At 41.6% G+C, this 130,140-nt stretch overlaps 1 protein-coding gene and 1 non-coding gene across 9 annotated transcripts; one reads left to right on the top strand and one right to left on the bottom strand.

Annotated features, from left to right (window-relative positions):
• Positions 1-7,287: 7,287 nt before the first annotated feature.
• On the bottom strand, positions 7,288-88,753 carry CPM (carboxypeptidase M). 8 transcript variants are annotated; one of them, XM_055239789.1, is made up of 9 exons: positions 88,666-88,753; positions 88,188-88,350; positions 43,275-43,372; positions 27,001-27,173; positions 25,428-25,612; positions 24,543-24,713; positions 20,035-20,187; positions 11,757-11,905; positions 7,288-9,531 (listed from the first exon to the last, which is right to left on the bottom strand). In XM_055239789.1, exons 2-9 carry the CDS (start codon positions 88,345-88,347, stop codon positions 9,289-9,291), a joined length of 1,332 nt encoding a protein of 443 aa, XP_055095764.1. In that variant the 5' UTR covers positions 88,348-88,350; positions 88,666-88,753; the 3' UTR covers positions 7,288-9,288. The 8 variants fall into 8 exon arrangements, with proteins under 8 accessions (XP_055095764.1, XP_055095763.1, XP_063470297.1 ...); XM_055239788.2 differs by having other exon boundaries at positions 88,648-88,714; XM_063614227.1 differs by having other exon boundaries at positions 88,676-88,705.
• On the top strand, positions 69,406-69,467 carry LOC129461314 (U7 small nuclear RNA). Its single transcript, XR_008650467.1, has one exon. It is a non-coding gene; the product is annotated as a U7 small nuclear RNA (small nuclear RNA).
• Positions 88,754-130,140: the final 41,387 nt, after the last annotated feature.

The following is a 130,140-nucleotide window of genomic DNA, read 5'->3' on the forward strand; positions in this document are numbered from 1 at the left end:
AAGCCCAAAATTTCACCTTTTAAATTTATTCCATTTATGTTCTAGGTGAATTTCATTTATTTCTCAGGGTTAAATTTTAGCGCTTTTGCATGTGTCTATTTTTGGTTCACACCTCCCCAGCCCACTGTCCTGTATTAAGTAGGCCTTCAAGATCAAAGTAATATCTCCCTAAATGGATTTCACTATGTTTGGTCCTATTTTTGGTTCAGTTATAGTTCACAGATATCATCATGTTGCTTCCCTGATTTAAATATTGGGGAAAAAACTTGCTTTTTGGATTTTATCTCTGATGTTCTACTGGATTATTTTAGACTTTTAGAACACTGTGAAATGGGTGCTTGCTTTTCACTTTTCAAACCATTTTTGCTTCAACAAAGTTCATAAACTTATTGTAGTGGGAAGTTCAAAGTCACAGATCTGATACTTACTTGCCTAGTGACCTTAGAGACAATAAATATATAGAGCCTAGTATGGGGTCTGGCAGATAGTAAGCACTTTTAATGAATGGAAGTTTAATATTGTTTGCATCCACTCGACGATAATCACCCCAAATCCAGCTTAGGTAGCCTTGAATTAACCCCTACTCCTACCTTGAAGTTTTTTGTTTGTTTTTTGTTAAGACAGGGTCTCATTCTGTCATCCAGGCTGGAGTACAGTGGCACAAACATGACTCACTGCAGCCTCCTGAGTAGCTGGGAACACAGGCCTGTTGCCACCATGCCTGGCTAATATATCTATATATATAATATACATATATTACACATATTAATATATGTGTGTGTGTGTGTGTGTATAGATATATATATACTTTTTTTAGAGGCAGAGTCTCGCTATGTTGCCCAGGCTGGCCTTGAACTCCTGGGCTCAAGCAATCTTTGTGTCTTGACCTTGACCTCACAAAATGCTGGGATTATAGGTGCGAGCCACTGCATCTGGTGAATTAAGCCTTTTTTATATACTCAACTCTGAGGTATTCTGTTCATACCAATATGTTCCTTTGTATCTTCTTGCCATAGCACGTTGTAACATCCTTTTGTATCTCCTTTCAAATGTCAAATAAATACATTGTGTATACAGTAGTAAAGGATGTTGATTGGCATTGAAAGCAACTATGAAGTTCTTGTTGATATAGAAGACAAAAAGACAATTTTAAAATAACATCCTGGGCCAGGCTCTGTGACTCATGCCTGTAATCTCAACACTTTGGGAGGCCAAGGAGGGAGGATCACTTGAGGCCAGGAGTTTGAGATCAGCCTGGGCAACATAATGACACCCTGTATCCAAAAAATTGTGGTGGCATGCACCCATAGTCCTAGCTACTTGGGAGACTGAGGTGGGAGGATCACTTGAGCCCAGGAGTCTGATGTTACAATGAGCTATGATTGCGCCACTACACTCTGCTTAGGAGACAGAGGGAGACTTGTCTCTTTAAAAAATAAAGAACACTATGTTCATTAAACATTAATCTTACTGATTGTGATTTTTTGTTTGTTTTTTTGAGACGGAGTCTCGCTCTGTTGCCCAGGGTGGAGTGCAATGGCGTGATCTTGGCTCACTGCAACCTCCACCTCCCGGGTTCAAGTGATTCTCCTGCTTTAGCCTCCCAAGTAGCTGTGATATTTCAGCTAATTTTTCATTTTTACTGGAGATGGCGTTTTGCCATGTTGGCCAGGCTGGTCTCGAATTCCTGACCTCATGTGGTCCACCTGCCTCGGCCTCCCAAAGTGCTGAGATTACAGGCATTGAGCCACTGTGCCTGGCCTGATTATGATTTTTTAAAGTCCCCCCCCAAATTATTGTTTGTGCAATAAATGGCAAAAAAACATTCTAAGTAAACAGTAGTCTTAAAAGTTGATATAGTGTCAGAATTGTAACAGTCCTTATTTTAAGAGAGAGGGTCTTGGCTGAAAAACCTTTTTAGAAAAAATTGCTCCCTACAAAAAAGGAGGCCTTTTCTACCTTTTCTCACATTTGTTTCTTTTTATAGGAGGCATTTGAGAAGACCAAACCTCTTCCAAGTTAAGCTTTTTTTTTTTTTGGGACGAAGTGTACTGGCGTGATCTCGGCTCACTGCAACCTCCGCCCCCCGGGTTCAAGTGATTCTCCTGCCTCAGCCTCTAGAGTAGCTAGGATTACAGGGGTCCACCACCACACCTGGCTAATTTTTGTATTTTTAGTAGAGACGGGGTTTCACCATGTTGGCCAGGCTGGTCTCGAACTCCTGACCTCAGGTGACCCACCAGCTTCGGCCTCCCAAAGTGCTGGGATTACAGGTGTGAGCCACTGCACCCGGCCGTTTTTTTTTGTTGTTGTTGTTGTTTGTTTGTTTTGAGACAGTCTCTCACTCCAGGTTGGAGTGCAGTGACACTATCTCGGCTCACTGCAAACTCTGCCTCCCAAGGTCAAATGATCCTCCTGCCTCAGCCTCCCAGTAGCTGGAATTACAGGCGCATGCCACCATGCATGGCTAATTTTTTGTATTTTTAGTAGAGACGGGGTTTCACCATGCTAGCCTTGAACTCCTGACCTCGTGATCCGCCTGCCTCGGCCTCCCAAAGTGCTGGGATTACAGACATGAGCCACCATGCCTGGCAAATATTTGTATTTTCAGTAGAGATGGGGTTTTGGCATGTTAGCCAGGCTGGTCTCAAACTCCTGACCTCAGGTGATCCACTCGCCTCGGCCTCCCAAAGTGCTGGGATTACAGGTGTGAGTCACTACACTCGGTAGATTTTTAACAGCGCTGAGAGACCACTCCAAGAGAGCAGAGAAATAATAGTTCTATTCTCAGTTGTCAAACAGCAAACAAAAAACCCTTGGCTGGAGGGTGATGGCTCACCCCTGTAATCCCAGCACTTTGGGAGGCTGAGGTGGGTGGATCACTTGAGGCCAGGAGTTCAAGACCAACCTGGGCAACATGGTGCAACCCTGTCTTAACTAAAAATACAAACATTAGCCAGGCATCATGGCGCGTGCCTGTTAATTCCAGCTGCTCGAGAGGCTGAGGCATGAGAATTACTTGAACCTGGGAGGTGGAGGTTGCAGTGAGCCGAGATCCCACCACTGCACTCCAGCCTGGGTGACAGAGTGAGACTTCGTCCCGCCCCCCCCCCCCCCAAAAAAAAAAGCTGCAAATTTAAATGTTGAAGTCTAGGTAAAATATACCAGGTAACTTCTGCTTAAGGGGTTTCTATGTAATGAATTCTCTTGAAAACAGAAACTATTTCCTGTTTATTTTGTAAATTGAGACATCACTTTTTAAAAATTGGTACCTGTAATTTAGCCATTTCCTACTCAGCAATGTCTCATTTAAACTATTATTTGTTTAGCATGTTTCAAAGAGCAGATGTAAACTTGAGCCCATCCTCTGTCCTATGACTAAGTCGGTATTAGCAGGGGTTAGGACTCTTAGTTTTCCAGTTCCTACTGGAGGCAAATTCTTTGTTTACCACTGTTCTCTGTATTTCAGAAGCACCTGGAAATCAATAAAATTTGTTATTCAGAACAAAAGACTTCTCTATATATCAGTATTTCCCAAAATGTGTTTGGAAATATAGGTATGTTAGTCCAAAGGGATGGTACGAGGCTGTATTATTTAAGGAAATGGTCCCATAGCTTAGCATGTTTGGGAAATCCATTTCTTTTCTGCATTTCTCAGATTCTTTATTACATTAATATAAATTGTGAATTTTCAAATATTTTTTCTGACCAGAAGGCATACTTTCCATCCATCTTGTCCATGGAACACACTGCCCCACAACACAAATTAATTTGGAATGTATTATATATAATATATATAACATATAGCATATATAACTTGTTCTGGAAGAACTATCTGGACTTTGAAGAGCTGTTGCAATGTTATTGCCTCATAAAAGGTCGTTAAATTTGGTCTTTTCTAAGCTTTATTTGGTGGTAATCAGTTATTTTTAGTGGACTTTGTTATACTTGCATAAGTACTTATTTTCAGGTAACGTAATGGGAAAAAAGAATTTATTATTTATATGAATATTAGTTCTTTATTGAGAATCAGAAATATTTTAAATTTACTAAATTCAGAGGTAGTCATGGCCTCTCCCCAATAAACTTTACAGTCTTAGACAATTTGTGCATTTTAATAAATTCTTAGTTATAGTATTAACGAAAGTGGCTGGGCGCGGGGGCTCACGCCTGTAATCCCAGCACTTTGGGAGACCCAGGCAGAGGCAGGCAGATCATGAGGTCAAGAGATCGAGACCATCCTGGCTAACACGGTGAAACCCCGTCTCTACTAAAAATACAAAAAATTCGCCGGGTGTGGTGGCGGGCGCCTGTAGTCCCAGGTACTCAGGAGGCTGAGGCAGGAGAATGGCGTGAACCTGGGAGGCAGAGGTTGCAGTGAGCCGAGATTACGGCACTGCACTCCAGCCTGGGCGTTAGGGCGAGACTCCGTCTCAAAAAAAAAAAAAAAAAAAAAAAAAAAGTTACCAGGAAAACTGGTAAGGTCAGCTATAAAACATCTATAAAAGGCTATGGAGTAGTTCATATGCAAACGTATGATAAAATGGTGAGCAATACTGTACAGTATCTGCTTATTAGTTGATATAATGTAAAGTCTATAACAAACCCAAACTTCTACTTTAGCTACAGTACTGTGGGCTTTCAATGCTCTTTAACTAGTCTGGTCATCATGATTTTCTCCCCCTTCCCCCTTCTAAAGTCATGAGGAAAATATAAAGGATCTATCATAAAATATACATCAACTGTATTGTTACCATATAGAATAACAACCAGACTTCTCAATAAGCAACTTATCTGTTGCAATAAAACAATATGCTATGCTTATCTTTCTGGATTCCCCAGGAAGAGATACTTCCAATCTAACATCAGATATTTTTACTTTTTAAACAGAGCTAACTTACACCATTTTTAGAAACATCACAAATGCAAATTTTCTTCTGGAACGAAACATAACATTGATTTCTTGGAAAGACTTTTGGAAATGTTGAGAAAAAGCTTTTAACATTTCTGATACATCCAACAGTTCAAGTCTGAATGTAATTAAATTAAGCATCCAAATCAACACTCATTTATCTGCAGGGACTTAATGTTTTTCTAAAATACTCTTTGCCATTTAGATTCAGTCATGTCAATATTTACCAACATTTGAGTAGGTATACTCTTTAGGAAGGTATATTATACTGCCTTCAAAATAGTTATTACCTGAGTGTTAACTATCTTTCCTCCACCTGAACAAGCACCAAAAATGTAGCATCTCTTACCACTGTTTCTAACAGTCACAGAATCACCGTTCAGCGGCGGCGGGGGGCCGGAGGGGATGTCTCCATTTTACAGATAAACTGAATGTGTGGTGGATTTGAATCCAGGGCTTCTGAATGTGTGGTGGATATGAATCCAGGGCTTCTGCCTTTTTTTCTTTTTTGAGACGGAGGTTTGCTCTGTCACCCAGGCTGGAGTGCAGTGCAGTGATGTGATCTTGGCTCACTGCAACCTCCGCCTTCTGGGTTCAGGCGATTTCTCCTGCCTCAGCCTCCCAAGTAGCTGAGATCACAGGTGCCTGCCACCACACCCGGCTAATTTTTGTATTTTTTTTTAGTAGAGATGGGGTTTCACCATGTTGGCCAGGCTGGTCTCGAGCTCCTGACCTCAAGTGATCCACCTGCCTCAGCCTCCCAAAGTGCTAGGATTACAAGCATGAGCCACCGTGCCTGACTGCTGCTTTCTAAATATGATTTCACTCCCACATTTTTCTCCCATCATGAAAGTGTGTATCAGGTTGGTTTCTCTATAAAAGGAATTATAGCTGAACTAGACCTGGAGGAGCATAACCACCAGCCCAAGAGGGAGGGGAAAAGCAGGAAAGGTGTTGGGCAGGGAGGTGGTTTGGGTACCTGGTTTGACCACAGTTAGAATACCATGATTGTGTTTTGTTAGTCTTTAAATGATTTTGAGTCTGATACTAAATTCTGATTTTAAAAACATTATTTCAGCAAGAGATTTACATTAAGGCTCATGAACTAATTCAGATTTTAGTTTGTGTCCCTTCAAAAATTGCTATCTTAGAAAAGTTAGAATTCAATGCCCAGTTGAAAAATTGCTTGGGGCTTGATAGCAAATCAAGTTTCATCTTACATTCTTTTATTTGTAATATACCAAAGTCATTTTTGCAATATTATATTATGTACTTTCAAGTATATAATTACTGCTTTAAATAAAAATGATCAAGATATTCAGATTATTATGAGATTTTTTTTTGGTTATCTATTGCTGCTGCACAAATTACCAGATTTTATAAGTGGTTTAAAGAAGCCTCCAAATTTTGTTTATATTAACATGTATGATTTTGTGCATGTAGAATAAGCTTGGCATAGAAATGGCCTAAATGCTCCTGTAGCTCTTCATTCCTTTGTGGTTCTCACTCTCCATGCCAGTATGTTTCATTTCTAGATCCCATAGAACTTTCAATTGAAAGTAAGAACCAAGGCAACTCACTTTCCATGAGTAATACACCACACTTCTAGAAATCGGCCTATATTACTATCACACTGGGGATTAAGTAAAAAAAAGAGAAAGAAGGATGGGAAGGGGAGGGAAGTGGAGGGGAGGGGAGGAAAGAAGAAAAGGAAGGGAAGGGGAGGGAAAGGGAGAGAAGGGGAGGAGAGGGAAAGAAAGGAGGGAGGAAAGTAGGAAGAGGAGAAGGAAGGAAGAAAGGAAGGAAGGAAATCGCTCACCAGAGTTGCTATTTTTTTTTCTTTTCTGTTTAGTGCTTTACCCCTTAATTCTTATAGGTAACGGTTTAATACAGGGTAACTCTCATAGTAGAGAACTTGAGAAGCATTAGTACTTCAAATTGAGTCCTAATGGTAAAATTTTTTTCTGATAAAAAAAGGTAGTTTGTAGTGCTGTTAAGAGGTAATATAATACCTTTACTACCAACCTTAGGATCAATTCAAGGTCCAGTAAAAGGAATGTATCTGGAATTCTTGATTATAGACATGAAAACACTCTTCTGTCAGTGTTCATAGTGAGCTGGAGGTTGCCTACACATAAGACCTAGCTTCATAAAATGACTCAAAGCCCTAGGCAGTTTCTGGGAAGACTGGGAGTAGCGGTCTCCTGGCACCCCTTGTTCATTCATTCATTCATTCAGTACCTACTATGTGCTAGGCTTTGAGGATATAACAATGAATTTTTCAAACAAATTAAATAGACCTTGGCCTCAAAGAGCTCACATTCTACTAGAGAAGGCACACATGGAAGCAGAAGATTATAATACAATGTTGTAAATCCAATAGTAGAGATAACCAGTTTATTTTGGGGAGCAAACAGAAAGGGTCCCTAACCCCAGACTGCCTGCGAAGAGGTGGAATGGAATTGAATGGGATTATGGTCAGCCAAGGCTTCCTAGTGGAGCTGCTACCTGAACTGAGTTTTAAGAGGGGTAGGAAAGAAAAAATGTAGTGGGTCATAATAGCATTCCAGATACAGGGGACACAAACAGCTCTGTGTTTAGGAACTACAGCCAGTTGTTGACTTTTGTTTCAAGTGGCTCCTCTTCCCCAGTGCTGTGTGGAGGATGGACTGGAGAGGAGAAGGCTGGGAGCAAGGGACCAGTAAAGCTGTTGCAGCAGTGCAGGTGAGATATGAGGCCTCAACTCTGCAGTGTTGACAACCATGGAGAGCAGAGAGCAGAATTCATCAATATTTATCAGCACCAATTTTTTTTTTTTTTAAGACAGAGTCTCGCTTCTTCACCCAGGCTGGAGTACAATGGCACAATCCCGGCTCACTGCAACCTCTGCCTCCCGGGTTCAAGTGAGTCTCCTGCCTCAGCCTTCCCAGTAGCTGGGATTACAGGCACACACCACCAGGCCCGACTAATTTTTTTTTTTTTTTTTTTTAGTAGAGATGGGGTTTCACCATGTTGGCCAGGCTGGTCTCGAGCTCCTGACCTCAAGTGATCTGCCTGCCTTGGCCTCCCAAAATGCTGGGATTACAGGCATGAGCCACCATGCCCGGCCAACACCAACCTTTAGTTACTTGCTGAATACACGGGATTAAGGAGGAAGAGAAAGTATCAAGGATGACTCCCAGGTTCCTAGCTTGGTGGTCCCAGTAATTGAGAGCGAGAATGCAGCCAGGAGCAGCTCTAGGGGGAACAGGATGGGTATCTCCACATGATGGGTTTGAGGTACCTGTGAGTCACATCCAGTTGGATGTGTCCTGTGGGCAGTGGGACATGAGTCTGAAGCTCAGGAAAGAGGCTAGAGTTACATGTTTGGAGTCATCAGCCTAATGGAGGACTGTGGCATCCAGGTGCCAAAAGCTAGGGAAACTTGGCTCTGGAGGGAGAGGGGCTTACTTACTTAATTGACCTGTATGCTTTGAACCTCTATAGAGACACAATCTTACCCCTTCAGACCTGTATTTTCTTGGGCCACTAAGATGTGGTTACATATTTTCTCTCACATCTCCTAGAACGTTTGCAAAACAATTCCCAGTCCTATGATCATTTCTCCCTTCTTCTGAGAATTATATATGGCACTTAATATCTATTCACATATAGCACTCATGGTGAGGTGTTTGTTTTGTTTTGTTTTGTTTTTTGAGACAGAGTCTTACTCTGTTGCCCAAGCTGGAGTACAACGGCGCTGCCTCGGCTCACTGCAACCTCCACCTCTAGGGTTCGAGCGATTATCCTGTCTCAGCCTCCCAAAAGGCTGCAATTACAGTTGCCCACCACCACGCCCTGCTAATATTTAGTAGAGACAGGGTTTCACCATGTTGGTCAGGCTGGTTTTGAACTCCTGACCTCAGGGTGATCCGCCCACCTTGGCCTCCCAAAGTGCTGGGATTACAAGGTGTGAGCCACTGCTCCTGGCCTTATGGTGAAGTCTTGTATGTAGAAGATCAATAAATGTTCATCTTCATTTGCTTATATTCATCCGGTTCTCTGTATACAAAATGATCTTCTTTTTGCAGGCATTTTTTTGCTTCTCAAGTTTTAACTTCTTACGCATTTTAAGACTACTTCAAGATTAATTTGAGTGTAAATGAGCAGTATTTGTTAGGTAAGTGTCTTCCATTCATCGTCAAGACTGAATCATTCTTTTCATTATCACCACATATTGCTTATTGTGGAATTTGGAGACATCCATTTCTCTTCTTCAGGAAGATGATGGAGTTTCTCCAGTCAAGGTCCCACTAGACTGAGTTAGGGTTGCAGTAACCTGGAATGAGCAATCCCTGATTCCAGGTGGTGATGTGGGTTGAGTTTCACATTTTACTTTATTTGAAGAATATGTGCAAAAGACTCACTAAAAATAAGAACAAACTAGGCTTTGTTGCAGCTGAGTGGTCTGGCAAATTTCTGTATAGAGGAATCATTGGGCATGAAGGATTTGATACTGGGATAGAATCCAATTGCCCTTGGAATGGAAGTAGAATATCCTTTTTAAGAGCACTGAAGTTCTGGGATTTCTCTGGAATAATCACCTTTGTGAGGTGTGGATCATATCCAGGGACTGTAATCTGAGAAAAAACAAGACAATTATATGAGTGACTTAAGATGTTTCGTGGTGCCCACACTGAAAACACTGATATCCACCACTAAAATGCAGCCTTTGTGCAATTCATGTAACAATCTGCCAGACCTCTGGGCCAGCAACAGATTTGGTCCTGCAGGCTGAGTTATCCAATACCTGTTGACAGAGACCAGCGTTGTGAATGCTGTTGCCAAGAATTACAAAATGAAATAAGGACAGATGGGTACTTTATCTGGCAATGTAAGTCAAGAGAAGGAAGCAGCAGATGTTTCTGCCACCATCCTTTTCACGGGGCACAAGGGTAAAGAGTTAACTGTTTCCCTTTGTCCCAAGTGTGTATTTAACATCCTCCTTGGATATCAAGATTATTTACAAGTAGAATTATTTTCTCAAGTTACTAATTTCTTTTCAGCTGACCTACAAGCCTATTGCTTCCTTTAAAAGCTTTTCTTTCTTTCTTTTCTTCTTCTTTTTTTTTGAGATAGAGTCTTGCTCTGTCACCCAGCCTGGAGTACAGTGGCTCAATCTTGGCTCATTGCAACCTCTGCCTCCCGGGTTCAAGTGATTCTCCTACCTCAGCCTCCCAAGTAGCTGGGATCACAGGCGCATACCAGGTAATTTTTTGTATTTTTAGTAGAGACGGGGTTTCACCACGTTGGCCAGGCTGGTCTTGAACTCCTGACCTCAAGTGATCCACCTGCCTCTCAGCCTCCCAAAGTGCTGAGATTACAGTCATGAGCCACCACACCCACCCTCCTTTAAAAGCTTTGATTTTACCTGGTTTTGTTCATATCAGCCTGAATCTTTGGTTAGGGTTTTTTTTTTTTTTAGTGGAGGAAATGATCAGGACAAGACAAATGCTAAACTAACTACAGGCAATGTCTACTGGGAAATGCTTTTATTATATATGGTGGAGAAGGGAAAAAATGGGGAATGACATTTACATAACCACTCATTGGTATGTATTTTACACATTCATTTCAATGTCCAGAGTCTTACCTTCAAATATTGCCCTAGAACTATTATCTAGAGTCAGTGTGTACTGTGTTAGTCTAACTAATGGGAAATGAACAATTCATAACTTTATTCTAAAGTTGTGGCTTATTTATGAGGTTGCATACAAGTAATTAGATTCACTACAGGGAAAATCATATTTTTAAATAGAATAGAAACATCACAGTAAATAGGAGGAAAATAAAGGGCCTTTTTAGACAAAGATTCACAGTGAGTTGAGATTTTTCAAGCTCTATCCATTTTCTCGGCAGGAGTAGAAATTCCTAAAAGGATTAGCAATTGATAAGCCTCACATCTAGGCACCTTGGGGAGAACCCATGGAGCATGGAGGCTCTCAATTCTATAGTTTTATAAACTAAAAACCATGTTTTTTCCATGATGTCCTCAGGATGAAATAATAAAATACCAACTCAGTTTTCACTACAGAAGAGATGACTACCTTCTCCCAGGATTAGCTCTATATAGAATGACTGCTATGGTTGGCATGAGACCCACTAAGCAAAATAGAAGAATCCTGAATTTCTCAGAGAAATTCACATCAAAGAGAAAGACGCAAAATCTGGCCAACTATATCAATACTTATTCATTTAGTTCTTTCACATAAATGCACTCAGGCTCAAATTAGTCCATGCCTTCCTGTCTTAGGATAAAATGACTCAGAAATACATATTTTATGGAATTAAAGACTGAAATTTTACTTGCATCGATTGAAAAAAGGGCTGCAAAATATGTTTATCATTTGCTGAATATAGTGTCAAAATTTGTGGATCAGATTTCACTTATAAAATGAATTCTAAGGAACTTTTCCCAATTCATTTTTTATAGTAGAAAGTGTATGCCATGGAATGGGTGTTATATCGTATCCCAGGAAACTATAAACTACCTTTGCTACATTGCTTATTCGTTATTATTAATCAGGTTACATTTTAATCATAAAACATATCACAAGAAATAGGATTTGGCTTCTATTTTTAAAAAATTGCCATCAGGGAAAAACATATGAATTTTTCTGTTTTTTTTTCGTATAATTTCCACCTCTTCCACCTCCTGCCAATTGCAAGTCTGACACTATCCTTTCTTTCTGTCTTGATGGATCTACTTTTGAACTTCCTAGACTTACTTTGGATTCCTTCTGGGTTAATAAGTATTATGAGTTCTATAATATTTTAATAACAATAACTAGCATTGCATACTTACATTTATTATATAGGACCCAGGCAAGAGAAGAAGATAATACTCTCCATATTTGTTGGTTCTATAGGGGCAGATATGTTTTCTGTCTTGGACTTCCACAATTATATTGGGTAATGGATTTCCATTCTGATCAAAAACTTGACCCTTTACACCTGCAAGACAAAAATAAAATTAAATATTAATACCATATTTTATGGCATATAAAAATTATTATAAATAAGAACAATATATGCAATATTTATTAGCTTACTCAATGTTGTGAGTTAATATTAAGTGTTAGAGAGGGAAAAGAAAACTTATTTTTGATGTAGCTTAAAATAGTCAAAATTACTAATCTTGGCTGGGCGCGGTGGCTCACTCCTGTAATCCCAGCACTTTGGGAGGCCAAGGTGGGTGGATCACGAAGTCAGGAGATCGAGACCATCCTGGCTAACACAGTGAAACCCCGTCTCTACTAAAAATACAAAAAAAAAATTAGCCAGGCGTGGTGGTGGGCGCCTGTAGTCCCAGCTACTTGGGAGGCTGAGGCAGGAGAATGGCGTGAACCCGGGAGGTGGAGCTTGCAGTGAGCCGAGATCACGCCACTGCACTCCAGCATGGGTGACAAAGTGAAACTCTGTCTCAAAAAGAAAAAAAAAAATTACTGATCTGATTTATAGCTTAAATTTGTTTGTTGTTGAATAGCCCATTTATATTAGTATGTATTATCACAGTGAGAGAACACAGATGACAACCTAAGATCCATTCCTGTCACTTCCAAGTGATTTACTCAATCACCAAACTGTACTACAACCATTGGTGGATTCCATAAAATCCTAAATAAAAACGGTGTCAATGTATTAGTTACAACAAAATTATTTACGTGTGCAAGGGACTCAATAGTTTTGTCTTGTAGTCCAACTACATGGGAAGCAAAATTATAATCACAAGGCTTCTTGGAAGCATGGAATCGATTGACCAGTAACAACAGCCAATATTTATTGAGCACTTAGTATATTTCAGGCTCTGTACTAACTGCTAAATGTGCATTTTCGCATTAAATTCTCATATCAGCTGTGTCATCAATTATTATCATGATTTTACAGATGAAAAAAACTAAGGCTCTGGCTTATTAAAATAACCTCCTCAAACTCACACAGCCAACGAAGTGGACCAGCCTAGCCGTCAACCCATGATAGTCTCGAGAGCCCCTCTCAAAATTTCAGGAGTACAATTTTTAAAAGGCCATTTATATTTTAAGACCTTTCTTATTTTAGATCCTACATGTCACATCTAGTTTGTTTACTCCAGCGTCAAATCATATTACCTTAAGGTGAAGCTGCCTAAGTCCCCAATAACATAAATGAGAATGAAGAGCTACAAGAGTAAGATGATCTTGAACTCTCCCCAAACAGTTCAAATAATAATTATTTATTAGGGCAGAAAAATATGAGGCACACGTAATAGTTTCCCCCAGAAACGGTTAAAGTGAAAAATAAAAATTTTGGCATTTAGCAAAACAATGTTTATCTTGAACTTCAACAAACTTCTGTCTGACCTAGGTTGCCTTTTATTATACTTTCTGTGCTATTTAATTCCTGACTCTTCATTTTTTGTCTCCTGAGGAGGAAAATGCCATATTTCCTTCTCCCTTTCTCTATACAACTATGTAAACTTCTATTTTCACGTCATGTGTTCCTCTTTGGCCTCTCTTTTTTAAACACAGTTCCATTTATATTTATTCCTACTGCTTGATACATACCCTTTTGATGTTTAGGTAGTACCCAATCATAAATTGGTAATAATTTGGTAACCTGATTATGCATTTATTCCTTGGGTTTCAGTGGCATTATTTTGTTTTATTTAATTAATTTACTTTTTGTAGAGATGGAGTTTCACCATGTTGCCCAGGCTTGTCTTGAACTCCCGGGCTCAAGCAATCCACCTGCCTAAGCTTCCCAAAGTGCTGGGATTACAGGTGTGAGGCACCACACTCAGCCTCAGTGGCATTATTTTGAAGAGCTATTTACACTGTGCCCCCCTTAGGAGGTCCTTTGATATGTGATAAATATAGCGTATACCCATCATCATAGCTTGGTGTGACAGAAAGAACCTAGTCAGGTTTTGATTTGAATTCTAGTTCTCAAGTCACCAAACATTCCCAAGCCTCAATTTTATCACCTATGAGATGGGGATAATATACCACCACCCAGGATGGTTGTGAAGATTAAATGTAAGTAACACAGAACAGGAAGATCAACAAACATTAATTCTTTCTTTCCTTTCTTCTTCTTTTTTTTTTTTTAGACAGGGTCTTGCTCTGTCACCCAGGCTGGAGTGCAGTGGTGTGATCAGGGCTTACTGCAGCCTTGACTTCCCATGCTCAAGCAGTCCTCCCACCTCAGCCTCCCAAGTAGGTGGGACTACAAGCACATACCACCACACCTGGCTAACTTTTGTATTTTTTTGTAGAGGTGGGGTTTCGCCATGTTGCACAGGCTAGTCTTGAACTCCTGAGCTCACATGATCTACCTTGGCCTCCCAAAGTGCTGGAGTGCTGGGATTATAGGTGTGAGCCACCAGGCCTGGCTTTCTTTCCTTTCCTCTTATTTGGATTAAGAAAAACTATGCGGTGCGGCGGGGGGAGAATATATTAGATGAATTTCTGGAGTCTTAATTCAACTTTATTCCACAAAGCAGGAATATGTGAGGGAAGAAGCTATGCATATTATTTCCTTCTCCAGGGCTCTGAGCTAGTTTACAGTCTTCCTGCCACTTAGAAAATCCATGCGTTTCAGCAAGGTAACTTGTGCTGGATGGTGTTGTGTCTATTGGCATCTTTTGTATTTTTCGTTGACTTCCCCAAAACCAACCAAATCGAAGAAAATCAAGTGCATAAAAAATGAAGCAGAACTATCATTGAAACTGACATTACACAATTTTTTGGGTTTCTTTTGAGATGGAGTTTTGCTGTTGTTGCCCAGGCTGCAATGGTGCGATCTCAGCTCACCGCAACCTCCACCTCCCGGGTTCAAGCAATCTCCTGCCTCAGCCTCCTAAGTAGCTGGGATTACAGGCATGCGCCACCACGCCCATCTTATTTCGTATTTTTAGTAGAGACAGGGTTTCTCCATGTTGGTCAGGCTGGTCTTGAACTCCTGACCTCAAATGATCCGCCCGCCTCAGCCTCCCAAAGTGCTGGGATTACAGGCGTGAGCCATTGCGCCCGGCTAACATTACACCATTCTTTAACATTGGAGATAATGATGAAATAGAATTCAGGGTACTAGTAATGAGTAGTTGCCAGAAGACACCAAAAAAAAAAAAAAGTCATGGTACTTTTTAAAAAAAGGCAGCAAATTTCTTCTTGGCTAGAAGCAGTTACACTTTAATAGAACAGATTTGACTTTTTTGACAGTCACATGACGGTGATTTTGGACAGCCTCAGGGACTTGAACAACACCTATGTATCAGTGTGTGCTGCAGCTGAATCAAGGCTCCAGTCAACCTGCGGTCTGCCTACCCTCAAAGATAGAAAAAGGAAGAAGAATTTGCATTTGGAGAAATGTCTGAAAGTCTTCATATTCCAGTTTGACCCTCATTCATCATCCCCTAATAACCCAAAGATTCACTTTCTTTTTTTTTAAATTGAAGTCTCCCTCTGTTGCCCAGGCTGGAGCACAGTGGCACCAGTTCGGCTCACTGCAACTTTCATCTCCCGGGTTCAAGCAATTCTCCTGCCTCAGCACCCCAAGTAGCTTGGATTACAGGTGCCCACCACCACACCTGGCTAATTTTTGTGTTTTTAGTAGAGACGGGTTTCACCACGTTGGCCAGGCTGGTCTCAGACTCCTGATCTCAAGTGATCCGCCCACCTTGGCCTCCCAAAGTGCTGGGATTACAGGCCCAAAGACTCACTTTCATATGACTCTTACCTAAACCTAAAGATGGTTCTTCCAGCTATGGAAGCCTGGGGTATGTGAATATCACTGTTACTGGGCAAACACAGACCATGCTTATGTGTGGAATTTATATTCAAAGGAAAACCCCTCCCACCAGCCAAATAAAAGCGTGCTTTAGCTTGTATATGTCTTTACAATATTTTTGTCTACATATCACCAAACCTTTCACTTAAGAGGGAAGTAATTGTTTTACCAGAAAATGTGATTTATTTCTATATGCTGAAGTTGAAACATTGAAAAAAAGACTGGTAGACCCTAAGAGACGCAGAGAGAGCCAACACTATATTTAAAAAAAAAAAGGAAAATTTGAAAAATGCTCAGATACAATACAAATGAGAAGACATAAAATCTGAGACATAAATTCTGTGGCCAGATGGGGAGATACATGGGAGAAATGTAAAGCTCTTTTTCCCTTGGAAATGGATTAGAGCTTCATGAATGAAAAGTCTTGGCTGGGCAAGAACTAGAATTCTGCATCTGTTGGCCACGATTGGAGTCGGAGCTGGGACAGTACTTAGGAGACTGCTTGTTTGTGCCCATGTCCCCACTGCATGGTCACAGTTGCCTCCTATTTTGGATGTGATGACAGATCCACATCTGTGGCCCACAGGCTTCTGGAACTCAGCACATACCAGATTCTTTTATGCCCAGGTTGCTTAGGTTTCTGGATGCTGTGAGCCATTCCCTTGCTCTCTGGGTTCAGATCTGCTTTGAGGAGTCCAGGGGAAAGACAGGGCCGCAGCACGCAGGTAACACCGTGTCTGGCTCATCTTTGCTTCTCCTCAGAGACAGGGACAAGCAAGACATTTTAAGCCTCTAGAATTCAGACTTGCCCTCCTTTGCTACCTTGGTTTTAATGTCTGCCGACACCCTCATCTCAACTAGAACCTAGTAAATCATCCTCTAAAGCAGGACAACACGGCACCAAGGGGCCCGAGTTTCAGTTGAGGTCTGCAGTGAGTTCTAATTGAAAGAATAACACCACTGAAGCCTTAGAACAGGCTGGTGGGAGGCAAGGCTGATGCTACGACTCTCAACTTTCTGTTGACTACACTGAGATTCAGACAAGTGCTTGCTCAAGATTGCAAACATCTCCAGATGACAAAACAGCTTGGGCTCTACCTAAGCCTCTACCCTCTTGGCAAGGCCCTTCCACTAAAGCAGAAGGCCTTTCCTTCCCAGACAAGGTGGCTCAAAGACTTCCAGATGGGTCAAAACCTCAGAAACTCAGAAGCATCCTAGCAATTGGTAAAATAGAACCAGTAAATGCAATGCAGTTTGACAAATATCAATAATGTCTTCAAACCAGAGCAATACCAATAAAGGGGTGTTTGCTGCCATTCTTCACAAACAAAATATTCATTAGTTTCTTACTGGGCACTAGTAGGGAGAGAACCTTTCTATTAAGTAGTAATAACCACACTGTATTGGTATTTTGAAATATGGTTTCATTATTAAACCATGTTATGCATCTGTCTTAAACCACAAGGGGGCAGGGTTGATGTGCCAATATATGTATTTTTTGAGTGAGTTACTTGCATCTGATTATAGAGACAGGCAGACAAACATTCTTTATAAAACCTAGTGCAAATGGGCTGGGCATGGTGGCTCATGCCTGTAATCCCAGCACTTTGGGAGGCCAACGCCGGCGGATCACCTGAGGTCAGGAGTTCAAGACCAGCCTGGCCAATATGGCGAAACCCTGTCTCTTCAAAAATACAAAATTAGCCGGGCATGATGGTGGGTGCCTGTAATTCCAGCAAATTGGGAGGCTGAGTGGGAGAATCACATGAACCCGGGAGGCGGAGGTTACAGTGAGCCGAGATCATCACACCATTGCACTCCAGCCTAGATGACAGAGCAAGACTCCGTCTCCAAACAAACAAACAAAACCTAGTGCAAATGGACTGGTAAGCCTTCCAAATTATTAAAAATAATAACAATAGGTATGCTGCAATTTGTATTGCCCTTTCCCTGGCAATATTACATCAACATGATACTTCAAAGCCCACCTTAATTCAGTGCTTGGTAAATAATCTTTACAGCTAGATTGAGGTTCTGAAAATAGTAGTGCAGTTACATAGAGCATATTTGATGTTCACTTGCATGCCCATACCCATGTTGATACTGGTGAAGAATGAATTTCAGAAAAGAATAGGCAAAGCCAGTCACCGTGGCTCGCACCTGGGATCCCAGCACTTTGGGAGGCTGAGGCAGAAGGATCGCTTGAGTCCGGGAGTTTGGGACTCACCTGGACAACATAGCAAGATTCTGTCTCTATACAAAATTTTTAAAAAAATTAGCTGGACGTGGTGGTGTGCACCTGTAGTCCTACTTACTTGGGAGGCTGAGGCAGAAGGATCACTTGAGCCCAGGAGTTCAAGGTTACAGTGGGCAATGACTGTGCCACTGTACTCCAGCCTGGGTGACAGTGAGACCCTGTCTCTAAAATAATGATAATGATAATAATAGTAATAGATTAACAAACTAAAGGATCAACAGAGGTAGAAATACAATAGAAATGTTAGATTAATACATGACATGCCTCATGAGGAAAATCTAGTGGAGAAAGAATTACCAGAATACTAAGCAAGAGAGAACCCAAGACAACGTTTGATGACATAATGAAGAAGGTAAAAGTCCCAATAATAAATTTATAATCTTTATTAAGATGCTGGTGAGAAAGAACGATATTTCATAACATCCCCTATCATAGGGAGTCAACCTAGTCCATGAACGACTCAGCCAGTTAGACATAGCCCTGTGAGTTTACCAGTAATCTTTGTGTACTTCTCTTCAGGTCAGGGGATGGAGGCTGGGGATACAGGTATGAAAGAGGGCAGGGGCATCCCTTTTAGGGATGTGTGGCCAAGGAAGGGTCCTAATCATCCTTGCACTCAGCCCTCTGGCCCTGTGCTACCTTCCCTCATCCTTCTCCATCTTCTTTGTAGCAGGAGGAAAGCTTTGCTGTGAATCATGCAGGAAATTCCAGGAATTATGCAATTACGCAGTAGGCCCATGCAGCAAACCTTTTCAACACAGACACACACACACACACACACACACACACTCTCTCTCTCTCTCTCTCTCTTTCTCTCTCTCTCTCTCTATGTGGTATCATAGCTATTATGCCAATTCCTGATATGTTTCTCTCCCCAAGCCATTCCGAATGGAGAAAGATAACTTCACCTCTGTAAATATAGAAGAGGCTTCCACACCTTGCCCAAAGAGACACCACCTGGTTAATAAACGAACTGTACAAGATTCCATCATCATCTCAAGCAGTGTGTTTCTCTAGTGCAATGGCTTTCTAAGTATAGCCGCTGGACCAGCAGTATCAGCATCACGTGGTAAGGTGGTTCAAACAGAAACTCCGGGTTGGGGCCTGGCAATCTGTTTTAGCAAGCGCTCCTGGTGAGTCCGCTGCACATTTGAAAGCTACCACTCTCTGCCACATTTAGTCTGTCTATCTGTGATAAGGGCCAGCCAGCCTTCAGCAAACAGGCTGGCAAGATTCCTAGCACCAGGACATCTGGCAGAGTTCAGAGGTGAGAGGGGTTGAAGGTAATGGTGCTAGCTCACCATCCCAATTCTGGAAAAAATGCAAAGTGGTATGTCCAGTGTTCTCAGGGTCCTTGGTACTGCATGGTGAGTGACAAGCAAACATAGTATTTTTCTAAATGGGAGATAATGTAACAGAGTAGCAGCCTGTTTTCCTGATATTTGGCCAGATTTCTAGATCATTCAACATATAAAATTAGGGGGACTCTGGATGTTTGTTTGTTTGTTTGTTTTTGAGATGGAGTCTTACTCTGTCACCTAGGCTGGAGTACAGTGGCACCATCTCGGCTCCTCGGCAGAGGGAGCAACCTCCGCCTCCCGGGTTCAAGTGATTCTCCTGCCTCAGCCTCCCAAGTAGCTGGGACTACAGGCGTGAGCCACCATGCCTGGCTAATTATTGTATTTTCAGTAGAGATGAGGTTTCGCCTTGTTGGCCAGGCTGGTCTCGAACTCCTGACCTCAGATGATACACCTGCCTCAGCCTCCCAAAGTGCTGGGATTACAGGCGTGAGCCACCATGGCTGGCTGGTACTCTGGATTTTTATACCCTCATATGAAAGGAACATGCATCATGCTTCCTTTTCTATGAATGAGTGGGCACTGCATTTCTCACACACTGCAGTTACTCATGCAGAGAGAATTCTTAACCATCAGATCTGGCACTGAAATGAGGCTATAACTACAAAGCATAAATAAAGGCTTGCATTTACTCAACCCAGAGGTCTTGTTAGATGCTCTATTTTGCATTAATAGGGAATTAATAAGAAGATTTTACAAACCTAGGTGCACCTGCTTTATATATTCAATTAACGAGGCTTTGTTATTATTCCAAAAGGATGGAAGCTTCTCCTCACGAGGATATTTACAGCATGACAGCTCCAACGTAATTTCAAAACACTGGGCCCAGATGTAGTTGTAATCTTGCATTCCACCTAAACACAAGCATATTTAATTTTTGTTAGGGTCTAAAACTGGAGTGGAGCCAAGTATCACGTGCCTTGGGGGCAAGTGAATCAGACAGCTACACGTAAACAGGAAAAGATGAATTTGACATATTAGCTTGTAAAATCAGGGCTTGACATTCTATTACCCAGGCATGACTAGACAATCCTAAATATTCCCATATGGGTAACTGGATCACAGCTGACTGAAGTTCAACTGCGCATCCAAATTAAGTGAGGGGTGAAGGAAGGGTCCTTTTTTGTTTTTATTTTTTGAAATCCTACATTACAAAAATGATTCTTTGAATTTCATTTCTTTCTTAAATTACATTTTAAATGGATATAAGCTAGAATAAGATTCCTTTAAAAATATTTCTACAAATCATTTATAAATACACTTACTAAGTAAAGCTAAGCACACTAATTTGGGGGAATCATGGCCACCATTCACTATTGCCAGGTACCATATGAAGTGCTTTGTATCAGCTCATTTAATCCTCACAGCAATTGCCCCTACTTTACAGATGAGGAAACGTGATCACAGATGTTAAAGAAAAGTGCCCAGGGGTTTCGGCCAGTAAATGACAGACACCGGAGTGCAGGCCACCTTCCGCCAGCAGCTGTGGGCTTCCCCAATATGCCAGAGTGCTCCTGGGGATCAAAGAAAGAATGCTGCACTGCCTCTCAGAGGTGAAAGTCCCGGTCCCCCGTGGAGCCCAGGCTGCCACTGCTCATGCTGACTTTCCAGTTCTCTCTTCTGGTCCCCTACTTTCAAAGGGTTATAATCATTTCATACTTTCTTTTTCTTTTTTTCCTTTTTATTTTTTTGAGACAGAGTTTCACTCTTGTTGCCCAGGTTGGAGTGCAATGGTGTGATCTCAGCCCACTGCAACCTCCATCTCCCAGGTTCAAGTGATTCTCCTGCCTCAGCCTCCCAAGTAGCTGGGATTACAGGCATGTGCCAACACGCCCAGCTAATTTTGTATTTTTAGTAGAGACAAGGTTTCTTCATGTTGGTCAGGTTGTTCTCGAACTCCCGACCTCAAGTGATCCACCCGCCTCAGCCTCCCAAAGTACTGTGATTACAGGTGTGAGCCACCATGCCTGGCTTTTTTTTTTTTTTTTTTTTTAATAGAGACATGGTCTCACTCCATCACTCAGGCTGGAATGCAGTGGTGCAATCACAGCTCACTGTAGCTTCAAACTTCTGGGCTGAAGTGATCCTCCTGCCTCAGCCTCCCAAGTAGCTGAGACTACAGATGTGTGCCACCACACCTGGCTATTTTTGTTTGTTTGTTTTGAGACAGGGTCTTGCTCTGTCGCCCAGGCTGGAGTGCAGTGGCACAAACACAGATCACTGTAACCTTGATCTCCTGAGCTCAAGTGATCCTCCTGCCTCAGCCTCCCAAGTAGTTGGGACTACAGATGTGCACCATCACACCCGGCAAATTTTTTATTTTTTGGTAGAGATGAGGTTTTGCCATGTTGCGGAGACTAGTAATTTTTAAAAAATTTTCTGTGGAGATGGAGTCTTCCTATGTTGCCCAGGCTGGTCTCAAGCCCCAGGCTTTAAGTGATCCTTGGCCTCCCAAAGTGCTGGGATTATAGGCATGAGCCAGTGTGCCTGGCTTTCATTTTACATTTTCTAAGATGTAACAATTTTTTTTTTTTTTTTTTGAGACAGAGTCTTGCTTTGTCGCCCAGGCTGGAGTGCAGTGGCTCGATCTCGGCTCACTGCCAGCTCCGCCTCCCATGTTCACGCCATTCTCCTGCCTCAGCCTCCCGAGTAGCTGGGACTACAGGCGCCTGCCGCCACACCCGGCTAATTTTTTGTATTTTTAGTAGAGACGGGGTTTCACCGTGTTAGCCAATTTTTTTTTTTTTTTTTTTTTTTGAGATGGAGTCTTGCTGTCACACAGGCTGGAGCACAGTGGCACGATCTCAGCTCACTGTAACCTCTGCCTCCTGGGTTCAAGCAATTCTCATGCCTCAGCCTCCCAAGTAGCTGGGACTACAGGCGTGCACCACCATGCCCGGCTAATGTTTTTTATTTTGGTAGAGACAGGGTTTCACCATGTTGCCCAGGTTGGTCTTGAACTCCTGAGCTCGGGCAATGTGCCCACCTTGGCCTCCCAAAGTGCTGGGATTACAGGTGTGAGCTGCTGCACCTGGCCTAAAATGCAACATATTTTATACTTTAATATCTCTGAATTGGGATGTGTCTTAAACATTTTATGGCTAAAACATCATGTCTTTAGTTTAACTGAAAATATTTTCTTTTCTTTCTTGGTGGTACACTGGGTTTTATAATCAACAGTATCTTGGATTTGATGAAATATAGTAACTTTTAAGGAAGTCATTTCTGACATTTTAATTTGTTACACTTGATATCTGCCCAATAAAATACGTATTCTCAGTTTCATCAGGATATTTTGGAAGTACTGAAGTAGAAAAAAATTTTAGGCCAGGTACTGTGGCTCATGCCTGTAATCCAAACACTCTGGGAGGCCAAGGTGGGAGGCTTGCTTGAGGCTAGGAGTTCAAAACCAGCCTGGACAACATGACAAGACCCCATATCTAAAAATGAAATAAAAATAAAAAAGCTTTTTTCTTTAAAAAAAAATTTAATGGCAAGAAAGAGGTCAAAATATGATATAAAAATATTATTTAAATATTAAGCAATATCTATGTAGGCCAATATGTAGGCCCAGATTCCAGCCAGGAAGAATTTCTCTGTCCTATTTCCTTTACTTACCTTGCAGGTTTTGTATTTCTCTCTGACCTCATTTTCACCAAGAAATAGTAGAAGGAAAAAGAAGAGAGGAAAAAAAACAAGACAAAGCCTGTGGCTGGATATGTCTCAGGTGGAAAAAATTTAAATGGCAAAACAGGCGTGCATTACAGATCCCTAGCAAATAACCAGGCCTGAGAATGCCAAGCGTAGAGGGTGCAGTTCTGGATAAGGCAGGTCAGGCCTGGCCAACAAAACATCCATGCCAGGCCAGGCATATTCTTCTGGGCTCCTCAAGGCAGCTGACTTCACCTGTTTTTTGTCTGAGAAGGATACACAGCTCACACACAGGCACGCTTGGGAACAATTCCCAGCAGCAACCGTTTCTAATTTCCTACACATCTGGATTTGCCTTCGAAAGTTAGACAGTGAACATGAAGCTGCCACTGGACAGGATGGGCCCTTTCTTAGCTACAAATCATGGAGAGCGGGGACGATGCAGAAGTCCTAAGGTAGGAGAGGGGCTGTATCTTGGACACGAGAGAGAGGTTTGGAATGCTGCCTGGACCTGCTGCCTATCAGTTGTGTCTATGCTTATTTATATTACCTGGAAAACTGACAGAGAGCCACCCAGGCATAAAAATACCAGCTTGTGCAAGATTACCTGAAAACCTGTGCATCCAAAGTGACAATTAGGGAAGGCACCTTTGGAAGTGGCCTGCATGCAGAAATGCATGCGGCAGCTTGCTATTGGTGGGGTCAGGCTAACGAGTCTAAAAGGGAATGTTTTCCCCTGAGGCACGGAAATCCAGTTCCAGCCCACCGTCTCTCCTCCTGTCCTTCCACCCTAGTCCCTCCTACCCCGCGTTTCTGTTCGTATTATTCCCTCTAATAAGAATATCTCTCCTTCCATGTTGCCTACATGGCAATCTCATCCTGTCCCTTACCCGGCTGTCTTATTCCAAGAGTGGAGAACTGGGGGCCCTCCTCCCACTGTATCCTGTCTGAAGAGCTCTTTTGTTGAGCTCACAAAATGGCTTTAAAATCATGATACTTCGTGTACAAATTCAGCTTCTTTTTACAAACTGCAAGATCTGGCAGTATTGGCTCCCCAAGGCTGCGTGGCAATAATTAGCTAGATCTAGTAGCAGCTGTCCCTGTTAGATGGGATGTAAGCATCGTATTTCTCCAAGCTCTTCACTACTCCCTATTGTATTTTGGCTCTGCGCACCCTTGGGGTACACTGCACCTTCTCTAAATCTGTTTTTATTCTAATTACACTGCTATCGCAATTACTAATCTGCGTGTCTGTCTCCCCTATTCAACTCCAGGGTGAGGTGTGTGTCTTGTTCATCTTTCAGTTCCTGGCTCACAGTAGGCAGACACAGAATAAGTACCCGAATGAATGAAGAAGGCCCTTGGTAATGAGGAACATGTCTGAGCATCTCTCAATCAGTCAGTCATCTCCACTGCTCTTATGACATTAGCTGATAAGGACAGAGGGAAGGGCCTATTGTGCCTAAAGTTCTTTTAACAACTGCTGGATCAAAATAAACCAGCTGGCACTTCTGGGTGAAGGCAATAAGGAGAATGGAAGAAATGAAGAGAAACTCACCTTGGAGTGGATACCAAGAGTATCCATTTGTAACACCATTAGGAAAGTTCATTTTGTTTTTACACTCGTCTCCTTTCTTCATGTTGGGATTTCTTGAAGCATAGGTATGTGCAAGATATTGAAAAACATCATCATCAGGCGTTAAGCTTCGGGAGTATAATGCCCCAGTTGCTGCATTTAAAAGATGAACCAAGACCTTTAAACCGACTTTAGAGTAAGAGGAAACACAAACACCATATTAGCAAAGACATAATCACAGCACACACACATGCTGTAATTTCCCTAGAGAGAAATCCTTCATCCACCTCCTCTATTCTTCTTTCTACTTTATAACAAATATATGCAAGGTGATAGCCCCCAAATAAGTCAGATACAAATCCAAACTCCTATATCAGCTTAAAAATTAAGTGTCCTCTTAGTCACTCTTGCTAATTTCTGGAGGTAAGGACAATTTCATTAGGTATTATAGGGGTGAATAAAGCTACTGTAATATTTTGGGTCCTCATCCCACAGAGTTTTAAGAAGAGTCAACAATTATTGTTCATATATGATTAGCAAAAAAAAAGTGAGTTGTTCCAGTTTTATGTTATTTTAGCCATGTTGTCTCTTGTCAGAGAATCAAAATCTATTTAGATCGTATTTTCTAGAATCTAAATTTCACTAATTCACTGATGCACGTCCAGCTGTGGGTTGTCGGTTCAGCAACACTGCCCATCTGCTGTTGAAGAATTACAGGAAGGGTGGCTAGAGTCGGGAACATGAAGCTCTTTTCACCCTGCCAGAGAAGTTAAGCGGGGAAGGGAGAGCTGATCCTCATCCAGAGGCAGAGAGTTTTCAGCCCCACTCTGGACTTAAGAAGCCAGAACCAGGCCCGCACCTGCTTACCTTGAACACCATTATCAAATGGGTAACTGGCCACAAGGGCACCACCATGGAGGTTTGCAGAGAGGACAAACGTCTCTGTTTTCAGCCACTTCATGACTGCCACAGTTTCAGGCTGCCTTGAGACATTATTATATTCAAAAGCATCGGGGAAATTTCGATTCAAGTCATACTGGTTATAATTTTCCCTTTAAAAGAAAGAATATTTTAGGGCTTATTGATAGGGCATGAGGGAGTGGATTCTTACAACGTCTTGCCCTTTGGTTTAGGCTCCAGGTGTCTTTCCAAATGTGAGTATGGGTGTGGTGGATGGCTGCCCTGGTGGCCTACCATGACCCACACCTGGCACTTACACCCCATGGCATCCCCTCCCTTGTGATCTGCTCTCACCAGTGAGATACTAGCTATCGTGATGCAGGCGGAGGTTTGATAAGTGTTTGTATTTTGGGACTTCTGCTCTTAGATGCTCCCCTTTAGGACCCTGAGATCCCAATGGTTGCCACGTGGGGAGTCCACGGAGAGTTCATGGCTCCAGGTAAATTGTCTCAGAAAGACCAGAGCTGAGCCCCAGACCTGTGGCACAGAGAGTAGCCATCCCTGCTCTGCCCTGCCCAAATTCCTGACCTACGGAATCAACAGTAAATAAAAAGGCTGTTGCTTTAAGTCGCTAATTTTGGGGTGGTCCGTTAAGTAGCAACTGATAACAAACAACAGTAAACACATTACACAAAAGTATTTGTGAAACGTGGAACAGCCATGTTTAAATTTGCTAGAAAAACTTAAAATTGGAGGGAATCAAGTGGTGAGATTTTGTTCAGCTTTGGTAAAGCAAACACATATATGTAAATTGCATACATATGAATGTATATTAGACATCTGAGAAATTCCAAACCTCCCAAGGCAGCTTGAAATAAAATCAACTGTTTAAATCAGAGCTCCTTCAAGACCAGCTCTTGGTTATGGTTAGTTCTTGGACTACTGGCCTAATAAATCAACCAGTCATTACCAAGGGCCTGGGTGCTCTGCCAGGCACTGGGGATCTAACAGCAACAAACACAACGGACAGGATTCCTGCCTGCAGGTAGCTTGCAGTGTAGTGGGGAGAGAGACACAAAGCAAGAAATTAGATATTAAAGGTTGTGCTCTGACACTAAAGTGCCAGGTGATCTGAGAGTTTATCAGGGGATCTAGTGTATGACAGGTCGGGAGAGTCTTGGAGGAAATGCTATTTAGGCAGGGGGAGGAAATGGTGTGTGTAAAACGCTGAGGTGAGAAAGCACCTGGTAGTTCCATGAAGGAGGCCTAGAGGGGAAGAGCCAGAGGAGGGAGAGGGAGTGGCAAATGAAGACGGAGAGGCTAGGTGGGCACTGGTGCAAAGTAGTCTTATTTGCATTTCTTCCTGCAAGCCGGGGGCAGCCCTGATGTGCCTTGAGCTTTGGCACATCAGCGACATGACACCGGCTCTGAGGGCTCTCACCATGACACATCTCCTCTTGCCAAGGCCAACAGGTGCCTGTCGGGAGCCTTTGTGTTGTGTTGTTTGTTTTCAAGTAAAGATAGACCAGCCCCTCTTTACCTTCCGATGCTGTAATAACAGTCAGGCTTTTTGACGGCTTCGAATCCATCTGGGTTCATGGAAGGCATGATGTGTATCCGGGTACTATTGATCAGATTTGTGATTTCAGGGTCTTTGCCATCACTGGTTACGAGATAGTCAATCAGATGGAGCAGCAGCTCCCGCCCAACAGTCTATATGTGTTAAAGAGAAAAGAGGACATTATTAGGTCAGAGGCAATAAGGAAAGCACTCCCTACAGTACGAATTCCCCAGTAGGGGTCGCTACACATGATATCTCAGACCCAAACTAGTTTTTTTTTTTTTTTTTATTATACTTTAGGGTTTTAGGGTACATGTGCACAATGTGCAGGTTTGTTACATATGTATCCATGTGCCATGTTGATTTCCTGCACCCATTAACTCGTCATTTAGCATTAGGTGTATCTCCTAATGCTGTCCCTCCCCCCTCCCCCCACCCCACAACAGTCCCCAGAGTGTGATGTTCCCCTTCCTGTGTCCATGAGTTCTCATTGTTCAATTCCCACCTATGAGTGAGAACATGCGGTGTTTGGTTTTTTGTCCTTGCGATAGTTTACTGAGAATGATGTTTTCCAGTTTCATCCATGTCCCTACAAAGGACACGAACTCATCATTTTATGGCTGCATAGTATTCCATGGTGTATAAGTGCCACATTTTCTTAATCCAGTCTATTGTTGTTGGACATTTGGGTTGGTTCCAACTCTTTGCTATTGTGAATAGTGCCGCAATAAACATACGTGTGCATGTGTCTTTATAGCAGCATGATTTATAGTCCTTTGGGTATATACCCAGTAATGGGATGGCTGGGTCAAATGGTATTTCTAGTTCTAGATCCCTGAGGAATCGCCACACTGACTTCCACAATGGTTGAACTAGTTTACAGTCCCACCAACAGTGTAAAAGTGTTCCTATTTCTCCACATCCTCTCCAGCACCTGTTGTTTCCTGATTTTTTAATGATGGCCATTCTAACTGGTGTGAGATGGTATCTCACTGTGGTTTTGATTTGCATTTCTCTGATGGCCAGTGATGATGAGCATTTCTTCATGTGTTTTTTGGCTGCATAAATGTCTTCTTTTGAGAAGTGTCTGTTCATGTCCTTTGCCCACTTTTTGATGGGGCTGTTTGTTTTTTTCTTGTAAATTTGTTTGAGTTCATTGTAGATTCTGGATATTAGCCTTTTGTCAGATGAGTAGGTTGCAAAAATTTTCTCCCATTCTGTAGGTTGCCTGTTCACTCTGATGGTAGTTTCTTTTGCTGTGCAGAAGCTCTTTAGTTTAATGAGATCCCATTTGTCGATTTTGGCTTTTATTGCCATTGCTTTTGGTGTTTTAGACATGAAGTCCTTGCCCACGCCTATGTCCTGAATGGTATTGCCTAGGTTTTCTTGTAGGATTTTAATGGTTTTAGGTCTAACATATAAGTCTTTAATCCATCTTGAATTAATTTTTGTATAAGGTGTAAGGAAGGGATCCAGTTTCAGCTTTCTACATATGGCTAGCCAGTTTTCCCAGCACCATTTATTAAATAGGGAATCCTTTCCCCATTTCTTGTTTTTGTCAGGTTTGTCAAAGATCAGTTGTAGATATGCGGCATCATTTCTGAGGGCTCTGTTCTGTTCCATTGATCTATGTCTCTGTTGTGGTACCAGTACCATGCTGTTTTGGTTACTGTAGCCTTGTAATATAGTTTAAAGTCAGGTAGCGTGATGCCTCCAGCTTTGTTCTTTTGGCTTAGGATTGACTTGGTGATGCGGGCTCTTTTTTGGTTCCATATGAACTTTAAAGTAGTTTTTTCCAATTCTGTGAAGAAAGTCATTGGTAGCTTGATGGGGATGGCATTGAATCTATAAATTACCTTGGGCAGTATGGCCATTTTCACGATATTGATTCTTCCAACCCATGAGCATGGAATGTTCTTCCATTTGTTTGTATCCTCTTTTATTTCATTGAGCAGTGGTTTGTAGTTCTCCTTGAAGAGGTCCTTCACATCCCTTGTAAGTTGGATTCCTAGATATTTTATTCTCTTTGAAGCAATTGTGAATGGGAGTTCACTCATGATTTGGCTCTCTGCCAAACTAGTTTTTAAGACCACTCTTTCTCAAGCATGCTTATGCTCTGCCAAGTGGCAATCAGGTAGCGATCCGTCATGGGGTGTGCTGAAAAATGCTAGTAAGAGTGAAAGTACCTATTTGCAAATAGTTTATACATTGCAAAAACGAATTAGAGTGGAATAATGCTGCTGCTGCGTCTGCTGCTGCTGCTTCTTCCTTTTTTTTTTTGAGACAGTCTCAACTCAGTCACCCAGGCTGGAGTGCAGTGGCGCAATCTTGGCTCATTGCAACCTCTGACTCCTGGGTTCAAGCGATTCTCTTGCCTCAGCTTCCTGGGTAGCTGGGATTACAGGCACTTGCCACCACGCCCAGCTAATTTTTGTATTTTTAGTAGAGACAGGGTTTCACTATGTTGGCCAGGCTGGTCTCGAACTCCTAGTGATCCACCTGCCTCAGACTCCCAAAGTGCTGGGATTACAGGCATGAGACACTGCGCCTGGCCGGAATAATGATTCTTATTATAACATTTTTCATTTGGTTGCCTTCCAAAGTATCTTCTGGAGTGGTAGAGCAAGAGGTCGAGTTACAGAGAAGCACAGGAATCACGTTATTTCCATGAGAATGCATGTGCATATGAAGCTTATCATGTATGCATTGGTGGATAACAGACTTAAAATCATCGCATTGTAGATTTTTTTTTTTTTTTTTAAGACAGAGTCTCGCTATGTTGCTAAGGCTGGCTTCCAACTCCTGAGAAACTTCATATCATTATCACTTTTCTAGATATATATTTCTAATATACATTAAGTAAAAGCATGACTATTAAAATGTTAAAAACTGTCATATCCACCTAAATTAGCTTACATATCAGTAAGGCCTGGGAAACTGAAGGCTTGTGAGAGATCTTGCTTTATAATCCCTCCCCAGGAGAGAGATTCGTTATTTTTCTTATTTAAAAAAAGTAATTTAAATGTCAGCCTTATCATAGGAAGATCTGCTTAGACTACATAAGTTCTCCTTATCATTCTAGGTTCAAGGAATCTGCTTCAGAAGAATGGATGTTGTTGAGGGGTTAGTAAATGAGAACTCAGAGGCAGCAGGAGAGAAAATCAGGAGAGTGCTGCCGGCACAGTCATGTAGACAGTGTGCAAGAAAAGATTTCATGGAGCCTCAGAAGAATTTCCAGTCATGATTTCACTGTAGGACTTCAACATTGTGACAAAGGATAAGTGAACCTTGGATGACCACTTCTCACTTGATTCCCTCACTGGCACATAAAGAGACCACATTTTAAACATTTGTTATCCTAATGAACATAGAATAACTGAAATTGGGACTAAGAAAATTTGGGGCTGGTGGCAGTGGCTCATGCCTGTAATCTCAGCACTTTGGGAGGCTAAGGCAGAGCCCAGGAGTTTGAGACCAGCCTGGGCAATGTAGTGAGATCCCATCACTACATAAAATAAGAAATCAGCCAGGCATGGTGACACAGACCTGTGGCCCCAACTACTCAGGAGGCCGAGGTAGCAGGATCGCTTGTGCTGCCCAGGAGGTTGAGGCAGCAGTGAGAAGAGATCGCACCACTGCTTTCCAGCATGGGTGACAGAGTGAGACCCTGTCTCAAAAAAAAAAAAAAAAAGAAAGAAAGAAAATTTGGGATATATGAATTATAGATTCAGAGGCAACCATAAAATTTAGAGTCAGATTATGTCCAATCCTGACTTCAACTTTTTTTCCTACTCATTTTTTATCTTCCTCTTCCACTACCTTGATTTTTTTTTGAGACAGAGTCTCACTGTGTCACCCAGGCTGGAGTGCAGTGGCACCGTGTTGGCTCACTGCAACCTCCGTCTCCTGGATTCAAGCAATTCTCCTGCCTCACCCTCCCAAGTAGCTGAGATTACAGGTGCCCACCAGCATGTCTGGCTAATTTTGATATTTTTAGTAGAGACAGGGTTTCACCATGTTGGCCAGGCTGGTCTCAAACTCCTGACCTCTGGTGATCTGCCCGCCTCAGCCTCCCAAAGTGCTGGGATTACAGGTGTGAGCCACTGCGCCTGGCCAGATTTTTGTTTTTATAGTCAAAATTGTCACTGGAAAAAGTCCTTACAAGCTAATAACCAAAAAAGTCACTCATACCCCTACACTGGGTTCCAATTTTAAGATATAATAGGTTTTTGAAGGTCCAGCACCTTTGGAAGTAACCTCAATGAGCTACTTATGACCTGCCCTAAAGCCAGCAGAGAGGAGCTGGTAACAGAAAACTGTGACAGTAACTTTAAATGTGAAAAGGGGCCGGGCGTGGAGGCTCACACCTGTAATCCCAGCACTTTGGGAGGCCGAGGTGGGTAGATCACCCGAAGTCAGGAGTTGGAGACCAGCCTGGCCAACATGGTGAAACCCCATCTCTACTAAAAATACAAAAATTAGCTGGGTGTGGTGGCGGGTGCCTGTAATCCCCACTACTCAGGAGGCTGAGACACAAGAATTGCTTGAACCTAGGAGGCGGAGGTTGCAATGAGCCGAGATCGCGCCACCAGCTTGGGTGACAGAGTGAGACACCATCTCGAAAAAAAAAACAAAAAAATGTGAAAAAGATAGTTGGTTTAAGAAGCTTTCTCAGAAGGGTTTGGGAAGGAATAGGTACAGGAAGGTGAGGAGGAAGTGACCAGGAGTCGCATAGTTCCTTAAATGCCTAAATGCTGGTTAGAGGCCATAGTATGGTTCAGTCGGCAAAAATCCCTGGCCTATCTGAGTCCCAAGTCAAGAACAGAGAGGAAGTGATATCAGAATCCCCATGTGACTCTAAATGTGAATTTGTCTCTTAGCTATCTGAACCATACATTCTCCAGCATGCAAACAATCAAGACATGAGTTGGCAATGAAATTCACCCAACCGAAAGAAAGTGAAAAGGAAGAGTAAAGAAGCCATGATTAGGAGGCTAGGTTGAGTTGGTATTCTGTTAGATACAGAATTAGATTAAGCAGTCTTGGTAGTATGGGTACAGAACAAAATATAAAAGTTGAGGCCAGGCACGGTAGCTCATGCCTGTAATCCTAGCACTTTGGGAGGCTGAGGTGGGCAGATCACCTGAGGTCAGGAGTTCGAGACCAGCCTAGCCAACATGGTGAAACCTCGTCTCTACTAAAAATACAAAAATTAGCCAGGCATGGTGGTAGGCACCTGTAGTCCCAGCTACTCGGGAGGCTGAGGCAGGAGAATTGCTTGAACCCGGGAAGCAGAGGTTGCAGTGAGCTAAGATTGTGCCATTGCACTCCATCCAGCCTGAGCGACAGAGCAGGACTCCACCTCAAAAAAAAAGGTTGAGGGAGAAATTTTCAAAGTGTTAATTACTTCACATTTCATAGTAAGGGGTCATAAAATACTATCAAAAGTTAAAATATATTCATATAAAATGTCTACAATTTCAAAGTTTTTAATAATCTTTTTTCTTAACTTTAGAAAAATCTGATCATCAAGCTGGGCACGGTGGCTCATTCCTATAATCCCAGCACTTTGGGAGGCTGAGGCAGGCAGATCGCCTGAGGTCGGGAGCTCGAGACCAGCCTGGCCAGCATGGTGAAACCCTGTCTCTACTAAAAATATAAAAATTAGCCAGGTGTAGTGGCGGGTGCCTGCAATCCCAGCTACTCGGGAGGCCGAGGCAGGAGAATCGCTTGAACCTGGGAGTTGGAGGTTGCAGTGAGCCAAGATTATACCACTGCACTCCAGCCTGGGCAACAGCAAGACTCTGTCTCAAAAAAAAAAAAAAAAAAAAAAAAGAAAGACGAACGTGATAATCAATTTCTTATTTTGAGAAAGTATCAATTTCACCAATTATTTTAGTTTCACTTCAGTTTTATTCTTCCGTTAATTCAAATAAAATAAAATTTCATACAATATAACATGACACATTTTATTTTATATTCTTTTAATTCCTCTCATTCTCTTACTACAGAAATATACAGATGTCTAGAATGATGTCTGGCAAATATTAATGATGGCTATTTCTGGGTACAGTATTCTGAATGATTTTTATTTCCTCTTATTTTTTTTAAATTAAAGAAAACCTATGTCATTTTTACAAAAATAATAAAATCATGATTCTTTCAGGGAAACAAATATGTAACCAAAGTATTTTCTGTGTGTCTCAATAGCCCACAACAAATCACAAGTTCTCAATTGCAAGGGTAAATAAAAATCTTGAAAATAAGATGAAGAACCAACTTAGCGTCAGATAATTTTTAAAGGCTGAGGTAAACAGATGAAATTTCAGAGGCAGTTAAACAAACTCTTCCTTTCTTTTTGGGCCATCTTTTCCTGCCTCTGTAACAGCACAGATTTATGCCAAATATTATTCAAATTAATTCTTCCCAACCTTAATATAAATGTTTCAAACACTCATTCATGTTTTATGTATAAACCTCCCTTCATTGGAAATTAAGTCTTTGACAGGAAACCCTGGAGAGTCCAAATTTTAGAAAAGAATGTGGTCAAAAGAGTCTCCAATTGCCCAGGCGGCCTTTCACCCAGCATGCTGGCTTCCTTCCTGTGAGAGCACAGACTTCAGGGAGAAGCCCTCATGAAGAAACAGGGGCCTGACGGACACACCGGCCTCCGGAGACTCTCACTCCATCTCCTTCATCCGGTGGTTAAAATGGCAATCACCCAGAAAGCAGAAAACACATTCTCTATCAGCTGCAGTTCAATTCAGTCAAGTTGGAATTTGCCACACAGATACAAATGAGTGTTCTGGCTCTTCACAGAACGTTTATTAAAAAAAATAGAAAAAAATTTTTGAAGGAACAATCCACAACCCAGGCAGTGTTGTGTGGTGTGTGCGTGTGCGTGCGTGTGTGTGTGTGTGTGAGAGAGAGAGAGAGAATCTTCAGCTATCCTAACAATGGAATCTGTTTTTGAAATGCTACCCTGTGATGCAGCTTCTGTGGGGAATGTCATCGGGCTGTGGGGCTCCACAGTGGTGTGTGTGTTACACATTTAAGTTATTTGTCTGACCTGCCTAGCTAATCCTTCTTCTTCAAATATCAGCCTAAACATGACATTTATCTAGCATACTTTTCTTGGCCTCCCAAGTCTGGGTTCACCATGACACCTGTGTTATCTGATGCGCGTCACACACGTTGCAATCACTTGGCTGACCTTGACCGACCTCCCTTTCTTCAACTCCACCATCGAAGCCCCGAAGTCAGGGACCCTCACGGTTTTTCTCCGTTTCCCTGTGTTCTTGGTGTAGCTTGTCCAGCTCCTGGTATATCATGTATTCAATAAATAATTGCTAAAAAACTACTCTTGAAAATTCATTATAAGGTCAAGACTATCCTGAGGAAGAACTTTCTGAAATTCACATGAGGACTTACGGTGCTTTGTAAGGGGAGATGTACAAATGATCAAGCTATTTTATCTGAAGGATTTTTAAATACCGAACAAATTTTACAGAGGTACGCTAACAATTCTGCTCATGACAGGGACTCGGGATATCTGGTCATCCTGGCTCAGCCTCACCAAAAAGTTAATTAATTTAAAACATGCTTAAAATGAATTAGACATTTCACCTGGAAAACAATGAGCTCTGCCTAAATCAAAAAAGAAAATTTAATTATGCAAACCACATAGTGTTACTGAGGACATTTTGCTATCACCGGGGATAGTGGTAGAAAAAGGAGCTTGGGAAGTGGCATTTAGAAAGACAAGCTTTAATGTTGTGTTTTGGTTTAATGATAAGTTGGGAACCTCTACTGCATGTTGACTATACATCCCAGATTTTCCAGAACGGCCATAATTTCAGATACTGTGTCCCACTGTCTGTGTAAACCATTAAAATACCCCCTAAGTAAAACATTTAGACATGCAAACTACATCTCATAAACTGTCTCTTATACCTAGAAGGCGTGTGAAAATCATTTATCCTTTATCTCTTTATTTTTAGGTTGACAAATATGGCCACTATTACCCAGGGAATGTTTTTTCTTTTCAACCTATATTCCTGGAATACAATAAACTATAAACCAATGCTGCAATCGTAAAATTCTAAATGTGATGTGAATTTTTCAAAAGTGAAACTGCCTTTGCAAAAATCATAACAGTGAGAAAATTATGGCAGTGAAAGAGATCTGATGAAACCAACTCCATCTTGCGTCTAACCTTCAAGCTGTCCTTGTTCATTCCTGGGCATAGGCTAAACTAACACAGTTCATAGTTTAACTTTGAAACAAACATGATAATAGCCTTTTCCTGAATGTAGGACTAACAAATTAGCCACAAGATTAGAAATTATGGCTTAGGGGTTATGCAGCCAGAGGCCACAAGATTCCAAGCCTCCCCAATTGCTCAGAGGGATAATATCACTATTGTAAAACCTAAGATATTTTTTAGACCCTGCACTGGATGGATCTGCTGGCACCACCCACATTGATAAACTGGCTCATCTGGTCTTGTGGCCCCCACCCAGGAACTGACTCAGCACAAGAGGACAGCTTTGACACCCTATGATTTCGTCTCTGACCTGACCAATCACCACACCCCACTGTCTCTCTCCCAACCCACAAAATTATCCTTAAAAACTCCCAGTCTCTGAATTTTTGGGGAGACTGACTTGAGTAATAATAAAACTCCGGTCTCCTGTTCAGTTGGCTTTGCATGAATTAAACTCTTTCTCTATCGCAATTCCCCTGTCTTGATAAATCTGCTCTATCTGGGCAACAGGCAAAATGAACCTGTTGGGCAGTTACAAAAGCCCATATTAAGTCTATCTTAGTAAAAATACGTCATTGCTCTTTAAGAAATTAAAGCTTAAAAAAATTCCTACCCCCCACCTCCCCAAAAAAGCAGAATTGCAATTTAGGCTGGGTGCAATGGCTCAAGCCTGTGATCCCAACACTTTGGAAGGCCAAGGCCAGAGGATTGCTTGAGACCAGGAGCTTGGGAACAGCCTGGGCAACACTGTGGGACCCCATCTCTACAAAAAATAAAAAACTTAGCCTGGTGTGGTGGCACACACCTCTAGACCTAGCTATGTGGGAGGCTGAGGCAGGAGGATTGCTTGGACCCAGGTGTTTGAGGTTACAGTGAGCCATGATCACACCAATGCATTCTAGCCTGGGTTACAGAGTGAGATCCCAACTCTAAAATAAAAAATAATTGCAATTTAGTTAAATTATTTTACAAGCATATTCAACAGTTACTCCTACAGTACAGTATTTAAGACAATTGGCCCTGAGGTCAAGGAAACCTGGGTTTGAACCCAGGCTCTGACCTATGATACTTTGCTTAATGTTACTAGGGTTGGCTTAAAACTCTAGGCACTCAATTCTTTTTTTAAGACAGGGTCTTGCTTTGTCACCCAGGCTGAAGAACAGTGGTGTGATCATGGCTCACTGCAGCCTCGACCTCCCAGGCTCAAGCAATCCTTCCACCTCAGCCTCCTGAGTAGCTGGGACCACAGGTATATACCACCCCACCTGGCTAATTAAAAAATTTTTTTTTACAGACAAGGTCTTACTATGTTTCCCAGGCTAGTCTTGAACTCCTGGCCTCAAGCAATCTCCCCAGCTTGACCTCCCAAAGTGATGGAATTATAAGTATGAGCCACCATGCCTGGCCTGGGCACCCAATTCTTTAAGCACACAGTCATGCCTTGCTTCAATATTTCCATTAGGCAGGAATTAAAGATGTCTTACCAACCTAGAGATTACCCAAGAAAAGTATTTTTTCTGCAAAATTTGAAAAATATGGGATAGAAGATAAGCACAAAATAAAGAGTAGGGAGGGCTGGGGAAGACTTTCCCAGGCTTCTCTTCTGCATCCACATTTAGGCTGAGGATGTTAGATGCTCCTGGTTTCAGGGCATGGTCCCAGTTTTCAGTATAGCTCTGATTTTAGAGTATTGGTTATAGTTTACTACACAGCAAGCCAGCAGCAGAATGAGGTGATGGGGGAAGGTGAGGAGACAAGGATCCTGTTCCCAGGCAATCTGAATATCTGTAGCATACGGGAATGGCAGAGAACCCCATTCAGCCTGCACTGGCATCAACCCTTCCAATTAAAAAAAAAAAAAAGATTCAACTGTAGGTATGCCAAGTGATGTCAATTAGGAGCTTGCGTAAATTAAACCTGGAATTGAGGCTTCAATCCAACATGCCAATATGAGTGCAAATAATGTGTGTGCCTGGATGAACCAGAAAAACACCTACTAGTCTTATTAAAATGAGAAAGAACCCCAGAAATGTTTCTCCCATGCTGCTCCAAAAAATGAATAAACATCGATGACAAAGGCTCACCATGAGTGCTTTGTCTGTTAGCTCCCCAGCAGTCAAGGAGAGAGAAGTGAAGAGTAGGGGAAAGAAAGGGACAGGTAGGTGACTGTCCCTCTAAGAGCTTGCTACTCTTTTACATAACAGCAAGCCCAAATCCTCTCACCAAATGGTGCTGGAACAACTTAGTATCCATCCAAGTGAAATTAATTTGAGATAGGTCATAGATCTATACTTAATAACGAAAACCACAAAACAGAACATTTTAAAAACAGAGAAGAGAGAGTAAAAGAGTGGACCCACAGCTGGGCAAGCCTTGGTGTTCAGGCTCTGGGTTCCCACAGCTGGTGACCAAGCACAAACCTGGGCCCCCTTCATGGTACATGGGACTAATAAACATGCCTTCTGCAGAGGTGATCCGAAGAAACGAGGCCTAAAAAGCACTTATTGTCATCTGTGCTCCATAAATGTTAGCTATTGTTATTATTTTCTTGTAAAGCACTGTTTGAGGAGGCAACTTGCCAGCCTGATTACTGTGACATAGTGAGCCTGTGCCATAGAAAGCATGTGAGACAATAGAAGGTCACTGAAGACAAGAAAAATATCTACAGTATGAGCCATGATCCTAGTAGAACAATGACCTTTGCAAGAATAAGAGAATACGTGAAATTCATGCAAAATGAGGAGTGAGTTTAACTTTACTTATTTTGTAACAATACTTGGCTGAAAATGGGCCATTTTAAGTTGATTTTGCTACCCAGAGTTTGCTTTTGGCATTCCTGAGTGTAGCCAGGTGAATTAGCGTGAACCCTCAGCATCAATCAAATGAACCTATTGTCACAACTCCTAAGATGTGTATTAGCCCCATTAAATTCAATAAACCTTTAGATTTAATTTCCAGTTTGAAGTAAAGACAGGGACTAGAGGTACAACTGCAATGATATTATAAAGAAGCAAACCAAAAATCCAGAATATGTGGCATTCTACAGGGTAGACAACTGATTGGGCTCTTTATCAAGCCTAGTATCATAATAAAAAGATACTGGATTAAATGAGATCCAAGAGATCCAACATATCCGCTAAATGTGATGCATGGGCCAGGACTGGATCCTGATTTGGGTAATTTTAGAGACATTTGAGGACAATTGGAGAAACTAGAAAGTGGGGGATAAGATAAAGATAGGATAAAGATTTATTGGTACAAAAAGGTAGCCAGTATTACTTAAAAGTGTTGCAAATAGCATAGTCTCTTTTGGTAAAAGTGCATGCACACACAAATATCTGGAAAAACAAATAAGAAATTAGGAGCACTAATTTTGGGAAGGTCAGTATACAATGTTTTGTTTATACTTTTTATAACATGAACATATGTTGATTTTGTAATAATTTTTTTTTTTTTTTGAGACAGTCTCACTCTGTCGCCCAGGCTGGAGTGCAGTGGCGCAATCTCGGCTCACTGCAACCTCTGCCTTCTGGGTTCAAGTGATTCTCCTGCCTTAGCCTCCCAAGTAGCTGGGATTACAGGCGCCCACCACTGCGCCCAGCTAATTTTTGTATTTTTAGTAGAGACAGGGTTTCACAATGTTGGCCAGGCTGGTCTTGAACTCCTAAACTCAAGGGATCCACCCACCTCAGCCTCCCAAAATGCTGGGATTACAGGTGTGAGCCACCACACCCGGCCTACTGTTTTTTTTTTTTTTTTTTTAACATTTATTTTAGTTTCAGGGGTACAAGTGCAGATTGGTTCTACAGGTAAATTTTGTGTTGTGGGGATTTGGTGTATGGATTATTCCATCACCCAGGTAATAAGCATGGTATCTAATAAGTAGGTTTTTGATCCTCACCCTCCTCCCACCCTCCATCCTCAAGTAGGCGCTGCTATCTATTGTTCCCTTCTTTGTGCCCATGTGTATTCAATGTTTAGTTCCCACTTACAAGTGAGAATACATGGTGTTTGATTTTCTGTTCCTGTGTTAGTTCACTTAGGATAAGGTGAAAAGTGCATGATCTTGTTCTTTTTTTATGGCTGCATAGTATTCCATGATGTATATGTACCACGTTTTCTTTATCCAGTCTACCATTGATGGGCATCTAGACTAACCCTATGTCTTTGCTATTGGGAATAGTGCTGCAATGAACATATGTGTGCATATGTCTTTATGGCAGAACAATTTATATTCCTTTGGGTATATATTGGGATTGCTGGGTTGAATCGTAGTTCTGTTTCAAGTTCTTTGAGCAATCGCCACACTGCTTTCCACAGTGGATGAACTAATTTACATTCCCACCAGCAGTGTATAAGTGATCCCTTTTCTCTGCAGCCTCATCAGCATCTGCTATTTTTTGACTTTTTATTAATAGCCATTCTGACTGGTATGAGATGATATCTCATTGTGGTTTTTGATTTGCATTTCTCTGATGATTAGTGTTGTTAGACACTTTTTCATATGCTTTTTGGCCACCAGACAATTTCTAATTTAAAAAAAGGCCCAATTCTAAAACAAGGCATAAATAAGTAAAATAAAAATACATGGGGGAAAAGGGCAGGAGTAATCAGCAGAGCTGTCTCCCTGATGCAGCTGATGCTCCCTGTCATCTAGCCATGGTATTAAGTGTGGAAACACACACACACACACACACACACACACACAGTGGGGGTGGGGTCCCATTTTAAAAATAGTGTGGCCAATTCTGTCCACCCTGCCACTCAGTGTGTATGTGTTCCCTGCTGGGATTCTCCACCTAAGGTCCATAAACTCCTAGGTAATCCACAGACCCTGAAGTCAGGTCAAATTTATAACAGAATAGCGAGGAATACATCCAAAAAAGGTTAAAAATCACTGCCCTAAAATGTTAGCTCTGTTGCTTCTTGAAATTGCTTTCAATTTCAAAAGATCTATGGGAGGAAAAATGGGGTTGTTAGATCCTGTATTCAGAAGGACTTCTCTGCTCCAATGTTAAGCCATCACTTTCTTCAGCTCCTAGCGGCATGGGGAGGGCAGAATAGGTAAGGTCTCAAATTCAGAATAATAAATTTCTTACTAGCCCCACAGAGCCCCCAGACATTGCCACAAGCTGGGTCACATAAGGGGGTAAAAGTGCTTCAGATTCCCACCCCAAAATACACTGGGACTTTTCCCTGCTGCCTAGTCTCAGCCCTCAGCATTTCTCAAAGAATCAGAGTGCACTAGCGAGCCCTGATTTGAACGATACACCAACTACCCAGATAGCAAGATGCCAGAAATTTAGGAAAGTGCATGGAAAGAATAAACAAATTTGGGGGTAGGTGACGGAAAGGACTCTTGCTTATCTTTGGGAGTTTCAGTTCTGAGGACTAATTTCTGAGTAGATGGCTGGAACCTCTGAAATGCCAGCAATAAATAAACTAGTAAAGACAATGAATGCCACATGTCTCTTGTTACAAATGCATTCTGAGTCGGGCGCGGTGGCTCACACCTGTAATCCCAGCACTTTGGGAGGCAGAGGCAGGTGGATCACCTGAGGTCAGGGGTTCGGGACTAGCTTGGCCAAAATGGTGAAACCCCGTCTCTACTAAAAAAAAAAAAAAATACAAAAAAAAAAAAAATTAGCTGGGCATAGTGGTGCACACCTGTAGTCCTAACTACTCAGGAGGTGGAGGCAGGAGAATTGCTTGAACTTTGTAGGTGGAGGTTGCAGTGAGCCGAGATCATGCCATTGCACTCCAGCCTGGGAGACAAGAGTGAAACTCCATCGCAAAAAAAAAAAAAAAAAAAAAAAAGCTTTCTGAGGGACCTTGATCAATAGACAAGATAGCAAAAGGGAAAGGCAGTCTGAGCTGCTGTCTATAACGAACAGTTGTTTTATTAAAACTAACTTTGGTCAGACTCCTTGCAACACAGTCTTTTTTAAACAAACCGCCCGTCACATATACACCATGGAATATTATGCAGCCATAAAAAATGATGAGTTCGTGTCCTTTGTAGGGACATGGATGAAACTGGAAAACATCATTCTCAGTAAACTATCGCAAGGACAAAAAACCAAACACCGCATGTTCTCACTCATAGGTGGGAATTGAACAATGAGAACTCATGGACACAGGAAGGGGAACATCACACTCCGGGGACTGTTGTGGGGTGGGGGGAGGGGGGAGGGACAGCATTAGGAGATACACCTAATGCTAAATGACGAGTTAATGGGTGCAGGAAATCAACATGGCACATGGATACATATGTAACAAACCTGCACATTGTGCACATGTACCCTAAAACCCTAAAGTATAATAAAAAAATAAAAAATAAAAAATTTACCTACTAAAAAAAAAAAAAAAAAAAACAAACAAAGAAAAAACAAACCGCCTGTGATGCTCAAAAAGTCACAGATGGACTAAACTTGCACCTACCCCAAAATCGGGTTCAAAGACTTATTCCTTTGCTAGGGGCAGGTGCTTGCATCTTAGCTGCAGCTGCAAGAAGTATCCTCTCTCAGCAGGACAGGTTGGGCAGCATGCCTGGCAAGGGCAGGCGGAGTGTACCATGAAGGGTAGATCCAGTTCCTGTAGAGATTGGGGAAGGCTAAGCCAGAACAGGAAGCTCAGCACTGATTAGAGCATGCCACCCGTACTACTGCAAATCCAGGAGTGTTTTAACAAGTCAGCAGGTAGTACTTATTGGAATATGCATGTAAATGAGAAAGTCCCTAAAGTTATAAGTTGTGTTTTACAGGGTAATATCCATATTACTGTGCAAAGTTTCCTTACTGTGATGGCTGGGGGCTGTTTGATTGCTCAGTTTTATAGAGTCCTGGTAAACAGAAAATACCTCAGTTGTCATGGTCTCAAAATATTCTAAAGGAAGCAGGGTGAGAAACAGAGGTGAACATCTTCAACTGCCTGGCAGGAATGGCTGGGTAGGTAACTGTGGTAAATGGTATTTTGTAGAACCTAAAAATAAAAGTAGAGTTTATCCCTGCTAAGTTGGAAAAGAGGCAAGATATTATTAAGGAATTTAAAATTGTGTTTTGTTTTAGTTTTTTTTTTTGTTGTTGTTGTTGTTTTTTTTATTATTATTATACTTTAAGTTTTAGGGTACATGTGACGAGTTTTTGTTTTTTTTTGAGATGGAGTCTCACTCTGTCACCTAGGCTGGAGAGCAGTGGCATGATCTTGGCTCACTGCAGCCTCCACCTCCTGGGTTCAAGCAATTCTCCTGCCTCAGCCTCCCGACTAGCTGAGATTACAGGTACACACCACCACACCTGGCTAATTTTTTGTATTTTTAGTAGAGACAAGGTTTCACCATGTTGGCCAGGCTGGTCTTGAACTACTGACCTCAAGTGATCTGCCTGTCTCGGTCTCCCAAAGTGCTGGGATTATAGGCGTGAGCCACACTGCACTCAGCCAAGTGTTTGTTGAATGGTGAGTAGGAGAGAATCCTAAGTGTGATTGTCTAAACTGGAGCACTGAAGACACTGAGTATTAGATTTAAGAGAGAGTAACAAAAGCATTTGAAAAGCCAGATCTCAGGAATTTGGGTAGTTATTTGGGAGTTTCTGATGGTTGTGGGTTCGGATACAATACAGCTCCTTTGTTGGGTCACCTTCATGCTGACCAGGAGGTGGGAAAACTCAACCCAGAAAGGAGATGCAGGGATTGGCTGGCAGAAGTTCAGGGCTGGGGAACTGTTGCTCTTCTGGCCCCAAACACAAAACAAGCTCCACCTACTCTGACAGGGTGCTGGGTACACAACCATACAGCAGTGGTGGTTGTTGGACCCTGATTCCTTAACTTCCCACAGGCCTCACAGGAAGACCTCTCTGGGCCTTCCTTCTTTGCTACAATGCATGCTGGAGACTTCTCCAAGCTTCCTCGGTAGCATTTATACAGAGCTCAAGAGACCCTAGGGGAAGCTTCTCTGGTGACATTTCAGAAATTCAAGCCACATACGTACCTCATCTCCATGCATATTTGCCACGTATTTGAACTCTGGAATCCCAATTCTGTGTTCCTTTGGAAACCGCCCCACAACAAGAACCCACAGGTTTCTACCTTTACAGGAAAAGAAGAAAAGATGGAAAAGTAAGTTGTCTCTTAAAATGACAAATGAACTCTGGTGAGACTAGGAAACAGGATGCTGCTTCCCCCACCTGATCGCCTGTTTCACGGTGACTTAAGTTTGTATGACTAACATCTCTGTGCTTAAAACACTCATCGTTTACTGCCAGAATTTATGGAAACCCTTTCAATTCAGCACAAATATTCCACTTATTATTTTAGAATGTGATTTTCAAAAGCTGAAGACTTATTAGGCGATGTAGATCTTACTCTTCTAAAATGTGTATATACTTTACCCTGAGATCCTGGAGTCTTTGAGATCCTGGAGCCTCCTAGGATCTTGTTAATTCACACAATTATATAAAGTTAAATTATAGTTGATGGTTGACTGGGAGGGTGTCATAACTCGCAGTACAAGGAAAGAGAAAAAACAACAGCAATAAAAGTAACTCAGGGCTAGGCGCGGTGGCTCGCGCCTGTAATCCCAGCACTTTGGGAGGCCGAGGTGGGAGGATCATGAGGTCAGGAGATCGAGACCATCCTGGCTAACACAGTGAAACCTCGTCTCTACTAAATATACAAAAAATTAGCCGGGCGTGGTGGCGGGCGCCTGTAGTCCCAGCGACTCGGGAGGCTGAGGCAGGAGAATGACATGAACCTGGAAGGCGGAGCTTGCAGTGAGCCGAGATTGCGCCACTGCACTCCAGCCTGGGCGACAGGGTGAGACTCCGTCTCAAAAAAAAATAAAAAAATAAAAAATAAATAAATAAATAAATAAAATTTAAAAAAAAGTAACTCGGGAGATTGTTTTTAAAGTAGGAGATCCTGAATTCTGTATTTAAATGCTGATGTGACACAGCCCCTTGGGAGTCCTTGATATGTGTGAGTCCTGTCAGTTGAACTGGGAACCACAACCCAAAGAAAGCATCTAAGTCTTAGCTGTGTGTGATTTGGACAAGAAAGGGCAGAGACGAAAGCTCACTGAGGATTTGCTTTGTGCAGATACGATGTGTGCTGCTCTGGCTCAGGTAATCTCAAGTAATCCTTTGTCATGACCCACTGAGACGGATATTTAATCAAACTTTACAAATGAGAAAACTGATCTTCAAAAATATTAAGTAAAGGGCTTAAGCCAATCAGAGGCTGTGATTTGAGCCCCTGAGCCAAGAACTGAACTCTGGTCTATTTGACTTCAATCCTAGTGCTCCTCCCACTAACAAAAACTGCTTGTCTTTTAAGAGGCTTGGTTTCCTAACCGGTAAAAATGACGAAGTCCCTTTCAATTTTAAAACTGTCTGGCACTTTTAATACAGTTTACCTTAGAGATGTGGGTATGTTTGATATCCGTCATGTGTGTACAAAGTTTAAATATCTGTAATAATTAAGCCTCTGTGGAATTTAAGAGCCCAGGAGAGGAATTTCACAGCAACCAACGGGCAAATGTTGAGCAGGTTTCTGCAGAATTTCAGATCTAGCTCTTTAAATCAGGAGTGCCACAGACTGGGGAGCATGCGATTGCCATCAGGGACTCAGGGAACAGCAGATACTGGGCTTGTTATTTTCAACATTTATTCATAATTTATTATAACAATATTTTATGGAAATTTGTCATAAGGTGATGCTTCAAATTTAACTGCAGGAATTCTCAGAAAACACCCACAAAATGCAGTTTATATGATTTATGTCCCCTGTTCAGTGCAGAATTCTTATTTATACATCTATTTAATGAATACTACTATATCCAGGCACTGAACGTGGGTCAGATTGCACAAATAAGCCACATGCACTATGCCCAATGAATTTCTGATCTATCGGAGAATAGCAACACACAAGCATATACTAGAGTGTGACATATCATAGATGTGTGTGTAGTTTACTGTTGTGGGCATAGAATAAAAAAAGAAATTTTTTTCCAAGGAGGGGGCCGATGAAAAGCCTTACAGATGTAGGGTTTTACAGATGATGCCTCTACACAAGGTTCTGAAGAGTGATTCCGAGTTTGCCATGTGGACAAGTACACTACATCTGGTGATTCCCCATCAGAAGCATTTGATTAACTAATTTCATTAACCTTCCATTCCCCAACGCTGTCAATTCTTTGTTGTCTGGAGCTTTACTTCTACAAAGTTACCATTTTCATATGAAACAAGGAACTTTTCATGAGCGAGCTGTTGTACCTGGCTTTTAAAGTTTGTTTCTCAGGAATTCTTTTGTGTTAATTAATTATACAGAATATGATCTAGTTCTCTTACAAGCAAGGAAAAAATTCAATATCATCTCAATATAATATTTATTAACAGTTATTTATAACTATGCATCTGCAAGCTGGCCTATTACATAAAAGATAATATAAGATGACATAAACCTGACTTGATATGGATATCCAATATTATTTAAAGGAGGGAAATCACACTGATAAAAATCTAAGTGAAGAAGTACTTTGATGAGTAACTCAATCTCAATTTTAGCACGAATGGCCCCTAAGTGAACTGCAAGATAAGAATCTTACCTTGAACAACCTCAATGACATAGTCTGAGAATGAAAACCAACCAACAGACCTGAAGAAAACTATTCTTTGGAATGACAGGCTTCTTGAAGGGTTTTAACTGCCCTCTCCAACTTACTGGCTATCTCTGGCCTAGACCAGAGCAAATGCACAAAGGACAAACTATTTACTTTTTACAACCTGACTGTCAGGGTAAGTAAAAGTAATCTAAACAAGGTTTTGTTTTTGTTTTTGTTTTAAATCAAAGTTAGAAAGACCACCTTTATTCCCAAAAGTTCCTGCTATAACAGGTATTCTAAAGAGTTCTGAAGTACTCAGCCCCTCTCTCTCCACCATAAAGTAAATGAAGTTTGGATTCCAGATATTTCAGTATCTATATTCAGCAATTCACGCAGGGTTTAACACAAATTCTGGGGCTGTGACATGGGTGCACAACTAGGTTTGCTTGGAGGATCAGGAAAAGTTTTACAATTTAGAAGCGTTCGCTAAGATCGCTAAGACAAGAAAGCAGACAAGTGCTACAAAATACTACAGGAGTTCTTGAGAAAGTAGAAGGAGAAGCTTGGAAAATTAAGTATAGCTTCAACAGGCAGAAATAGGTGAGGTGTCTTTCCCACATCAGAGGCACCTGGGATCCTTGTAAAAGTGCCAATTCCTGAGCCCCAGTCTCAATCAAACTCTTGGGGTAAAGCGTGAAACTGGCATTTAACAAGTTCCTTTGGTGACTGGGAGGCTCATTAAAGTTTGAAAGTTGCTGAGACGGAGGTAGGAAAATGTTCAGACAGACTTGAGAGGTAGTTGATATTTAGGTACACTCATTTCATTTTACATATAATCATGAACATGTTTATATGTTAAGAAATATACTTCTAATCCACCTTTTTAAATGGCTGATTAATATTTTATTATATGAATGCACTACCATTTATTCAATCAATTTTCTATTGTTAGGTGTCCAATGATAAGTAATTGTATGTAAATTATAGCATGTTCACTAAAATTACGTACAGAATTTATAACATTAAAATATTTTATAATGTGGAAAAAGAATGCAAAATTATATAATTACAGCTATGTAAAACAGACTTGCTTTTAAAAACCTATAGCTTCGTAGCATATAAAGCCTTAAATTAAGTAATGGATGAGGCTGGGTGTGGTGGCTTATGCCAATAATCCCAGCGCTTTGGGAGGCTGAGGTGGGAGGATCACTTGAGGCCAGGAGTTTAAGACCAGCCTGGGCAACATAGTATGATGCCATCTCTATAAAAGCTTTAAAAATTAGCTGGGTGTGGTGGCATGTGTCTGTAATCCTAGCTACACAGTGTAAGATTCTCCCCGGGGCCTGAAAGCTTAAGGAGATGAATAACTCTTCCCTTCTCAGGCCCAGTCCCAAGGCTCAAGGCCACTTGCGACAGCAGCGTGTGTCAGCAAGATAGCAGAAGCAGGAAGAGAGCCGGCAGGAAGACACCTACCCTGGACGAAGCCATGTACCCCTGAAGATTGAGAAACAGGCCATCTGGGTACAACATAGCAGTTACGTCAGACTAGGACACTTCCTGTTTACAGGAGACTATAAAACCTCTGCTCTGTCCTCACTTGGGGCTGATGCCATTTTAGGCCTCACCCCGCCTGTACCCAGGTGCTCATTAAAACAGCATGTTGCTCCACACCACCTCGTGTTGTCTGTTGGCACACTCTCAGGGTTCCAACCAATACAAGAACCTTATGTTCAGGAGGCTGAGGTGCAAGGATCCCTTGATCCCAGGAGTTGGAGGTTACAGTGAATTATGATTGTGCCACTGCACTCCAGCCTGGGACACAGCGAGACCTGTCTCTTAAAAAATTAATAATAATGAATGCATTCCTACAGGATTGAAAATGGCACACTGTCAGGGATAAGAGGCTAAATGATAAGATGATAAAGCCGAGTAATTATTTTCACCTTTCCATCTTTCCAGTTTTTTAAATTAAAAAAAAAAATACCAAACCCTATCATTCATTAAGTGCAGATATTATGTGCCAGGCACTCACCTAAGCACTTTATGTTATCTGATCTTCACAACATCTGTGAGGTGTATGATAGCCACAATGTATAGTTGAGGAAATTTAAGTGGCAGGAACAGGGTTCAAATCCAAGTCTGTCTGATTCCAAAATCTGTACAATTCTGAGGATCTAAGGCTGCCTCAATGTCCCAGAAAGTACTAGACAGGCCAAAGCCAACCCCACTCTGGGGAAAAAGTCCCCAGGCAGTTTTTTTAGCATCATGTTGCTATGGTTTGCTCCTGGAGCAAGACTGGGCTTTCTTCCTGGCCGTGACTGATTACAGAACAAGACAACAGAATCCGAGGCTATCCTACTGGGACATTCCACATTGGGTGTTAATGTCACAACTCCATCAGACTATCTCTATGTGGAGAGTCTCAATGGGACATGCCTAGGGAGAAGCAGAGACCTTGGGTGGCCCAGTCACTGGGACAAAGCTGCAGTGATGTGAAGCACATTCCAGTTTTTCGTGAGGCTTGTGTGTTTGGTCTGATACATAACGTTCTGGTACACAGAGTAATAGATCAGCTGGTTTCCCAGGCTTGCATGTTTCTCTGTGTATCCTTACAAGTCACCTTTGACCTAAGTCCAAGCTTGAGAGAGTTTCCTCAGTGAACTGAGTTTCAGTTTCTTCCACGTAAGTGGGAAAAACAGCCTTATTGGCAAGGCTGCTGTAAGGCTGCACTGTAGTGTGAGTTCCTTTTATCTTCCCTAACAATGATCCAAAGATCTGACATCAATTTCACATGTGCACATTCCCACTATACCCCACACACAAGAAGTTTATCACACGCAGCACGCAAAGCCCACATTAAATAATGAGTGAATCCACAGAAGAGTTGAAAATCACATATTATTTAGGTCAGTTTAAACACTCAGTCTCCAAAGTTCACACGCCCTCTGTACTTGAAGGAGAGGAAGAGGTACCTGGCCAAGTGGTTTATTATAAACAAAACAAATGGAGGTTAATAAACAAAACAGAGACAAAAGGCATGGGCGAAGTTTCCAGACTAGCTATGCTTCCATTTTATTATTCACGGCTCAAAGCATTTTACGTATATTCACTCATTTAACCCTAATAGCCACAAGTGGTAGATATAGGGTTATCCTTTCACACACAAGTCAACAGTCTTTGGGAACTTCATAAGGCAGAGGTTCTCAAAGTGTGGTCACGGGACCAAGTGTATGAGTATCACCTGGAAACTGGTTAGAACTGCACATCCTTGTGTTCCACCCTGGATGTGCTGAATGAGAAACTCTGGGGTTGGGGAACAGTAATCTGTGTTTTTTTTTTTTTTTTTTTTTTTTGAGGTGGAGTCTCACTTCGTTGCTTTGTCCCCAGGCTGGAGTGCAGTAGAGCAATCGTGGCTCACTGCAGCCTCCACTTCCTGGGTTCAAACGACTCTCATGCCTCAGTCTCCAGAGTAGCTGGGACTACAGATGTGCGCCTCCACGGCCAACTAATTTTTGTATTTTTAGTAGAGCTGGGGTTTCGCCATGTTGGCCAGGCTGGTCTCGAACTCCTGACCTCAAGTGATCTGCCCACCTTGGCCTCCCAAAGTGCTGGGATTACAGGCGTGAGCCACTTCATGCGGCTGGAAATCTATGTTTTAATACGCTCTCCAGGTGATTCCCAGTCACCTGAAAGCTTAAGAACCACTGTAACAAAGGACAAGACTGGGTAGTCTATCTGTGGAGTTTCTGCTCTGTTCTTAAGCACTATGCTGCACTGCTAATCACCTCAGAGATGGAAAATGGAAAACATCAAAGAAAAAAATCAAAGAAAAACAAAAGAAATGTGAGCATGTAAGGCAAGCTTGCTGTGTACTGGCTTCTGTTGTTGAGGTTATTGTCTGTCTCCCCTCTGGGGAGAACTGGAAATGGAAGGAGGGAGTCGACGGGCACAATGAGGATGAAGTGATGGCTATTGTTTGCTGCCTTGGTTTTGTTTGATTAGCTGGTACATCCCAAACTGCTTTCCATTTAAGGACTGCAGGTGAGCCTTCGTCACTTTGCCCCAGAGCTGTGGAATGTGGAGTAGCTGCACCTCTGGGATGAGGCTGCCAGGTGTTCTCCCTGCACTCAGTTTCAATGCTAGTCAGCAAATAGGCTAAGAAAGTAGGGTAGGTAGGCCCGGCATGGTGGCTCACACCTGTAATCCCAGCACTTTGGGAGGCCGAGGCGGGCGGATCACCTGAGGTTGGGAGTTTGAGACCAGCCTGACTAACATGGCGAAACCCTGACTCTATTAAAAATACAAAATTAGCTAGGTGTGGTGGTACATGCCTATAATCCCAGCTACTCGGGAGGCTGAGGCTGGAGAATCCCTTGAACCCAGGAGGCGGAGGTTGCACCATTGCACTTCAGCCTGGGCAACCAGAGCAAAACTCTGTCTCAAAACAAACAAACAAAAAAACAAACCGAAAACAAAGTAGGGTAGGCATGTTCTCACTCCTAAGTGGGAGTTCAACAATGAGAACACATGGACACAGGGAGGGGGAACATCACTCACTGGGGCCTGTTGGAGGGTTGGGGGCAAGGGGAGGGAGAGCATTAGGACAAATACCTAATGCATGCGGGGCTTAACACCTAGATGACAGGTTGATAAAGTGTAGCAAACCACCATGGCACATGTATACCTACGTAAGAAACCTGCATGTTCTGCACACGTATCCCAGAACTTAAAGTAAAATTAAAAAAAAAAATGACAAAAAAAAAAAGAAAGTAGGGTGGCTGGAGTGGCAAGGGAAGGAAAGACATGGACAAAATCCATTTGCACCATACACACCCTGTCTCTGGGACACGCACCTTTTTTCATGGCAAACCACCTGGCATGCACTACGGTTTCTGTAGAGTTTCAGGTTTGGGCCAGTCCACATGAACACCCAGTCTGTTTCTGAACTTGCAAAGCTGAGAGCCTATACAGATGTGATGCCCTCTAGCCTGCCCCAGGTCAGCCACAGGATCCCAGTGAAGCTTAACTGTCATATTCTGTGTAGTGGGCTGGGAATTCCTGACTTTGTTTATGGACATGGGAACCTGTCAAGGAAGGGTCTCAGGGAGTCAGGTGTCCCAGGGGTCTTATGCTGCTGTGATAAGAGTAAGTGCTCTATTCTGCTCTGAAGTAATGAAGGGGCTGGGCTATTTCTTCTGCCTAGGTCAATTCTAAAATCTACTTAGAACCGTGAGTTTTGCAGTTCAGTTTAATATGGGAGTGAGAGGAACACAGGAGGCTTCCCTGTTCAGGCATCCCAAAACGGAACAAGAAATAGGCAGGCATTTGACTCCAACTTCTGCTGCACTCGAATTTCCCATTGCACAGATTCTGGTGTGGGGTCTGAAATGAGGCCACCTGCTGTGTGAGTATAACCCTGGGCCTTGTTGAGGTTGTGGGACTCAGCGGTCCCCAGGGGTTCTGCGTGGATCTGGGAACCATGTCCCCTGCACTTTTCTCTCTGGCCCACCTCTTTGGGCCCAGCATTCCTGGCTCTTCTAACTGATCGCCTGGACAAGGAAGCTTTACTCAGTGGAGTATGCTAACCCTGCGATGGCACTCTGAGGGTAGGGTGTGGAGTGCTGGTTGTTACCAGGGACTACCTCATGCTCAGCAGTCTTCACAGCTGTCTTGTCTTCCACTCCACCCCTTGGCTGCACCACCACCACCACTGCCACCATATACACCCTCGTCACTCTCTAATCCTGCATCATCTTTCTTCACAACTTTTTCACTCTTTGTATATTTGTTTATCTATATACTGTCTGTCTCACCAAAATGTAACCCACAAGGGCACTGCCTGGTGTGTTCGCCATTTTGTTTAGGTTGCTGGTTTTGTTCACTGCTAACCTAACAGTGCCTGGCACACAGTAGGTTTCAATTAGTATCTACTGTAACATTTCAAAAATTATTGGTGTATCTCCAGGACTGCTTTTTCTTGACAAATATTGGCACATAACATCCAGATTCTTCCCCTGGGCATTCAGGGCCCTCCATCACCTGCCCTCCACCCGAATTTCCCACTACCTGCTAACACAAATGCGCCCACAGGAGGTGGGTTCCTTTCTGCACCCTAGTGCCCTGGGCACAGCCCCACCTTATTTTTGTTGTTTTAGCTTAAAATGGCTTCATTGGATTTTCTGCCTTTTAAAATCCTCTGAGTCCCACAGAATCCTGGTTCTAAGAAGTTTCCCCAGGCTGCTCTGACTCACCTGGGTTTTTCTCTCTTCAGAATATTTCTATAAAGTAGCATCCTAAGATTTGTCACTGTGAAGCATTCTGCCTTGAAGTTAGTTTTCTAAGGGTGTCGCGGCCAGGTGCGGTGGCTCATGACTGTAATCCCAGCACTTTGGAAGGCTGAGGAGGGCAGATCACTTGTGGTCAGGAGGTTGCAGTGAGCTGAGATCGCGCCGCTGCACTCCAGCCTGGGTGACAGAGCGAGACTCAGTCTCAAAAAAAAAAAAAAAAAAAAATGTTTCATGTGGCCAAGTCTTGATTTCATAAAAATATCGTCATATTTTCCTTTTGCTCCCCTGCTGTGTCTACCAGGTAAATCATGGCCGTTCCCCAAGGCCCAGGTCATCTTCTTAGTAAAGACCTCAGTGGTGGGTTGTATTATTGGTTGCCCAACATCTGGTGCCCTGATGAACTCAGGCATATCATGTGACCTGCTCTGGCCAGTGAAATGTGGGCAGAAATGATATATACCACTTCTGGGCAGAGCTTTAAGGGCCAATGCATGATTTGCCATCTCCTTTGCCTCTGACATAAGACAGGCAATGATTGGATAGAGGGTGCTCTGTCAGCTTCGGTCCTAGAGGGAAGGTGACAGGGAGCAGTGTCACAACTGTTCAATAACGGACATATGAGTGACATCTAAATCTTTATTTTTCTGTTATAAGCCATAGCAATTTGTGGGTCTTCTATTTATGCAGTACAGTCCAGTCCTTTTCATATGACACTGCTTCCATAACCAACCCAAACCAAAATGACTTTCCCTCTAGTGAATGTTCATTATACTTACTGCTGATACCTGTGCTTTTTCAGATAGGGGTTCCCAGAACCATAAAATTTTGTGGAGGTGGCCCAGAAGTAAAGAAAGCTTAGAAAATGTGTTTTAGGCCAGACACAGTGGCTCATGCCAGTAATCCCAGCACTTTGGGAGGCCGAGGCAGGTGGACCATTTGAGGTCAGGAGTTCTCTGCAAAAACTACAAAAATTGGCTGGGTGTGGTGGTGTGCCATGAAGACACTCATCTCTATTTCTGACATCACTTTCATGCTTTGACAAAATGAAGTCCAAATGAAAACACGCTGTTGAGTAAACTTTCCTTTGTTTGGGTGATTGATCAAATGTGAACTGGATCCCATGGCTCTAACTGCTTTTCCTTCAATGACTCCCCATGGCATTGAGACGGCACCTGATCCCCTCAGCATGCACACCAGACCTCTTGGGATCTGTCTTCTTCCTGCCTTGAGTTTCCCACCCCAATCCCATACACCAGGCCCTAGCCATTCTTCATTATGTGTAGTTCCCAAAGGAGGTAACTCCCTGCCTTGACACCTTTAATACCTGCTTTTTCTTCTGCACGGATAGTCCTTAGCCCACCCCATCAAAGCGGCCAACCTCCCCTTGCCTTTTCAAGGCTCCGCTAAAAGTCTCCTGCCATCCAACACCTTCCTGATCCTTCTGCTCAGCTCCATCCCCTACCACCCTAAGTTAGATGCTTCCTTTGAACTTTCATAGATAGTACCCCTGCAACCCCTCTCGTATCATTTATTGAAACCAAAGGTTTCCCTGCGAGCAAGGGATTTTGTATCTCTGTGCTTGCAAAATCTAGTGTAGTGTCTGGCATATACATAGCAAATGATTGATAAATGTTTGCTGAGTGAATGGATGATTGGATAAATTAACAAACAAACCTGAGGAAGTTCACTTGGAATCCGAGTCACCTCTGGTCCAGGGATTAGATGAAACTGTTTTCCTGTATTGATGGAAAAGTCCGTGGCTAGTCTATGAGGTGCCATCTTGGGTGGGCTCTGGAAAGAACCCAATTTTCTAGATCAAATCAAGAGTCAATGGACCTTCTTGGAATATTTCCATGCCAGAAAGTGCCAAGATCCAAACCAAATGTCTGGTTTCAAGTTAGATTCTTCCAACATTATGGGGAGATAGAGTTGCATTTGCTTACACGTTCATCCCCATAGTATTAAAGTTTTGATATTATACCCAAGAAATGTAGATGTTAGGTTCCATTTCATTTCTTCCCGAATAGGTGAATGGGGAGGTTGGGGAATTTCAGTTCCTAAATTAGGGACAGTTACTTTTTTAATTGAAAAAAAAAAAAAAAACAAAAAACAGAGGAAAAATCTGAAGCTGCATTGGGTTGCAATAAATTCTTTTTTTTTCTTCAAGACAGTCAAGACTCCCAGAGAAACAGAACAGCTTGTCTCATTAATCACTAACCATCAACAAAAAACAGGAAGACGGTAGGAAATTCCTCTGCCTTTCTCCTCTTGCAACCCCACCTTCTCTATTCCTCCCACTCCATTCCCAGGTCAGAGGCTCATAAACCTGTCCTGCTTCCTCTAAACATTAAAATTTTTAACCTATAAATTATAAGACATTTTTAAGAATGGAGTTTTAAAAACTGGACATAATTATCATGCCTCAATCATTATAATTCTTCCATGTTCCCCTCTAGGTTTTTTTTTTTTTTCTCCTTCATATAGCTACAGGGAACTTGTTTTTAAATCCCCAAAGTGAAAACCTCTAGGGACCTCATACTATAAAAAGCTGAGAACTTCCCTTTTTGGTCCCTTGGGGAAGAGGTCAAACATAATCAGATCATCTTTTTGAAGGGCAATTCAGCTGTAATAAGAGTGAGATCGAACATTATCTTAAAGTACAAATGAATACTTAAAGAGATTTCTTGGCTAAGGCGGGCAGATCACGAGGTCAGGAGTTCGAGAGCAGCCTGGCCAATATGGTGAAACCTCGTCTCTACTAAAGATACAAAAAATTAGCTGGGCATGGTGGTGTGTGCCTATAATCCCAGCTACTCAGGAGGCTGGGGCAGGAGAATCGCTTGAACCCCAAGGCAGAGGTTGCAGTGAGTGGAGATTGTGCCATTGGACTCTAGCCTGGGTGACAGGGCGAGACTCCGTTTCAAAAAAAAACAAAAAAAAGGCACAGTCATTACAACTAGCACTATACAGTTATTGTCCATTTGAGGTTTCTCTTTTTACAGTATGTCATGGACATTCTGGTTCAGTGTTGAGGTTTGGTTTCTTCCTGCCCTACTGGTCTCACTCTGTCAGCCAGGCAGGAATGCAGTGGTGCAATCATGGCTCACTATAGCCTTGACCTCCCAGGGATCAAGTCAGCCATCTCAGCCTCCTGAGTAGCTGGGACTACAAGCATGGACCACTACACCTGGCTAATTTGTATATTTTTTTTGTAGAGATGGGGTTTTGTCATGCTGTCTAGGCTGGTGTTGAAATCCTGAGCTCAAGCAATCCACCCACCTCAGCCTCCCAATATATTAGGATTATGGGCATGAGCCACTGTGCCTGGCCTGGTGTTTTTATTTGTTATGAGTGCCTGCAGGTGTCACAGAGCTGTAATTTAAGAAGAGGTTAATTCAGATCCCTTTTGACCCCAGAAAAGACAGTTTGTTGGAGGTCTGCACAGCCCTATTGTCTATTTATTGCTACCATAAGAACTCATCCTTTAGTGGCAAGGAATAATGGCAATTAATTTACTAGTTTCCCCATAAGCTACTGTGGAGAAGAAAGGCTTTTCTTTCAGTCATCCTACTTCCTCAGTTTTACCCTAAAAAGCTCTCATTCTAAAGTGAAGCAAGTGAGAGTCCAGAGTGAAGGATGCTCAGCTCCCAATAGCAGGAGAGGCCTTGAAGTTACCAAAATTAGGTTCCCTAACCGGGACATTTGGTGGATTAACAAAGGTGGACTACTTCTCACTAGTATCACTGTTCTGAGATTTAAATCTCAAAAATAGATCAGTAGTTTAGTAAAGACATCAAAACCAGCATTTGAGCAGCACATCGTCTGCCTGAACACAGCATGTGAGATGAGATGATATACAGTATCCTCTTCAGGGCATCTGACATAACGATGAAATGTGCAGGTTCCAGAATCAAAGTGTCAGGGCTAAAACCCAGCTCTGTCACTTACTAGCCATGTGGTATTGGGCAAATTGCTTAATCCCTCTAAATGAATCAGTTTCCTCATCCATATTATGGGATTAACGGTACTTACCCTCATGGGGTTGTTGTGCTATCTCATTTAATTCTTACAAGCTTTAAAAATAGTGCCAGAAACATTGTAAGCACGTGTTTGTTTGAGGCCTCAGGTGTACAAATTGGCTGATGACAAACTACTGGCCCTAGCAGATGATGTAGCATCAGACCAATTAAAGAGAAATTTTCAATATAAACAGTGTACATAACACAGGGATAGACTGCCAACTTGTTATGCCAAGAGACAGCAGAAATGTATGTGCCAGAAGATCTGCACATCAGGTCAAATAGACCAACACTCACTGAAGTTAACAAGAAAACTGGAGTGTGGATTCAGAAAGTGGAAGGGGCTATTTTGAGAGAACATGTCCTTCAAAACGTATTAGCACAAAAACTGTCACAAACATTCACATCACCAAGCATCAGGTAAATTACCTTTTCAACTCCAAGGACTGAATCTCATTCAGAATTCCCAGGCCCTAACAGCAGAGAACAGTGCTGAACTGGGAAGCCGCATGTTGCCATGAGGGCAAGGCAGAAAGCCAAGTCACCTCTGTTAACTGTGTTGAATCATTAACCATAAACACATCTTTCACAACATTTTCTTACATGGCCTGTTCCCAAAATTATTGAGGACATCACGTAGGTTTTGACTATCTCAATGTTAATGAGACTGGAAAGCATGTTAAGAATTTCCAGTCTGGTGCTGTCATGGAGAGACTCCAACTCATCACTGTAAGAGGGCAAGCCAAGAGCTTGTAGACAAGGAAATGGTTCATTAGGAATCAACCAATGACATAAAATTGGTTCAAATGAATCGGTCAATGCCAAAAAAAGGCAGGGGAACGGTCCTAGATTGTGAGACTGTAGACGATGGGTGAGCCTTGCTTGATTTGATTCTGGGAACTACTGGAGAACTTTAAAAATGCAGCATGTTGTTGGATATTACTGAGTTATTATTATTTTTAGTTTAATAATGATGTGTCATGATTAAGCAGGAAGAAGTCATGCTTAGGAGATGCATATTGGTGTTTTTTGGGATGATGTGACATGCCATGTATCACTTCTAATGGTTCAGTAAAATCAACAGATGGAGCTCATGAGAGAGATAAAGCAAATGTGGCAAAATATTAACAACTGGTGGATGTATATGAAAAATGTGTGAGTGCTTATTTTACTATTTTTGTATTTTTTTCTATAGGACTGAAAATTTTCTAAATAAAAAGCTGGAGGGATCAAGAGAATGAAAAGGTAAGCCACAGACTTGGAGAAAATGTTTGCAAAAGGCACGTCTGATGAAAGAGTTATCCGAAATACAGAAAAACTCTGAAAACCCAACAATAAGAAAATAAACAACCCAATTAAAAAATGGACAAAAGATGGAAACAGCAGGCATTTCACCAAAGAAGATAAACAGAGGGCAAATAAGCATATGAAAAGATGTCATCATATGTCACATCATATGTCATCAGGGAAAGGCAAATTAAAACAACAATGAGATATCAATGCATTCCTATTAGAATGGCAAAAATTCAGAACACTGACAACACCAAATACTGGCAAGGATGTGGAGCAACAGGAACTCTCATTCATTGCTGGTGGGAATGCAAAATGGCCAATTTGGAAAGCAGTTTGCAAGTGTCTTACAAAGTAAACCTACTCTTACCATATGATCCAGCAAACAAGCTCCTTGTTATTTAACAAAATAAACTGAAAACTTATGTCCATATAAAAACTATAGAGCTATTTACATTTTTATTTATCATTGCCAAAACTTGAAAGGAATCAAGAGGTCCTTCAGTAGGTGAGGGGATAAATAAACTGTGGTACACTCGGACAATGGAATATGAGTCAGTGTTGAAAAGAAATGATCTATCAAGCCATGAAGATACATGGAGGAAACTTAAATGCATATTACTAAGTGAAAGAAGCCAATCTGAAAAGGCTATACTATATGAGTCCAAGCACGTGATATTTTGGAACAGGCGAAATTATGGAGACAATAAAAAGATCGGTGGTTGCCAAAGGCTAGTGAGGAGGGAGGGATGAAAAGATGGCACATAGGGTATTTAGGGCAGTGAAACTCTTCTGTATGATACTACAATGGTAGATACATGTCATTATACATTTGTCCAAACCCCTACTTCACTGAGGTTTATTAGTTGTAACAAATGTACCACTCTGGTGGGGGATATTGATCATGGGAGAGGCTATGCACGTGTGGGGATAGGGACAAGGAGTATGTGGGAAATCTCTGTACCTTCCTCTCAATTTTGCTTTAGATAATTTTGCTTTTGGGTATTGGTTCTTGGGTTTTAAGTGAATATTTATATTTGTATTGACTTTGCCACATTAGGTACAGCAAATTTGCTCTAAAACTGCTCTAAGAAAATAAAATCTTAAAAAAAAGCTGGTGAGGAGGGAAAGGTTTGAAAAAGGTAAAGGTAAGAAACTATGCCCCCATGCACTGGCTCCTGCGGCTTGTAAGGGTGGGATTTAGGAGCCAGAGAGGTCAGGTTGTTCACCTGAAAGGTGAAGCCACCTGGAGGGAGAATGGAAGTCCCAAGGTGAGGAATTCACAGGCTGCTTCTCTCTGATGAAAACACAGAGCTATACTAACCATATTAGAAAGGGATTAAGAAATGAGTATGTAAACTCTCCAAATCCTGTTCAAGCACATTAGCTTTATTAAACCTCTCTATTTGGAAAAAAAATCATTTGAAAATTTTTATTACAACTAGCAAAAGTTATAAAAATAGTTTAAAATCATACGATTTATGGGATCATTGAGACTTCTGGTCACTCAGTCATTAATCTAGCAAAGGCCAAGTGATTAACATAAGAATAAGCAGTCAGTAAAGTTTGGGTGTTGGGCAAGTTTAATCATAACCTCCATGTCTTCCTCAGGATTGGACTTTGGATGGAGTGAAGGGGAAGGAATACAAATCTTCGGACTTACTCAGTCTCAGTTAGATTACCACTCCCCTTCAGTCTCTGGGTAGAACAGAGCAAGTAGCAGAAGTATCACAGGAGAAGAAGGGGAAAGAGGAGAGGGAAGGGGAGAGGGGAGGGGACAGCACAAGGGCTGGGAAGGAGAGTATCAGAAAGAGGCACCTGTGTGTCACCCAGCCTGGGAATGCCAACTGAGGAGCTCTACTTTACTTAATATGCATCAATGCAGGACCAAACCTTTGTTGCTTTAAGAATCCTTTCAATTTATCCTTTAACAAAATCATAACACATACTTGATAAATGAGAAGCTACATGACAATCACTCAACCTCTTTCCAAGGAGAGGTAAATATGAGATTTGTTTACCTTTTTGTTTCTATTCATTTTTAAGATAGCCAAGAAGAATATGAGCATACTATCATTCTACATAATTTATACCATGAGTGGGTACTAACTAATTTCTGTAGCAAGGTACCATGTGAAATTTGCTGTATCTGCTGTTGCAAAGTCAATACAAATATAAATATTTTACTTTAAAAAACTCCCAAGAACTAGTACCCGAGTATTCCACACACTGAAATACCATGCCTCAAGAAATTATCAACAGATTTCTTTAGCTTATCAAAGCACTTGGCAATGATGCTCTGAGCAGACCCATTAACAATGATCACTAATTGAGGGGCATAATAAGGGGATCTGCTTTAGAAATCTCTATTGGTTTTGGACTTTTCCAGTGTTTCACTGAGATTTGGGGTATTAGGATAGCAGAGGGGTGGCATATTTAAGTGATGTCATAATTATGGAATCAGAGGAAAAACTCAAAGATTTCGGGAAATCATACCTGCTTAAAATACTGATATTTTACATAATTTCCAAAGTGCTTTATCATTTAATCCTCAACAGAAACACCATGAGATAAGTAAGGCAGGTATTATTATCCTCATTTTACAAATGACGAGATGGGCTCAGACAGCCTGGGCTTTGAACTGTGTTTTTGTTTGTTTTACTCTAAGGTTAATGTTTCTCCAAAGTAAAACAGACCTTCTTCTCTTACTACCTCAGAGGCAATTGATGTTTACCTTTTTTAGAATAAAGAACTTGAGACATCTCACTCCCAAAATAAAATAAGAGCTTCATCTCCCATGTCCCTCTCCCCACCCTACAAAAGTGACAAAAAGTCACAATTAACAAGTTGCTTCTCCAGTAGATGAGCATTATTTAGACTCATCGATGAGAAGATGCTTTCTGGAAGTTCTAAGTTTATTTTCTTTTGTATCTATAAGAGCTTTGAGACATTAACTGCCTACAATGTTATTGTTAACAAATGTTGTTAACAAAGTCAGTGTTACCTGCAAGTAGGCCTACATGCTCACAAAGAAACTTGAACCTATTTTGGGAGTTGCTAAATTTCTCAAGCTGTGCATTTACAGTTGGCTGATCACATGTTTTTTCCTGAGCTGAAGACAGCAGCTTTAATAAAGCCATCTTTCTCTTTTTTCCCCCTTTGGAACTATTGAAGTCTCCGTCAATAATGCCCTCTCATACTGTATAATTAACTTGCATCTCAGATCAGCCCCTACCTTAAGATGTAAGTTGAGAAATGCCCATTTCAGAAGCAGCATGAGGAAATGAAGCTGTTAATAAGCCATTTGAGTTTACCCATTCATTAAAGCACATCTTATCTTGATCTTAGTTTGTATATTTTAAATTAATAATTTATGCTCTGCCAGTTTCACAAAGGACATGAGGCACATTGCTCACTGGCAAACTATTCTCAAGAAAGAGTGGGCCAGGTGCCATATTCAGAGGCCTAGAACTGATTTCATGCACATAAATATACAAGCCAGGCCTCCCACCCTCTGTCTCTCCTTCCCTCCATCCATCTCTCCGTCCCTTTGTCCTTCCCTCCCTCCCTTTCTCTCATTCTTTCTTTCTTTTGACTGGGTCTTGCTCTGTTGCCCAGGCTGGAATGCAATGGTGTGAACATGGCTCACTGCAGCCTGGAACTCCTGGACTCAGGTGATCCTCCCGCCTTGCCCTCCCATGTAGCTGGGGCCACAGGCATGCGCCACTATACCTGGCTAATGTTTTGTAGAGACAGGGTCTCACTTTGTTGCCCAGGCTGGTCCTAAACTCCTGGTTTCAAGTGATCCCACTGCCTTGGCCCCTCAAAGCACTGGGATTACAGGTGTGAACCACCATGCTTGGCAAGTCAGGTCTCTTGAAAGGAATCTACTTTTCCATAGGCTGTGACACAGAAACCTTGGTAGAAAGTCCAAATAATTATAAGAAGCCATTCCAGAGACACTCTTGACTATAACAGATACTGTCTCATAATGGATTGATGTATCCCTAGCTCATCTCAAGTCTGCTGGGACAATCACAACTCTGTGCCCATCATTTGCAGTACATGGTGGCCAGCTTTGTCCTTTCTGACAATGTGCATCTATTTACCTCAATTGATTGAGATTAAGAAATTGGTAGACACGGACCTTACTCAAGTTACTTAATTTTACCACAGAGTCAAATGGTTGGGCTTCAGGATGAGGCAGATTCTTAGGGGAAGATGGCAACAAGATTCGCCAAGGTTTTCACATTGCTCAATACATCGGCAATGCTGAGCAACAGAATTGCTAATATCTTCAGACATGCCCAACCACCATTCAGAATTAGATGAGCTCTTGAAGACCAACCATAAGGGTACTGTTCAAGCCACTCTCTCCATTTAACACACAGAGAGGTGGGCACAAGATCACACAACAGAGACCCAGTGAGAAAGCAGAAGGCAGTCTGAACCATAGCCTGGCATGTGGGTGGGAGGGGAAGAAGAGAGAGGGGAGGATGCTCATAGTGATTCAGTCATACGTGAATGACTCCTGTCTAATGAACATAAACCTAAGTAGGATAGAGCCAGGCCTGGCATTTTTAAGCTGTGCATTAAAATACAGAGAAGTGGTTTTTTTTGGGGGGATGGAGTTTCATTCTTGTCGCTCACGCTGGAGTGCAATGGTGTGATCTTGGCTCACTGCAACCTCTGCCTCCTGGGTTCTTGCTATTCTCCTGCCTCAGTCTTCTGAGTAGCTGGAATTACAGGCACGCACCACCACGCCTGGCTAATTTTTGTATTTTTAGTAGAGATGGGGGTTTCACCATGTTGGCCAGGCTGGTCTCGAACGCCTGACCTCACCCGCCTCAGCCTCCCAAAGTGCTGGGATTACAGGCGTGAACTACCACACCCGGCCAAAATACAGAAACATTTTAAAACATCTCTCACGATATGCATGAGAAGGATTCAGAGAAATCTTTTTTCTCTCTCTCTCTCTTTTTTTTTTTTTAAACAGGGTCTCACTCTGTCACCCATACTACAGTGCAGTGGTGTGATCTCAGCTCACCACTGCCTCCACCTCCTGGGCTCAAAGAATCCTCCCACATCAGCCCCCTGAGTAGCTGGGACTACAGGCACACACCACCATACCCAGCTAATTTTTGTGCGTTTTGTAAAGACAGGGTCTCGCTATGTTGCCCAGGCTGGTCTTGAACTCCTGGGCTCAGGTGATCCCTCACCTCACCCTCCCAAAATGCTAGGATTCCAAGCATGAGCCACTGTACCTGGCCAACAGAAATCTTGTTGTAGGTATTTTATATAGTGTTTTTATATTTTTGTGCATTAAAAAAAATCATGGATACATGTAAGATATAGTCTTGTTTCTTGGTGAGTAGGTCTATGCAAACCTACCTACAAAGGCAGAGGGAACTAAGAGGCTTAAGAAAGAGGCTGATAAATCCAGTTCTTCAGAAAAAAACATTTAATAGGGACTTACAAATAGAAGTGATGTCTTGGGCTGCTCCAGAAAGTGAGTCCCTGTGTCCACGCACCAGAAATGATCCTTTATATGGCAAGTGTTTAGAGTAAAGACAGCTGGTCACGTCTCAGATCCCCCTGGGGAACACTGGTGACCACTGGGGAAGTCAGATAAGCATGTTTATGAGGGGTTATCTGTGCTACAGGCACTGTTTCTTGGCCTTGCTGCAGGAACACCTTGGCATGCAGGACTCAAGCATCGGTCATCGTGGTGGTTTCGCTTCAAGATAGTGTTACCCTTGCAGTGCACCAGGCTGTTTTCCTACCAACCCAATGTGTGAGCCTGGTCATTCTCAAGTCATTCTTTTGCTCTACTTATAGAGTCCAATTGATGCCCAGTATTAAGCACATCAACAGCAGACCAGGTCTGCAGCTTTGCTATGTTCTTACAGGTATATCTTCAGATGACCTGCAGCAGAATTACCTGAGGTATTTGTAAAAAACTGCAAACTCCTGAGCCCCATCCAGAATGGGAATCTTGAGGCGTGAGTTCAGGAGTCTGCATTTTTCACAAATACCTCAGCTGACTCTAATTCATGCCATTAAGAAAAAACTCTTTAGTGAAATAACAATATACATAGAATACTGTACATTGAATCCAGTACGATGAATACATGGAATACAATACGCAGAGAAAGCTATATGCTGAAGAGCTCACTGTGGATTTTTTTTTTTTTTTTTTTGAGATGAAGTCTCACTCTGTCACCCAGGCTGGAGTGCAGTGGCATGATCTTGGTTCACTGCAGCCTCTGCCTCCTGGGTTCAGGTGATTCTCAAGCCTCAGCCTCCCGAGTAGCTGGGATTACAGGTATCTGCCATCACACCTGGCTAATTGTTTTGTATTTTTAGTAGAGACGGGGTTTCACCAAGCTGGTCTTGAATTCCTGACTTCAAATGATCTGCCCGCCTCAGCCTCCGAAAGTGCTGGGATTACAGGCGCCACTGTGGATTTTCATAAACTAAACACACACTTGTGTAGACAGCAGCCTCGAAGCACCCTTGTGCCTATTTCCAGGCACTGTCCCCCATGGTGGATCCATGCATACTGTTGTATAAATGTAAATCATTCATTCTCAGGACTGCATAGTATTCCGTCAGGGAATGTGAACCAAATTAAGAACCCTGCCTTCCAGAATTAAGCCTAAACAGACCTAATCCCTGCATGAACACACCACATCTTATACCTGAAGGCACCCTTCTCCATTTTTGACTCCATGGCTAACATCTGCCAGGAACTATAGAGCTCACACTGTGACTCAGGTCAGAGGGCTGGGTGAGTGTGCTGCTTGCACCAGAGCAGTGGCTCTGTTGTTCGACTTTAAAGAGGCTCCTTCTAGCATGGTCTGATAACCAGTGAGGTGTCTTATCTTTTCCTGACATAGGTTTTTCAACCTTGCCTCATGAAGGCTCCTCAGAGTGTAATTCTTTCCTGAACACTGCAGTTGCTGAAATAACCAATTTGGAGGCAACATTATTAGGGTGATTCTGCGAACATTATTAGGGTGATTCAAGCTAGACAACTTGAGTCCAAATCCCAATGCTGCCAGTGCTTGTGGGACTATGGGCAACTTATTTAACTCTCTGGAGCCTCAGTTTCCTCATGTGTAAAAGGAGGCTTATAATAGTACCTCATAGGGTTGTCACAAGCAGTGAAGGACCACTTAGAACAACATGCATAGTAAACAAACGTATGTGTTTGATAGATGCACTGGAACTTCTGAATTCATGAGTGCAACACAGACACTAAGGGGTCATGCGGTTTTAATGCCAAGGGAAGAAAAGTAGTGCAGTGATTTGGGGTAGGCTAGCCCAGCGGCTCCCACTCCACCTGCCTTTAAAGAATCATCTACAGAAGGCTTGTACATTTGTAGCCATATTTCTGCCACACAACATTCTCTTTCCAGAATCTAAAAAGTGTTAATTAACATGCCTACACATAGTCATCCACTTTTGCTAACCTCTGCTAGCCAGAGTGAAAATACATCTTTAATCCAGGGCTGGGCGGTTATTTATTTATTTTTGAGATGGAGTCTCACTCTGTTGCCCAAGCTGGAGTGCGGTGGCACCATCTGAGCTCACTGCAACCTCCGCCTCCCGGATTTAAGTGATTCTCCTGCTTCAGCTTCCCAAGTAGCTGGGATTACAGGCTCCTGCCACTACGCCGGACTAATTTCTGTATTTTCAGTAGAGACGAGGTTTCACCATGTTGGCCAGGCTGGTCATCAACTCCTGACAGGTGATTCGCCTGCCTCGGCCTCTCAAAGTACTGGGAATACAGGAGTAAGCCACTGCACCAGCCTGGGTTATTTATTTATTTTTTTTTTTTGAGACGGAGTCCCGCTCTGTCACCCAGGCTGGAGTGCAGTGGCGCAATCTCGGCTCACTGCAAGCTCCGCCTCCCGGGTTCACGCCATTCTCCTGCCTCAGCCTCTCCGACTAGCTGGGACTACAGGCGCCCGCCACCACGCCCGGCTAATTTTTTGTATTTTTAGTAGAGACGGGGTTTCACCATGGTCTCGATCTCCTGACCTCGTGATCCGCCCGCCTCGGCCTCCCAAAGTGCTGGGATTACAAGCGTGAGCCACCGCGCCCGGCCCAGCCTGGGTTATTTTTAAATGGGCTATTATCTCAAACTCATTTTTGTACCAGATGAGGGATTAAAAATTCTACTACAAGTAGAGACACTGAAGAATCCCTTCTCTGATTCATTCCGGCTTGTCTTCTAGTTCTTGCAAAGCTGTGACATTTCATGTATTTTATGTATTTCTTAAGGTGCTGTAGGTACCAGGATACAAGGCCAGCCCGGGGCTACTCTTTCTGCTGTGTCTCTACCTACAGTCATTATGACCTGAATCCACTCCACAGAACACAGCTTTTTTTTGCTTTTTTTTTTTTTTTTTTCTCATCACTTTCTCTTTTCTCTGGAGGTATCTGCTAAAATTGCAAACTCTTGGGCCCATCCAGAATAGACATTCACTTTCTGAGTGTCTCTTCAAACTCCTCATGGCTCTTTCTGCTTACCAAAGTCATACATACTTTTTAAAAATTTGAGCGCTCAAAAATATATACTGTCAGACATGAAATCTGTCTACATACCACTCTATTCCCCAAAATAGATTCCAGATGGAGTTAGGTGCTAAATGTAAAAACTAAAACAATAAAAATATTGAAAAGGGTATAGAATATATTTACGACCTTGGGGGAAAGAGGGCCTTTTTAAGTGAGGCATGGAACATAAAAGCATAAAGAAAAGGACTGACGAATATGACCTCATAAAAATTAAAAACTTCTGTAAGGCCAAAGATACTGAAAATGGAGCTTAAAAGACAAGCCACAGAAGAGGTGAAAATATTTGCCACACACATAACAAAGCATGAATAAATAGAAAAACAGGCAAATGGCATGAGGAAATAGAAATGACCAATAGAGTTGAACAGAAGTTCCACAGGGGCCGGGGTTTGTGTTTGTTCATCTGGGGCAGTACCTCAATGTTTATCTAATGATGAATTAATGTGAAAACATGTTCATTCTGATTTTCAATCATGTAAATGCTACTAATTATTAATTAGAGATAGGTTCTCACTCTGTCACCCAGGCTAGAGTACAGTGGTGGGACCATGGCCCTGGGTTCAAGCAATCATCCAGCCTCGGTGTCCTGGGTAGCTGGAATGACAGGAATGCACCATCATGCCTGGGTAGTTTTTTAAAAATTTTCGGTAGAGATGGAGTCTTGCTATGTTGCCCAGGCTAGTCTTGAACTCCCAGACCTGGCCTCAAACAATCCTCCCATCTTGACCTCCTAAGTCGCTGGAACCGTAGGTGTGTACCACCATGCTCAGTGAAAATGCAACTTAAAATGGAGATTTTTTTTCACCCATTAGAATGGGAAAAAATTAGTGTTGGTTAGGATGTGGGGAAATACACATACTCATGTGGGGCTGGGAGTGTAAATAATACATCCTCTTGTAGGGTAATCTGTCAGTATCCATCAAGCACAAAAATGCATGTACTTTTTATGCACACATATGTTTATTGCGGCACTATTCACAATAGCAAAGTCTTGGAACCAACCCAAATGTCCATCAATGATAGACTGGATTAAGAAAATGTGGCACATATATACCACGGAATACTATTCAGCCATAAAAAAGGATGAGTTCATGTCCTTTGCAGGGACATGGATGAAGCTGGAAACGATCATTCTCAGCAAACTATCAGAAGATCAGAAAACCAAACACTGCATGTTCTCACTCATAAGTAGGAGTTGAACAATGAGAACACATGGACACAGGGAGGGAAACATCACACAATGGGGCCTGTCGGGGGGTGGGAGGGCTACAGGAGGGATAACATTAGGAGAAATACCTAATGTAGGTGACGGGTTGATGGGTGTAGCAAACCACCATGGCACATGTATACCTATGTAACAAACCTGCCCGTTCTACACATGTAACCCAGAACTTAAAGTATAATAATAATAATAATAATAGCAATAATAATAATAATGAAGAAGAAGAAGAGGAGGAAGAGGAGGAAGAAGAGCATCATGAATGAAAGAAAGAAACTTGGGGAAAAAAATGCATGTACTTTTTGATTTAGCAGTGCCTACCTTGGGAAATTATGGAGCTAATGTGCTCGTTTAACGGTATCTATTGCAGCATTCTTCGAAATATCTAAAAGTTATAAATGACCTAAAGACTCATCAATATGCAAATGACTAAATAAACTAAGATAAAATTATACCACAGAATAGTTTGAAACAGTTAAAAAAATGAGGTATCTCTATATGTACTAACCTCTAACACACGTAAGTGAAAAAGCCAAGTTGCATAATGACATTTACAAGAGTGTTACTCATAAGACAAAACTGTGGACGTGTGCATACAGCATATAGAAATGCACATCAACTGTTTTTTACTTCACAAAATATTCTGGACATCTTCCCATGTCAAAACATATAAATCTACCTAATTCTTTAATAAAGGTTGTAAAATACTCCTTTGACTGGGTTTGGCATAATCTGACCAATTCTCTATGGAAGAATGTATGGGTTTTAAAAAATATCTTTATTGAGACATTATTTGCATACTATACAATCCACTCAGTTTAAGTATACAAGTCACTAGTTTCTTAAACTATTTTTTTAAAATATGGCAAAACACATATAACAAAATTTGTTATTTAACCATTCTAAGTGTACAACTCAGTGGCACTAACTAGATGACTGTATCATTTAATTTTTTTACTATTATAAGAAATGCTGCAAATACAATGCTGTATATCCTCATATATACTTTGTGCAAATGATTCCATAAGATAGAAAGCTCTCATCTGTGATGGCCCAATGATACTGATAAAAACGGGTTGGTCTTTTTCCTAAGATAACTACATTATCGTTAAATATGATTTTTAAACCTGTAAAAGACACGGAGGAATTTCCCAAGCAAATTTAGAAGTTGAAAAAAAAATACCTTGTTTTTCTCTGTTCATTCACATTGTCGAGTATATAACTATAAGCTAATTAAAGTGAAGGATGATTTGCTATATGGCATCTGGGCATAAATATGCTAGATGTCAGTATGTTATTTGATATCTGACTTTAACCTGAGTCTTTTTGGCCAAACACACCACAAGCAGTTGGATCTTATACAGAAAGACAAGGCTTCAACGTTAGTTCAGGTTTCCTAATCTGGACCTCAGAGTCTCTTTGGAGAGTGACCTCTGGCAATTCATTTAATCCTAGGGCCTCAGGTTCCTTTTCTACAAAATAGAGGCTCTGTCCAGGATGCTATAACTTGTATGGCCCAGGTCCCAAAGTATGCTGGCAGGAACAAGGTCAGCCCAAACTGCAGCTGTGGCTGGAGCCAAGCTCTCTAGACTTGAAGCTCCAGTCCTGAATCTACCAGGTACTTGCTTTGTGGCCTTAGGCAAGTTACTTAACCACTGGCAAGTCAGTCTCTAAAGCTGTAAATTGGTATTTACCTCATAGGGTGTTGTGTAGATTCATTGAGATACAGTAGGAACATTGCCTAGCCCTGTGCCTGACATCAAAGATGCCTCAATAAACAGTAGTTTGAGGGTTTTAAACACAAAGCATACGGCAGGGCCACGCTTCAAGGCTGCCAAATATCACAATTTATGTAACAGCAGTAAGAGTAGCATATACTTCTACAGCACTTATGTGCCAATCATATTCTGAGCACTTTATGTTTATTAACTTATTTAGCCCTCTCGACAACCTATGAGGTAGAACTATTATTTCTATTTTACAAAATAGGAACTAGGCACAGATAGGGTAAGACAGTAGTTCAAGATTACAGCCACTGAACAGCAGAACCAGGATTTGAACCCAGGCAATCTGTGTTCTTCGGGCTCTGTGTTCTCAACTATTATTAAACAGTCTTATTATAGTGTTACAGCTCTTTTAAAATTTGTCTAATAGGCTTTCTGGTTTTTGCTGGAAAGCCCCCCAAAGGGAAAAAATAAGTTGTCTTATTATTATTATATTTTGAGACAGAGTTTTGCGCTTGTCGCCTAGGCTGGAGCGCAATAGCACGATCTCAGCTCACTGCAACCTCCACCTCCTGGGTTCAAGCAATTCTCCTGCCTCAGCCTCCTAAGTAGCTGGGATTACAGGCACACGCCACCACACTCGGCTAATCTTGTATTTTTAGTAGAGACGGGGCTTCACCATGTTGGCCAGGCTGGTCGAACTCCTGACCTCAAGTGATCTGCCTGCCTTGGCCTCCTAAAGTGGTGGGATTACAGGTGTGAGCCACCATGCCTGCCTGTCTCATTATTGTTTATAAATATTTGTGTATTTGTGAGTATGGGCATAAATGGGGAATTTTTCCCTATTCTGATAGCTCAATTTCAATGCCTGATACCAACATCTTTTTCATATCAAGTTTTAAAAAATTAAGATGACTTTGCCAAACACTTCATTTGGACCCTACCGTCTAACTTAGAAACCTATATCTAAAATGACGGCCAGATGATAACTTGGTATAAAGGCTATGTAAAAAGAGGGAGTATAAGAAAATGCGTTATTAAACTCCTTGTTGGTCACTTATGACTTCTAAGATCACACCATGACCTATGAGCCCACTGAGTTTTGGAACTCAAACTCCAGGAGAGTTGCCTTCTCATACTGGCACACTCTACTCCTTTAACTTACTCTATTTCCCTAGAGTTTTCCCCTCAAAATTGAATGGTTTCTCACTAGACTGCGTGTACCTTTACAGCAGCTCATAATTTGTCCCTTAGAGGAAATACAGTTTGGACTGCTGATTGAGCAAGCCTCAGAGTTTTGGCAGCCTGGGATTCTGTTAATTTAGCAGATGTAAAAGCTTATTTTGTTTTCCTCCATTAATACACTTCTATCTCCATCTCCAGCACACAGCGAAAAGCCTTCCCCTCTGTAGCAATGATCCCAGTGGTGAGGACTGATGCATGACCCGATCACTTCACTCCCAGGATGCACAGGAGCTGGGGCTGCTATGGGCAGGGTCAAGTGTCCCTACATGGCACCACCATCTCCTCCTGGATGTTAAGGAGCTGGGTAGATGCTGTCCTGCCAATCAGCCTTGTTGTTGTCTAGTGTACAGTCTTCCTCCAGGGGTGCTGCAGTCTTAGCACCTGAGGTATCTCAGTCTGTGCTCACTGGAAAGTCCAAAGTTCCTGATGACCAGATTCTGCCCCCTACTGTCCCCTACCCTCTCATTCACCTTGTCCCTCAATGAAGTCTGAATCTCAGCTGTGAAGAAGGAGGCTCCTGAATACAGGCAAATCAGTAGAGGTGGTTAAGGGTTTCTGGGCATTTTGAGATAGTTAGAGTAACTCTGTCTGCCCGGAGCATAGTAAGGATGTGGGTGTGGGGAGGGCCAACAGTGGGATCTTTTGCCTAACACCCACGTGATCCACCAAGATACTCTGTTGCTTACACAAGCTCCTAGTATTTGGCTGTATATATAGAATATATTTAATGTTTTCTAACAGATGCAGTTTTGATCAGTTTCAGAGGGCTCAGAACTTTTGCAAAGGATCATGTGTACCTCAACTAGATGTAGTTGATGGGGACTCAAGGATGGGGACTCAAACTCCTTGGCAACCCCAGAGAGCCTAGCACATTCACCTGCAGAGGGCACATCCTCGGTTTATTCTTGCAAAGGTTCCTGGTCAATGTGGCAGACTTCAGGCTACTCACCGCTGGTAGTGGAACCTTTATTCCTATAAAATCCCATGTGGAAACCCAATGTAAAAAGTTAATCCATCTCAGCATTTGTTTTCCAGAGTATGATGGTAACAACTCCTATGAAGATGCGGGGAATTACATCAAGAGCCAGTTCCTTGACCTCAGTATGCAAAAAGGTATCAAAAGAATTTACAGTCACATGACCTGCGCTACAGATACATAGAATGTCAAATTTGTGTTTGATGCAGCTACAGATATTATTATCAAAGAAAACCTCAAAGACTGTGGCCTCTTCAAATCCTCACCATTCCATTCCTCAGGTATAAATGCTATAAACAGGCTTGGAATCTGGGTAATTACAAATAGAAAATTATAGTCAGTATACCATGGCCTGAAGAATGAATCCATTCTTTGGAGATGGAGTATGCATGACTGCAACTGTGTTTCATACATTCTTTTCAAAGTGGGATAGCTAGTGAAGCTTACAGAGCACAAGGCCAGTCATTAGAAGACCCCTGCCCCGCCCCCACCCCCAGGTTCCAGTACTGGTTTTCCAATTTAATACAAAAGTCTGAATACTTAAAAAAACTTATCACAGAGTTTTTATATAATTTAAAAGAGGAAAATGTGTAAAGAGCCTAGCACAGTGCATGGCACATAAAGGTGTTCAATGATCAGCAGTGGCATTGCTTTCATTTTCCCATTCTCTTTGCTGCGCTTGAATGGCTTGCCTAGAAAATGAGACCAGGATACGTTCCCTCTCAAGTTCCTGCTCATGCGCACAGCTGTTACATACTACCTCAAATAAAAGTGGTTGTAATTCATAATAATTACAATATTCCAAAATTATGTTTAAATCTAGGTGTCTGTTCCTTGATACTCTGGCAGTTTTCTTTACATTCTGAATAATTAATGTTTGTCAGTTTCTGTGTTAGGTTGGCATTCATAGAATCAGCTGCTCTGGTTTAAGGAATGCATCCCCAAGCGGTCCTCTGTCTCCTCACCTATTGAAGTGGCCTAGGTCACCTCCACAGAAGCCTCCAGGCTCTAGAGACTGGAAGAAATGGGGTTTTGAATCCTGACAGACCTGGGTTTGAATTCCCAGCTCTGCTCCTTACTAGCTAAGTAGTCTCAGGCAAGTCACTTTTTTTCTGAGCCTCAGTTTCCTATCTGTAAAACAGGGATAATACTACCTAATTCACAGGGTTGGTGTCAGGATTTAAAATAATATGGATAAGTAGCTAGTACACAGTAAAACATTCAATAAAGTATACAACTTTTATTACTGATCCCCAAATACCTCTTTTTATGTGGTTTTTATTTTCTTTTTTTAGATAGCTTCCCAAGGACAGTGAACAGAATGTCCTATGGAAACATAGTTCCCATGGGGCTACAAATATTGCCAATTTTAGTGAGAAATTACGTGAGTCAAAATACTTTCCCTATGTATCACTGTTCTTTGAACAATCTATTTTTTTCTTTTAAACCACAATGACAAAAGCCTTCTAAAACTTTGTGGTTTCCAGTGAGCACAAATTAAGGGAACTTAGATGCTAAGATACATTAGAAATCGTCATCAAATTCTTATCCTTGGCTGTATGTACAAGGGAAATCTCATCTCCTTGGCACACAAGGCTTCTTGCAGCACAGTCCCAACATGTCCTCCCTGGACTGCTCCTGCCACCCAAGCACAGCATATTTTTCCCAGTCGCTTTACCTGGAACTCCTACCACCTCCATCTCTCTGCCTGGGAATATCCAAACCTTTGTTCAAATGTCAGCTTCCCTGATAAGCCTTTCTCAACTTTACCAAGCACCCTGTAGGCCAGCTTACAAAGCATCCCTACACTGCACTGTTGACCGTAATGAACAAAGCCCCATTACAGTGCTTTTCCTATTATGGCAATTGGGTGTTAGGCCCACTGCCCTAGTTCATAAAGGGTAAGACCCGGCTCTGTCCTTCTTTGCATCCCCTTACAAAAGTTCTGGTGGACAGTAGGAACTCAATGAATATTTGTTGAATGAATACATAAATTGCTAAAAGACAGATTTGGGTTACTGAACCAAATCTATCACCTACCAAGATATCATTTTGGGACATCAATTTCTTCATCTGTAAAATCTATTTGCTCTTGCCTATAAAATGAGAATGTAAGTAACTTATCACAGAGTTTTTAAATAGCTTAAAAGAGGAAAATGTGTAAAGGGCCTAGCACAGTGCATGGCACATAAAGATGTTCAATAATCAGCAGTGGCATTGCTTTCATTTTCCCATTCTCTTTGCTCCTCTTGAATGGCTTGCCTAGAAAATGAGACCAGGTTACGTTCCCTCTGATGCTCCTGCTCATGCATACAGCTGTTACATACTACCTCAAATATAAGTGGTTGTAATTCATAATAATTATAATATTCCAAAATTATGTTTAAATCTAGGTATCTGTTCCTTAATACTCTGGCATTTCTCTTTACATTCTGAATAATTAATGCTTGTCAGTTTCTGTATAGGTTGGCATTCACAGAATTTGTCTCCAAAATTGCTGATTAAAAACAAATCATTCCTTTCTGTGTGATCTGTGCTCTGTTGAAGGCAAAAGAGAGAAGAAACTACATATAATCACCATTGAAACATTTCTAATAAGTTTTAGACATAAGAATAAATTCACTTGAAGGTTTAAATGAACAATTCCTTTCAATTATGGCATTCAAATAAAAACTTTTCACACTGATAACTCTCAGGGATTGTTATTATTTTTACACACTTAATATTACATTTTGTGGTGCTCTGGTTTATTTACCCTGGTGTGTTTGTATTTTCTCACTACTTTTTGTTCCAGAAATGACTGTTGCACCAAATTTCTTAAAGAGAATCTCTGGGCTGGGCACGGAGATGCATGCCTGTAATCCCAGCACTTTGGGAGGCTGAGGCAGGCAGATCACAAGGTCAGGAGTTCGAGCCTGGACAACATGGTGAAACCCCGTCTCTACTATAAATACAAAAATTAGCTGGGCGTGGTGGCACATGCCTGTAATCCCAGCTACTCGGGGGCTGAGGCAGGAGAATCGCTTGAACTCGGGAAGTGGAGGTTGCAGTGAGCTGAGATCGCACCATTGCACTCCAGCCTGGGTGACAGAGCGAGATTCTTGTCTCAAAAAAAAAAAAAAAAAAAAAAAAAAGAGAGAGAGAGAGAGAGAGAGAATCTCTGTTGCAATGCAAAACTAATTGTAAAATTATCAGAAATTTTTCAATCAAGAAAACAAATCTGTCATTTTCCTATCAAGCAAAAACCCTTAGGATTATATCTCCCCATGGATGAAGCAAAACGTGTTTAATAGCCTGTATAAGGTCCTCCATAATCTACCCCATACTCACCTTCTCCTTTCTCCCCTCCAGCCACACTGAACTTCTTTTGCTCCTCAAAGTCAATGTGCTCCTTCACCTCCAGGCCTTTGAACATGCTATTTATTGCCTTGCCTTTCCCTTTTCGCCTGGCTGATCTCTCTTTATCCTTGGGGTCTCAGCCATGAGACCTCTGTCATATTCTCGCACACAGCTAATGACATCTGCGTTTATTGGATTGTCAACTCCTTCAGGGCGGGTGCCATGTCTAACTTCTTTACCCCTATAGTCTCATGCTAGCATGTGCCATGAACTATATTAGGCATTCAATAAATGTTTACTAAATAAGTGGAATGAATCTATCTGGAGAGAAATATAATTTCACTAACTATATTTTGGGATATAGAAATTAACTTTATGGCTCTCAGTTTTGACTTTCACCTGCATTCAACATTAACCATGACCTCTAGAGGAAAGAGTTAACATAGCCAGTATGTTTTACTCAGTTCTTGCTTGTCTTTGGGAACACCTGCAGTCATAGCAATGACCCTGACCCAAATCTTGAGCACTAAACTCCCTGAAATGCTCACTAGTTAGTTATGTTATTTTTGTGCCCTCAAGGCAGTGGTCAAAATATATCAAGACAGTATCATTGTTTAAAGTTAACGTGAAGATTCCTGATGCATCCTAGTACCTAGTTTGGGGTCTGCATCCTGGCTGGTTACATAGCTACACGACCAGCTCCCTTGATCAGCTCTGAACTCCTAAGGCTTGAGTGGGCTTTCCTGGGTGGAGGCATTCTGCATATGTCTCTGCAGTTTACAGCTGGAGAGAAACATGCATTCCTGAGAAACATGTGGAATCCCTACAGAAAGAGGACAAGAAAGCCTACTTCGACTTCTCTAGTTTTGCCACCATATATATGTATCCTGCTGTTCCTGCACCATACCCTTTGCTGTAATAAATCTTAGCCTTGAATATGATTTTATATTGAGTTGTGAGTGAGTCCTTCCAGCAAATTACTAGTAGGTGGTCATGGCACCCCCCAAAACATCCTCCTTCTTGAGCCACTCCCCTTTTTGACATCTGTGACACCACTCTTAGTTTTCCTTCTACCTCATTACTGATTTTTTTCCCATCCCCATTCTTGGCTCCTCTACTCTATCAGACTAACTGTGTGAGGGTGCTATAGCTTGATTCTGGCCTTCTTTTCTTTATCTCTACTCTCTTGCTAGATTACTTTATTAGTCCTGCAGGTTTCAATACCATCTCTATGTTGATGACTCCCAACTTGCTTTCTGCAGCCAAACTTCTCTCTTGAGCTCCACTTATATACCCAACCGTCTCCACTGGATACCTCCTGAGGAGTTCACAATTTCTAAAGAAAATGTCTGAATCAGAGCTCTTGATTTCATCCCAAATCTGTCCTCTTCCAGTTTTGTCCATCTAACATAAGAACACTTCATACACTCAGTCGAGCACAAAACCTAAGCATCATCCTTGATTTTCCTCTTCTGCTCACACGCCTTCCTCCAGTCCAATCCAATCCAATCCAATCCAATCCAATCCAATCCAATCCAACCCAACCCAACCCATTAGCAAGTACTCTTGGTTTTATTTCCAAAACAGATTTCCAGTCCTTTCACTTCCCTCCATTCCTAACAGGGTATCTTAATCCAAATCACCATCATCGACATTTGCCAGGATTACTGTAACTGGATTATTCTCCCTGCTTCTATTCTGGCCATTTTCTGTATTCAGTAGCTAAAGTTATCTTTCTGAAACCCACATCAGATTACATCACTCTCTTCTTAAAACCCTTCAATGGTTTCCCATTATTCTCAGAACAGAATTCAAACGCTCCACTTTAGAATTGGCTTAGAAGGCACTCTATGTTCTGTCCCCTGCGTACCTTCCAACTTCCTTAAAGACCACTTTCCCCTTGCTCACTGGGCTCCAGCCACCCTGGTCTCACTTCTATTCTACTCTTTCCACCTCAAGGCCTTTGCACATCACTTGCACTTTGTGCACTTTGTAATCAGGCTATAAGATCTAGCTGATTGTCACCTTTCAGATCTCCACTTCAACCTACCATCTTTTCAGGCAAGCCTCCTGTCATTCTTTCCATACAACATTCTCTCAAACAGTAACTGCTATGTTTTAGGCACTGAAAATACAGTGACAAGCAGGATAGGCTCCTTGCCTTCATGGAACCTATGTTCCACAGTAACTGTCACTCTCCATTACGTTAAACTATGTATTTGCTTCATAGCAATGATCAAAATCTGAACTTGCCTTGTTTTTTGTTTGCCTCCCTCACTAGCACATGTAAGAAACATCAGAGCAGAGATGCTGTTTGCTCAAGACTCTGTCTCTAGCCTAATACAGTGCCTGGCACACACAGACTGGGATTTACTTCCAAGCAATAATTATTTGACCAAAGAGCTCTCAGTGTAAAAAACATTTGGAAGTTCTGCAATTGACTGACATGGTGTTATGCTAGAACTGTATGCCATAGAGTTTGAAAACACATTTTGTACACTTAGAAGTACATGTTCTTCAAACTCGAAAGATGGCCAAGTCCAACTAAAAAGTTCGTTAAGGCTGGAATGTGGCATTTCCCAATTTATCTTTCTGTTTCTTCATAAATTGAAAGGAACTTACAGTAACAAGTGATAAACCAGCTAGGCTTATCTCTACCACACTAAGATTATTCATCTGAGTCCCAAACAGCAATGGAAAAAATTTACATGTCTGCCTCGATTGAACAATCTTTATCTGAAATTTAACTGTGCACATTTAGTATTATTAGTAAGGTGTGAATAGTTTGGATATTTGTTCCCCCAGATTTCATGCTGAAATGTCTTCCCCCATGTTAGAGGTGGAGCCTGGTGGGAGACGTTTGGGTCATGGGAGTGGATCTCTCATGGCTTGGTGTTGTCCTCACAATAATGAGTGAGTTCTCATGAGATCTGGTTGTTTAAAAGTGTGTGGCACCTCCCACCCCCTCTTTCTCTTGTTTCTGCTTTCACCATGTGACGTGCCTGGTCCTGCTTCACCTTCTGCCATGAGTAAAAGCCTCCTGATGCCTCCCTAGAAACTGAGCAGATGCTGGGGCCACACTTGTGCAGCCTGCAGAACGCTTAGCCAATTAAACCTCTTTTCTTTATAAATTACCCAGTATTTCTTTCTAGCAACCCAAGAACAGCCTAACACAAGCTGTAAATAAATCTCTCTAATTAAACAATGGGAAAACTGCTGTAGAATCGCCACATGTTAAATGACCCTACGCTTCCCACGTCTCCAGGTGTCTACGTTGTCATAACAGTGACTATCCCCTGTGAAAAGGATTTTAACGAGTGGGCTCAACCGAGTCATCAACAATGGACGAGGGAATAAATATTTAACAAGGACTAAAAATTAAGGTGAAACTACCTTCAACAGTTCATCTGTGTATTTCCAAAACTGTGCCCTTCTGGACCACTCACAGCAAGAATAGTTAGACATATCATCTGCCTTCACCTAAAATGAGTACAACATTTCTGAGTATGGAGGGGGAAAAAGACACTTAAAATGGAAGGGTTTCATATCTCTGCTTAAGTTTTTTGTTTGTTTGTTTGTTTTTTTAGACAGAGACTCACTGTCACCCAGGCTAGAGTACAGTGGCACAGTCTCGGCTCACTGTAACCTCCACCTCCTGGGTTCAAGTGATTTTCCTGCCTCAGCCTCCAGAGTAGCTGGGATTACAGGTGCGCACCACCACACCTGGCTAATTTTTTTGCATTTTTTTAGTACACATGGGGTTTTGCCATGTTGGCCAGGCTGGTCTCAAACTCCTGGCCTCAAGTGATCGGCCTGCCTTGGCCTCCCAAAGTGCTGGGATTACAGGCCTGAGCCACTGTGCCTGGCCCCTGCTTACCTCTTGGGGGAAAAAAGGCCTTCTTCACATGATCCCTCCCACCTTCTTTTCTTTGTCAAAATTCTATGACAGACCCTTGAATTATTCCTGGACTGTTCAAATAAAGCCAGAGGCATTTATTTAAACACTTTTTTTTTTTTTTTTTTTTTTTTTTGAGAGAGAGTCTTGCTCTGTCACCCAGGCTGTAGTGCAGTGGTGCGATCTCGGCTCTCAGCTCACTACAACCTCCACCTTCCGGGTTCAAGCGATTCTCTTGCCCCAGCCTACCAGGTCGCTGGAATTACAGGCACCTGCCACCATGCCCGGCTAATTTTTGTATTTTTAGTGGAGATGGGTTTCACCATGTTGGCCAGGCTGGTCTCGCACTCCTGGCCTCAAGTGATCCACCCACCTCAGCCTCCCAAAGTGCTGGAGTTACAGGTGTGAGCCACTGCAACCAGCCTAAACACTTCTTAATGAAGGCAGGGGTGAGGGTGATGGTGGTGGACCTCCTATAATTACTCTTTTCTTATTACATGTTTGGTCAGTGTTTTAGGAGGCTGAAGGCAAGGGGTAGGGGTAGACCCATTTTAGGCTAGACAGTGAATAATTCAACTGTGTCCTTTACTGCCTGAAAGTCCCTAACTTCTCTGAGGCCTTCTCCTACATGTCAGTGACTTATCTTGAACTGGGGCGTAATTGTGGTCCCCTAATTCTACCTCTCTAAGTTATCATATTATTTATTACTAATATAAAACTAATTTTAACAAAAGTTTATAAGAAAACAATGTCATTTTCTCGAGGGACTGAAGTACTTACATACAATATAGGTAACTATATAAAAGTATATAAAGTTACATATATGTAACAATATAAAAGTATATCTAAAAATGCACATCCTATATACTTACGTATTATTTAATATACTACATACAATATATTTACATTCATGTTTCATTTAATAAGCATATAATAACTCTTCATCTTTGTCCCTGAGAGTATCTGTTACATGTAATAAGCACATCTTAGTGCCTAGGATACAAAGCTGAACAAAGCCTTGTCCTTGGCCTCTATGTGCACATAGAGTTACTGGAAGATGCTCAAGAGGAGAAGAGGTGTGGAAGGAGATTCTGACTCTGCCCAGGGGAATAGAAAAAGGCTTCCTGGAGTAAGCAACATTTTGAACTAAGTTTCAATTAACCTAATGAATGACCAAATGTAACACTTATTCATGCTCTAAAAACATGATGTTATGCTAAATTTCACCTGCCTGTATTTGTATACGTGCGTGTGCATTATGTGGGAAAGGAGGCTTAGTTATGTGTTTGAATAACTGTCAATTCATGTTACTTTAGTTGTGATTTTTAAGTGTGGTTCTAGTTTTCACAGATTCGCATCAGAATAATTTAAAAACTGGATAAGCAACTAATTGAAAGTTCTTTAAACAAACAGAAGGATTACTTAATTAGCTTCTCCTGAATTCCATGATAGGCTAAAGACTGGAGTAGTAAGCACTATCATTACTGCCTTTGTATCCCCATTGTCAAGGTAGTTATCTTCAACTCTGGGTAAGTGCATGATTACTCTGTGAAGCCAGCTCCAAGGCAATTTGTTTGAAGTTGGCAGCATTTTTTTTTTTTTTTGATGCAGTGGAGATTAAGCCCTCCAGCTGAGCTTGACAAAGGTATGTATGTGAAAGGTCACATTAGAAAATGTGTGTTTTTAAAACCTGTGACAGGCAGCAGTCCTCAGAAAACAGAGATGAGAAACATTTTTAATGTGCATTTTGTGTCTGTTTTAACACAAATCAAATTAGGACTTACTAACCTCTTCACAAACTACTATACAGTATTACATTTAATTGCTAGGAAGAATGTCAATTGTTTGAAATCACTAGATAGAAGTGTTTTTCGTTTGTTTGTTTTAAAGAGACAGACTCTCGCTGTGTTGCCCAGGTTGGAGTGCAGTGGCTGTTCACAGGTGCGATCATAGTGCAGTACAGCCTCAAACTCCTGGGTTCAAGTGATCCTCCTCTGTAAGCCTCCCAAGTAGCTGGGACTACAGGACCAAGCCTAGCTCCAAACAGGAAGATTTGACTAAATTTGACTTAGTCTCCTTCCCTTAACCCAAATGCTTGTTGTATTTGATATAATGTGTATGTGTGTGGTTTTTTGTTTTTTGTTTTTTTTGAGTAATTTCATTCTAAGGTTTTTTTGTTGTTTTTTTTTTAACATCTTTCTTACTTTGCACTCTTAGAGAAAGGGGTGTTCTAAACACACAAACTGAAAGGAGGAATCAGGGCTAATGGCAGTTATCACATCTCAACTCTAGATACTGTTGTCACCACAGTGTTACCGTCAGACACACATGTTCAGGGATTAAGAACAGAAACTAAGCACCTTTTGGATGCTGGCTACATGAACTTGAAGTGGGTCCTTATCAGCTCTCTTTGTGCTTTTACACTAATATCTCTTAACCCTATCAGATGATGCCTCTTGTTTTCATATCCAATATTTTGCAACTTCTATTTTATTATGCTGGCATACAATTCTAACACATTTACATACATAATTTCAAAAGATCAATATAGTGTTCAAACTATATAAAGCAGAAATAAAAAAGAATGCAATTTACATAAAATATGGTATCCATATGCAAAAACTTGGGTACTCCACTAGAAGACAAAGAAGTCACATGCTTGTATCTATACTTGAGAGTCACCGTGAACACATAGATTACAAATGCAGACTGATTTGGCTCTTTGTTCACTGTTGTCAGGATTCTCTGAATATGAAATATCTCTGTCACGTTGAGAGCAAAACAAAATATAATTTCCCCTCAATTTACATATAGTGGCATCCCTGAAAAGTTCAGTATATATTAAAACTGGGGGGGGGGGGAATATTTTGTATTTGTATATAAAAAAGATTTTGGTTTTAGGCTCAGATAATTGTAAGCTCATCTTACCCTATGGAGGACATTAGAAAACTGTGGGCAGAGGGCACAGTGGCTCATTCCTGTAATCCTAGCACTATGGGAGGCTGAGGCAGGAGGATCACTTGAGCTCAGGAGTTCGAGACCAGCCTGGGCAACATAGCAAGACCCCTGTCTCTACTGAAAAAAGAAAACACCTAAAATTGTGGGGAACAATGTAAGCATGACAAGATAAGTGATAGGAGGGGCGTGGTGGCTCACGCCTGTAATCCCAGCACTTTGGGAGGCTGAGACAGGCAGATTATGAGGTCAGGAGTTCGAGACCAGCCTGGCCAACATGGTAAAACCCTATCTCTACTAAAAATACAAAAATTAGTCAGGTGCGATGGTGGGCGCCTGTAATCCTAGCTACTCAGGAGGTTGAGGCAGGAGCATTGCTTGAACCCAGGAGGCGGAGCGAGCTGACATTGTGACACTGCACTCCAGCCTGGGCGACAGAGCGAGACTCCGTATAAAAAAAAAAAAAAGAAAAAGGCAATGTCTTTAAGAAACCCTGAATGTTTCAAGAATAAGAATAAGGCTGATAGCTGATAAATGTCTCAGAAAGGGACCCTGCGTATTATGTTAAAGGGGAAAGGCTTACTAAACCCATATAACTTTAAATCACAAACATGTATATTATAGCTGAAGTTCCTAGATTTTAGTGGTTTTCTTCATATTCATCCTCAATATGTCAGTATTTGCATCACAATAGGCATTTTACACAGGTTCTCAAGCAAACTGGTTTTACGAGCATATTCGGGAAATGAGCAGAGTGTGACGGATGACCAAGTGTTGTGCCAAAATTTTATATACAATGCTCTTTTCTGAGGGTAAATCACCGGCTAAAATCTATCCAGTTGAGGGCGAGTGATCATGAGAGATCTGTGTATGTGAACACAGTACTTTCCTCTTAGGAGCAAGAATCTTAACCAATGTTAGGGAGATTTCTGAACATCTGAAATGGTATAGGACTCCTAGTAGAGGAATTCAGTAAATGTCTGTTGATTATGGGAAGGTGAGAGTTCTTAGGGAAAGAGGCAAGAGAAATAAATTCTCCCTCATACTTAAAACATAACAATGAGAAATGCATGCTACAGTCATCTTTCAAAGCACTAATGACAGTATTGATTTATGACTAGTGTAAGTTTTAGAAGAGTTGTTTTATTTTTCTTAATATGCATTTCCCAAGAGATTATAAATCAACACAATCTTTTTGGAAGGCAATTTGGTATATATATCAAATACTTAAAACGGCTTTAGACTTAGTGATTTCCTTTTTGGGTATGTATTCATAATAATAATAATAGCAGCTTTTACATAGCACTTACTATGTGCCAGGAATTATTCTAAAGACCCATGGTCACGTAGCTACAAAACTGAGAATCCAGAATTTGAACTTGGGCACAGTGGTTCCAAAGCCTGTGCTCAGATTTTTGCTGTCTCAGCTACAAGGATGTTCACTACAGCATTGATCATAACAGCAAAAGTTTAGAAACAAACTAAATATTCACCAGTGGGGCATAAGTTAAACAATAATATATCTATTGACAGGACACAAACCAGAAATTAAAAATCAAGTTTTAGAGATAACACGTTTGCATGGACAAACAAAATAAGATATTTGACTCAGGGGGGTAAAAAGGCTCAAAACTGTATAGTATGATTCCAGTCTACTAAATGTTTCCTTTGGATGGTGAGATTTTAATTTTCTTTTTGGTGCTTTGTTGTATGATCCAAATTTTCTAAATGAACTAGAATTCCTCTTGTACGCAGGAAAAAATTAATAATAACAAATTGCACTCTATAGCAGCACAGTCTGATCAAAATATGATGCAAGTCATATATATAATTTTAATCTTCTACTAGTTACAATAATGTAAAAAGAAACAGGTGAAATTAATTTTTATTTATATATTTATATATTTTTGAGATGGGGGTCTCACCCTGTCACCCAAGTTAGAGTGCAGTGGCACAATTAGAATCTTGGTTCACTGCAACCTCCACCTCCCAAGCTCAAGCAATCATCCCACCTCAGCCTCCCAAGTAGCTATGATGACAGGCATATGCCACCATGCCCAGCTAATTTTTCGTATTTTTGGTAGAGATGGGGTTTTGCCATGTTGCCCTGGCAGGTCTCAAACTCCTGAGCTCGGGAGATCCACCTGCCTCAGCCTCCCAAAGTGCTGGGATTACAGGTGTGAGCCACTGCTCTTGGCCTTGAAATTAATTAAAAAAAATATTTCTTATATAACATATCTAAAATATTATCATTTCAACATGTAATCAATATAAAACATTATTTGTGAAATATTTTCCTTTTTTGTATTACGTCTTCAAAGTCACTTTCTAGCACACCTCAGTTTGGTCTAGTCATATTTCAAGTCCTCAATTGCTTAGTGGCTAATGGCTACTGAATTGAGCAGCTCTAGATCCTTGGTAGAGCTATACCTTCAGGTCAAATGTGCCCAAACCATGGTCCTAAAACCCTCTACTAATGACCTCAACTTCCATGGAATCATCCCCATCTGTATCAAGCTGCTTTTTAAAAGAGAATAGAGAGGTGCTTGGGAAATAGGCAGATCTGAGTTTGAATCTTCTAACACTTAGCTATGTTATCTTCAGCAAGTTAATTAATCTCTCTGTGCCTCATTTTACCTGTTTCGTAAATGAGGATAATGACTACTTTGAGTTGCTGAGATCAAAATAATGTATTAAACTATCTACTACATGGACAGTACTTGATAACAGAGACTACTAAATTTGACTGGCTTTAAAAAATCTCTAATAATATTATCACTAGTAAGGAAGGTGTTATTATCCTGCCTACTGTATTCAGATACAATGATGATTAGACTTAGCAGGAGGCAAGACAGGATACTTTTTTTTTTTTTTTTTGAGACAAGGTCTTGTTCTGTAGGCCAGGCTGGAGTACAGTGGCACGATCATAGCCCACTGCAGCCTTGAACTCCCAGGCTCAAGTGATTCTCCTGCCTCAGCTTCCCAAGTAGCTGGGACCACAGGCATGCACCATTATGCCTGGTTAATTAATTTTTTTTTTTTTTTTTTAAAGAAATGGAGTCTCCCATGTTGCCCAGGCTGGTCTCCTGAAGTGCTGGGATTATAGACATGAGCCACCACACCCAGCCAATGCAAGATTCTTAAAATAGATGGTAGGAAATCTCATTTAAAATGGCCCTTTGGGGTTTTGTATGTAGCAGAGCAGCTCTTTCATTGCTATCTATTGAAAGTCAGCCCTCAACACAAGGGTTCATTTTTTAAAAAAATAATAAAATGTTCCTAAACTAATTTTGGGGTGTGTGTGGAGAGACTACCCTGAGAAATTCACAGTAAATACATTTGTATTTGAAAATGGGCTACCGAATGGCAGGGAATGAATGACACACACCTTTGTTTGCCTCCCATGGCTTTTGCTCAGCAAATATTCAATCCATTAAATAAACAGATATAGATTATTGATTATGTGCCAGGCATCCTTCTAGACAAAGGGGTTGGGGCAAAAAATGGGAGGTGTTTCCTTAATTGAATGGAGGATTGAATGAACGAACTGATGAACACTGTACCTTTTCTGATTTTTCTGAACTAAGTCATCAGTACTTTTTTGCTTCTCTTGTTTCACCCAAGATTTTCTTTACTGTGTCACTAGGCAGTGGGATTTCCTTCGAAAGGCTCAACTGAAATATGGTCTACTATGGCTGAAGCTGGGTATAGATGTGCTTAACTTTTGTGTGGATCTTAAAAGTTTCAAAATAAAAAAGTTTTTTAAAATCACCAATAATAATAGAAGGTAATTATCATAACAGGTACCAATGGTTTTATAGCATCCCTGTTTATAACAGAGTTAACCAAAAACTATACAGATGCTCAAAGAGGTGAATGACTAAGAAAATTCACATAATCAAGAGGATAAAATACTATACAGCAATGAATTCACATCTACCGACTTTGTCAATTCATGGAAATATCTAAGGAAATAACATGAAATGAAAAAACAAGCAGAATATAATCCACAATTACAACAAAGAAAATAAGTGATATGCATATATTTACATAGGCATATCACATATAAGTTTTTACAAAAACTAAACATGTGTTTGGTTACGTAGGAATATTACTTTCCCTTCTGGATAAGACTGCCCACATTAATGCATGTAATATAAATAAATAAATAAATAAATAAATAAATAAATAAATACGTGTATAATAAATTGTTTTATTTTCTTTCATTTTGAGATGGAGTTTCACTCTTATCGCCCAGGCTGGAGTGCAGTGGCATGATCTTGGCTCACTGCAACCTCTGCCTCCTGGGTTCATGCTATTCTCCTGCCTCAGCCTCCCTAGTAGTGGGAACCACAGGTGCACACCACGCCTGGCTAATTTTTTGTATTTTTAGTAGAGACAATGTTTCACCATGTTGGCCAGGCTGGTCTCAAATTCCTGACCTCAGGTGATCCTCCCGCCTCGGCCTCCCAAGGTGCTGGGATTACAGGCGTGAGTCACTGGGCCTGGTCATAAATTCTGTTTTCTAAGCAAACTTATCTTACATCAGAGGGCAGAATGGTTAGGGAAAATATCTAGTGAAAAAGACCACCAACAAAGGAGCACCATCTCTCAACTGTCACACTAATGTGCAGTGACACTTTGGCAACTGACTCCCAGTTACTGGCATACAGTTTAATCTACCAGTTGGAGCCAAATGGCAGATTCGGGATTTTTCTTAATCCGAGTTATTATTCAGAACAACATATTCAACACAAATATTTAACCACTAGTGTCAGATTTTATTTTTACATGATAACTCCTCAAGCCTTTAACCACAAGAGTGCATACAAGGTAAAATTAAAAAAAAATTAAGCCTGCTGACTTTCACTGTGATTGTGGTTTGATATCATGCAGGATAGATCACAATTGCCAATTCATATTAGGAAAGAGAGCCCCCAACTGTCACAAGCACACTGTGTTTGAAAATACAAAACCTTACCAAATCACTCAGTGCTTCAAATTAACAACATCCTCATCATCTTGTGGTTGAAATGATGACTGAACAATAAACTCAAGCTAGTTGTGTTCTATATATTTTTTAATTAATATAATTAGTATTCCTAGATCTTTTTAAATTGCTCTACTCTAGCCCTAGGGAAAAATGATTTCGGAAGGCTGAATACGTATGCTGATTCAAGATATGATTTCTCACACACCCAACCTCTATAATTTTGGATTATAGAGCAAATAGAGTAATTCTGGCACCAACTCTTTGGCAATGCTGTTTAAAAACAAAGTTACTATTACACACAGCCCAGGATATTGACTTTGCATTGCACATAAATACATTTATATAATACTTTTTCTTTAACATAGAAGCCATAGCCTTGATGTTTTTTGAAAAACGATTAAGAATATGGTAATTATGAGACTCTCAATTGACTCAAAAGCTCAGAGCTAAAATCCAGGAGGAGTTTGAACACACCTTACAAAAAGTTGAGATCCAAAGTGCATAAAATTTATGAAACTTTTGATTTAAGGACTAAGTTTTCTGGTAACCTCTTTGGGAACATCAGGATAATAAAAGATAATTAATTAATAATGATATCTCAGCCGGGCACGGTGGCTCACACCTGTAATCCCAGCACTTTGGGAGGCTGAAGCAGGAGGATCACAAGGTCAGGAGTTCGAGACCAGCCTGGCCAATATGGTGAAACCCCATCTCTACTAAAAATACAAAAAAATTAGCCAGGCGTGGTGGCGCATTCCTGTAATCCCAGCTACTCGGGAGACTGAGGCAAGAGAATTGCTTGAACTCGGGAGGCCGGAGGTTGCAGTGAGCCGAGATCACGCCACTGCACTCCAGCCTGGGCAACAGAGCGAGACTCCGATTCAAAAAAAAAAAAAAAGAAATAAAGAAAGAAAAAAGAAATAACGATATCTGATGAAATTATTTGCCTTGGCTGGATGGGTGCCAGTCTTGGCTATAAAATTCACCATCTGGGAGACCTTGAACAAATTATTTAATTTATCTGATTCAAACTTGCTGTCTATAAAAATGAAAATAACTTTATGTAGTTTCTAACTTAGAACAATAAATTATTAATGATAAACATGAAAATGCTGGGAAGAGTTTCAATCACTACTAATATATATTCATTATCTAGCATTGTCTTCTTCAAATGGATACATTTTAAAAACAGCCTTTAATCATAGAACCACTTTTTTGCATAACTTTAAGCCATAGGGCTAATTATACACGACACAAATCTAACCAACAGAACCGTACTACTTAGATTAAAAGAAACTTCCAGAAATGATAGTTTTGCATAACTTTAAATAAAAGGCTAATTACATATGACACAGAAATCTTACCAACAAAACTGCATTATTTCAGTTTAAAAGAGACATGAAGAAATGACATTAACAATCCAAGTCATATATAAAGAAGCCCACACAAAGGGGAACTGAAACGGATAAACGGACTTACTTGGGAGTTTATCTTGAAAAGGAACTAAAACACACATCCCAAATAAGACAGAACTCCAATAATGGAAAGGACTCAGTGACACTGAATTACAATGGACAAGTCCAGTAAAATTCAGTTCTTCCTACTATTCCTCTCAACAAAAGCAGAAAACAACCAACACGCACGGTACCAGTTGACCTGTTCTGTGCCACTCAGAGTGGGTGCGTGGAAGAGCAGACAGGAAGCTGGGGCATATTTAATGAATACTGAAAGGGAGGACTGAGGGTTTGGCAAAGTGTGAACGAGACGGACCCTACCTTTCACAGATTTCCCAATACTGTGTAAGTGAGTGATAGAACTGTAGTTTTGGGCAACAGTCTTCAAAAACGCTTCCATCCCTTCCTGGTGGTGGTAGTTGAAATCCAGCGCAGCTACCAAAGGCAGCAACAGCTCTAGCCAGAGGCACGGGAAGTCCATGTTCTAGAGATGAATAAAAATAAGAACCTGAGAACACATGAGGGCAGGCGGGGGCATCACCAGCTACGTCTTGGCACTCCGGTCTCAGGGTCTCCCGACACTGACGCTCCCTGCCTCCTAAGGAGGCAAAGGCTGGAAGCAACACCTTCGGGAGTGAGCCGTGCAACCAGAGACCGGGAGCACGGGCAGCCTCGGTGCCCTCGACCCAGCCGCCCGCGCCTCCCTCTCCTCCTCCTCCTGGCGCCTCCGCCGTCCGGCAGCTGCCGCAGCTGCGCCCGTCCCCGAGCACCCCAGCCTCACCAGGTCCCAGGCGCGCACCTCTACCCACCCGCGGCCGCCCGGCGGGGCCGGGTGTTATAGCCCGGTCAGAGGGCGGGCGCGCCCGGGCCCCGCCCCCGGACGTCCCTCCGGCCCACTCCGGAGCCGCGCGGGTGCCTCCCGGGCGGGGCCTCAGCCGCCTTCGCACCTAGGAGAGACGGCGCCCGCGCGGTGCGCCCTTTCGTGGCGCGGCTGCTGGTGCCGGCGGGCGGGCGGCTGAGCGGGGCAGAGGGCTGCGGGCATGGAGTCGCCGCTTGCGGACAGTCTTTGCTGGAGCCCCAGGTTAGAAGTGTGTCCTCGCCTCGGCCACGGCTGTAGCCTGGGCAGCCACAGGGCGCTCCACTGAGGGACACTCACTGTCGCAGACTGCAGCCACTTGGGAGCCGTTTAGGGCTCGGCCGATTTCCTGCGGTTGGCGGTGCCGGGGCCCACCTGGAGCCGAGACGCGTCCAGAGTCCTGGGTGCCCTGAGCCCCGCGCGGGCTCCTGCGGGACGGGCGGCGTCGGCCCCGGCAGAGCGAGCCAAGCTCCCAGCGGTGCCAAGCTGCCCGGCGAGGCTAAGCAATCACGGGGCTTCAAGAAAGAACGCGCGCGTGTGTGGAAGTTTTAAATGCCACGAAGTGCAGAGTGCAGGGCATTTTCCGACAAATTTACATAGTGGGTGGGATTTGTGTAAATTAGAATTCAATTTAAAACTGGAAGTCACATCGAAGAAGGCAGGACCACTGTTGTAAATCTGATGCTTCCTCCACCTGCACCTGAGTCTTAGGCCAATTCCAGGTCTCTCGTCCTAAAATGCTCCTTTCTGGAAGGATGGCATGGTCTCTGCACCAGAGAGAACGAAGGCTTCACTTAAACCTGAGAGGTGGTTAGTGGCACGGGCCAACCCGCTCTATCTCTCTAAAAGATTCATTCTCATTCATTCTCTCTCTCTCTCTCCCCTCCCCTTCCCCCTCTCTCCCCCTCTCTTCCCCCTCTCTCCCGGATTGTAAGTAACCGTGTTAGGGTATTGGGGGCCTGTGTCAAGGTGCGGAGAATACAAAAAGTTTGAAAACCACTGATTTCAGATAACATTCCTCTTTTACAGACTAAAAATACGGATGCAAGCCCCCGACTAATTGAATAGAATTTTTCTCGTGGAGGCCCAAGAAAGTGTATTTTTAAAGAGGACCTTGAATGAATCTAATGTGCCTTCAAGAGCTGAGAACCATTAGAATCCCTGCCCGTTTTTTCTTACAGATACAGATACTTTTCCTAGAATTGAACACTCAGGACTCCCTGAGACTTCCTGTGATTCTGCCGCAGCATAGAAGAGTGGTTTAAGAACTGAGGCACTCTGTCCTTGCGATAGTTTGCTAAGAATGATGGTTTCCAGCTTCATCCATGTCCCTACAAAGGACATGAACTCATCCTTTTTTATGGCTGCATAGTGTTCCATGGTGTATATGTGCCACAGTTGTGCACATGTACCCTAGAACTTAAAGTATATATAAAGAAAAAAAAGAACTGAGGCGCTCATGGGATGAGTGCCAATTCTTGCTCTGACACTCAGTGGCTGTGTCGACTCTCTGTGCCTTATTTTCTGGTGTGTAAAGTGGAAGTCTTAATTGTACCTACCTAAATAAGGTTGGCAGGCACATTGTAAGAACTGTGCAAAGCGTTTATTAAATAAATAAACCAGCTTAATTCATAACTCTTTAAGGGGAATTTTCCAAGAGTTGGAAATTTTTTTTAAATTTTTTATTTATTTCCTTATTTATTTTTTGAGATGGAGTCTCAATTCTGTTGCCCAGTCTGGAGTGCAATGGCGTGATCTCGGCTCACTGCAACCTCTGCCTCTCAGGTTCAAGCAATTCTCCTGCCTCAGCCTACCGAGTAGCTGGGATTACAGGCACCTGCCACCACACCTGGCTAATTTTTGTATTTTTAGTAGAGACGGGGTTTCACCATGTTGGCCAGGCTGGTCTGGAACTCCTGACCTCAGGTGATCTGCCTGCCTCGGCCTCCCAAATTGCTGGGATTATGGGTGTGAGCCACCATGCCCGGCCATCTTTTTTTTTTTCTTTTTTTTCTTAAAGAGAAGTTGTTTTATTATTTGTTTGTTTGTTTGTTTGTTTATTTTGAGATACAGTCTCACTCTGTTGCCCAGGCTTGAGTGCAGTGGTGCAATCTCAGCTCACTGCAGCCTCTGCCTTTCAGGTTCAAGCAATTCTTGTGTTTCAGCCTCTAACGTACCTGGGATTACAGGCATGCATCGCCACACCTACGTAACTTTTGTATTTTTACACCACACATGCCTAACTTTTGCATTTTTAGTAGAGACCAGGTTTCACCATGTTGGCCAGGCTAGTCTTGAACTCCTGGCCTCAAGTGATCCTTCTCCCTCAGCCTCCCAAAGTGCTGGGATTACGTGAGTGAGCCATCTCGCCCGGCCTAAGAGTTGGAAAGTCTTAGTATGACATTGTAGAGTCTTTGAGTAGGTTTTTGTTTGTTTGTTTGTTTTTAAATTGTGCAGTAGTCACTATGCTAAATGTTATTTCCACTGGATGGGTTGAAGAAGTTTCCCTTTCATTGTTGTTCATTGACTAAGAGGTCTGAGAGGAGGGGGACTGGAGCTTGAGAAGATTAAATTTAGGCAAAGTTACTCTAGGAATGGGAAAGGGAACTGGGTGGGAACAAAGTGAAGGCTTGCTGATGTACCTTAGAAATCCTGTCTTTTTAAGAGAAGTATGTGGACGCTATCTGATTTCCTGCAGGGTGCTGTGGCTGGAGAAATGGTGGCTTCATCAATACTAGAATGGAGATTGCCAGGATTGTTGTTCTGGAAAAACAGAGATGAGCTATAGTTGAAATTGCTGCCATTGGGGTTCACACTAGGTAGGAAGGGAAGCAACTTCAGGAAGGAGTCAGAAAATGGAGGTAGGGGGTACAGAGGACTGAGTGCTGAAGGTTTAGGAGCTAGTAACTCAGAGTGCAGGCCAGAGACAGCACTGGCATCACCTGGGAGCTTGTTGGAAATGTAGAATCTGTCACACTACTCCAAACCTACTGAATCAGAACACATATTTTAATAAGATTTCCAGATGATGTATATGTACATTCAAGTTTAAGGTGCACTGGTCGAGAGAGAAAAAAGATTTAGTGTATGAAAGATAACAGCAAAATAAAAGGTTAGCCTAATAGAGTAAAATACTGAAGTTTAGAGATTTTAGAGGTGATCTTCTTTCTTTCTTTCTTTTTTTTTTTTTTTTTGAGACGGAGTCTCGCTCTGTCGCCCAGGCTGGAGTGCAGTGGCACAATTTTAGCTCACTGCAACCTCCACCTCTCGGGTTCAAGCAATTCTCCTTCCTCAGCCTCCTGAGTCGCTGGGATTACAGGTGCCTGCCACCACGCCTGGCTAATTTTTGTATTTTTAGTAGAGACGGGGTTTTACCACGTTGGCCAGGATGGTCTCGAACTCCTGGCCTCAAGTTATCTGCCTGCCTTGGCCTCCCAAAGTGCTGGGATTACAGGTGTGAGCCACCAGGCCTGGACCTGGAGGTGATCTTTCCAAGCATTGCACCATTAAAGGTAAAACCATAATAAAAAGGCTAATAATTTGAAAACATACAAATGTATGACTTCTGTACAGAAAACCTTATAAAGGTTATAAGAAGAAAGGTTTAAATCAGGTTATGAGAAAAATTACGAACTGGAAGAAGGAATTAATAGCTCTTACAAAATAAAGAATGAGCAAAGGAGATTAATAAGCAGTTCATAAAAGCAGTAACACAAATAGCTAATAAATATAATAAAGGTTACCAACCCGGTAAGCAATCAAAGAATTACAAGTTAAAAGGGTAAAGTAATGCTTTGTTTTGCTTATCACAAAGCAAGATTAAAAAGATTGACAATACCTGGAAGTAGACAGGATCTCAGGAAATGACATTTATGCTGTTTCAATGGTATTCTAAATTGATACAATCTTTCCGGAGGGAAATCTGGGAATATTCTGACATCAAAATTTTATATGTGCCATTCCTTGCTAGAAATTTATGCTATAGAAGTAATTTGAAGATGTGTTGAGTTTGTATATGTTAGGAGCTTCATAAGCGCTGCTGCTTTAAATTGTGACAAAGTAGATAAAACCTAAATGTCAAACAATAGCAGATTGGTTAGATCAGTGGTTCTCAACTTGAGGCAGTATTGCCCACAGCAGACATTTGGCAATATCTTGAGACATTTTTGATTGTCATAACTAGGGATGGGAGCTACTGGCATCTAGCACTGATACAGAGGGCAGGGAGGCATTAAATATCCTTCAATGCACAACACAGCCTCCCACAACAAAGAATTATTCAGCCCAAAATGTCAATAGTGCTGAAGTTGAGACACCCTGGGTTAAAAATATTATGGCTGTACAATTAATTGTTTTTCAGCCATAATAATGTCAGTGTAGATCTGCATTTATTCACTTGGAAAGATAAATTGTTCAGGCAAGAAGCAGATAATAAAAGTAAAATGAATAGTAAGATCTCATTTAGATAAAGCAAACAAAATAAAAACTATTCCCAGCAATGTGTTTCTAAGGTTACCAACATGCTGAGTGCTAATCCACGAGTTGCAATGTTTTAATTTTCTTTTTTGCATCTTTCTGTATTTTCTGAAAAGTTTTTCCAGCAAACATGCATTGCTTTTTTAAATTGGAAAAACAATGAAGGCATTTTAATTTAAAAGCAAAGCAGAGGAAAAATCACAAAAGTGTTAGAGAGGACCAATGACTAATTCTGAATGAAAACAGGATCAAAATGTCTTAGAGTGAATTACAAAAGTGAAGAGGAGGTAAAGATCACTGGAAATGGGAAATTAAGGAATGAAAAAGCCAGAGTGTTGGATCGGTTCTGTTTAAGGACTCTGAATTTCCCTAAGATAGTAGCAGGAATTGGGACAGAGGGAATAACTATAGTCAGGAGTAAGTACCTCAATAGATTTCAACAAGAATGAGAACAGTATAACTAGACTTTGTGACTTTCAAACTTTTTTCTTTTGAAAGTGTCACAAGAAAATCTGAACCAGATAAAAGAAAAATTTTAAACTTACATATTTTACATACCTAGGAACAACAACCATTCTTTTTTTTTTTTTTTTTTTTTTGAGGTGGAGTCTTACGCTGTCGCCCAGGCTGGAGTGCAGTGGCGCAATCTCGGCTCACTGCAAGCTCCGCCTCCCTGGTTCACGCCATTCTCCTGCCTCAGCCTCTCCGAGTAGCTGGGACTACAGGCGCCTGCCACCACGCCCGGCTAATTTTTTGTGTTTTTTAGTAGAGACGGGGTTTCACTGTGGTCTCAATCTCCTGACCTCGTGATCCGCCCGCCTCGGCCTCCCAAAGTGCTGGGATTACAAGCGTGAGCCACCGCGCCCGGCCGGAACAACCATTCTTAAAACACATTTAGGGGTGGGGCAAGGTAGTCCCAGCTACTGAGGAGGCTGGGGCAGGAGGATTGCTTGAGCCCAGGGGTTTGAGGTTGCAGTGAGCAATGATCGCACTGCACTCCATTCTGGGTGACAGAATGAGACTCTGTCTTAAAAAAAAAAAAAAACCCAAAACCCCAAAACAATCAAACAAACACACACACATTTAGGTATTAATCAGCACCCTAATGTGGCACATTTGTTTCTGATGTTTCTTTATTATACACAGCACATCTGTAAACATTCTCAGAGCTAAACCTTTGAGCACGTCCTTACCTCCTCAGGATCATTTCTTAGACATGTAATTGCTAGGTTAAAAAGCATGTACACTTTTAACACTTAAAATATTTGGCCAAGTTAGATTCCTATAAAATGTCAAATGTATAATTTTTAAAATGTTAAAAAGTATTCTCATACAAATATAGAGTAAGCACAGGTTAAGTTTTAATTTTAACTTATTAATGAGGAAACCAGCAGGATAACAAAGCCAGTTCAAAGAAAGACATGAGAATATATGTGTGTATACACACACACACACGTATATCTATATGTGTACATATATTATGTATATCTATATATGTATATACATATAAATATGTGCATATATCTATATATACATAGATATGTACATATATCTGTAAGTATATAGATATTATATAAATATATCTGTAAGTATATATATAGATATGTACATGTATCTATAAGTATACACATAGATATTATGTACATAATATCTATATATGTATACACATGTATCTATGTATATACATTTACTATGTACATGTATCTATAATAATATATAAATAATATATGTATATGTTATGTATATATGTATATATACATCCCATAATGTATATGATGTCTATACTTATAGTATGTATATTATGTACATATATACATATAGTATATGTATTATGTGTACACATACCTATATACATATAGTATGTATATTATGTATATACATACTGTATATAATATACATATATAAATATACATCCTATATATATACATAAATATATAAAAAATACTAAAATCATTCTACATTATTGCTAAATTAGATATAAATCTGATTAATGTCTTACAGGGTGATAAACCATAATGTTTGGTGCTATCTTTACAGAGCAGAAATTATTTTCATCTGTGCAGGACAGAAATTATATCTCCATTGGACAAAAATATAGCATCTCACCAATTTTCTACAAGCTAACATTTGAATTTACAGTTGTAAAATGTGCAAATCTGTAATAACGAGTCAGGATTCAATTCACCTTAGATGGACTGGTTAGGCAATGCCTAACATGAAAACAAATTATGCAATCATATTTTGCTTTCCAAGTTTTGGAAATTTTTTTCTGACCAAAGGTCATTCTAATTTACAGTCCTCACTGGTGATAATGTGAAAATGCCTGTTTGGCCCCTCAAGATTACTATTATCTCTTTTAAAAATGTTTGCCAATTTCATAGATAAAAATGAAATCTCATAATTTTAAGTTTTAGTATTAATGTGACTGAACATTTCTCTCATAGTCTTATTGAACATTTTCTTCTTTTAAAAAATAGTCTATTAATAGCTTTTGCTCATTTTTCTGGTTGTGTATTAGTTTTTTCCCTCTGGATTCATAGTTTTTTGATATATTCTTACAAAGTTTATTCTTAAATTATAAATTAATTTATATTTTCTTCTATTTTTATTTCTTTGGTATTTTTATTTTTTCATTTTTCTTCTTTCATCTCATTTTTTAAAATTATTTTTTTTAGAGCAGTTTGAGGTTTGCAGAAAAATTGAACAGAAAGTATAGGGTTCCCATATACCCTTTTCCTGACCTACCCACATACACAGTTTCCCCTATTATTAACATCTTGCATTAGTGTGTCACATCTGTTAAAACTGATAAGCCAATATTGATACATTATTATTAACTAAATCCGTAGTTTACGTTGCATATGCTATGAGTTTTGACTAAGTATAATGGCATGTATCCAACATTACAGTATCATACAGAATAATTTCATGGCCCTAGTGATCCCCTGTGCTCCACCTATTCATCCCTCCCTCCCTCCCCCAGATTTACATTTTTAGTCCACTTGGAATTTATTTTCATCTAGTATGTGAACTATGTGTTAATTGTGTGAAGACATTGTTCTGTCAGGACAGATTCCAATCCTTAGCCCCTACCTACGAAAGGTTCTCCTGAAGTGTATATGCCCAGAGCACCAGGCCAGGCAACACATCCTTCTTATTACCAACTGGGGGTTTGGTCTCCAAACGTTTGAGTAGGACCACCATCCAAATGAGAAGGGCTGGAGGATTTGGCACTGTGAGGTTCCTCTTGCTTAGATGAGACACTGAGACTTTTAGCAGTTCTCAATGAAACAAGAAGAGAACACCTTAACATGTTGGAATTGGGTTGCAAATTGTTCTTTAGGGTAAAAGATGGCCCTTTATTCTGAGATCATGTCCTTCCTATATTTTTTAAATTACTGTGGTATAAAACATATAAAATTACCATCTTAACTATTTCTTTTTTTTTTGAGACGGAGTCTCGCTGTTGCCCAGGCTAGAGTGCAGTGGCGTGATCTCGGCTCACTGCAGGCTCCGCCCCCCGGGGTTCATGCCATTCTCCTGCCTCAGCCTCCTGCGTAGCTGGGACTACAGGCGCCCGCCACCTCGCCCGGCTAATTTTTTGTATTTTTAGTAGAGACGGGGTTTCACCATGTTAGCCAGGATGGTCTCGGTCTCCTGACCTCGTGATCCGCCCGCCTGGGCCTCCCAAAGTGCTGGGATTACAGGCATGAGCCACCACGCCCGGCCCATCTTAACTATTTCTAAGTGTACAGTGCAGTTGTGTTAACTCTATGCACACTATTGTGCAATAGAGCTCTAGAACTCTTTCAAACCTTGCAAAACTGAAACTCCATACCCATTGAACAACAACCCACCTTTTCTCTCTCTCTCCTGCTCCTGGCTACCACCATTCTTTCTAAGAGTCTGACTAGTTTAGATTCCTAATATAAGTGGAATCATGCAATATTTGTCTTTTTGTGACTGGCTTATTTCTGTTCCATTGGTCAATTTGTCTGTTTTTGTGCTACAGAAGTAATTTGAAGATGTGCTGAGTATGTGTGTGTGTGTGTGTATATATATATATGTGTGTGTATGTGTATATATATATATATATATATATATATATATATATATATGTTGGGAGCTTCGTAAGTGCTGCTGCTTTAAATTGTGACAAAGTAGATACAACCTAAATGTCAAACAATAGCAGATTGGTTAGATCAGTGGCTCCTAATCGGGGGCAGTATTGCCCTCAGAAGACATTGGGCACTATCTTGAGACATTTTTGATTGCCATGACTAGGGGTGTGTGCTACTGGCATCTAGCACTGATACAGGGGACAGGGAGGCTGGTTTTATTGTTTACTTTTTGTATTATTTATTTATTTATTTATTTGAGACATAGCCTTTCTCTGTTGCCCAGGCTGGAGTGCAGTGGCATGATCTCGGCTCACTGCAACCTCTGCCTTCCGGGTTTAAGCAAGTATCCTGTTACAGCCTCCCAAGTAGCTGGGAGGGTTTAAGCAAGTCTCCTGTCACAGCCTCCAAAGTAGCTGGGACTATAGGTGCATGCTACCATGCTCAGCTAATTTTTGTAGTTTTAGTACAGATGGGGTTTCACCATATTGGTCAGGCTGGTCTCGAACTCCTGACCTCAGGTGATCCACCCACCTCGGCCTCCCAAAGTGCTGGGATTACAGGTGTGAGCCACTGTGCCCAGCCGAGGCTGTTTTGATTTTTGTAGCTTTGTAATATGTTTTGAAGTCAGAAAGTCTGATTCCTCCAGGTTTGTTTTTCTTTCTCAATATTATTTTGGTTACTTTGGGTACTTTGAGATTCCATTTGAAGTTTAGAATTTCTTTTTCTGTTTCTGCAAAGGAATATCATTGGGATTTTGAGAGGGATTGCATTAAATATGTAGTTTACTTTGGCTAGTATGGCACTTTTAACAATATTAAATCTTTTAATCCATGAACACAGCATGTCTTTCTGTTTATTTGTGTTTTCCTTATAGCTTTTTGTTGTTGTTTTGTTGTTGCTAACATATGTTTGCATGAGTGTGTGTATATGTATGAGAGAGTTTTAATAGTTATTAAGGCAGTTTAATGACTGTTGTTAGTAGTTGGTAGTTGTTTTCTTAAGTCCACACGTTTCTTAAGTCCAAATTTAGAAAAATGTTGCTGAATGCTGTGTTTCCCATTTTGGGGACTTTGTGGGTGAGGTGATAGTTTTACTTGACTATTGCATTTCAGTGTCAAGAACACATTGGCCTAGATTTTAGAAGAAAGTAAGGCTTGTTGAAAGCAGTCAGGGGGTCTTCTAACTCTTCTTACCCAAGTGTAAACCTTAATAGATGTTACCACTCTAATATCAAGAAAATCTGAACCTCAAGGAGGTGCATTAAGAAAAAGTAAGGGGAAAGGGCATTTGCTAAAAAAAAAACTTTATTTTCCTACTAAGGATCCATCTCCTAGCGAATGTCAATATAATGAGTACTTACTATGTGGATACAGATAAACAAATTTCAAATCCCAATTCCATGACTATCTAAACTTGAGCAAATCACTTAACTCCCCTCAGCCTCTGTCTTCTCATCTATAAAATCTTGTCTATAAAATTGGGAAAATCATAGTATGTACCTCATAGGGTTATTAAATGAAATAATATATGCAACAGTGCTTAAAACAGTACCTCGTAAGGTAAAATATGAATAAGTGTCACCTATTATTATTTTAACTCCACACCAACTCATCAATTCATCAAACATTTAAACAGCACCTATTCCTCTGCTCATTCCACTGTTACAACTGTCAATAACAATAGCTTACACTTACTACATTTTGTGCCAGGTATTGCTGACTTTTTTTTTTTTTTGAGACAAGGTCTGGCTCTGTTGCCCAGGCTGGAGTGCAGTGGCATGATCACAGCTCACTGTAGCCTTAACCTCCCAGGCTTAAGTAATCCTCCCACCTGAGCCTCCCGGGTAGCTGGGACTACAGGTGTGTACCACCACGCATGGCTATTTTTTGTGTATTTTTTGTAGATACAGGGTCTCACCATGTTGCCCAGGCTGGTCTCAAACTCCTGGCCTCAAGTGATCTGCCTGCCTAGGCCTCCCAAAATGTTGGTATTACAGGAGTGAGACACCACACCTGGCCTAATGACTTCCTTAAAAGCCTAGTTGCCCCAATTTTGGTATAGATTTTCTCACTTAATTCTTACAACATTTTTATGAGTTAGATGCTGTTATTATCCCTGTTTTACAGATGAGGAATGTTGGGAGAGGCAGTTCATTGTGAGCCCTGAGTGTCCCTGCATATTCTTCCTGGGTACGCCAAGATTGCAAGACTCTGACAGCTATTTCTCATGGTTATATTTGCCATGAGCAGCCTTGCAGTAAGGCAACATCTTACTCTAAGACAAAGAGTAGGCTGTTTTCTGCTTTCTATAAAAGAAGTGAATTTCGGCTGGGTGCAGTGGCTCATGCCTGTAATCCCAGCACTTTGGGAGGCTGAGGCAGGTGGATTATGAGGTCAGGAGATTGAGACCATCCTGGCCAACATGGTGAAACTCCATCTCTATTAAAAATACAAAAATTAGCTGGGTGTGGTGGTGTACACCTGTAGTCCCAGCTACTCGAGTGGCTGAGGCAAGAGAATTGCTTGAACCCGGGAGGCGGAGGTTGCAGTGAGCCAAGATTGTGCCCTCCAGCCTAGTGACAGAGTGAGACTAAGTCTAAAAAAGAAAAAAAAAAGAAGTGAATTTCCAAGCTCAGTGTTTCTCAGCATGCACCTGGCCCCTCCACATTGCCCCTGCAGAACTTGCAGAGCAGGAGCAACCAATGAACATGCCATCCATGTGGCTTGCTTGTGCAATGCATTATAAAGTCATCTGTCTCTGACCCGGGAGTCTCACGTCTTCTGCCAGCATCTATGAAGCCTTAACTGGCTAGCTTATTATCTTGCAAGTAGGGTAAAATTGCAGACCCTGACAAAGAATTAGCCTGTTTAGTTGACAGTATTCCTACTGGAGTCCAAGATCTGCAAGATGAAGAACTTATCTGTCTTCTTCACTCTTGTATTTGGAGAACAGAGCAGAGTGCCAGATGTACAGCAGGGATTTAATGAATACTTGTTGAATAAAAATGTCGGATGATGCCTTAAGGGATTTACATGTGAATCTAATGCAATCCTTATAACAACCCTGAAAGGTAAGGATTAAATATCTTTTTACAGATAAGGAAAATGAGCCTCAGAGAGCTTAAATAACTTGTCCGTGGTCACACAGCTAGAAAATGGTACAGTTAGGTTTGAAACCTAGTCTTGTCAAACTTTAAAGCCTGTTGCTCAGAAATAACTCACCCAATAAGGTAAAACTTATTTTACGTTATTTTGTTGCTTTTTTTTGTTTGTTTGTTTTGAGACAGGGTCTGGCTCTGTTGCCCAGGCTGGAGTGCAGTGGCATGATCACAGCTCACTGTAGCCTTAACCTCCCAGGCTTAAGTAGTCCTCCCACCTGAGCCTCCCGAGTAGCTGGGACTACAGGTGTGTACCACCACGCATGGCTATTTTTTGTGTATTTTTTGTAGATACAGGGTCTCACCATGTTGCCCAGGCTGGTCTCGAACTCCTGGCCTCAAGTGATCTGCCTGCCTAGGCCTTAAAGACACATTTTCTTAAAATTTCACATGTAGACTATAATGCCTTATACTAATGCTGCTCAATGGTTCTTTCTATTGTCTGCTGCTTCTCATGTATCTGAGGGAGTTTGGGTATTTATCTTAAGCTGGGATCTCCTGGTACCTCCCCCAGTACTAATCCTACCTCCTTCAAAGTAGCTCACCCAACTCAGATCAGTACCCCCAGCAAAACTGGATTTGTTTGTTTTTGATAAAAACAAAAAAAGAAAGTGACCTTGCAATTCTTCAGAATGGAAAGATTGCTATTTATAGCTAGAGATAAGAAAATTGTTAGTGAAAAGCTGGATGGTTTTTGTTAAGGTCCAAGATGATCCTTTCCCTAAACTACCACGGGGTGATGTCTAAACAGTGGGACTCAGAGATTGAAAGAATTTATCTCAACTCAAGCACTCTCTGTTTAAAACAAGGACTCTGTAGTCTTGGCTGTGCATCTTTTAAAAATTGTTCCTTTATTTTTTTATTAGTAGACTTTGTTTTTTAGAACTGTACGTCTTTTTAATAAGCATTTCTCTAGAAATTGTGGCTGTGTTTTCTGTTTGTTATGCAAGTTGTCTATCAAAAACCAAACAGAGTAGTTCTTTTATTTTGGATGTGCAACTGTAAATACATTAGTATTCCTTTGAGAGATTTAGAAAGGATTTGTATATACATTTGTGTTCATGAAAAATTTCTGAATCCTAGAATTTTTCATGGCACAAAGAAAGAAAAGGACTAAAAAAATGCTATCTAAATAATAAAAAAGCGCACCATAGGAAGAATATAAAAATACACAGCAATGACTATAAAATCATGCACCGTTATCACACTATTGTCCCTTGTTGGCACTATGTCACTGTGAGAGTAAACCTATTTCTGCTTTACCCTACTCTCTGATTTTTAATTATTCACTCATTTCCTTATGAATTATTTATTGTTTACTCTGTGTCAGGCACTGCACTAGCTCCTAGGGAATACAACTGTAAACAAGACAGAACAAATCTCTGCCCTTGGGTAGCTTACATTCTACAAGAGCCAAAAATCTCCACTAAAGAATTTCATATGTTCAAAGAAACCTGTGATCTTTCATGGGGGGCTGGCATAATATTACTTTCTGCTTCTTGTGTCTTATCCCCTAGTGGTTTGTACCACATTCTGTACTGCATAGCATGACCTTCTTAGCTTCACATTCTATCTACTGTTGGTGAAGCAAAATTAAAATGTAATCAGATCAAAGTTTGACACTCCAGCATGCCCTAACACATAAGCTGAGAAACAATGTCAGGAAAAATCTAAACATTTGAAATTAATTTCAGTTCAGGAAGACACCCCAAATTGAGTGAGTGAAGCATCAAATGGTGTCATTTTTTGTTTCCCCTATGGCATCTAGGTCAGTGCTCAGTGCATGCTTGCTGATTTATAAGTGTTATTCTAAGAAGAATACAGCATCAAGAGATTATATGTAATAACTAAAATAGTAAATTATTAAAAGCAAGATCTGTGGAACCGCACCATCTTAGTTTAAACCCCAGCTCTGTCACTTACTGTGTGCCCTGAGCAAGTCACTGCACCTCTTGGTGCATTCATGTCCTTCTCTGTAAACTGGGCTAACTTATGGTATTGATGATCTTAGAGGATTATAGTGACCTTACAGGGTTGCATCTATTAAATGAGTTAACATACACAATGAGTTTAGAACAAACAGTGTCTGGCGTGTTATAAATGCTTTATAAGTCCCAAGCTGAATTCATTTTTGTTATTATTACCATCTAGTGAAGATGAACAAGACAGAAAGGGATACAACAGATAGTATATGTTTATGTTTATCTTATTTATTTTCACATCCCAGCTCCTTCCAACATATTTCCAATAGTGGAATAAACCTTTATCAATGATAAATTTGTCATAATTTATAATTACAAAGCAATTGTTACAATAGTGACTTTTTCTCTTAAACTCATGGTCTTTGAGTGCAAAAGTAATGCTTACTTTTCCTACTATCCTTTGTTTATATTATAGATTTGCAAGAAAGCTTCTTGGCTCTAATAAGGCCGATTTCCAAAGCAAAGATAGTCCTATTTAGCTGCATTTAATCTGGATTGTGTGATATCAAACAATCTGACATAACAACAGATGAAAGTCATACTCTTCTCTCTTAGGAAACAATATACTTACTGAAATTTATTTCTTTTCTAGCTTTGTTTCAAATGTCGAGAAAACTATTTTTGGATTTTTTTTTAAAAAATTGTATATTTGAGAAAGAATCTGCCATCTTTGTTAATACTCTGTACCTGTAGCAGAAAGAAAGGCGGGGGGAGTGTGGGAAGAAGGGAAAAATGTATATATAGCAGAGTGACAAAGAGACTGTTTGAAGATAGTTAATAATTTGTAAGTTCATCTAATCATTTACTTTCCAATGACCCTTTTGAAAACAGCATACATCATATCTATTCAACAATGACCTCTGGAAAGTCAAATTATAAATATACTCAGACAATAGCCAAACAAATTATTTTGTCTCCCCATGACTCATGATTAATTGGTTCATTCATTCCTTCTGTTAATAATTATTTAATGAACATCTAATAATACGCTAAGCACTGTGAATACCATGGTGTAAAAGAGAAACATAGTCCTCACTTTGATAGAGTTCATATTGTATTGGGAAAGATGATACAGAGATAAGCAGTCACTCAGTTGCCATTTTGATGCATATTACAGAAAGAAAATTACAGGATATTATGAGACATACTATCAGAACGTGCTTACTTTTTTTTCTTTTTAGAGACAGTTTCTTGCTCTGTTGCCCAGGCTGGAGTGCAGTGGTATAATCATAGCTCACTGAAGCCTTGAACTTCTGGGCTCAAGCAATCCTCCCATCTCAGCCTTCCGAGCAGTTGGGACTACAGACACATGCCACAACACCTAGCTAATTTATTTTTTGTAGATATGGGGCCTCACTCTGTTGCACAGGATGGTCTCAAACTCTTGGCTTCAAGTCATCCTCCCAGCTCAGCCTCCCAAAATACAGGGATGATAGGCATGAGACACCATGCCTGGCTCCTTCATCTTGGTTTTTGTTTTTTTAAATTGCAATAAAGAAATGACAAGGCAGCAGAGCAGAAAGACTGGAGTTACCACTCAAATCAGTCTTTCTGAGAACTCAGAGGTTAGGATTTTTAAAGATAGTTTGGTGGGCAGGGGACTAGGTAATGGGTACTGCTGATTAGTTGGGAAAAAAATCATAGGGGTGTGGAAAACTGTCCCAATGAGCTGAGTCTGTTTCTGGGTGGGGGCCACAGGACCAGTTGAGTCATGAGTCATGAGTCCAGGTAGGATCAGTTGATGGCCAGAATACAAAAATCTGAAAAACATCTCAAAAGACCAATTTTAAGTTCCACAGTAGTGTTGTTATCTATAAGAGCAATTGGGGAAGTCACAAATCTTGTGACCTCTGGCCACATGACTTCTGAACAGTAAGGGATTATAAAACTGTACCTATACTTTAGCAGAATTCAGGCCCCTCCAATAACCCTAATCTTGTGGCCTTTCGTTAGTTTTCACTCTCTAAGCAAGGAGGAGATTAGTTTTAGGGAGTTACTATTATCATCCTTGCTTCCAGCTGAAACTATAAACTAAATCCCTCCCATGGTTAGCTCGGTGTGCCCGCAGGAATTAGCAAAGACAGCCAGCCTGTGAGACTAGAAGCAAGATGGAGTCAGCCATGTTAGACTTTTCTTGCTGTCATAATCTTTGCAAAAGTGGTTTCAGTTCCCTCCCTTGTGCTTCAGCACACCTCAATCCTGAGGTGTGAGCTGGGGAGATGGGAAAAGGCTGACAACTGCTCTAGCTTCTTCCTGTTGACAGGGGGTATAGTTGGGGCAAGTGTTGCCTCCAAGGTAAGAGGAGTGAAACCATTTTGCAGCTGTCTGTATGTATTCCCAGGTGCCTTGTTGGGTCCCCAATGTTGGTATAACAAAAACATTAGTATTCTTATCCACATCACTAGTATAGCACTTAAGAGAACAGTAAACTACAAGAGACCTAATGCAAGGTGTGAACCTCTTAGCTTCAGGAGTCCTTGCAGAACTGATCTGAAGCCTTGAGGGATTCAGGTGAATATCCCCAAGAACCAATCAGATATGAGTCATTAGTATAGGCTCAAAAACAATGGACAAGGCTAGAATTTTTTTCTTTTCTTTTCTTTCTTTTTTTTTTTTTTTGAGACAGGGTCTCACTCTGTTGCCCAGGCTGGAGTGCAGTGGCATGATCAGAGCTCACTGAAGCCTTGACCTCTGGGGCTCAAGCGATCCTGCCATCTCAGCCTCCCAAGTAGCTGGGACTACAGGTGTGCGCCACCACACCCAGCTAATTTTTAAATAATTTTTTGTAGAGATGGGGTCTCTGTATGTTGCCCAGGCTGGTCTTGAACTTCTGGGCTCAAGTGATTCATACTCCTGCCTCGGCCTCTCAAAATGTTGGGATTACAGGTGTAAGCCACTGTGCTCAGCCAAGGCTAGAATCTAATAACAGGCATGCTACAGGTTTTTTTTGAAACATAATTTTTCCCTCTCCAGTTTTCCATTTTTACCAAAGACAAATCATAGCAGGACCAATTTATTTGCAAAATAAGCTTTGGTTTTATTTATACTAGGCCTAATTGTTTGCATGAAACATAACATGAATAATTATTTGCTATATAGGCCTTTTTAAAAAATTGGCTTTGCTGGATCTTTTTTTTATAAGGAATCTCAGATTAGACCTTTTAAAAGCATCTTGAGCCCAGCCAAAGATTTATTTGTGCCTGCAGATACCTGTATGAACTGAATGAATTCCTCATTTCTAGAGGTACCAAAATAACTTGGGATTCCTAGGCCTACCAGAAAGGGACATTTTTACTTACCACAGGTTGGGAACCCTGTAAAAACAAGGTGGCCAGTTTTTCCAAGGGGTTTTTATGGGCTCTGTAGCTCAACCTCAATTCCTCAAAGCAGTCTGAAAAGTCTGAAAACGTGTCACTCCAGTGAAAGCCTTGGTAAAATAACTGGTGTCTCTAAAAGTGTCCTGTTACAAAAGAAAACAGATGCTTACTGAACTTATGCAAATAGCTATACTACCATAAATTAAGTATACTTACAGATAGTTTCCAAATTACAGAGAAATAAGGTAGAGAGAAAGAAATGTGCTCCAAATTTTGCTTACTGGAGTGTATTTTACTCAGTTGTTAAAAGCTGTAAATAGCTCCAAACAAAAAAGTTTTCTTAACTCTGAAAAACACAAAGAATAAGCAACGTTTTAAGCAAAAAATCATAAAAAGATTATTTTGGTCTTCTGTTTGCTCAGTCCATTCAAGTAACTCCTGTTCTGCTCAATATTCATGAACACATAAGCTCTCCAGGAAAGTTCTAGAAGTTTTTCCCTCTATTCCAGTAGCACAACCTCCAAAGTCATCAGAAACCCGCATTCAAGAGCACAGAAGGTGCTCATTGAGTGGAAATGGGGTTAAGTGGAGTTCAAAAAAGCTTCCAGAAGATGGATCTGTTTAAGCTATAACTTGAAGGATGAAGAAATAAAGTCCAGGTAGAGGAAATAGTATGTTTTATTTTACATACTCATGTAGTTTTTATCATGTATCTTTGCACACATTAGAAATAATTTTGAGGCTGGGTGTAATGGCTCATGCCTGTAATTCCAGCACTTTGGGAGGCCAAGTCGCATAGATCACCTGAGGTCAGGAGTTCAAGACCAGCCTGGCCAACATGGCAAAACCACATCTCTACTAAAAATATGAAAAATAGCCAGGCGTGGTGGCATGCACCTGTAATCCCAGCTACTCAGGAGGCTGAGGCAGGAGAATCACTTGAACCTGGGAGGCAGAGCTTGCAGTGAGCTGAGATCACACCATTGCACTCCAGCCTGGGCAACAGAGTAAGACTCTGTCTCAAAAAAAAAAAAAAGGAAATAATTTTTATATAATGACTAATTTTATTTATTATTATTTTTTTGAGACAGGGTCTTGTTCTGTTGCCCAGGCTGGAATGCAGTTGCACAATCAGGGCTGACTGCAACCTTGACTTCCCAGGCTTAAGGGCTCCTACTGCCTCAGCCCCCAAAGTAGCTGGGACTACAGGTGTGTGCCACCATGGCCAGCTTTTTTTTATTTTTATTTTTTATTTTAGTAGAGATGAGGTCTTGCTAGTTGCCCAGTCTGGAAATTTGGTTTTTATGAAAATTTATACTAATGTCATAATTTCAACCCATTTCCAGCATCCCCACTCACCAAACAGCTCTAATAGCTGTTCCCCATCCCAAAGCAAACTCTCAAGATCCAAAATAGTCTTAACAAACAAACAAATAAGACCCAAATCTTAAGGACTTTGAGCTTTGCCAAGATAGGCTTTTATCTAACTCCTATTGGGAATGATATTCAGGCTACAGATGAGTTATTTTAGTTCTGCCTTTCCAGAGTCAACAGAAACACTGAAGCTTAAGTTTTCTAATTGTCCCCTTGATCTGTTCCCTTGAGCACCCTGGATTTTATTATCTGACTATAATAGCTAGAATATGGGGTCAGATAAGTACTGGTAACAATTTATTTTTTGGACTTTATATTGAAAGTGTGAAGCTGTCTGTTTTATGACCTTAAATTATCATTCGTGAGGAAGATGGAAGAGAGATGAGGGCCTGAGGGGGTAGGCATTAGGGAAATGAGAATTTTTGACATGAGAGACTGACATGAAAAAGTAACCCCAAAATATTCAGGTAATAAAACCAATGCATTATTGATTGGCCCATCAGATTATGTGTTGTTTAGTTTCTGTCTTTTAGAGTATATAGGGAGTTGGGAAGGCTTTGGGGTTTTTGCAGGGAGGGTAGGGAGGAGGTCCCTCTACTCCATTTATCATCTCTCTTGAACTGCAGAATTGGGTTTTAAAATCCAAGTTAGTGCAACCCCCAGTCAGAATGAAGCTTGGTTGCCTGCATATAGCAACAAAGTTAGGAGGAAATAGTCTCAATGATTAGACTCTCATCATCTCAGTAATAAGAGAAATTGCAATTAAGGGTAATTCAGTAAGGATTTGGAAGCATGAAATTGCTCCAGAAGTAAAAAGTCTTGCTAGACTCCTGCATCTTTTGGTTCAGGGGCCATTTATTGCTGCCACACAACCCAGTAAGCATGCCAATGTATACTATGGCTAAATATGATGCTCTAACCTTGGACCATTGCTCAGTAGCCAGTGGCAGATTGGAGCGGAGGTAAAAGTACTCATAACTTGGTGCCCCACAGTTATTTGTGGGAATACATATTTCCTCCACTAAATGGTAAGCTCCCTGAGGACACAAAATATACTTTATTAATTCCTTTATCCTCCATCAGGCCTATCAAGTATTTTGTATGTATTAGAAACTATTTTTGTTGTTAGAAGTACAGATTCTGGGCTCACACCTGTAATCCCAGCACTTTGGGAGGCTAAGGTGGGTGGATCACTTGAGTCTAGAAGTTCAAGACCAGCCTAGCCAACGTGGCGAAAGCTCATCTCTACAAAAAATACAAAAATTAATTGGGCATGGCGGCGCACACCTGTGGTCCCAGCTACTCAGGGGGCTGAGGCAAGAGGCTCGCTTGAGCCCGGGAGGTCAAGGCTGCAGTAAGCTGTGATTGTGCCACAGCACTTTAGTCTAAGCAACAGAGCAAAACCCCGTCTCAGAAATAAGTAAATAAATTAAAAAGTACAGATTCTGGAGCCCAGTAGATAAGGATTCAAATTCTGAGTGCCAACGTGACTGTGGTTTGGTGTTTAAATTGTAATTAGGAATTCATTACTTACCACCTTCATCCTCTTCCTGGCATTAACTCGTGTAAGCTTCAGTTTCTTCTTTAGAAATGTGGATAATTGATAGCACCTACCTCATAAGGATGTTGGGAGGGTAAAATGAGATTATTCACATAAAGCACTCAACAATGTGTCTGGCATTCAGTAAATGTTGCTATTATCAATGGAGGTTGTGCAGTAGGTTTTCAAGGAAGGTGTATTAGGTTGTTGAATTATGGATCAAGCTGGTGGTGCACAAGCAAGCGAACACTGTTGAGGTACAGCAATGGAAAATTGCAGGTGAAGCTGGCTTCAGAACGACGTGCCCAGGGACTCAAATGATGGCACCCAGACTTGGTTTCTCTCATTTCATAATCTAGTGTTGCATTCACTGTATTTGCTCCATTCTCAGACAGCCTCTTCTCTCCAGGTCAAGACCTGGAAGAGCCTGCTTCCCTTGAAGTCAAATCAAAGCTTCAGCTAGGTCTTGTTGGCTTGCACTGGGCGAATGAAGATTCTGCACCTGTGCCTGAGCCACCCTGTGAGGCCAGAGGATGCAGTGTGCTTGGGCCTTGTTCATGTGCTCATGCCTGGAGTGAGGGGGCAGACAGCCACGCCTAAACCATATTGACTAAGAGTGGAGGCAGGGCTGGTTCCTCAGAGGGAAATTAAGGTGCATGTTCTAAAAGAAGGTGAATAACTGCTGTGTAGAAAAAGGTTTTGAAAGGTGGTAAATAATTAATATAAAGTAGTATTGATGCTTCAAGAAGATATACCACTAAGGTGTATCTTCATTCGCCCAATGCCAACAGGGTATTGAAAAAGGTAGGAAATAATTAATATACTACATTATGTTATATATTAGTGTTATAAATCTTGGATTTCAGGAAATGGAAATCTTATTTTGTAATTTGTAACAGTAAAGCAAGTAGGAGAGAAAGGGAAATAGATTTATATTGTGTCCATTTAGCTAAACTGGAACTGGGTTTCCCTGAATTTTTTTCCCAGCATGGTTGTGGATTGATTGGGCCACAGCAGAAGCTTTGTCCAAGATTTGGAAGGTAGGAGTTAGGTGCCTATTCTTTTTATGCTCAGAAGGTCAGTCCAGGGCATTAGAGCCGCTGTACACACATTGTTGCTTCTCTGCTGGCTCACCTGATAGGCATGGGTCAGCAGCTGGGTCCACCAGCTCTTACAGATCCTGCCAGATTGCTCCTTCAGCTTCCGAGACCCGCAGGCCAGGTGCGTATTTACTCCTGACTAAGGTGCCGCTGTTCTTCAAAGTGATCCTCACGTGGAAGTGGTAGGCCCAGAGGTAGGGAGAGACCATCATGGCTTCCAGTCTGTCTGGAGGCCCAGCTCATCCCCACAGGCTCCAGTTTGTCTTTACCTTCTCCAACTTCATGTCCATCTTTCCTTGCCAACTACCTTCCCTGCAGACTGCAGACCCAAGCACCGGGTACAGAAGCCATAGCATAGAGCTTTTATTGATCTCCCACTATTGCATAAGGTCTAATCCTTAAAACAAATCCATTAGTCTATATCACTCCTAGTGGTTCTGCTTCTCTGATTGAATTTTGGAACACGGAATGAAACATATGGACTTTAAAGTCTGACGGCCTGGCTGTACCACTTACAACTGTGTGATCTTGGGAAACTCACTCAACCTCTCCGAGCCTTACTTTACTCAAGTGTTAAATGAGAACACTAATCCTTTCCTTTTGGGATTGTTGTGATATAATAAATAAAAATCACTTAACAATGCTCAAACTTCAACAGCATTCAACAATGTTTTTGGGACTTTCAGGTTCTGGGAATACACTGAAGAACAAGGCAAGCATATCCCTGACCTGATCATGCTTAGGGCTTAGCTGGGGATACAGGCAAGTTAACCAGAGTGTGGTAAGTACAGTGTGGTAAGTATTCCTACAAGGAAAAGAAGGAGTAGGATGGGAGGACTAGCTTCATCTTGGTGGTAAGTAGGGGAGAGAAGTATGTCAAGGAAGGATTCCCAGAGGAAGTGGCATCTACACTGAGCCCCAGGGACAGATGGGAATCTTCTGTCATTTCAGGAAGAGGGTATTGTGTGTGCAAAGCTGATAGGCAAGGGAAAGCCTGGAGGTTCTCATCATCGTTAGGGTTCATATTGCAGATGCCAAGTGCTGGCCATGCCAGCCCCCACCACCAGCGAGCGGGTCGTATGTACAGAGCAGGGAGGAGGCATGGAAACTGGGAGGTGGCAGAGCCCAGGGAGCAGAGCAACCAGGAGCCCGGAGGCCTCATGGAACCACCTAGACTGGCTGTGAGCACACCCTGGACTGGGAATGGAAATATAAGGCTATTTTAGGGCAGTATTCTAGCAAGTAAACATGACTTCCTAAGAAGAGGAAAAGGACGAAGGGCAGAAAGCAAGGAGCCAGATGCCACGAGTTACACAATGTGCCAGTGAAGGCCATGGGGAACCATGTGAGGGGAGGGCGGAAGCTGCAATCCGTGGGTGGGTTTTTGCTGAACTGGAGTTTCCTCTCTCCTCTCTGGGATATGTTGTGCTATGCCATGTTGTGCTATGGCATTTGAGATTATCTGGGGGCCAGAAGGACTTCATATCCAAGTGATAATAAGGGTATATCTTCTTGAAGCATCAATGCTACTTAAAGATTGCTTTTTTGGGGGAAAGCCTATCTTATTTTAAAAATGTATCTAATAGATATTTCATGGAACAGAATGCAAATATGTTTTGGGTTTTTCCTTAGGATAAAATATGGGCCTTCAAGGAAATGCCTCCACTGGGGAGAGCTGTTCCCTGCTCTTCCCTTAGACCCAGTTTAGCCAGTACGAGGTTACTTTGTTCTGGCATTGAGAGTACTTGGCCAGAGAAAGAGAAGTTTAAAGCCCAGGTGAGAGTCTAGCCTGAACTTTCTTTTCTCTGAAGGCTATGTCTTGCCAGCCCCCCATCTCCAGGACTGGCTACATGATCTGTGGGACCCAATGCAAAATGAAATTATTAAAAATTTCAAGATGGGGACAGCAGTGCACTAAAAGCTTGGGGCCCTTCTAAACAGAGGGCTCTGAGTGATCGGGCAAGCCCCACACCTATGAAGCTGGCTCTGCCCACCTCCCTCCCCTCATCCCAGCACATTCTGGGACATTTCTGAGGTACAGCACCAGCTGAATAGAGAAGAGATAGAGACTTTCCCCTCGTATGTACTATTTATAATCCTTTCATGCCTCCCACAGGGTCTCTGTCTTCTCCAGATTGTTGGGAAGATGGAGGACAGGGCATGATTCCATGGAGGTTTCATTTTGTTGATTAGTTCTGCAGATGTCTTTGATGCCTGCCTGAGTTTCTTCACAGAAGTAAGTAGAAAGAGAAACCCTTTGTGGCCAACAATGTATCCCTCCCCTGTGCCTACAGGTGGATCTGGAGAACATGAGGCTTGAGCTCTGTTGCCTATGTTATACCCTGGCCTATCTGTGTGATTCTGGCTAAGGGTGAATGGTAGAATATTTTCATCCAAAATTTACAGGTGACCTAACCAAAATCGCTATTTCCCAAGAAGGTAATATCAGGCCAGGAAGGCAGGTACTGGCTCATAGAGAACAGCCTTCCCTGTAAGTTATAACTGTGGGAGCCAGCACAGGACATTCATACCCATTGCTCCTGTGGAATACTTGGCTTGATATTAGAAAGGAGCTCAAGGTAGTACACTTCACGTGCCCTGGTAATGGTGAGCCTCCTTCAGCAGGTATGTTTTTTCTCTTTTTTTTTTTTAAGCAGGAATGGAAGAACCCAAGGATCTCCTTTTGTGGTTAAAAATCTTACAGAAGCAGTCCTTTATTTCCGTGCTTGGAATATTCTTCCTCTTGACTCTTCTGTTGGAATTCTATCTAGCTTTCAGGGCCTATTTCAGAAGCCACAATCTCCTCAATAATCTTTTCTGACAGTCCTATATCCCGGTATTTATTTTTTCCTTATTTTGTAACATCTTCTAAGATGTTTATTCCATAATTTACTAAATACCTACTATGTACTCGATATACTTATCATTCTCTGTTTTGAACTCATTTATTCATTCACAAACATTGCCCCATGAGTGCATTCTTTGCCCAGGTGCTGTGTAACAGTGGCAATCCAGACAAGCTCAGTCCCTGCCCTGATAGTGGTGCAGCCTGGAGGCAGAGAGAGTTCTTGTTGGTGACAAGGGCTACTTGTGACTCATCTGTGTGTCTCCTTCAGTGGCAGGCACAGCCTCTTCTGTTTACTATCCACTCAATAAAAATATTCGTTGAATTAAATGGGACATGATACGATTCCAGTTGCACTTTGTGACAAGTGAAATAAAAGTCTGTCACAATTCTAGACAAATGTTTTGCTAGTTGTGGGATGGGTTATAATATAAATGCCTTCACCACAGAAGTCATTGCTGTGTGTTTATGGTGGCTTTGTCAGCATTACAACATAGAAATGCATCAGGCGTGAGTTATTCCCAGCCATATTTTCTATTTTTGTTAGGCTTTTTTTTACAATTGCTTTTATTAGTTATTCCTTCATGATGTCTTGGAGAGCCACCCCATAAAGTTATTCATGCTGGTTAATTTAGGAGCTCCTCCATGGCATTTCAAGATTTACCAGCTATGTAAGTGGTGATAAAAATGTCATGAAATGTTTTTGTTGTGTATTTTCTCTGTGCCACATCATTTAGAAAAAAAATAAAAACTTTTAAGAACATCATATGCAGCTAGTCTAGCATGACTTTGGGGGTATTGCCCAACCTGAAAGCGTATGACATATATTCCTTCAGTCCCCTCGCTCTGTTCCCATCTCTCTGAAACTGCCCTGTCAAGGTTGCCAAAGACCTCCAAGGAGCACATATTTTGTCTGCCTCTGTGGCAGCCTCTCATCAGTACTGGGCATAGTTTACACTCCCTCTCCTTGAAGCACTACCCACTCTTGGCTTCTGAGACACACACAGTCTGGATTTTTATCTCTCTCAGGCTTCTTTGCTGACTTCTCTCCTTCCCTAAGTGAGGGCCTTCTTGGCTCTTTGCCTTCTCTGTGTACCCCCCTCCTTAGATAATCTCATCCAGCCCCTTGGCTTTAACTCCCATCTATGTGCCAGTGACCCCTGATTTAAATTTTCATTCCTGACCTCTCCTCTGTGCCCCAGATTGACATATCTCAATGCTCACTTGACATTTCTACTTGGATGTTTAATAGGCCTCTCAAACTCAACATTTTAAAAAAAGCAATTTTTTTTTTTTTTTAGCTTTCTTAGGTAGTGTGTGTTTATATTTTGGCTTCTGATCATGAGAAATGCAAACTACTGCCATCTAATTTTCAAACAGTGACACCACCTTACATTACAGTTGAAAAGTACAGATGAAAAGTCCCCTCATCCAGACACAGGTGCCTGCAGCAGAAGCCATGTGCAGTACGTCTGGTCCAGCCACAGCCTCACATGGAGCCAGCACCTGTGCCAGTGCCTGGAGCTGCCTGCCCTGCAGTAGCAGCCGACATGCCTGGCTGTGTGCAGTGACTTGACCCTGTGCTTGCTTGCCCACACACCCCTTGCTGCTCCACACCTGGCTTATGTTTGGCAGGTGTGGAATCCGGGCCAGTAGCACAAGCTGAGCACAGCCTGCAGGGACGAGTGGGCAGAACAAGCCCAGCAGGCCCAAGTAAAACTCAGGCAAAGGTGCCGCCAGCCACAGAGGCTTCCAGCTGGAAAAGTGACATCCCTAAGGATCCCAGGACACTGACACCTACTCGCTTAGTGATTGTGGATATAATTTTAAATCTTTACGAAGCTCATTTAAAAAAAAATTTGTAAAACAAAGTACTTAGCATGCTGCTTGGTGCATAGTAGAAGTCCAGTCAATGGAAGCTTAGAGATGCCAGGACCACAGAACCGTGGGTGTCACAGCCCTGGGTTAAGGAGCCCCCAGGTCTGTGCTCCCCAAAGGGCTGCAGCTCTTCTCTTCTTCTTGTCACTTACAACATGGTGAGTGTGTGGGGGGGCATGTTTCAGCCCTGTTTGTGTTATACCTCTTTTAGTCCTGCCATTTGGTGGGTCCTGAGTTCTTGTGCTGCATCCAGAAAGAATGAGGTACTCAAACAAATGGAGGATGAGCAAGGGAGAGAGGAGCTTCACTGAGCGGCAGAACAGTTCTTGAGGAGACCCGAAGTGGGTAGCTCCTATCCGCAGACAGGTTGTCTTGAGGTCTGTGCAGCCCTCAGCTGAGAGGAGACCCAGAGCAGGTAGCTCCTCTCTTCAGGCAGGTCGTCCCATGTCTGCCTGAGTCTGGCTGAGTCTGGGGTTTTTACAGGCTTTAGAGGGGAGGAAGTGTGTATGGATTGGTCCATGGGTGGCCATGGGTGGCCATGGGTGTCCAAGAAAAAGCACCATAAGTTCTCATTCCAGTCTGCAGAACTGAAAGCCCAGCCCCCAGGCTTCAGGCTGTCCCTAGCTTGGAGGTGGGGCTTCACTGGGTACCTGCCCCTTTCCACCCAGGAGCCTGTCTGCCTCCTGCCACCATCAACCTGCCCTCCACGCACCCACAGTGCCCAGGCTGTTCCTGCTAAGGGGCTCCTGCAGGCCTACACTGCTTCCCATGCTCGTCAGTGCCCAAAGTGTGGAGGGGTCCTAGATAGCAGGGTGCTGGCATGTCAGTGCCTCAGAGCATGCACACTTGGCCAAGTCGTGTCAGCACCCAGGTTTGGCCACAGTTTGCTCCAAAATCAGAGCAGGTGCCAGGAGCAGGGAGAGGCCAGACAGTGGGACCAGTCACCTCTGAGCCTGCAGGGGCAGGGGGAATTCCTGGGCCCCAAGAGTGCAGGGATGCCAGGGTCTGTAGCCAGGGCTGGGCAGCTGCAGCTGCACCGAGGAGGGCAGGGATCCCATCCCTCCAACTTGGAAGGGTCTGCTCCCAGCTCCCACTGGCTCCATGGAGCCCGCTGCCCCAGCCACACCTCCCCCACTACAGCTGGCATCATGGCAGCAGCCACTCCACACAGGCCACTGCTGCCATCACCAGCACTTGGATTCAAACCTAGATCTGTCTGACTCCCAAACCTGGACTCCTTGCACAAAATTACCTTGTTTAATCATCACAACCCATTGGCCGAAGGACCTGTGCTTGATTATCCCCATTTGCCCAGTAGAAAACAGACAGGTTAATGATTCGCTCCACATCATAGAACAAGTTATCAGGAGCCAAGGTTAGAACCTTCCTTCCCACTCCTCCGTGTTTTTTCAGAGCACCAAATCACAGTTCACATGTTATGTTGTAAAAGCTCTATTAATGGCAGTTCCATTTTACTTATGGATAGACATAAAATTTGATTTCTGAGAATCTTAAACATTGCAATAAATATGGCTTAGCTTCAGCACAGGTCTGGTAAATTCCTGTTTGTTCCAGTTCACCTATGAATCAGGTACTGTTTCTACCCCTTTATTGGTTCCAGAATCCTCTCACAAGTCCTATGAACAATGGTGCTAATAACATAAGGGCACAAACACCCTCCTCGGCCTTGATCCTGTCTTTGGCTGCCCTGACGCCATCACCAGACAATCAGCAGAGCACCCCGAGGAAGGGTAGACATCATCTCATCTGGGTTTTATTCCTTTGTTTGTAAAATCGTAAAGAGATTGTATCATAAAAATCCAGCAAGAAGGTCTCATGTCCTTGAATCCCACTATTCAAAGCAGGTTCCCAGAGGAGAGTATCATTTTATGTCCTGGCAAGAAGGTCTCTTCTTCTTGAAGCTGCTGACATGGTATCCTCAAACCCGTATTCCAGAAATGGTGTCTATGATGTGCTGTGACCAAGCAGTGATTCTCAGAAAAAAAAAAAAAAAGTGGTCATGGACACAGCTCTCTGGTGATTCTTTATTCAGCTAAGGGAGCACCATACTGTTCCTTTAGCAGCATCTCCACGATTCAAATTCGCTTCTGAGCTCCCTGTCTTAAGAATGTGCTGGCAAAAGTTTCCAAAATGCAGTTGAGAAATACAGCTCCAGTGACTGAAATCTTGCCTTTTTCAATGAGCTCTGTCCAATTTGGATTTTCTACACTTTCCCAGAAGACAGACTTTTCCTTCCTAAATGCATACTGTGTCCACATAAGGCAATGACGCCATATAACCATGTTTCTTTCTTCAGGATTGAGCCATGACTCCTCTTTTAACTGGATGTTAGGTACTAAAAAGGGGATTATTATCATTATTATTATTATTTATACTTTAAGTTCTAGGGTACATGTGCACAACATGCAGGTTTGTTACATAGGTATATATGTGCCATGTTGGTTTGCTGCACCCATCAACTCATCATTTACATTAGGTATTTCTCCTAATGCTGTACCTCCCCCCAGCCACCCATCCCCTGACAGGCCCTGGTGTGTGATGTTCCCCACCCTGTGTCCAAGTGTTCTCATTGTTCAGTTCCCACCTATGAGTGAGAACACGCGGTGTTTGGTTTTCTGTCCTTGTGATAGTTTGCTGAGAATGATAGTTTCCAGCTTCGTCCATGTCCCTGCAAAGGACAAGAACTCATCCTTTTTATGGCTGCGAAGTATTCCATGGTATATATGTGCCACATTTTCTTAATCCAGTCTATTATTGATGGACATTTGGGTTGGTTCCAAGTCTTTGCTATTGTGAATAGTGCCGCAATAAACGTATGTGTGCATGTGTCTTTATAGTAGCATGATTTATAATCCTTTGGGTATATACCCAGTAATGGGATCGCTGGGTCAAATGGTATTTCTAGTTCTAGACCCTTGGGGAATTGCCCCACTGTCTTTCACAATGGTTGAACTAATGTACACTCCCACCGACAGTATAAAAGCATTCCTATTTCTCCACATCCTCTCCAGCGTCTGTTGTTTCCTGACTTAAAAAGGGGATTTTTAAATGCCTTTTCTGATTTTCTCCTCAAACCCCTTCCACTCAGTCCCCTCCACCCCCAGCTTGTCTGTCTCAGGAAATGAAACCACCTTACACTGTTACTCAAACCAAAACCCCAGGAGTCTTTGACTCTCCATCCACCCCAACCAATGCAACACATCAGGAAGTTCTGTTAACTCCATCACCAAGATATCTCCTAATGCTGTTTGTGACACCTCCACTGCTGCCATCTTGGTCCAAGATACCATTGTTCCTCTCCTAATGCCCTCCTTGCTGCTTCTCTGGCACCTGTAGTCTAATTATAGCTCAAATGCCAGAGGGGTGTTTTGAAAATATAATCAGAACACGTCCTTTTCACTCCAGGGACTTCTAGTCACACTCAGAATCAAACCCCAAGCCTCTTCCTTCCTGGCCCCTGAGACCCACATGAACTAGCCCCGCCTGCCTCTCCTCCCTTGGTAACATTACATTATAGCCACACATGCCCCGAACACACAGATCTGCCTCTCACCCGAGGGCCTTTGCACAAGCTCTGCCCTGTGCCAGACACATTCTTCTCCGAAGTTGTCCCATGTCTGGTTCCTTCTTATTCGGGTTTCAACTTCAATGCCATCCTCTTTGAGAGACCTTTGACCACTTAGATGTAGCTCCCAGTTCCTGCACCCCAGCTGTCATTTCCTTGCACATCTCTGTCTTATCTTCGTCATACCATTTACTATTATTACATATTTTCTCCTTATTTATATATTCCTGCCACCTCAGAATGTAAGTGCCATGAGAATAGGGCCCTGGTCATCCTGTTCAGTGTTGCATCCCAGCACCCACAGCAGTCCCTGGCACAGAGTAAGTCTTCAGGATATGTTTGATGATTAAATGAATGAATGAATATCTTTTAGAAAGAGCCAGTCCTCTCCATAGACTGCAACCTAAATGATGAGACTCAGAAGTGTTTCAAAATCCCCATTGCCTAATAAGACATTTCAACTTTTAGATTCATTCCATTGGCCACTGCCTTAAAATATCATTGTTATTGTAAAAAAAAAAATTATCTAAAGGAGAACAGAGGTCTTGTGCTATGTTGTTAATTCTTCAAAACATAAGACTGAGTTAGTTTTCAAATCATTTTTATTTTAGAAATCAAAGGTAGTGGGACCAAGGACAAATACATTATAATGAAAGCGTGAAAGAGAGAATATGAAAAGTTGGCTGCATGGGGCCATTGCCCAGTCAAGACAGATGTGGGTGAAACATCATGGGCAAGGAGGGGGCTTTCCCACGAGAGGCCAAAATTGGAGAGAGAGTGAAGAGAGGGTTTGCTGGGTACTTCCCACATGCTAGCATCGTGTTAGATGCCTTAGGAATAAGGAAGAAGTGAAGCACAAACTCTGGCCCTCAGAACCTTCTGGGAAACCTGATGCTATGGTAATTTCTGGTGAGGATGATCATGTTTAATAAACAAGGCACAAACATTTCAGCTCTGCTATATCCCCAGGCATCTCTCCCAAAATCAGTTTGCTTCCCTACTTTACAAGAAAAATAGGTTAGCTTCAGGGTTTATAAAACTCACTAAAACATACAAATGTAAAAGCAAATGTTACCCTGCTGATTTGAAAGGGATTCTGGCATGACTTCTCAGATAAAGATACAAATACATTCTTTGTTCATTTCCATGAATGGCCTTTTTATGGTTTTTGAGACCTAGTCTAAGTCAGTAAAAGTCAGAATTTGTGTTGCTGATAGGTGTTGGCCTTGTAAAACTGGAAAAAAGGAATCACATTTTCTATAACATATGAATGCACAAGTGATTCATTCTTTGGCTCAGGATGGAAACCTTTATTTTTGGCACTCTTGATTCTTCTTTCTGCATTAGCTTCACAGATTTTTCTCAATACGATATCGACGTTGGATGGGCTTCATTCACAAGGAAACACCAAGATAAATGGGGTGACTAACATCCAACTATTTAAAACTTGTAAATATTTATGAGAAAATTATATCCGTCTTTGTGGGGATTTCTCTCTGAAACTTGGATGTAACTATTGAGCGCTCTAGCTTCCCTTTAAATGGTGGATTCTATTGTTAGTATTGCAGTGCTCTACAGCAAAATCAGTATGACCATTGTGTATAAAATAGCTACGCTGAATCTTGAATAAAAGGGATAATGCTTCTTTACTTGTACGACCCTTCCCACTGCTGAGCCTAGAACATCATATTTTGAGATCAGTGACCTAAGTCCTGGACCAGCTAGATAATTCGCAGGGCCCAGTGCAAAATGAAAATATGGGGCCTTTTGTTAAAATATATATATATATATTAAAAATGTCAAGATGATAACAGCAGAACATTAAACAAGCATGGAGCTCCTCTAAATGTGGCGACCTATGTGACTGTACAGGTCTCAAGCCCAGAGAGCTGACCCTGCATAAGCCCTCATTTGAGACCTTTGCTATGACTCGTTCAGGTGAATTAACCATTCTGCACCTACTTTGTCCTATCTGCAGAACAGGTGAAAAGAGTAACGTATTTTCTATTAATCATGATGATTACCTATAACAACTGAGAGTTGATTTTTTAGTATACCAGTCAGGCAGGTAAAAGGTGATGCAACTTAGCATTGGGGACTGTCGTCCCCAGTAAAAACTAGGAAATTTGTTAATGTTCACTTACTGGTTGTTACCCAAATAGAATGGACAGGGACAGTGGTCTGAGGATTGAGGTACAAATATCAGAAGGATGAGAAGAGTCATGAGAAAAATAATGAAAATACCTATAGTCTTAAAAAAATTTTTTTTGAGACAGAGTCTTGCTCTGTCACCCAGTCTGGAGTGCAGTGGTGTGATCTCAGCTCACTGCAACCTCCAGTGAGCTCAAGCGATCCTCCTGCCTTAGCCTCCCAAGTAGCTGGGACTGCAGGTACATGCCACGATGCCTGGCTAATTTTGTGTTTTTTGTAAAGATGGAAGTTTTGCCATGTTGCCCAGGCTGGTCTTGAACTCCCGGGCTCAAGTGGTCCACCTGCCTTGGGTCTCCCAGAGTGCTGGGATTACAGATGCAAGACACAGTGCCCAGCCTAAATTTTTTATTACATATATTTTATTTTAGAGAAGAGGTTTCACTATGTTGCCCAGGTTGACCTTGAACTCCTGGGCTCAAGCAATCTTCCCACCTCAACCTCTGAGTAATCAGGACTACAGGTGTGCAACACTGTGCTTGGCTTATGTATTTTTCATTTTAAAAACAACTATATAAGTTGAATGGGCCAGGCATGGTGGCTCACACCTGTAATCCCAGCACTTTGGGAGGCAGAGGCAGGTGGATGACTTGAGGTCAGGAGTTCGAGACCAGCCTGGCCAACAGGGTGAAATCCCATCTCTACTAAATAAACAAACAAACAGACAAACAAACAACAACAAAAAACCCAGCAACAACTGTGTAGGTTGAAAATCCATCATAAGTATATTTAAATGAGCAATTTAAAAATATTTGATTATTTTTAATGTTTAAAGTGTTTCGTGGTCCTTTTAAAATAGGTTTTAAAAAATTGTGGTAATAATGGCTGGGTGCGGTGGCTCATGCCTGTAATCCCAGCACTTTGGGAGGCCGAGGCGGGCGGATCACGAGGTCAGGAGATCGAGACCATCCTGGCTAACACGGTGAAACCCCGTCTCTACTAAAAATACAAAAAATTAGCCGGGCGTGGTGGCAGGTGCCTGTAGTCCCAGCTACTCGGGAGGCTGAGGCAGGAGAATGGAGTGAACCCAGGAGGCAGAGCTTGCAGTGAGCCAAGATAGCGCCACAGCACTCCAGCCTAGGCAACAGAGCGAGACACTGTCTCAAAAAAAAAAAAGAAATTGTGGTGATATACATATAACACAAAATTTACCATCATAACCATTTTTAAACCTACAGTTCAGTAGTCTTAAGTACATTCACACTGTTGTGTCACTGTTGGGACATGGAAAACAATACCCTAAAATGAAGGCCTCAGAAGCAGCCTGAGAAGCAAAAGGTTTTCTCTGACCTTCTCCTGCTCGCCTCCTGTCTCTCAGTCCCACTCTTCCCCAGGGCAGCCATAGAAACTAGAATCCCTCTTCCCCAGATGGGTCCTAGAAACCAGAACCCCTTTTCCCAAAAGCCAGCTATAAAACCTAAAAATATTATCAAACTTTTCATCCACCTTTCTTGTAAACCAAAAATAAAATTCTAAGTACTCCAACCATCTGAATGGACTCCTCCTCTTGGCAAGGGCATCCCAAAGTTAACCTGAAAAACAAGTTCAGGTCATGATGGGAAGGGGGAGCCAGACATGCCTCATTATACCCTCTTCCTTTTAGAATTATTGATAGAACAGTCTCCTTAAGTGTGAAAAGAAACATTTACAATCTGTTCTCTCTGAAGGCTTAATCTGCACGATAAAACCTTCATCTCCACAATCCTTTATCATAACCCAGACATTCCTTTCTATTGATAATAACTCTTCCCACCAATTGCCAATCAGAAAATCTTTAAATTTCCCTATGATCTGGAAGTCCCCACTTTGAGTTTCCCCACCTTTCTGGACCAAACCAATGTACATCTTACATGTATTGATTGATGTCTCATGTTTCCCTAAAATGTGTAAAACAAAGTCGTGGCCTGACCACCTTAGGCACATAGGCAGGGCCTCTTGAAGCTGTGTCATGGGTGTGTCCTTAACCTTGGCAAAATAAACTTTCTACATTGATTGGGACCTGTCTCAGATACTTTTGGTTTACATTCTGTATAAAAACTGGTCATAAGGAAATGATCGGACCTACCTTGTTTGACTGTAGGTCATAAGACCCCCATTCCAGAAAGGGTCCCATACTCAGAAGGAAGAAATGCTGCTCAGAGAGGCCAAGAAGAATCTAGACAGACAGGCCTTGCTGGGTTTCCTCACTCCATCTGTTAAAGTTAGATCATACCCTTTTGTCCGGTCATATTTCTACATGGTTCTGCATACTTTTTGAACCTAAGCATAAAAATGTGCACTTTCCCCTGTCTTCATTCTGAAGGTTCCCATGTACACATTAAATGCATTTGTATGTTATTTCGCCTATTAGTCTGCCTTTTGTGAGTTGATTGTTCAATGAAACTTCATAGGGAGAAGGGGAACTTTTCCCTTGGCCCCTAGATAACTAATCTCCAGAACATTCTCACTTGCAAAACTGAACTTCTATGGCTATTAAACAACAACTTCTCATTTCCCCCTCCTCCTAGTGCCTGACAACCACCATTCTACTTTCCGTCCCTATAAATTTGACTATTTTAGACACTCCCACCAGTGGAATTCTATAGTATTCATCTTTTTGTGACTGGCTTATTTCACTTAGCATAATGTCCACAAGGTTCATGCATAGTATAGCATATGTCAGAATTTCCATCCTTTGAAATGCTAAGTAATAATAGTTCATGGTATGCATATACCACTGTGGGGGAAGAAAAAAATGTTTTCCTTTACCTTCTTAGGTTCAGTATCTGGGGCCCTGCAAATTAGACTGACAAAAAACAGATTAGCAGGAGGAAAGGTTTATCATGTATATATACAGGGGCCTTCCTAGAAAAGTGAAGGGGCAGAGAAGCAGTTAGACCTAAGAGGTGACACAGCATTTTGACAAACAGTGATATATCTGACACATTGCAGAGACTGACAAGACAAAGGAAAAGGGGGATTCCTAAGGGTGGTAACTTGTGGGAAGGAAATATATGGGGAAATGAATAGAAGAAAAGGGTGGTTTAATAAGGTTTGTTATATATATTCCTCTCCAGGTCTTTGGGCTGAAAAGAATCTAGAGTCATCTCCAGTGATGAAGAGTCCCGATGATTAATGAAACCACCTTTGCAAAGATTATGACAGCAAGAGGAGTCTAACATGACCGACTCCATCTTGCTTCTAGCCTCACAGACTGGCTGTCTTCACTCATTCTTGGGCATAGGAAGCTAACCATGGAAGGGATTTAGTTTCTAGTTTAATGTGGAAGCAAGGATGATAGTCCCTCCCTAAAACTGATCCCTTCCTTGTTTGGGAGCTGAAACCACCTTTGTACAACTGATGAAAGACTACAAGATTAGAATTATGGGAGGGGCCTAAATTCTGCTAAAATATAGTTTCTATAATTCCTTACTCCTCTGGAGTCATGTGGCCAGAGGTCACAAGATTTGTGACTTCCCCTATTGCTTCTATAGATAACATCATGACTGTAGAACTTAAGATTGATCTTTTGAGATGTTTTCCAGACTTTTGCATTTTGGCCACTGACTGACCCTACTGACTCATGACCCAGCCGGTCCCGTGGCCCCCACCCAGAGGCAGACTCAGTGCATGAGGACCATTTTCCACAACCCCATGATTGTATCCTCAGTCAGTCAGCAACACGCATTCCCTAGTCCCCTACCCACCAAGCTATCCTTAAAAAACCCTAACCTCCAAGCCTTCAGGAAGACTGATCTGAGTAATAACTCCATCTTCCATGTGGCCAGCCTAGTGTTAATTAAACTCTTTCTTTACTGCAATACCACAATCTCAGTAAATTGGATTTGTCTGTGCAGAGGGTAGACCAAACCCATCAGGCAATTGCATTAAGAGTTATTCCCTTCCTTGGCAAGGGAGAGGACACCTTTATAAACGCATAACCTAAAAATAAAATCCTAAGCCCACACTGACTGAACAGATCGTTCTTGGCCATGGAGACCCAAAAAACCTTAAAAACTGAATTTCCAACCATGACAGGAAGTGAGGTTGAACACACTTTGTTATACTCCCTCCCTTCTGGAGTTTAGGCACAACTGAACAGTATTAATGTTAAAATAGAGATCATAAGACTGACAAAACAGACTCTTTGTGACAGTAAGATATCAAATTATAAACGGGACCTATGGCCATGCCAGACAAGGGTTAAGTCACATCCCTACAGGTCACTCTGACCCAGTGTATTGGGTAATGAACCTCCTTAACGTAAACATTCCTTTCTACCAACTTCAGGTCTTTAGACAAAGCTTAATTTTTTCAACCAATTTCCAACTAAAGAATCCCCAAAACCCACCTATGACTTGTAAGTGCTCTTCTCCCCACCTCAAGATGTCCTGCCTTTTTGGGCTGAACCGATGTTGTCTTCCATAAATTGATTTATGTCTTTAGCTGTAATTCCTGTCTCCTTGAAATGTATAAAACCAAACTATAACCCGACTGCCTTGGGCACACTTTCTCTGATTTTTTTTTTTTTGACATAGTCTCACTCTGTTGCCCAGGCTGGAGTGCTGTGGAATGATCTCGGCTCACTGCAGCCTCCACCTCCCAGGTTCAAGTGATTCTCGTGCCTCAGCCTCCCAAGTAGCTGGGACTACAAGTGCCCACCATCATGCTCAACTAACTTTTGCATTTTTAGTATAGGCAGTGTTTCACCATGTTTGCCAGGCTGGTCTTGAACTCCTCACCTCAAGTGATCCACCTGCTTTGGCCTCCCAAAGTGCTGACATTACAGGTGTGAGCCACTGTGCCTGGCCATGAGCACACTTTCTCAAGACCACTTAAGGTTGTGTTTCTCCAGGTCATGGCCCCTTATGTTGGCTCAGAAAAATCTCTTTAAACTGTTTTGCAGACTTTGGTTTTGCCAGATAGGGGGAGGGCAGAGAGTTGTTTTTTTTTTTTTTTTTTTTTTTTCTGTCTGCTGTTTCTTGATTGTCTTTAGCTCAAAATAATTCTTATGCCAAAGTGGCATATTTTGGGGTGGCACATTCTGGTTCCCTTCACCACATTTTGTTTATCCATTCAACCATTGATGGACATTTGGGTTGATAGTCTTTTTTAAAATACTCCCAAAATGTCTTATCAAGACATTCATTTGAAACAAGTGCAGTGCTCTCCCTAAAAGGAATTCTACTGAATAAAATTTCTCCATTGTTACCAACAGCAGACTGTGTTTTGGCTGCCAGGTTAAAAAAGCAAGTTAAACCAGCATTAAGTAAATAATCAACCATTATTTCAGAAGGGTGTCTTCATCTATCTGAGAGTTCCAGAATCCCCATCTGCAAATGCTGGCTAAATAGTGATCTTGACTTGTCATTGCAACTCATTTGCAACTTGGTAGCTTGGAACCAGGAGAATTAGTGGAAGGTCCAGCAAAGAAGGAATTGATCTTGAAGGCCATTTTTCTTGCTAATATGACTTCATGGATCAACGAAGTTCATCAAATGAAATCTTTGTATACATATGCTAGAGTTAAGGGAGTCCATAAACTTTTCATAAACATACTGAATATGCTGTGTTATGGAACTCCAGTGTTCCTATGAGTTCCTTTGCTTCCTTTTCCCTTTACCTCATTTTCTTTAATCAGAAATACATGTGACTTCAGTCACTATGTGAGGCTTCTGCTTGCCTTGTGTAAAGGAAATAAGTAGGATCTATGCTACATAAGACAGCTCCTGTCCTAAATATTAATAAGAAGAGAGGGTGTAGTTCATTTGGGGTAGAAGGATGAAGAAGAAAGAGAGGGGATGTCTGAAGCCAGAGATCCATATGGAGCATATTATAGACTTAGATAAGTGAACAGCCATCTCTTAATATTTGAGTTGATGAATGGGGCCTACCTATTATCAGCCAGACTGTTGAAGGGAACTAGCAGAAGTTGGAAGCATAGATAGAAAGAGAAGACAGGACAAATAATCAGCTCTTTGCTTCTGTGCCTTGAACTGAGCTAACTTGGACATAAATTTGCTCCTGAGTCTGAAAGGCCATGTAGAAAAGTTAATAATAAGTCTGCTGAATGCTAATGACTAATATTCTGACCTCTGCTGCTTCCCTGGGTGAATACAGGGTGGTGCAGTAAGGTGCAGCGTCATGTAGACTGTCACTGTGATGGGAAACAGAGCAACATTAATATCTACTGGTATTTAAGAGCTTCTCCAAAAGACTTAGAACTTTTTTTCAGTTGAAGCTATGAATACTTTCACCTCGTAACAGGTGTCCTTAGCTGAGGTCCTGGACCTTAAGTAGTGAAAGACTTGAATAGACTTTTAGTTCAAATGGGACCTCTTCAAAAGAGATCTTAGGACCAGGGCTGAGCAAAGGTTGAGGCTGTGCAGAAACATCCCCAGGCAAATTGTTAAGTAAATGGGTTTCTTTTTTTATTTTTATTTTTTTGGGACAAAGTTTCTGTCACCCAGGCTGGAGTGCAGTGGCATGATCATGGCTCAATGTAGCTTTGACCTCCACGGGCTCAGGTGATCCTTCCACCTCAGCCTTCCCGAATAGCTGGGTCTACAGGCACTCACCACCATGCCCAGCTAATTTTTGTATTTTTTGTAAAGATGGAGTTTTGCCATATTGCCCAGGGTGGTCTTGAACTTCTGGGCTCAAGCAATCTGCCCATCTTAGTTTCCCAAAATGCTGGGATTACAGGTGTGAGCTCTGTGCCCGGCCCTCGGTTTCTTTGGAAACCTGGCTTATGGGGGTGGGGAGAATGAGCTACCCTCCTCAAATTCACAAATATTTCCTTAAACACAGATAATACAAATTTTTCATAATGCCATCAGAAATATAATTAGTATACTTGTCAAAGTGCTACAAGAATGTTGTACAAGTGTAATATGTCAAACATTTAAACCCAAACTCTTCTCCCCACATTGGGAACACAGATTCAGACTTTAGTTCAATGCTTAGCTTAACATTTAATGTCTTGTCTTGGGCCTCTTATTTAGTATGCCCTAAAAAGCACATCAAAAAGAGAACAAATGTTTATGAAGGCAGGTGGAGCTCTTTTCTTTTAATGGATCGTAAAGCAATGAGCTTCCTTGGATTTCATTGGTGTTAGCTAATGTGACAGGGTGTAGATTAATAATTTAAAATAGAAATATACTTGGAACTGGTTTACTGTTGGATCAGATTCATCAATGAAATAAGGAAAGGTGATTTTCTCCTTCACCCTCCCAGGAAGGCAAGCAGGCTTTTGTGTTCTGGAGTTCTGGGCTCTCTCACCTCTTGCCCCACTCCAGATCACTGGGTGGCTGAGGCTACAGCCCCTTGAAGACTGGAGGTTTATCTTCTAGAGAGGGCAAAATAGAGTCTCTGGAGTGAGAGATACCAGACATAGGTGAAGGAATGGTACCCTCTGTGGAAAGCAGAGGTGTAGCGGCTGCTTGCATTTTAATGCCCATGGTGCAGGTACTCCAGACCTCTCTCCCACTCAGCTCCCAGAATCTGACAGTTTCCCAGACCTTACCCTCCAGGCAAGAGACTGGAAGACTCTTCTCTGGGAAATTTCCAACCAGCCCAAAGGGAAATACTTTTAAATACTAACATGGAGGTTAAGGGTGGGGATGAGGGGAGTCAAAAAATAGTCTACCCAAAGCACCTTGGACCTAGAGTAAAGGTCAAAATTAATAAGCCTCAGCCTTGAACTTCCGATCAGTCTTTACTCCCCCATCCTCAATCTGGAGCATTAGTAAGGAAAATAGACAAAATTACTGTACTTCATCAGCTTATATTCTAATGGCCGTGGAATGGGTTTGGGGCAGAAAATAACGAAATAAAATATATAGTATATTAGAGAGTGATAAACGCTTTGGACAAAAATTGGGTGGTGGTAGTTATGAAATGCCATTTTTGGAGGGCATTGCATTAGTGGATTAAGTTTGGGTCAGGGAGAGAGATAACACATATCTATTCAACCTGCCCTCTTCACCTGGAAGCTTCGCATCTGAACTACTTTCAAGTTCCTGAAACAAACCTGCCGGTTTTGGCCTTGAGGTCTTTGCTGTATTCAGTTCCCTTGACCTGGAAAACTAGACTCTTCTGCTCCACCTTGTGTGCTAACTTCTGCGGAAGAATGAGATTTGGGGTTGTGCTTGAAATTAATTGGCTTAGCCTTACCTATTTATTTTTATTTGCATAAACTATATAAGGAAAAAGCTTCAAATACTTTCCTTATGTCAAGGAAACCCACAGGCCTTTATACTGGTTGAGTTCATTATAACAACACCAGTGAGGCCTTACTGGTTAATTATCATGGGATTGGTGAGAAAGTTTAACCTCGTGTGACAAACACAGTTTGCAACCTCAAGTGAACAAACACGATTCTCTACAACAACATTCGACAGTGTAGACTGCAATTCTGCAGTACAAACATTCGCAGTCTCCAGATTATAAATCAACAGCCCTTCAAACTGCAAAAACATACGTCTGAATATTACAGGGACACTCTTTGCCCTTCTTAGTAAATAGAGGGAAATCTAAGCTTACGATTGCAAGATACAGAATGATTATAGATTTAATGTAAATTTAATGGTAACAAGCGTGTAAACATTCTCTAAACTTCTGTATTTTTTAAATCGTGGGTAATGACTAATCTTGTGAAATTAAAAGTACTTTTGTCACAACTCAAAGTTTCTTATTAAGCACCACTAAAAGCCTATGGCCTCAACTAAAATTTAAAATGAGGATGTGTGCAAAAATTTGAAATTTAATTGAATTTTACCCTCTCTATCTCAATTTAATCATTATTCCTCCAGGAAGTCTTCACTGATCTTCCAAGAAGGGAACTGCAATCTGTACTAACCCATGACCCACTTATGACTTTGGAATTGCCTATTTCTTTTCTTTCTTTTTTTTTTTTGTACACACCAGTGTACAAAAACCTCCACCTCCAGGATTCAAGCAATTCTCCTGCCTCAGTGTACACCTCAGGAGGCCAGACACTTCTAAGAGCAAGAAATAAGTTTGTCTTTTCCTCAGCTCAATCTCCAAGGCTCAGTACAGTGGCCAGCCCTTGGTAAGCACAAAATAAATATTTGTTGAATAAATGACTAAATATACAAATGAACAAATGTTAAGCATCATAATAGGGAATGAAATAGTTTATAAAATTTTAAATCTCAGCAGTTGTTAGCTATTATTTATCAAAATGTTCACTTAAATTTAAAATAACATTAAAAGTACTAGATTAAAAAGTTAAATGTTGGACTCTGTTCAAATGTCACTTTCTCAATGATGCCTTCTTTGACCATCCTACATAAAATTGCACCTGAGTCATTGCCTTGCCATTACGCTTCTTCTTTTCCTGGTGCTTGCAGAACAACTTGACTCTGTATTTCATATATTTCATCTGTCTTCCCAACTTTATGGAAGCTGTATGAGAGCTAGGATCCCAATTTATTGCCATTGCATCCTCAGGGCCTAGAACATTGCCTAGCACATGGTAGCAGTACATTTAACTTTAAATTTACCTTATTAAAGGCTAATGTTAATGGAGAGTAATCGCTGGGGTGAGGATAGAATAATTTAAGACTTTTTAAAAATAAGAAGTGTACCAGATATTATGTAAAGTCTAGTGCTTTAAAATGTTTAAAAAACAATTATTATTATTATTATTGTTTAGAGACAGGGTCCTGCTGTATCACCCAGGCTGGAGTGCAGTGGTGCAGTCATGTCTCACTGCAGCTCGACCTCCTGGGCTCAAGCAATTCATTCACCTCAGCCTCCTGAGTAGCTAGGACTACAGGTGTGTGCCACCATGCTAGACTAATTTTTACTTATTTTATATATATATATATA

Source organism: Symphalangus syndactylus, chromosome 13, assembly GCF_028878055.3.
Source record: "Symphalangus syndactylus isolate Jambi chromosome 13, NHGRI_mSymSyn1-v2.1_pri, whole genome shotgun sequence".
NCBI classification, from domain to species: domain Eukaryota; kingdom Metazoa; phylum Chordata; class Mammalia; order Primates; family Hylobatidae; genus Symphalangus; species Symphalangus syndactylus.

What these genes read in the sequence shown, in the direction of transcription:
- CPM (XM_055239787.2), bottom strand. Translation starts at nt 88,347, where the DNA reads ATGGACTTCCCGTGCCTCTGGCTAGAGCTGTTGCTGCCTTTGGTAGCT. An exon ending in TATTGGGAAATCTGTGAAAG is followed by an intron (nt 43,373 to 88,187) that starts GTAGGGTCCGTC and finishes TTTCCTGTAAAG; the next exon opens with GTAGAAACCTGTGGGTTCTT. An exon ending in CTGGGTCCTATATAATAAAT is followed by an intron (nt 9,532 to 11,756) that starts GTAAGTATGCAA and finishes GTTTTTTCTCAG; the next exon opens with ATTACAGTCCCTGGATATGA.